Below are 144179 nucleotides of genomic sequence, written 5' to 3'. Positions count from 1 at the left end.
AATCTAATTTCAGTTCCAACAGCCATGTTAATGATATCTACTGTTTGGTAGGCATTTTTTTGCCGCTGGTTTTCTAGTTCAAAACCACGACAATGAACGCTTCATGTAGAATACCCTAGAACAAGAAGATTCCACAAAGCATGTCTGAATGGTAGGGGCTCTACCCACTAGAGCCTGATAGCACGTGCGGGACGGTTCCGTCACTTCTAAAACTTGGAAAGTTGTCAAGTGGCGTTATAACTCCAAGTTGCCGCGTGGGACTATATCCCAAGGTTGATGCGTGGCGTTATATTTAAGCGTTGCCGTATGAGGCTATATGTGGGTTACCGCATGGATCTACATCTCGGGCCATTTGTCTCAGAGTAGCCATGTGGCGTTATATATCAGAGTTGCCACGTGGCTTATATCTCAGAGTTGCCGCGAGGTGTTATATCAAAGAGTTGCCGCTGGTTTTATATCTCAAAGTTGTCGCGTGGCTGTTTATCTCAGAGTTTATCTCAAAGTAACCACGTGGCGTTATATCTAATAATTTCCCTGTCGATTGTCTTAGAGTTTCTTTCTGGCCGTTTATCTCAGAATTGTCGCGTGGCGTTATATCTCAATGTTGCCGTATGGCGTTATATCTTAAAGTTGCCGCGTGGCTTTCGGCGTGGTCATTTATCGCAGAGTTGCCGCGTGGAGTTTTATCTCAGAGTTGCCGTGTGGCGTTATATCTCAGAGTTTACGCATGACCGTCTATCTCAGAGTTGCCGCGTGGCCATTTATCGAGTAGATACGTTACATCTCAAAGCGACAATAAACTTTAAAAGAAGTTTTTTGTAAAAGCTTTCCGCTCACACAAAAGTATATGATTTTTTTAATGTAAAATGGGAAGATTTTTTAACGCAACATGGTTTCGTTATTATCTTTGATATTTTCTATTTGTAAAAAAGTGTCGCTGTTAACCAGAATACATTTTTGTCATCTTTTTTTTCTTCACAAAAATGAAGTTAATTCCTTCCAGAAAATCTTATATGTTAGTGTAGGTTTGTGAAACATAAATAACTTCAACTTGGTCTCAGTCGTGTTCAGGCTTTTTAAAGCCTAGCTGAAACGATTAGTTAACTCGTAAATTATTTAAGAAAAACCTACAATCCTACAACACATGAATACAACTTTAATAGACAACGCATTACAAATTGTGAATTAAAATTGTAAATAAGTGATGCGACATCGTTGATAATTTATCACAACCCTTTTAAAGTTTGCGGTATAGAAGTCGATCATATTCTAACTGCCTTATTTGAATAAATGTGATAACATCTGAGGAAAAGAATTCATAATATAGCCTAGAAGATATCAATCTCGCGTTAAATGAAATAGTCCCATTACACGAAAAAAATAGTATAGATCAGGTGTAGCCCGAAACATATTATGAGCCGCGCCATGAGAAAACCAACATAGTGGGTTTGCGACCAGCATGGATCCAGACCAGCATGCGCATCCGCGCAGTCTGGTCAGGATCCATGCTGTTCGCTTTTAAAGCCTATTGGAATTGGAGAAACTGTTAGCGAACAGCATGGATCCTGACCAGACTGCGCGGATGCGCAGGCTGGTCTGGATCCATGCTGGTCGCAAAGCCACTATGTTGGTTTTCCCATGGCACGGCTCTTATAATTATTCCTTCACACAATTAGAACTGAAATGAAAGGATCCCGAACAAGAATTATGTTATGTATCATTAGAAAGACTCATTTGATTTTGGTAGAATAAAATGCTCGTTCACTCTTTGTTTCCTATGAGGCTCGATGCTCCGCCGGGCCAAATATTCTTCGTATATACTGTAGATTTAAAAAAAAAGAGAAAGAAAGAAAGGAAGGAAAATAAGCGACGAGAGTCGCAATTCATAGTTTAAATGTTTGCTGTTATATTACTGAAGTAGTATAAACTACGTTAAACCCAAGACAAACAAAGCAAGTACGAGACAAAATGTCAAAGATGGAATTTTATCGTAAACTGTCGTTAAAGAGAGTTTATTAATAACGTTGGTGAATAATTTTGTCATTCTTGAGCATAAAAATAGCATAACAGCATATTAGTCATAATTATTGAAGGTATTTTTTTTACATTTTGAACTTTACTTTGTTACAATTTAAATTGAATTTTATCAAATTTCTGATAAAAGTCAAATGCCCCTACCCACCCCTCCACCCCCTAAAATAGCGCATTTTCATTTAAATACAGATTATAATATTATTCCGTTTGGAACTAGGGTTGTGGGCATGTGCATCCTCCAAGACAAAACATAGAGACACCTGCATCCTTTGTGAGTGATAAATATCATTTTGCAAAATGAATAATTTACCCCAATATTGGACAGATCAGTGTTGGCAAAGATTATTGTCGTGTGAAGTTCACCTACTTTTATCGAAAACTTGATATATGCATTCTTACAAAATCTGTGTAAATAAAATATCAAAGAAAATCTAGCCGCCAGTAGTTTAACAATTCCCAGTGTAGTGTTTATTCCCGCAAAAACTACAGATATAAGCTCTTCATGACCCAGGTTCAAAGCAATAAAAACTGCAGGTTCTCTTAAACATCAGAGGGACCGCCTCGTTAACTTATACCAGCCGGGAAAATATGGTACTGAACACCACTTAAAGCATTTATATTAAATGAGTATATATAGAAACATAGGTATATAATCCTGAACAGCAAACCTTTGTTTATATAATTTATTTTTATTATGCAATATGTAACATAAACATAAGTTGTTTCTAATTGTATAATTACAGAGAAATGTTTGTTTGCATTGAAAGAAGGAAACAGACGATCATGTAAACATTTTTGTTTCAGTCACTGTGAAATAGACTGGAATATAATTATTCTATCGAGCTTTTATAATTAAATTATGTATAAATTTTCGAATAGTTCAAAGAAAAGAAAAACAGCGAAGGTGAAATGAAAATATTTGTTGCATGTGGCTGCTAAGGCTCTTGTACATTTATCTAACCACAAATGTTTTTAATCTGAGCGAGTGCTTACCACCCTCTATGGTCACAAGCCACATAAAAACACCGCCATACTATTGTTTGTAACATTCCCCAAATCAAATACTATAGTATCTGACGCTGTGCGCTCAGAAAATTTTCATTTCATATGCTGGCAAGTAAGGTAATTGAGCTAACAACATACTTATCAAAATTTCTACATTATCTGAATATGAATCAGAAACTATATAAAAGATGTTGGCTTTACAATTTTGACAACATAATTTGATTTATTATCAATATGAAAACGACACAAGGGAAAATTAATTCAGTACATCAACATGTCAAACAACGAAACGGTTCAGTCTTTTCTTACAGATTGCATACCGAAATTACTTTTTATTGCAAGTAATTGACTTGTATGAACCAATATACCAGACCAGTAATGTCAATTTCGAAAAATTGTGTGAGTTAACACAGAGTTATTACATGTCATTTCAACCTACTTCTGTATCGGAATATTTTTGACCCGGCGAAAATCATCACGCATACGCGAGCGTTGGGAGCTCCCCTCTCTCTTTATTTCTGTTTCGCCGAAATCGTGGTGTATACATTTTGAACATTGCTATAACCAAAGGAATATTCCATGATTAAATATAGCTTTAGTATGTAATTAACATCTGTTTTTGTGTATCGCATAATAAGTTAGATAATAAGTTAGATTATTCATTTAATATTTTTTGTTGTCCCTTTGATGTTTCATTCCATGAAATACAATTACATTCAATAGCGAATGAGCGGGAGATATAATATATATACTCCAGCGACACAAACGCACCAAAAATGCCCCCACAAAAGATGTTTTAACAAAATATTGCGCAGGGTATTAAAAATGCAGGCACTGTATTAGTGCATCAGTTTGTCTAGCATTTTTTCAACAATCGTTTCCATGGTGCATACTACTTTCTCGTTTTATGTAACTGACGTAAATGGACATATTTTTCTGAACAAATTGTCAATTTTTGTGCGAGTTGATATAAAGAGCTTTTTCCTAATGTTTGATTTTGGTAAAAACTGCCAAAGGAACTTTATTTGCAGCCAGTCCCATGGGAGATCTCATACATAAACCGTCTGGATCTTTTATTGCCAAAGTAATATTCCATGCAAGAATGTAGCTTTTGGTACGTATTTTACATCAGTTTCGTTTATGTTTGATATAACCATGTTACATGTTTTATTCAAAGAAATAAAATATTTGATGGGACAAGTATGATCATTACAAATCATAACTGCCGTAGAGGGAATGTATTGCAACAAAACAATGGACAAGAATATCAGTTATCTGGAAAACAGTGCACGAGAAAAATATGTTTTCGCTTGTGAACAACTGGGTGCCACTAAGACTTTTTAAAACATTTCAGATACATCTGTTGATGGTAAAATTACCTTCTTTAGTGAGTAGGTTATAGGAAAAAGATGTTTCCTTTTGTGAAGAAAGCACCAAACTTTGTATGTAACTATTTTGAAGTATGCTGAATTCAAAAAAAGGAGGAGACACGCAGTTCGCTAACCTCAATTAGCTTAAAATGAGGCCCCAAAAAGGGGCCTATATTTTATTTATTTTAATCATATATTTTTGAAAGCAATGTCCAAAAGGTTAATTTAAAACCAAAATAAGTAACTATTATTGACATAATATTTATTTAGTTACATTTTATACACATTTGACATATAGGACACTAAAAAATGACATAGATGAGGCTCTAAAAGGAGGAAAATTGTTTAAAAATTTCATTTACAGGATGACCTTATTTTTAAGTGTGAATATTATTTCACTCAGGTAAACAAAACTAATTTTAGTATTTAATTATATCAAAATATTATTTAAACATTCTTTACATTTTGAGGTTCATTAAGGGTATTTTATAAAACAAGTTCACATATACGTAGTACTACATACTGTAATTCATATAATGGATTTTACAGTACTTAAACTTTTGGAACAATACATGGTCGTGTTATGGACAAAGGTAGCAAGCTGTAAGTCAGTAAATGGTGCCAGATAAAATTCTAGTTCCTAAAGGAAATAGACAGCATGAAAACATCTAAACTACCTGATGTTCACTTTTCTAATATTTATATATGAAGCCATGTTTGTGGAGAGACATTAAGGTATGGACATACTAAATAGCTGGCCTTCTTTATTCTAGATAAAGTTGACAAATTTCAAATGGCTACAGCACAGAGCAGGACCCGTTTTAAATATCTGTAGCTTACATTTTTACATTTTCTTTAAGAATATTGTCAGTGCTGAAAAAAACATCAAATGGGAGTCATGTACTTCAGTCAAACAAACCAACTACAATATCAACTAAAAATGATACCCCAAAGTGTATGACCTACATTTCCATAATAAATCTGTCATGCTATCATATTATTGCAAAAATGCTTCCTACATGTCAAGGATAGATCTGTTATGTGATTTCAGCAAACAAAATGTAAAAAAGGAAGGAAAAAAGCTCTACAGAGCAAAGAAGGAGGACTCTTTGAATGCGCTATTTTGCAACTACCATGATTTTTTCCGTGCCAGTTTTCTCTTTAGTGTCTGTATACCTTAATTGTGACCCTTGCATTGCTTAATTCTGTTGAATCTGGATTGACCAGTAATAACACTTGACTTTCATTACTATGTACACTTCATTGAACCAATTAAATGCCAGTGCAATAACACATTCATGTATAAGAAATATAAATTTGTCAAACAAATGTATTAGAGAAGTACTGGGAAACCTGTTACAATTCTTAGATATCTATTGAATGTGTGTAAATGTCAGTTTTTTTTATTTTATGGGTCTTTGGATGAGTCATTTGATTTGAAAACTTGATTATGTCATATTATACTGTTATGTAACATACAAAATGATCCATTGAAGGGCCTCTCTTTTTATATAAATCCATTGCCCTAATAAAAATACAGATATATAGGTTAACTCATGGGCATAAACATGTGAATATTTTTTATTTTTTTTTTGATATGTTATACATTTGATCCATGAATTCTGTTTTTTTTTTACTTACGTTAAGTTCAGAAATATGATATTTTAACGATTGAAATAAATTAATTTGCCCTTAAAATGTGATTTTTAACAATTTCCCCTTTAAGGACCTCATATTTTTTTTCCTGAGTCATGTATATTGAGTGTGTATAAAATGTAATTGAATAAATTTTGTGTCAAGGTTTATAATTGGTTAAGGCAATGAATTAACAGTTTTGAAATTGTTGTAGATATATTTAATTGAAATAAATAAAAGGTAGTTCCCCTTTGGGGCCTCATGTTTCGGTCTATTCAAGTCAACAAATCATATATGTAGTCCATTTCCGATCCAGTAACACTTTATAATAAAACTTTCATTCTTTCTTCATAAGAAACATCTTTTCACACACAGTTATGAAATTAAACATACAGTAAAATCTGATTGCCTCCCTTTTTAGTATGTATCTTGAGAAATAAAAGTATTTTGTAGTAAACTTTGTATATTGTCAATACCAAATGATTGTTTGGCTAGGCTAGTGATATGTTATCCATGTTTAGATCATATGAAACATTACTTTATAGATAAATTTCAATTTAAAGGAAAAAATATTATTATTTTCAAGACATTTTTACCTCCCTTTTTTAAACTGATTTAAAAGGAGGTTCCAGTGCAGATATAGCGCGTCTCCTCCTCTTGTAGGATTTGGTATACCTTAAAGTAATTTCATGCAAACTTTGGTGCTTTCTTCACAAAGGGGAACATCTTTGCCATTTTTTGTTCCATATCTTACTCGCTATCTTGGGTAAATCATTTTATAATTTCATGGACGTCACGTAATTCTTGCTGCATTAAATACAAACCGTTTTAAATCAGTTATAAGAATAAAAAGTAGCTACTTCTGGTATTGATAAAGCGTAAAAAATGGACATATCTTTTCGAAACAGCTATGAAACAGTGAGTAGATATCGCAAACGAGATCATGTAATATTTTGCTATGGGATTTTTTCCTGCCAATGACAGAATATATATCCCACTTGCTATTAGAATTTTATATTTAGCAAACTTAATGTAACCTTCTCCGGCTATTTAGAACATTTGTCATTAAGTTTCATAATAATATTGTTTTGTTAATATCACTATTCGTCAGATTATTATCATGTAATGTTTGTCCTCATGAGCTTTTTAGCCTAATGGAATGATATGTAATAAACTTTCAAACTATATGAGTGCATTTTATCAGTAATCATTAACGCAGTATCAAATGGAAGAACCCTTTCCAGTTAAGTCTAAATATATCAAACGAAGACCAGCACCAGAGTAGTTGTGTTCGCTTCAAACATTTGCAAGAGAACTGTTCTATGTCTACTAGAAAATTGAAATATTTACCAAGGAAACAATAGATCTCGCATGATTTGTTTGCAGAACAGAAGAATGTCTTACGCATGAATATTCTCCCATTATAACGAATAAGGATACAATTACATGATCCTATAAAAAACAGTTAAGAAATCTTTATGGCGTAAACGTTTTCCTATATGAACATTGGCCAAGGGTTAAGACGAGTTAAGCTGAAAAAGACTCAGCACTTTAGTCATACACAGGAAACATTTCCGCAAAATTGATAGGGGTTGTACCTAGCTAACATTTTCTGAACTTTTACAAAGTATTCACTGAAGCCAGAAAAGCATTTCCAGAATAAGTAAGAGCTGGATAAGGAAATATCTTTCGTCAAAGATGATGGTAAATTTCTGTTTCATTCAATATGCCAAGAGAAACCCAAAGGAGTATAATTAAATCTTTTGTACATATATTACGAATGGGAGCAAGAGAGCAATTGTCAAAGAAATTGATGATCTTTTGCTATGGGAAAATCACGTAGGGTATAATTTGATTTTGTTGTTAATAACATCTTCAAAGTTATTTTATGCGCTACGGAAAATATTTGTTAAGAAAATATTTGTCCTACGCAAATTTTCCTTAATGAGATACTTGTATATTAGGTACACATGAAAATATGAAGCATCTCGAAGAATGCGCTGTGAAAACATCTTACAAAATTGTTTTCGCGTTTATTAATGTAATATATTTCCATAGCAATAGTATCTAACCTTTCAGCAGATTAATGTCCATATTGTTTTACAGAACATCCATCGTTTACATCTGGGATTATGAAGTCAGATGGGGTTAGGGTATAGGGGGTGTTAGTATGTGGGTGTTAATTTGTTTCAAACCGAATTTCAAGTATATATATGAGTTTATCCTTTGATCAATTTTGAGGATTATTCTTGAATCAATGAACGAAACAAGCCACTCAGTAAGTGTTATTACATGAGGTAAGAAGTTTGTTCACATGCAGCTTTATTCTCAAATGTTTACACATTTGTAAGGAGGGATCACAATTCTACATGCAGATGAATAAGGTATATAACTACCCTGTTCATCCGAATTTACCACTGTCAAGTACATTTACAGAAGATTTAGCAGGGGCTTTGCTTCATATTTACACCTTGCCGACATAGCAATATTTGTGACTTAAAATCAAATTATTGGCGACCTTGCAGTGTATTATCTTATCGTTATCGGGCGGACCTAAAGATTCTTTCTAACGATGTGGTAACCAAGATTTTTGACATCGATGTTTCTTTGAGAACAAATATCGAGATAATCTTTAAAGTGTGCCCATCATTGATTACGGCTAACCTAAATAAGTAGGAAATTCGATTCGTGTCAGCGCTGGCGTTTGAAATAGAGGTGTTTACAGTCTTCATAAATATACATGTAAATACATGTAGTTTACAAATTAACATTCCCAGGCTTTTCAACTGGAAATTTACTTTGGAATATATCTATACGTTTCTAAACATTTTAAGAAATTCCAGAGGATCCTGTTCAAGTAGCGAGATCTCATTCCAGAACTGGAAAAAATATAAAATTCTATATAACGATTTATGTAAGTAATGAAAAGCACACACGCGTAATGATTTTTCCACTTCAAAGAAAAAGTCTCTTGATTCTGGGAACTTGTTGTTGAGGCTAGGACAGGTGGAGAACAAGATAAAATCTTTACATTAACATGTTTAGTCATGTTTTCAATATATTGTCAGGTGTTTAGAATAAATAAATACCACAGAATTATATGTATTTACGCAGTAACTATGTTATAGATGGTGACTTAATGAAGTTTTAATACGGTTCATGATTGTTCGAAATTAATCTGAAGAACGAACATATGTGTCCTAATTGCTTATCAGCTTGAACAAATCTTGATATCTTATTCATTTTATGCGCTGCAAGGGTTCTACATGCCATTTTCATTTGTTTCTACGTGAACATAGTCACGGGCGCCTTGGGTTATGGTTGGCGCCCTAAATAATAGTGGGTGCATAGCCGTAAACGACGAGCTGAGGCTTAGAAAACATTTTTGAGGCTAAGAAAGCTTGTCCGTTGAGAAGAATCTATCTGGCTTGCCGATTGTTGGTTGCTCGCATTGAACAATGCTACTTCTACGCGAAATTGGATGTGTTTCTTTATCTGACAAACAAAATTAAAAGATAATTTTCTCAATCGAACCGAGTCTGCCATTATTTTGGTTTGTTGCATTCTATGCTTCCCAACGACCTTGATATGAACTGCAAATCGACAACTATTCTTAGACACACGTACCTTTCACACTTTACAGAAATATAATGATTTGGTTATAAAAACTTAACCGACGCGAAAAAAATCATTTTTAAACAAGCTCACAAATTTGTAAAGGACACACAGAGATTTCAGTTAGAGAGGAGGGACGACAACAAATATAATTATTATACCTCACTTTTGTCTACAATAGTAAACTCCCATTACCCGAAAGGGAGATATTTTGACTATCAGAAACCTTTTCAACCTTTTTGACACGTGACCAAGCGAAAGTGACTGTCAGGTCATGTGACAGCGCTGATATTTTGAATGTCATATAAGGGCAAATAACTGCTTCAGTTTTTAGCCACATGATTGCCTCCCTTGTACACAATATCATATTGTAATGACGTCGCTATTCAATGTGTACACAACTGATTACCGCGCTAAAGATGAAAGTATTGAATTAAATGAATCAAGAACATTTTAAAAACTTTTTTTTATGTGTTTAGTTTTGTTCGGTATAATAAAATAAATACCATATGGCAGCGTGTGTGACATTGATATTGTCAACACTCGGAACAGAATGTCACCACTCGGCTTTCGCCTCGGGTGACATTCTGCCCTCGAGTTGACAATATCAATGTCACACACGCTGCCATATGGTATTTATATATTATTTCCTATTTCCGTTCGGTGATTTCGCTTATGTATCAACATTTTTTTCTGAAAATAAAGGCGAGAAAATCATGTCCTACATTTTTATGTTCCCAAACTATAAGCTAATACATATTCAATATTACATTTTTACATTTGATCAATATTAAGGAGAGGATCGTCTCTAATGTTGTTAAACTTGTAGTCCGACCTTTATGTGTAATGTTGTTACGTATAATTAAGAATACAGGGATTTACTAATAAGCTTTGATAATGTGGCAGTTGAGTCCAGTAAGTCCAGGGGTGTTATAAGATAATCCGTCATAGATTCATTATAAAGCAAATATTGGATTTACCTGTATTGGAAATTAAACAGTGTCGATTGTATTGAGGTCAACTGCCACATTATCAAAGTTTATTAGTACAGTAAAATATGATTAAATCAAAACTTCCACCAAAAAGCATAGGACTACGTAAATCAATTATTCCATGCAATATCTGTATAAGGTCTATGTGACAGCATTCTATAGTGTAAAATGTCTTTATTTTGAAACATTTGAGCCATGCCATGAGAAAACCAACATAGTGGGTATGCGACCAGCATGGATCCAGACCAGCCTGCGCATCCGCGCAGTCTGGTCAGGATCCATGCTGTTCGCTAACAGTTTCTCCAATTCCAATAGGCTTTAAAAGCGAACAGCATGGAGCCTGACCAGACTGCGCGGATGCGCAGGCTGGTCTGGATCCATGCTGGTCGCACACCCACTATGTTGGTTTTGTCATGGCACGGCTCATTTGTTGCCGTCTTTTGTAACTGACATTCAGAAAAGTCGTTAAAGATACGGACCGTAAATAAACCGTTATAAAACAAAGAAGCAAAATCGTTGCGGTTTAAGAAATGAATAAATGATGAATTTATGGACGGGCAATGTCCTCAAATTGAGGGTTACTTTGATGAATGATAATGAAGGACGATTGATGGGACAAATTACTGTTAATTTAATCTTTTTCATTACACTGTTAACGTCAAAGTATACCGATATGCTAACATCACACGCAAAGTATCTTTCATGTGCACTGAAAGCATACCAAAATTATCATCCCCAGGGACAACTAGGCTGCCTTTGCCAAATAATTCGTAGTCTATGTGGTGTGTGTGTGTTTTTTTTTTTTTTTTTTTTTTTTTTTGCAGTGTTGTTCATCAGTTTATATAATATATATTATATCACAACATTCTCATGAATTTAAGCCAACCATGCTGAAATATTTTATATTGTAGTTGATAGGAGTTATATGTAAACAAACTGAAGAAGTGAACAAGCAAGCTAAAGGTGGTTTAGTGATTATCAATGTATTTTAGTGGGAAGAGATGATATTATAAATTGATTAAGTTGAGGGTTAAGTAACTGCGTGCAATTAATCAAATACGTTTAGTTGGGAAACTTGCAAAATCACGAATATCACCTGTTTAGATCAATGTTTGTAGATTTTGAAACAAAATCTTGCGGTTAGTTAATTTCTGTGACTTTCCCTCAACAGGCCTTAATGCTTTTATGTGCGTTTTAATCAATTAATCCGTTCATGTAAAGAAGCCATTCTGCTGGTTCCCGTTCCTGTCTGAAATAATGGCTAAAACTGCAAAGGTCTATGCCATCTTGAAAAGGGACCGTACGTGTGACCTCAGCTGCTGGTGTGATCTCTGTCGATGTAAAATTTTAACAAAAAAATCAAGGGTTTAAAATTGTTTTGTGGGGTTGTTGCCATGTTTCAATATACTAAAGCCAGATAACGCCGTTAATGTTCATTTAAATTTATTATCTGCAAGTATAACGTTAGAAGTATTGTATAAGTCAGTCATCACCTGGTGGACGCTTCGGCCGGGCGTATTGATTGTGCTCTTCCTGTTGAGTTAGCCGGTAAACCTACATTCGTAAAGTAATTAATGTTGTAAGGGCAGCACTTTTTTCAGTTTTTTTTTCCAGTTTTTTTTTCGCTTGTATTTCTGTCAGTTTTTTTTTCTTCCATTGTCTGTCTTGAGGTCCGTTTATTATCTTAATTAGAAATATCATCAACTGTTTTTATAATTTATTTCCTTTTTTACATAAAAAGCATCATACATTCATCACAAAATTGTTTTTATGTGCCAGAAAAGATACAATTAGTGAATAACATCAACTGTTTGTAAATATGTTATTATGTATGGTACTGTGTATGCATGTAGTAACTTTTATTATATATCTAAATATTTGAATGTATTGGATATTGTAAGGTTAATAGGCGGATGGTTCTCCGACCCCTATTATACCGGTTACGGAGATAATAAACGGGGTTACCCACAAGGGGCCTCAAAAAAAAAAAAAATAAAAAAAAAATAAAAAAGTTGTTAATGTTGTTTCTGTGACGCCCCATGTTCTTTGGACGGCCGCGATGAATCAGTCTCTGGCTGACAAAGAATCGCTTTACAACTCCAAATATGAAATTAGCAATTATATGAAACATTCTTGAGCAATTATACATATATCCCTACTGTTTCAACGTAAGGTACATGAATTTCGTGTTAGTGTTGCTATATATTCGCAGTTTACATGTTTAAATTACAAAGAGGCTATTTTACACCTTATAAGGTACTAAAAACAACTGGGAAGTGACTTACCCCTCGAAGTGGCACCAACACAATTGTGCTGTAAAGGTATATATGATTTGTAATGGATTGTGATATTGAAGGCATTCTGGTAAATCTAAGACAATATCATTATCATAATCGTCATTGTCATAACCAGCTTTATAAGTTTTATCATCAGATTCATTATAACCAGTCATTTCTTTTTATCATTATCTCTGTCATCATTATCGGTATCGTATCTGAAGCGTAATCAAGCTATACTGCTTTGCCGGACAAGTCAACGTGTTATCCAACTTTCAAAACAACTGCTGCTAGCAGTGTGTGAGTATGCAAACTACTACCATGTTGTATATGTATCACCTTTGGAATACCGTCAGTTATGTAACAGTCAATAATTAACATTGCTTCTGGGCAGACTAAATCATAAATTCAAATTAGCAAAATTTGCAAATCATTAACGATATAAATCAGTCAGAATTTTATTGTATACACAAACTGAATATTCTAGTGGATGATAATTTATGCCGGTTACGACCTTTCATCTAGCAAAAAGCATGTAGATCCCAAACGACAGCTATCTAAAATCAATTCGTGATGTCATTTACTTATATATTGCTTTAGAGCATCGTTTTGGTAGTAAAGTTCACATTAGCAATAGGGGACGCTAGTTGGCGATCTCCCTTTTTAGAAACTCTGCTATTATTCTGTTTCGTCCAAAGGACCTTCTTACAGATTTTATTATAATATACTGTTTAAGACCAACCATATTCAAGAGACTTACGAGTGAAGAAAATTACTTGTTTCATCGTCATTTCATACGGAGATAACTTTAAGGAGATATTTCATCATGCGACGGGCTGTTGGTATATTTGTACCGTTTTAGTCAGATTATTGACAGATTTTTGTTTCCGGTAAAATGGCAGATGTTGTTTTGAACTGATGTCTTCAGTAGTCTGGAAAGGAGCGTAGAAAATCACTTGCGCCGCACCACGAGAAAACCAACATAATGCGTTTGCCACCAGCATCCGCGCAGTCTGGTCAGGATCCATGCTGTTCGCTTTCAAAGCCTATTGGAATTAGAGAAACTATTAGCGAACAGCATGGAGCATTACCAGACTGCGCGGATGCGCATTCTAGTCTGGATCTATGCTGGTCGCAAACGCACTATGTTGGTTTTCTCATGGCGCGGCTCACTAATGTTTCAATGAGACATTGGCTTGATAAAACATCTATAAAATCATAAGCTTTGTGACAGTTTACTTAATAAATATCTGGATATTGATTGTAATTAAATGTATCTTGTTTGTTTTATTTAGCGATATATTCCGCAATAACCAAAACATAAATATTTCGTGAGTATTTTTTTTAAAGTTATTTACATTAAACTTGTTTTACTCCTACTAGAAATGGAGATGCACTCAATTACAGCCATCAGCAACAAACATCAATTTCTCTTTAGATGTGTATCTTTTTCGTTTCAAAATTAACATATAAATGTTTGAGATAGAAAGAAAGATAAAGTTCAAACTCAGTAAGCAAACATACGTGCAATATCATATAAGTTTTGTCCCTATTATATCATGCAAAAATCAAAACCATCTACGTGAATAGTCTGTCTCTGCAAAATAAGCAGGTTCTCACCAAATTTTGCACAACACTGTTACAGCTTAACTCCTAGCCTGCTAAATTTCTGTAATGGACTGGTCCATCATTCAATTTGGACAGTACCACTTAATATTCAAAGGGGTGTTCCTTGAAAATTTACTGACTGAATAGCGTACAGTGCAGACCATGAACAGCCTGCACGGATGTGCATGCTGATCTTGGTCTGCACTGGTTGCAAAGGCTGATACAATTGCCGCCAGCAGGCTGAAGGTTAATGACAAAATATGGCGATATGAATATCTAAAATGTTACCAGCGAACGGTGTTGACTGGAATGTCTCGTTGCCCTTGACTATGACCTGTGACCTAAACATCTGTAAAACACTCTACAAGAGTTCTAAAGGTGTGTCTTTTCCTGTTAATGCATTCAGTCAATTTGTTTAACAAGTGTGGATCCGTCCCAACGGTCCAAGAAATGTGCAGTTATAATTTCTATTGGAAGTATCGCGAGTTCGATCACCGGGCGAGGCGTATGTTTTCCGTGACGATTTGATAAAATACATTATGTCTCAAATCATTCGTCCTCCACCGCTGATTCATGTGGAGAAGTTGACAGTTACTTGCGGAGAACAGAACTGTACTGGTGAAGAATCAAAGTACACTGCTTAGGTTAATTGTCCGCCGTTACATAACTAAAATACTGTTGAAATACAGCGCTAAACTCAAAAACAAACAAACTAAATATCAGACTATAAACAACAAGAAATTTATTTGATAAATAAATGACGCTGATCAGCATGAAGAGAAAAAACTGGATACCTCGAAATGAGACTGTCAATGTAATTCATTTTGTCCTGAAATGAAAAGAAAAACACATCGAAAAGTATCTAAACAGAGCTAAATAAAAGGCGACAGAATCTTACTGGTCGTTTTCTCATTAAAACGTTTCTTCCTGATCAATAAATCAAATTTATGGACGCTAATTTTGAGCAAAGGAGAAAAGAGCGCGTTTTTGTTGTTGTTGTTGTTGTTTGTTTTTTTCGAAAAACGTGCTCACATTCTATCATGACGATATTTAGCGAGAGTTCACTAGAGACGTTCTGAACAGTTTTATTTTTAGATATTTGCTTTAACCCATACATTGCTAAATTTCTATAATCAACTTGTCCATCTTTCAATTTGGACAGTGCCATTAACTGTTTGAAGGTGTGCTTACCTAAAAGATACTGACTGAATGGCGAACAGTGCAGATCTTGATCAGACTGATAACGGATATGCAGGCTGATCATGATGTGCACTGGTCGCAAAGGCAGAATCAATCGTTTTCAGCATGATAAGGTTTAAAGCACTGGTTATCTCAGGAATCACTGTATATTCTGTCATAATATCAAGGAGAGTGCTTTCCCGTGACAGTTTTATCTAAAACCTGTTTGATTTGTAAGTTAACAACAAAATCAAAGGAATAAATAATCGCAAAATATTTACTCGCATCAAGTTAATAAATATCTTCAAAGTGATTTAACAGCCAGAATGATATTAGACAAACATGTGCACAATTGATTTAATTTAAAAATAAACATTATAATGTCTTTTATTTCAGAGAAACGCATTATTACAAGATCGTTTAAGTTGAACCTTACAGTTTTACAGTCAAGTTCTTACGTGAATTTCGTGCAAATAATACGAATAAAAATGACAGGCTTTTGTAAAAAGTCAGATTCTGTTCCTTTTTAATCCTTATCATGCTAGACACGATTGATTCTGCCTTTGCGACCAGTGTAGATCATGATCAGCCTGCATATCCGCGCTTGCACTGTTCGTCATTCAGTCAGTATCTTTTTGATAAGCAGCCCTTTTAAAAGTTAATGGCGCTGTCCAAATTGAAATATGGACAAATTCATTATAGAAATTGAGCAGGGCAAGGGTTAATGACCAAAATGTTTAAGACGTATGCTAGAATTTGGGGCAAAATTTTCACAATAACAGATTTCTTCAAACTTTGGATATTGAAGGACAGTCGTCTAAGAAACAAAAATATGCAATAAAAATCACAGGTCATCGGTATTGAAAAAGATTTATCTGCCCTTGAAAACGGCATTTCCCCTAAAATGACGTTTTCAAGGACAGATAACGCTTTTTTATACCGGTGACCTATGATTTTTATTCCATATTTTTGTTTCTTAGATAATTGTCCTTCAATATCCAAAGTTTGAAGAAATTCTATTATTGGGAAAAAATTCGCCCATCTCATATACAGGGAATTCTAGAGTACGCCTTTAAACTTAAGTTGACTGAATTTTATGGATTATGAAAGACCTTAATTATGAAATACTACAGCCAGCCTAGATTAAGCAAACAAAATCTCAGAAATCATCATCAGTTAAGACATGTGAAATGATTGAATAGCATGTTACTTTGCTATTGGAGATATAATTAAAAGAATCATTTAGATTTAGCAAATATGTTTTTGAGTGTCATTAACAGCAGCAAAGTTTCACTCAAATCCTACTAGCAGAATTACCTAGCAGCACTATAATGATCTTTTGTCCCGACATTCTAAACATGGTGACTGTGTCATGTTGTTATAAGAACAGGAGCTACCCTGATAGGATATGCTAGTTTAAATAAGGCAGAAAACATATACAGCTATTTAAAGAAATCAAGGCCAATTAGTACATGCGTGCATAAAACTCTAAGAATGGTATGCACATTAACTATAACCTATACAGAAGAAAGGTATCTCAATCAATACTGTGGCAGCCAATCCAAACCCCGGAAGTCAGTGATACAGACGGTATCTCAATCAGTACTGTGACAGCCAATCCAAACCCCGGAATTCAGTGATACAGACGGTATCTCAATCAGTACTGTGACAGCCAATCCAAACCCCGGAATTCAGTGATACAGACGGTATCTCAGTCAGTACAATCCAAACCCCGGAATTCAGTGATACAGACGGTATCTCAGTCAATACAATCCAAACCCCGGAATTCAGTGATACAGACGGTACCTCAGTCAGTACAATCCAAAACCCGGAAATCAGTGACACAGACATTATCTCAGTCAGTACAATCCAAACCCCGGAAATCAGTGACACAGACGGTATCTCAGTCAGTACAATCCAAACCCCGGAATTCAGTGATACAGACGTTATCTCAGTCAGTACAATCCGAACCCCGGAATTCAGTGATACAGACGGTATCTCAATCAGTACAATCCAAAACCCGGAATTCAGTGATACAGACGGTATCTCAATCAGTACAATCCAAAACCCGGAATTCAGTGATACAGACGGTATCTCAGTCAGTACAATCCAAACCCCGGAATTCAGTGATACAGACGGTATCTCAGTCAGTACAATCCGAACCCCGGAATTCAGTCATATAGACGGTATCTCAATCAGTACAATCCAAAACCCCGGAATTCAGTGATATAGACGGTATCTCAGTCAGTACAATCCGAACCCCGGAATTCAGAAACCCTGGAATTCAGTGATACAAACGTTATCTCAGTCAGTACAATCCAAACCCCGGAATTCAGTGATACAGCAGACGGTATCTCAATCAGTACAATCCAAACCCCGGAATTCAGTGATACAGACGGTATCTCAATCAGTACAATCCAAACCCCGGAATTCAGTGATACAGACGGTATCTCAGTCAGTACAATCCAAACCCCAGAATTCAGTGATACAGACGGTATCTCAATCAGTACAATCCAAAACCCGGAATTCAGTGATACAGACGGTATCTCAATCAGTACAATCCAAAACCCGGAATTCAGTGATACAGACGGTATCTCAGTCAGTACAATCCGAACCCCGGAATTCAGTGATACAGACGGTATCTCAGTCAGTACAATCCGAACCCCGGAATTCAGTCATATAGACGGTATCTCAATCAGTACAATCCAAAACCCCGGAATTCAGTGATATAGACGGTATCTCAGTCAGTACAATCCGAACCCCGGAATTCAGAAACCCTGGAATTCAGTGATACAAACGTTATCTCAGTCAGTACAATCCAAACCCCGGAATTCAGTGATACAGCAGACGGTATCTCAATCAGTACAATCCAAACCCCGGAATTCAGTGATACAGACGGTATCTCAATCAGTACAATCCAAACCCCGGAATTCAGTGATACAGACGGTATCTCAGTCAGTACAATCCAAACCCCGGAATTCAGTGATACAGACGGTATCTCAGTCAGTACAATCCAAAACCCGGAATTCAGTGATACAGACGGTATCTCAGTCAGTACAATCCAAACCCCGGAATTCAGTGATACAGACGGTATCTCAGTCAGTACAATCCAAACCCAGGAATTCAGTGATACAGACGGTATCTCAGTCAGTACAATCCGAACCCCAGAATTCAAGAACCCTGGAATTCAGTGATACAGACGTTATCTCAGTCAGTACAATCCAAAACCCGGAATTCAGTGATATAGACGGTATCTCAATCAGTACAATCAAAAACCCGGAATTCAGTGATACAGACGGTATCTCAATCAGTACAATCCAAAACCCGGAATTCAGTGATACAGACGGTATCTCAATCAGTACAATCCAAAACCCGGAATTCAGTGATACAAACGGTATCTCAATCAGTACAATCCAAAACCCGGAATTCAGTGATACAGACGGTATCTCAGTCAGTACAATCCAAAACCCCGGAATTCAGTGATACAGACGGTATCTCAGTCAGTACAATCCGAACCCCGGAATTCAGGAACCCTGGAATTCAGTGATACAGACGTTATCTCAGTCAGTACAATCCAAACCCCGGAATTCAGTGATACAGACGGTATCTCAATCAGTACAATCCAAAACCCGGAATTCAGTGATACAGACGGTATCTAAGTCAGTACAATCCAAACCCCGGAATTCAGTGATACAGACGGTATCTCAGTCAGTACAATCCAAACCCCGGAATTCAGTGATACAGACGGTATCTCAGTCAGTACAATCCAAAACCCGGAATTCAGTGATACAGACGGTATCTCATTCAGTACAATCCAAAACCCGGAATTCAGTGATACAGACGGTATCTCAGTCAGTACAATCCAAATCTCGGAAGTCAGTGATAGAGACGGTATCTCAGACAGTACTATGACAGCCAATCTAAACCCCGGAAGTCAGTGATACAGACGGTATCTCAGTCAGTACCGTGACAACCCATCCAAATCCCAGAATTCAGTGATACAGACGGTATCTCAGTCAGTACAATCAAAAACCCGGAATTCAGTGATACAGACGGTATCTCAGTCAGTACTGTGACAGCCAATGCAAAACCCGGAAGTCAGTGATAGAGATGGTATCTCAGACAGTACTGTGACAGCCAATCAAAAACCCGGAAGTCAGTGATACAGACGGTATCTCAGACAGTCCTGTAACAGCCAATCCAAAAACCGAAAGTCAGTGATAAGGACGGTATCTCAATCAGTACAATCCAAAACCCGGAAGTCAGTGATAGAGACGGTATCTCAGACAGTACTGTGACAGCCAATCCAAAACCCGAAAGTCAGTGATACAGACGGTATCTCAGACAGTACTGTGACAGCCAATCCAAAACCCGGAAGTCAGTGATACAGACGGTATCTCAGACAGTACTGTGACAGCCAATCCAAAACCCGAAAGTCAGTGATACAGGCGGTATCTCAGACAGTACTTTGACAGCCAATCCAAAACCCGAAAGTCAGTGATACAGGCGGTATCTCAGACAGTACTTTGACAGCCAATCCAAAACCCGAAAGTCAGTGATACAGGCGGTATCTCAGACAGTACTGTGACAGCCAATCCAAAACCCGGAAATCAGTGATACAGACGGTATCTCAGTCAGTACCGTGACAACCCATTCAAAACCCGAAAGTCAGTGATACAGGCGGTATCTCAGACAGAACTGTGACAGCCAATCCAAATCCCGGAAATCAGTGATACAGACGGTATCTCAGTCAATACAATCCAAAACCCGGAAGTCAGTGATAGAGACGGTATCTCAGACAGTACTGTGACAGCCAATTCAAACCCCGAAAGTCAGTGATACAGACGGTATCTCAGACAGTACTGTGACAGCCAATCCAAACCCCGAAAGTCAGTGATTCAGGCGGTATCTCATTCAGTACTGTTACCGCCAATCCAAAACCTAAAAGTCTGAGACACAGTACTGTGACAGCCAATCCAAACCCCGGAAGTCAGTGATACAGACGGTATCTCAGACAGTACTGTGACAGCCAATCCAAAACCCGAAAGTCAGTGATTCAGGCGGTATCTCAGTCAGTACTGTTACAGCCAATTCAAAACCTAAAAGTCCGAGATACAGTACTGTGACAGCCAATCCAAACCCCGGAAATCAGTAACATAGACCAAAAATAATATACTTCTTTGCATAGACTGTAACATACATAACCGTTATCAAGACCATTTTTACTTCACCACATATATGTGCAAATGTAAAATAATACCTGTCAGTCAAGTCTTACACAATATGACTCTCTTTTTAGCATTCGTAGTTTTTTTCAGGTTTTATTGGTTCGGATTTTTTACAAATGTATTCGGTTATGCGGTTTGCAATTTGTCATATCATTGTATATATTGTTATGCGACAATACCTCGTGTATAGGTTGCAATTCAATACTGTTGAAGACAGATAACACCGGGTGTATTTAAATAAACTGTACAATATCTTTTCATTATAATTCAATCAAAAAAAGTTTTTTCTCAATAATTGATGATCTATTTTAGTTAGAAAAACTTGAACAGGAATAATCAAGAAAATTGCAGAGAGATCTTCTATCTATTCTATGTAATTATTAATATTGAATACTCCAATCGTAAAATGGACTGTCGTAGATGGTTTTATGATATACTGTCACGCAAGCGAGATAACATTTAATGGCGAAACTCAATTAGCATTCGGTAATTGTATAATGGTACGCGCGTATTTTCCTAAATTGCAAGCCTAACACATTAGCAGGGTGCGATATCTACAAATCGTTATCCCGGGGCGACAATTAAAATACCAAATTGGTAGCTTATACTAGGGATCTGTCAACATATTCAAATATTTTGCTTTAATTGAAAGTAAGCAGATAACCGTCTTTTGCATTTGAATTAATTGATATAAGTACAATTTCCTATAAAACAATTATGTTTTACTGGTACCTTAAAAGTAATAAACATATATGTATATAGCATAAGCTTAAACATTGGAAAATATAAATGGTGGGAGTCACGTTTTGCTGTTCCTGGAATAACTGTTTTCTTTTTATCTAGACGTCATGAATGAATCTGAAAATATAACAAAATATATCAAAAGAACACACCAAACGTTTCCATAAAAATAGCAAATACCAAAAATGAAAAGAAATATAGGAAAAACCTTCACAAGCTATCACAAGTTTTGCTCCATTTTCAGTTAGAGAGAGAGAGGGTGAAATAGTCTGCGGTTTTAATGTAAAGCAACTTTTAATCAAGACTGATTTGTATATACACATGTATTTTGTGTTTTTCTCCTTCCTTTTCAAACAGTGTTGAAATTGTTTACAGAATTACTCGTAAAGAAATTAAAACGGACATACAAAATAATGCTTACATAAATAAAACATACCTAAATAACTTGTTCCTCACTAGTTTGGTATGCATCCTGAAAGCATCCCCGAACACCTATGTAGTTGCGGTAACAAAGAAAGCCAACAAGCTACTGGCGTTTATAGAAGGAACTCGGGACATAAGGTTCAAGTCTACCAAACGAAGATACTTGCTGCACTTTAAGTGCTGTATTACACATCCATTGTACAATGGATACATGAAAGCAGCAGCAGCAGCAGCAACAACAGTAGGAAAAAAAGAAGAAAGGAAGCTAAAACAACAACAACAAAACAGTGGATTATAGAAGGTCGGTGGTATTGTGCAGACGCGTGCTTTGTGCCTGACATAGAACATTGAGGAGCGGTAGAACAATTTACAGTCACGGTACAACATGGACCAATTTCAAGCTTCGGCTATAACAAGGGATGCCTTTGTATTTTAAACCATTAAATAAGCACGTACACTTTTATATATTGTGTAGAAATTATCAAGTTCGTATGATGAATTATCTATAAATCACAGGAGATTTATCCTACATCTAGAAGATTTGGCAAGTCACCTGAACGCATTTTTGGCTTCCTCTGCATAAATGCAATAAATCCGAGAGGTTTGGTGCTTGGAGATTTAGATCCCTGGCAACCAACCTATGAATCAGAGGTCTTCCGAATGCCTACTTATGATTTTATGTTTCTTATGTCGCCGAGATTGTAATTATTGCTAAATGAAACACAGATTTTTACATTTCATAGAGAATTGTAGGGAAGGATTGGATTGAAATATGTAGGTAATAATTTTAACGAATTCAGTAAGTGTATCGAGGTAATGCAACATTAACTACTGATGTAAATAACACCATGTAAATTTATTTCATTTGATGTAGTTAAAGATATAACTTTTAATCGCATGGTGAAATATTTGGAAAACAATGATTTAATCGTTAAAGGAGAAAAGCAACTTATATTGCAAGTTAATTAATGTTGTTACATTCAAACACTAGGAACAATTTAGAAATATAATTGAAACGTGCGTGTGTGTATTTAAAATAACTTTTTTATTAGACTATGATTATATATTCACCAAGTTGCTCCCTTCAGCGGTCGACAGGTGATGAAAAAAAAACGTATACATATATCACGCCATTATTTTATCATCATTATTGTGGCTCCGCGAACGACTTCCGTCAGTACCTGGAGACAAGGTAGTCAGATCAGGGAATCAACCGTTGTCCGATTGAAATACGTTCATTCTTGTTAAATTTCAAACATGCTAGTGCAAGCGTTTCATAGATTGTTAAAGTTTTAGCCGCATGCAGGTAACAGTATAAGGAAGCTCATTGAAATTCGACAATCATAGTTAGATAAATGAACTAATGTAAAATTCATTTTCTCTCATAAACCTTGACAAACTGTCAAATGACAAAAGGAATCATTCATTCTAGCCATTGATTTCCTACATTCTATCATGAATGACATTTCAGAATACATCCCCACGTCACACACGTGGGTTTGTCTCATTGTCTTCATCACTTTCTCATTGTTCCCTTTTTTGTACACTGTAATATTGTATTTTTCTAGCTGTCATATGTTTTGTGTAAGTATTCTTTTTGTCATCGTCATTCTGTGCTGTTTTGACACTGACCGTTGTGGCTGTTAGGTAAATTGTGAAATTCGTATAATTTGAGGTTGATAATATTTCCCGGATCTTGACCCAACGTGATGATATATTTTCGCCATGTCTCGATGTATCTGTTTGACTATATTTCATGTTGACCCGACGTGATGGAATTTCATTTACGTAGACTCGACCTGACGGCACATCATGCGTTGATCTGGGGCCTACGTGGTAGTTATTTTGTCTTTGAAATAGTCCCGGCATGCGGGTATATAGTTTCAAAATGCCTGTATTAGTTATGAAAACCTATCAAACGGTTACGTTAAAAGTGTGTCACCGACCTTGAAACTGAAAAAAGTATGAAGATAATATTAAAAAAAGTTGCATCAAATCATCTTTAAACTGTTCGGTACAATCTAGCGAGAATTGGTGTTGGGGGTCAAAATAGAACATTGGCCTGAACCGGAAATGGTAGTATGTCTTTTAAATACTACATTAAATGTCTAATACAAATAGGTATAACATTCATACTTATTTACACACACTCATACTGAATTTACGCAGCAACAAACCAACCTGAAAGCTGTGATGATATGGTATACATTTAATATATGGCCAGGGAAGTTCCTCATCTACGAGGCAATTAAACCAACAGTCACGTATTCAATGGCCATGTTTCTATTGTAACTGAATGTCATCAAACATTTCAAATGTCAAATAAATCAGATATTTTATGACTGAACTGGCTATATGAACCAATAGCTGAATAAACACACTTCTCATCACGTCGGTCGATAACTCTTACAGCCAAAATTTAATGACAGGAAGAAATGAATGAAATTCAAGGGTAGCTCTATAGCAATGATTTTGGGGTGAAATTTGTATTTTGAAAACCTTTTGTGCGTTTTGCGAGTCTTTTGAGCGTATGTTGTATTTTGCTATTAAAGCAATCTGACATCATGTATCAGTTAAATTGATAAAAAATACATGTTTGTACCTTTGATGTACAAAATCATATAGCTTTAACTATCATACTATTTAGGCATAGCTTTTATCTAATATACGTGAAAACATTCATCTCTGGTCATATTTAAGACACTTTTGAAAGTGAAGTATTGAAAAATTGCAGAATACTTCTACGTTTTGGTATTACCGTACCAGGTGCGACCAACTCACGGATCCTCCCCTGCATAAAAAATTGTCAGTGTCACTTTTACGACCCATGTCAACGCAGGATTTTAAATGCGTTTGAATCATTTCAGTATCCGCTCTCACTGATCAGAATATTCAATTAAAATAGGATTCATAACCTTCACCATAAAATACCTTTTAGCATTTTCTATATTCGGCCAAAGTACTAAAATGACAATAAGCCGACTGCCAGTGCGTGTCGAAATCTTGGCGGCGTTTTCTCGTCTGCATAAAATATTGAGCGATACGATCTTAACATTTTATATTATGAGTGAAAAGCAACAAAACGCATTAAGCGTACTCGTGTATACAGCATACTCATAAAAAAATTGTCATTTTTATACATTTGCATAAACATGTCTTTTTTTACCTTAATGTGTCTTCTTGGTGATTTTTTTTATACTATACATGTAGCATGAGATATTTGGATGTATATGTGATGATGATAATGAAATGATGTTTTATGTTAAATTAAATATGTATTCGAATATATATCATAATTTATTTCAATGTCAAACTTTACTGTTTAGCTCATTACCATCTTTCTCGGCTAGACGAAGGGTGACATCTTGTAAAAAATAACATATTTTTGTTCCTTGTACTTCTACAAGAATACACCAAAAAACCAATTTCTGATAAAGGACTGTATTACAAGACATTGGTAAAATTTAAGATGTTAAAAATAATTGTGTCTGAAATCATTCGTCCCCCACCTCTGGCGGAGAACAGGTTTATACTGGTACAGAATCCGGGTACACTGGTTAGGTTTTAATTATACAAGGACATAAATTGAGCTTTTTACGTCATTGATACATTACGTAAGATTAGGCTTGTAGACTATCACTGGTCTGGATGGTATATGGCAGGTCATTCCAGAGTCTGACTATATGTAGGAAGAAATATTCTAGTGTCAGGCGAAGCATCCCCTGCACAATATCAACACGGGCATACTTGGAGTTCCACATTTATTCGTATATATGAGACAGCTCATTTTAAACAAAGCTTGGGCATGGAAAGCGTATTTTAAATTATTTTGCATACTTCTGCAAAAAATAATAGTTTCGTCCAACAGCTGTTGTGCTGAAAAATCTGTTTTAAGAAATATCTTATGATTTAACTTATGCATTCCTATTTAAAATGCAATTGTAAAAAACATGAAATGGTTATATAAATGGTGGAATGGTTTGCAAAAAAGCTCCGTGGAATTGATTCATCCTGAATATTGACATTGGGTTCAGATTTATTGCAAAGCATTCATTTGTATTTCGTCGTATAAACGGAAAGCATACTTGGTAAATGGATGATAAAGCAGCTGGACTTACAGGTTGTCAGGGAGATAACGGTTGATACCTTTAGAAATTCTGGTTTATGATAAGCACATTCGCTGATCATGAACATTTCTTTGTCACCAAGTAACACATGTAACAGTTTGTACACATTTTGTTACACTACAAAGTGGTACTAATGCATTTTGGTACTCGGTACTAAAATGCTTTAAAACTGTCAGGGAACACTGAGTGAAAGGAATTTTGGTATATGTTAATCAGTTTAATTAATGAATACCTTAAATTACTTCTTATTATTACTCTATTTCCTTTAAAACATTTACACATGTGTTTTTGGCATACTGGACACACAATGTTTACTCGCTGCTTAACACTATTATACTTGATAAAACGTGCATGCTACGAAATTAAAAGTCAATGTCCACATTGGTCATATCGGATAAGAACTTTACGCCTTTACTTAACAGGAAAAGCCAAATTTTACCTTGTATACATATTATGATGACAACAAAACAGTGATCATGACAATGATACTATTATGTGTTTTATAACGTGCACTGAGATACGTTGACGCTATGTTTGTTGCGTTGCTGCGGCGAAATAAAACGTCATTAGAAGACGCCAACGAATTTAAACTCGAGGAGGCGGCATGTTATTCCATCGCACTTTTGCCCTCGATATGACGTATTTTTGCATAAAATGCCAACCAAAGGCCAGATGATACATGTACTAGACAGAACATTTGTTGAAGAGTTTTGGTTGGAAGCTCCCTAGAACAATGTTTCAAAGGTTAATGATCATGAATGTGAAGCAAAATTCTGCATAGAAAGATTTTTTTCCCAGGGGAGGAGTTTTGTAAGAAAAATATACAGAAGGCCTGAGAATGGTCACAAAAGCTCACGGCAGCCATTGCGTTTTCAGGTAATCTAGGTAATACGTATATAATATCGACAAATCTCTGATAATGGCTGAATGTTGGACCAATAACATGAACAAATAACTTATAGTCGATATTGGTGCTATATATCAATAAAGTCACTTTTTGTAAAACGAAGATCTCTCTAAACGTGTCAACGCAACTTTTTGTGTGACTTATTTGAGACGCACGATTGTGCTAGTATCCCTGTAAAGTACAGCAATGTTTCAAAATAAGTGAAGCGTCTGGGACACAAGTTGAATGATGAGCACAATGAACAATCTATCCCTGATCTCATTTATGTATGTTATTATTTATATCAGATATACGTCTTAAATATGATTTTTTTCGAGCTGCAGAATAACAATACTCAGACAGCTGTTTTCTTTAAAGCATGTAATCACCCATAGAGATCCTTGATATTTGAAATTATTCTGTGAAAGCCTAAATTGAAAACCGCCGAGATATCGCTGACTAAAATTAATTTTACCTACATGAAAAAAAAACTGGCATTAATCTTAGAGAATTATATTCAACTTTGCTGAAATCAAGCTAATGGGAGAAACGTATAAAACACGTGTATATCGCTCATTTAATACGTTTATGAATTTTCACATAAAACTTTAAGATCTTGCTGAAGGTTATAAAGATTTAGATTCATCGATGTTACTCCCAACAACTGTTTTATTCTAGGGATGGGGTGGTCCAAAATGATCGAAGATTCTACATGCTTTGACGCATGTATAAAGTAAGTTGAAAGAACATTTTCATTCAGGATGCCCATGATATGCATCTATGTCTGTATGTATACGCTAGTATTATCTACCGTTTATCAACATCATCATCTGCAGCAGCAGTAGCCACAACAGTAGTAACAAAGACGACAATAGCAGCATTTTCTTCTGTCTAATAATTTTCACCATCAACGTCATCGTAGTTGTTATTGTCACCATATTCGTCTCCGGCAGCATTGACTTGAGCAATAGCAAACAAATGGCAGTATTAGTATTGCCGAAATTATCACAGAAGCCATGATTGTCATCAGCATCTCTGCCATCTCTACACAAGTTAGACATACTATTGCATATATCAAAAACATTGAAACTTGAGTACAGAAGTTTAATCATATTCTATCGTATATACATATTCTATTCAAATACATACAGCAAGCATACATAAATACATCAATGTAAACATACAAAAGGGTTGGGCCAGAAGTTATTACAACATTATCGGGAACCCTCCCCTAAAAAAGCAGATTATATGTTATTTTAAAATACTGTCGTTATGTGATATTATGTAAGTAATGACTTATTATCACCAGAAAAGAAAACAATGATATAAAAATGATACAGAAGAAATACAAAAAAAATATGCGAGAAAAATAAAGATACATTTGCCGTTGATACGTTACAGACGCCACCTCCCCTGTCCAGTATAGTTCCTTCATTCAAAAAAACAAACAAACAGATTATAACCACCACAACAATCCATTTAATATGGTTGCTGATTTCTGTTAGTTTCATATTTTCGCACGACACGAAAGAACAAAGCACTGCTGATAGGACATGTCTTCATCACGGTCTTCGCGGACTGGGCAAAGACATGAAGACACAACATTTTAGGCGAAAGGGTGAATATTTATTGGCAAACACACGAAAACATTCTTGTCAGACTACCGTGTCGGCTGGTTTAAGCGTTGTGTCATGTGTGTAGTCGCCCTACATTTTTGTGTCGTGTTTCTACCCCGAACACACGAGGATACGAAGAATCGGCAGTTTGTCTTGTTTCTTCGCCCGAACCACACGATGAAATCAGTCATCAAAATAAATACTGTAAAATGTTGAGATAGATGAACTTGGTAAACAATCCTCAATTACTTCATGAAATTTCTCTCTAAAATTTAATTACTTTCTTCACCACAAATCTAATACATTTAGCCGCATTTTATACACGTTAAATTGCCAATTGCATCTGTCATTAATTAAGATAATAGAAGCCAAGACACTTCAGAGCATATGGGAGAATAATAAATGTAATTAGGAAAACACACATGTAGTTTCGACATTCTTTCATACGATCAACAAAAGAAACGCATCATGCACACAATTGTCCTGGACTAAGGTATCAACGTCTCTAAATGAAAAGGGTCTGGAAAACTATTCTACACAGACGATTGTTCTGGACTAAGATATCAACGTCTCTAAATGGTAAGGGTCTGGAAAATTATTCTACACAGACGATTGTTCTGGACTAAGATATCAACCCCGCTAAATGGTAAGGATCTGGAAAATTATTCTACACAGACGATTGTTCTGGACTAAGATATCAACCCCGCTAAATGGTAAGGGTCTGGAAAACTATTCTACACAGACGATTGTTCTGGACTAAGATATCAACGCCTCTAAATGGTAAGGGTCTGGAAAAATGTTCTACACAGACGATTGTTCTGGACTAAGATATCAACGCCTCTAAATGGTACGGGTCTGGAAAAATGTTCTACACAGACGATTGTTCTGGACTAAGATATCAACGCCTCTAAATGGTAAGGGTCTGGAAAACTATTCTACACAGACGATTGTTCTGGACTAAGATATCAACGCGTCTAAATGGTAAGGGTCTGGAAAACTATTCTACACAGGCCATTGTTCTGGACTAAGATATCAACGCCTCTAAATGGTAAGGGTCTGGAAAACTATTCTACACAGACGATTGTTCTGGACTAAGATATCAACGTCTCTAAATGGTAAGGGTCTGGAAAACTATTCTACACAGACGATTGTTCTGGACTAAGATATCAACGCGTCTAAATGGTAAGGGTCTGGAAAACTATTCTACACAGACCATTGTTCTGGACTTAGATATCAACGCCTCTAAATGGTAAGGGTCTGGAAAACTATTCTACACAGACGATTGTTCTGGACTAAGATATCAACGTCTCTAAATGGTAAGGGTCTGGAAAACTATTCTACACAGACGATTGTTCTGGACTAAGATATCAACGTCTCTAAATGGTAAGGGTCTGGAAAACTATTCTACACAGACGATTGTTCTGGACTAAGATATCAACCCCGCTAAATGGTAAGGGTCTGGAAAATTATTCTACACAGACGATTGTTCTGGACTAAGATATCAATGAATGTGAGTGGTAAGGGCCTGAAAAACTATTCTAAAACATAAATTATAACGATTTTTTTCCAATGAAAAAAAAACTACTGTATGGGTGTTTCGTTTACTGTTTTTAATGGAAGTCCACAGATTTGATAGACCTGAGGCGTGAGCAACAATAAAATTACGAAAATCGTTCATGTCATTATTTGCTATTAAGCATTTACAAACGTTATGATCGACTGAACAGAAACAGAAACAGAGTGCAGATCATCTTTCTGCCGGCACCGTTGTCATTTTATTCAATGAAATTTCAGTATTGTTTACCCAATACTTTTTATAAGTACGGCACCTGACGGAATTTAGTGCCTGATCTAAACGACGATATGTTTCATTTTACGTACGCTCAAACACACATTTATACAATTCATGTAAAAGTTTAATAAAAAGTAGATGCGGTTATAAGATTTATACTGAGATATACACTCGTTCTTTTGCGGAATAATAGTTGGCTCCCAACGTCGGGCAATAATTTTGCTGCAGAACTTATACCAAACTTAAGCACTCTTTACTGACCAGAAATACACATTTAGATGAGATATTCTTTATTAAACAATGTACTATATGTATACAAAGCCGTTTTAGATCTACATTTATCCCTACAGCCATCACATTTGGCGATTACGCCGAGTAACAGTTCCAGATTGTGAATTCATTATTGAATTATCTTCAAACAAGCTTGGGACCTTTCGTGGACTGCTCACGTTTGTCAAATGAAATGAGTACGTACTAAAATCCACGATCTATACGAGATAAGGGCATGCAATTTTGAAGACTACACGAGGTGAGGACATGAATATTTAGCCACTATCTGTTTCAATAATCAGATTGAACAATAATTCCCAGGTGTTGTTTTTCAGAGTTCAAATCCATTTCAGCTATTGATTATTGTTGATATGGTAAGTATCGGATACGTCATAGCGGCGGATCATAATCTTTAATTCCGCGCCATTTGGTTCTATCACGGAATACACAGGATGCTTGAACATTCTTGCCTACCTAGCGGGGAAAGTATACATTTATCCGAGCACGCGCCGGGGATAGATATTCCTGTCTTTCCCTAGGGAAAAACCTTGTCTAAAATAGCGTGCACTAAGGTGAATTCACATAGTACTGGTACCATTGTGACGTCATAAACTTTATAAATAATGTCAGGAAATACCCAAACCTATTTGTCTCCACGATCTATTTTGAACATGATAGGCAAGAAAAATGATCTAACATGTCTGCCTGTGTAAGACAGCTGTTTTCCCTACCCTCGGGACAGCATGGATAAAAAAACCTCGCTAACGCTCGGTTTTCCATTCCACACTGTCCCTCGGGTAGGGAAAACCCCGTCTTACACAGGCAGGCATGTAAGATGCTTTTAGTGTTTCTTTACCTTAGTTAACAGAAATATTAGTTGGTTCAAGTAAATATATTGGTCATTACATTAAGGTATTAGTACACTTTAGAATCAACAGAACACTTTTTAACCATCTCTGAAAATTGGTTGTCCCGCTTATAAGACCACTTGAACTAGCAAAGAAATCGCCAAGACAGTTATTTCGAAACAGTCTGAATACTAAGAGGTAAGTGTATTTTACTCTTTTTTTTCTCTCTCTCTCTTTTTTCTTTGAAAACGATAGCCTAAAATTGTCATGAAAGGTGTATGAATCAAGGAATATACGGACAAAAGTATATGTATGTTTGTTTCTTATCAAAAGAAAATTGGCATAAAAGGATTATGTGTTTATGTTGGTATATGCGCACATCGAACTTTGATTCGGTCTTACTAAAACAAAAAAAAAACAACAAAAAAACTTGACACCCATCAATAAAATAACTAATATCTGTTTTACACGGTAATGCGTTTTTAGAGTAAGCGTTGCCATTATTCATACACTCCTTAAAAAGATAAAAAGTACATTAGATGATTTCACAAACAAACTTTCTCTACTTTCACACCCTTCAGTTGAGTACAGGCAAATGGTCATAGAATTCCAGAATTATTCTTATCTGTACTGTTCAAAATGCTGAGATGTTGCTTGTATTGTTTACAGTTAATGAAGGAATGATGTTGCTTGGAGATGAGACAGTGTTTATGGCCAGGGTAACGGGTTTGATGAGGGATTCTCATTAGTTTTGTTTGAATGTGGAATCAACGATATTTATCATTAAAATTTACGATGTAAATCACAGTTTATCAGCATCATGCTGGGACTTCCTAATGCCATTTTTAACACAAAGTTAATGTAACAAAGTTTAATGTGGTTGCAGCAACAAGTATAGATAATTTGAAGTTGTCATTAAATCCAGTATTTAATAGTAGTGCCTAACAGATTGTTAAAAGTGATAGCTTGGTAAAACAGTTATAGAGGGTGCTCTGAAAGAAATTTCGTCGAGTTTCAAATCATTGTTTAACCTAGAGTATTCTTGCTTCAGTGAGTAGGTAAGTGTGTTTTAATTTTCATTATGTTTAAAATGGCCAGCGGAACACAAGGCATTATTAGGGTTTTTCTTTGCTTCATTTTTGACCTATGCAAAAGAATTTCATCATATATGGTTTGGCTTCTGTATCCATGAAATGGTTTCAGCATAGAGTTATACGGCTGGTACCCGCAAAAGGTAAGGTTGGTTTTGCCGCTAGAAGGATTTCACCATAGTTCTTAGCTGGTGTAGTAGGCATATTAAATTAAGCATCACTTTAACTTTAGAATCAAATTACTGTCTTGTAATGTTGATGAAAACGTATACATACCAGAATAGTTTTCAGTATGAATTCAAGCTATGTTGCCAGTAATTGCGATACCAGTATCACCCTGGTGTGCGTGTTTAACTTCTTTGAGGTGGTCTGAGACGACTGTGGCGTAATTGAGCCGTGTCATGAGAAAACCAACATAGTGGGTATGCGACCAGCATGGATCCAGACCAGCCTGCGCATCCGCGCAGTCTGGTCAGGCTCCATGCTGTTCGCTTTTAAAGCCTATTAGAATTGGAGAAACTGTTAGCGAACAGCATGGATCCTGACCAGACTGCGCGGATGCGCAGGCTGGTCTGGATCCATGCTGGTCGCATACCCACTATGTTGGTTTTCCCATGGCATGGCTCAATTATGTTCCTTCCTGTATCATCACAGGATATATCACGGCTGAAGGAAGTAACGATTTCTCGGTATCTTAATTTGAAATATCACTGTAGAGTTTCAGCAAATTTCTCATATCAAACTGTAATCATTTTTTGTCTGATTGCATCTTTGCAGTGGGTCATGTTATTCTCTGATTTACTGTGGTGTAATTAAACTGTTATCTCTCCAGACTTTATTTTTTATAAACTAAGGTAATAAATAATGTATCGTGCCCCGTCAAATCATTGAGATAGCCTGGATCAATACTTTACCATCAACTACTTTACCATCATATTGATTTGATCAGAATTGCTTTTCAGACGGAGCTTGAGAAAAAAAGTCTGAAATGAAAGTGAGCGTGGATCAAAATTCAAACTGAAGGAACCATGTTGCAAAATTTCTCTTTCGAACTATCAGTTGATACAGATAGAATGGACACTTTGTAGAACATGCGGATTAGAGCCGATTTCTCAGACCGTTTTTGTAGTGCACATCCTTTTGTCACAAGTGCAATTAAAGAACCAAAATCCGTATTTTGGCGAATCACGTCTACAAGCTACAGAGTGGGATCGAGTGTTTGTACATAACTTGAAAACCTGCAAATCTTGTCAAGTTTGTTTCCTTGTGTGAGTGTAAGAACATTATCTGTCAGCAAAAAAAAACAGCTTTCTGCTGTCCTACAATGTGTGAAAAAATGACACCTTAAAGCAGCAAAGGAATCTTAAATTTGTGTATTGAGGTCCAGTCCTCTATGACTTATACCGCGTTTAAAGCTATTAGTATCGCAGTACTGGAATATTGAAGTATTTTTTGAGCATTTCCTATTCTTTGCAGTTATTTGCACCCAACTCAAAAGCACTAAAATATTGAGAGAAAAGAATAACATGACTGATGATGTAATAGTAATAAGTACAATTATCAGATTGAACAATAATTTCAAAGTGTTGTCTTTCGGAAACCGAATCCAATACAGCTATTGATCATTGCTGATATTATGGTAAGTATTGGATACGTTATAGCGGCGGCTCGTAGTCTACGCTTTAACTCCACGCCGAATTTGGTTCTATCACGGAATACATCATTCTCGCATACCAGAGGTTTACCATGGTTCTCGGGTGTTCGTCTCGGGATTTTGACGAACCTCTAACGGATGAGAATGGGAATACATAGGACGTGTGAATAGTGTTTCTTTACCTTAGTTAATAGTAATATTAGTTGGTTCAAGTAAACTTATAGTTGGTTTACGTAAATACATTGGTCATTATATTAATATGTTAGAACGCTTTACAACCAACAGAACACTTTATGAAACCATCCCTGAAAATGGGTTGTCCCGCTTCTAAGACCACTTGAACTAGCAAAAAAAAAAATGTCGAGATAGTAATTGAAAACAGACTGAAAATTAAGAGAAAATGTGTTTCAGAATTTATATGTTTTCGTTTGAAACGCTTTAAACTGTACAAAGTGTTACTACATTAATATCATATACAATGTATCGTGTTTTGCAACGTTCAGATACACGTTTAGTTTGTATCAAAAATACCTGTATAAGGATCTATATACCATGGTAGATTAAATATTCACTCATTGCTTTGTCAAAGCGTTTCAGGTATAACAAACATATGTCTTTCAATAAAGTCACGAAGTAACTGTTAATTTTGACCAATTGGAAAAGGAAACGAAGGTTGAGTGCAGGGTTAAAATTGTGTCGTAACTGAAAGTGTATTTTACTTTTTGAAAACGATACTAAGCCTTATCATAAAAGATGCATAAATCAGGGATGAATATACGGACAAAATGGTACTGGGTATTTCCTGAAACTGAATGTATGTTTGTTTCTTATAAAATAAGATTATGTGTTGATTTTGGTATATGCGCACTATATTGATTCGGCCTTAATAAACGCAAAAAGGCACTCATAAATCAAATATACTAATACTGCATATATCTATTTGACATGGAAATACGGATTTTTTTTCCAGAGTAAGTGCGGCCATTATTCATAAAATTTTCTAGAAGACAAAAATACATCACATAAAAACACAAACAAAACTTTCTCTATTTTCTTCACACCCTTTAGTTGAGTACAGAAAAATGGTCGTAGAATTCTAGAATTATTCTTATCTGTGCTGTTCCAGTTGCAGAGATGTTGCTTGTATTGTTTACAGTTAATGGAGGAATGATGTTGCTTGGAGATGAGACAGTGTTTATGGCCAGGGTAACGGGTTTGATGAGGGATTCTCATTATTTTTGTTTAAATGTGGAATCAACGATATTTATCATTAAACTTTACGATGTAAATCACAGTTTATCAGCATCATGCTGGGATTTGCATGTGGCGTTAATGTAAAAAGGTTTAATGTTGTAAATTAATTTTAAGTTGCCATTAATCCGTGCGCGCTGTGATGGTATTTTGTAGTCGTGCCTAATACATTGTTTTGAAAAAGGCTGCTATAGACCAGGGGATGCCATTATTCTAAAAATAGTTCGTCCTGTTTTAAATTATTGTTTAACCGAGTTTTCTACAGAATTTTGATAACTCGATTGTTTCAGTGAGTAGGCAAGTCTACAGTGAGTTAGGCTGGCTTAACAATTTAAAGGGTAGGGTTTACTAAATGGATATCTACTTAGGGTTAGGTCGGTAAACCCGCGAAAGGATTTCACCATAGGGTAGGACCGGTTTTGCCGCTGTAAGGATTTCACCATAGTTCTAGGCTGGTGTAGTAGGCATATTAAAATAAGCACCACTAGAACGGGAGAATCAAATTAGTTGGCTTGTCATGAAAACGTATAGAGTCAGTGTACCCAGTTTCGCACAGTACGCGGTTTCGCACACCCAGTAAATTCATGTACTTTGTGAGAAAAAAGCAGAAAATTCAACAATTCTTTGTTATTATTTCACGGAAGTGGGTTATTCCCTACATAATTTGACACAAGGGGTCCTTCCCCACTGAAGCCTCGTTCTGGTAAGGGCAGACGAAAACAATAACAATATCAATGGAGACCAGTAGGTCAGCTGAAAAATATTTATATTTATATAAGTTTCATGAAAATAATGACTATGCAAACAATAACAAGGTGCAAAATAAATTGAAAAATCACTATTCCATCATACAGCTAAGTATTTACCTACTACTTTACCTAAATGAAAACTATTTAAACAGTTATTGAAGTTCTCCCAACCTGCAAAATGCCTTCAACTTGATTATTTGCTTTACGTTTTTATTAAAACAGAGAACTTAATCGAATAATTAGACTTGTGGGGGTCTTTTGTGATTCAGCAGCTTCTATTGTTTCATTTTTGTTTCATGTATTCAGTTGTTTTAGCCTGTTCTGCTTTTAGAAGTAAAAATATGGTTTGGTACCTAGCTTTCACTTTCAAAACTGCTTTTAAATTTCAGTTTCAAATGTTTTATTGGAAAATACATGTTTAAATTGAATTATATAAATGGTTCAAAAGTTAATTAATATTTTTCTGTTGAGTAACTGCATTGTTATCACTGAGTTCTATAAATATCAGGGTGTGCGAAACCGGGTACACTTAAATGCAACAACTGGTCAAAATATGTTATCCGAATCAAGTACACTAAGAGGTATGACGTCATTGTAGTGGGAAGTGAAAGTAGCGTGTTTCAAACCAAAATAAGCGTGTTTATTAAAACATATAGAAGTAAATCCAAATTTAATCATTTTTTGCTACATAGGAAGGTATTCTTAGGAAATGTGTGCGAAACCGGGTACACTGACTCTACATTCTAAATCAGCTTTCAATATTAATTTAAAATTCAAACTACTAGCATGTTGCAAATAAATGCGTTACCAGTCTCACGCAGGTGTGCGTGTATAACTTCTTTGAAATGGTCTAAGTCGTCTGAGGCGTTTTCTTTTCATGGTAGTATGTTCAGTCCTTTATAATTGGCTAAAGGAAGTTAATTTCTCTTTTAATTAATTTAAAAGTTCTGTGTACAGTTGAAGTAAATCTTTCATACCAAACTGTAATCACAATTTTGTCTGATTGCATCATTGCAGTGGGTCATGTTATTCTCTGATTTACTGTGATGTGATTAAACTGTTATCTCTTCATACTTTATTTTTTACAAACTAAGGTAATAAATAATGTATCGTGCCCCGTCAAATCATTGAGATAGCCTTGATCAATACCACATAATTGCTTTTCAGAAAGTCTGAAATAAAAGTTCAAACTGAAGGTAGCATTGCAAAATTTCTCTTTTGGACTATCAGTTTGTACAAATAGAACGAACGCTCTCTAACAGAGGCGGATTAAAGTTTATTGCTCACACACAACCTTTTGTTACAAGCAAAAATCCGTATTTTGCCGTGGCACGTCTACTTGCTACAGAAAATAATGAGTGGCGTGCAGTTTTTGTACATAACTTGTAAACCTGCAGACCTTGACAAGTTTGTTTACTTGTGTGAGTGTAAGAACATTATCTGTCAGCAAAAACAGTTCCTAAAGTGTGTGAAAAATGACACCTTAAAACATCAAACGAATCTGTATTTATATTTGTCTTTTAATGTGTTAAAAGTCCAATCCTCTATGACATACACCGCGTTCAAAGCTATTAGCAACGCAATACTGGAATACGAGCATCTCCTATGCTATGCAGTTATTTGCACCTAATTCAAAAGCACAAAAATATTGAAACAAACAACATGACTGATGATGTAAAAGTAATAGCATGTAACAATAATCAGACTGAACAATAATTCCCAAGTGTTGTTTTCCAGAGTTCGAATCCATTTCAGCTATTGATTATTGTTGATACGGTAAGTAACGGATACGTCATAGCGGCGGCTCATTGTCTCCACTTTAATTCCACGCCAAATTTGGTTCTATCACGGAATACATAGGATGCTTGAATAGTGTTTCTGTATCTGAGTTAACAGAAATAATACTTTTTTACGTAAATATGATAATCATTACATTAAAATACTAGTACAATATAGACCCAACAGAACACTGTCTCATAACCATCTATAACTAGGGCTGTCCCACTTTTAGGACCACTTGTACTGGTAAAAGTAACTGATTTCACCGAAGAGTAAGGCTTGTTTACACACTGCAAGGATTTCATAATCGAGTAAGGCTTTTTTTACACACTAAAAGGATTTTTACTACAGAGTTAGGGTTTTTTACGCACTAAAAGGATTTTTACCATAGAGTAAGGCTTTTTTACGCACTGAAAGGATTTTTACCATAGAGTAAGGCTTTTTTGACGCACTAAAATGATTTTCACCATAGAGTAAGGCTTTTTTACGCACTAAAAGGATTTTTACCATAGAGTAAGGCTTTTTTACACACTAAAAGGATTTTTACCATAGAGTAAGGCTTTTTTAACCGCAATATTTCTTCACCGAAGAGTAAGTCTTGTTTATACACTGTAAGGACTTCGCCATAGAGTTAGGCTGGATTACCAATTTAAAGGATTTCCCCTGGGAGTTCGGTCGGTAAATCATAGAGTAAAGCTAGTTACCCACTAAATGAATAGAATACGACTTGTTTACCAATTAAATGGATTCACGGTAAAGTAAGGCTGGTATTTCGCGTAAATGTAATAAGACATAATAAAATTAGCACCAACTGAAAATTAGCAGACTTGTCATGTTGATGAAATAGTCATCACTCTATAAAATCTTTCAATAATTCAAACTTTGTTGCCAGTAAATGTAATACCACACTCTGAGGGAATTCATAACGGTGGTTTATTGGCTTGTTTAATTTCTTTTAGATGGTATGCGATGACCTCGGCGTTTCTTTTCCGTGGCAATACATTCCTTCCTTTATCATCACATGATATATCACGGAAGAAGAAAGTACAATTGCACTGCTAATTAATTTGAAATTTCTGTGAACAGTTGCAGTTACTCTGTCACACTATTATTACATGTTTTTTTTCTGATTACATCATTGCCATTGGTCATGTTATTCTCTGATTTACTGTGGTAGATCAATTTAATCAAACTGTTATCTCTTCATACTTTTTTCACAAGCTAAGGTAATAAATAATATATCGTGCCCCGTCAAATCATTGAGATAACCAGGATCGTAGTCACGATTTCATCCAGTTGATTTGATCACATCAAATTTGCTTTTTTGACGTAATGAAAAAATCTGGAATGAAACTGAGTAAAATCAAACTAAAAGTAACATGTGACCCACCCGCGTAGCTGAAGTGGGAGGGCGTAGATCTACAGATCGTGGTGTCAGGGCGAGGCGTGTGTTCTCCGTGACTATTTGAAAAAAGCCATTGTGTCTGAAGCCATTTCGTCCTCCATGTCCAGTTAATTGCGAAGAACAGGTTAGTATTAGTACAAAATCCAGGATCACTGATTAGGCTAACTGCCGTTCCTTACATGACTGAAATACAGTTAAAGTAAACAATGACAGAAACGTGTTGCAAAACTTCTGTTTCGGACAGTCAATATATACAGAGAGAATGAAAGCACTCACTAAAGCGGGAAGATTAAAGTTGACTGCTCACAAGAACTTTTCCGTAGTGCGCACCTAAACTGACCACGACATAATATTATGATGGATAAGGGTATAGTTTTTGCGTATAACTTGAAAAACCAGATCTTGTCAGGTTTGTTAACTCTGTTGCGTGTGTCAAACATTATTTGGCAGACAAGAACAATTTTCAGTTTGTCCTAACGTGCATGAATGTGATCCATATCTTCATTCGCAAATACAAATTTGTATTCTTTAATTTTCAGGCACTTCGGAAAGATAGGATCATGAATACTAAAACTACATGTAAGTGTCAAATGGCAACAATCAAAATTATAAACCGGGTGCAAAATGTTGAGACGATCCACTTGAAAAGATCCAGTTTTCCACCATAGCATGAAAAATTCAATAAATGCAGTAATTTAGACCAGTGCGGGGAAAACTCATATTACACACGTTATATAAATTATTTAAATAATTGTAACTTTTACATTAAAATGTCACCATTCGAGAAATAATATTAATGAATTTTCGTCCTGCCAAAACCTCGCCCCCGCCCAGAGAGTGCCAAATAACGTACGGAAGGACATAGTGCGGTAGCAAAAAAAATCATGGAAACCATTGCGTGTGAACTTAAAAAAATTGTTTGTACTGTAAATGTTCAATTGTAAGTAATACAATTTGTGTGTACATATGATTCACATTTTGAAGTGCAAAACCAGGATGCGTTGTGTCCAACGTATTTTGGTAGTAACTGTGTTAGTACAACTTTTTGGTGCGACAGTGCTCTATGATTTAGACAGAAAATTAAACACATTTTCAATAGATTTTTCTGAGATTTCCATCGGACATTATTTTCTTTAAGCAGCTGGATCAACCCTGCGCAATGGAAACCCGTCAGATGTACCAAAAATAGATATGTAATGTTTAATTGCTTTATAATAAGTTAAAAGTTAAATCCCCAGTGAGCTACGCCATGTGAAAAGCTATCAGCATTACTATACCGGAATATCAATGTAGGAAATAAACACCTATTAAACTATTCAACATTACTATTAACTAAACATGAAAAAAGAGAAAAACCTTATGACGTAAATGTAACGATGCGTTACAATAATCAGAGTGAAGAATTATTCCCAAGTGATCTATTATGTTGTTGTTTTCCAGAAGTTCAAATCCAGTTACAGTGATTGGTTATTGCTGATATGGTTAATAGTGGATACGCCATACCGGCGGCTCATTGTCTCTGCTTAATTGGTTTCATCACGATAACATGTAGGTTGCTTCGCAGCGTATATATTGTTCTTTACATAAAAATATCAGTACAATACAGAACAGAATATTGCACTATAGCCATCTCCGAATTATAGAACCATCAGAACCTTGCATTACAAGGTCCAATATAACGTAGAAACTACAGTACCCTTCATTGTGATCTTCTCTGAATAAGAACCAGTGCAACATAGAACCATCAATACCCTACATTATGACCATTCTAAATAAGGGTCAGTGCAACATAGAACCTTGAAGAATAGGTCTGAAATTAAGGCATAATAAGGAAAAGTGCTGTATGCCCTTCTTACAACATCAAAGACAAAAATAAATTTATTACTCAGACAAACTGTATATTTTGATCTTACAGGGTAATGCAAATTAAGTAAATTTGGCTTTTTTCCCTGCACATCATCTACAACACAAAAATACAATGGGCAAAGTTTTTTTCACCTTCATAACACCGTGTTGTGAGAGCAGAAAATGACGCACGTCTTGTTATTACTTTTATGCTGTCCAGCATGCGACGAAAATGCATGCATTGTTACCTTTAAGGTAATTTTTCCTACAATGCAGTATGCGCAAATGATATTGCTGATAGATGAGACAACGTTAATGGCAAGGGTAACGAGTTTAATGATGTTTTGTCACTATTTATGTTTAAATGTGAAAACAAAGATCATTATCATAATGATTTACCATGTGAAAATCAGATAATCTGCACCATGCTTGCAGCTTTTTTACATAGCTAATATAATAAAACTTAATGCTATTACAGCTAAAATAAGAAATTTGAATTTGTCGGCTGTGATAGTGTTTTTCTATTAGATCAGGTCTAACAAATTGTTTAAAAAGTTAAAAATGATTAAGGTAGCTAATGACCAGAAAATGGGATTATCATTGCCCTGAAAGACATTTCTGTTTCAAATTACAATAATAGCTCGACAGTTTTAGCGGGTAAGTAAATCTGTTGTTTCATTTAATGTTCTTTTTTATGTTTTAAATGCCCGGTGGTTAAACATCAGTTTAACACGAGGGTTTGTGAGAGATGCCCTTTGCCCTAAGTTGGCTCCACATAAAAGGCTTTCACAACAGAGATAGGCTACTGATTTCTTCAGTGAAATGTTCGTTTACCCGTAAAGGGTTTCGCCATATAGTTAGGCTGGTTTACGTATAAATGTATTTACGGATGTTTGAATTTAAGTATCACGTGAGCTTTACTATCAAATTAGCTGGCTTGTCATGTTGCTCTGGAGAAGCTTTCAGTGCTAAGTTAATAATTGCGATACCGCACTAATGTTGTTGTACATGTTTAGCATCTTTAAGATAGTATGGGACGACTTTGGCCGTGTTTCATTTCGTATTCGATATGTGCCTTTCTACAACGTCACCGGTTTTATCAAGGCTAAAAGAAGTACAATCCACTGATGAAAAGAGCCATATAAAGTTGCAATAATACTGTCATATCACACAAAAATCACATTTTCAGTTTTATACTGATTGCATCAACTCTGTTGGTCATGTTATTCTCTCGTATATTGTAGTTCAATTTAATTAAAATGTATTTCTCCAGACTTTAATTTTCTCAAAATAAGGTAATAAATAATGTATCGTGCCCTGTTAAATCATGAAGATAGCCTGGGACATTACAACTTGCACGCCACTACAGAATCACAGTTTTGATTTGATCTGATCGAGTTTTAAAATCGACGGCATGAAAATATCTGCAATGAAACTTGCCTGCAAAACAATGTGCATGGATCGAAAGCAAGACGGATATTGTAATCTTCAAGTAAAATGTTGCAATATTTCTCGTCCATTGAAGACCAAAGGCTCTTACAAAGCAGAAAGATTAAGGCCGACTGCTCAAACTCAAAAGAAAAACGTTGTGAAGTTCATGTCCGAACAAAAGTACATGTACATAATTACCTTTGCGTACCTTAAGCCAATAATCAAGATGCATCCATTTGAATATAAATTGCAAAATGACCGATGAAACACTTTGTACGGTCACGTTTTGGAGAGTAGCAATATCAATTATCAGAGGTCCAGAATACAAACATTTTATAGATAGGCTACATGGACGTGATGGAACTAGTTCCGGCCTATGTCTCAATCCGAAAACCCCTCATTAACCAATTCAAAATGTTTAAGTTCGTTTATGTGAATCGTTGAATTTATGACTAGAGCTTCAGTACGTAAACAGTTGCAAAACTTAGTGTATCTGGTGTGTTACACAACGTATTTTCACTAGTTATAGATAGAAAACCCTACGGGAAATTCTGTTGCTGGTTCTATTTAATATGGACCAAGATCAATTAAATAAAATCACACAAAAAGATGGACTGACTTATAGAACACTTCAGTACTAGTATTCCTTTTGTTCACAAGGTGGACTTAGCAACCTGCCTAAAACAATTTTCACTGAAATCGGAACCAGCGGTAAAATGATAAAAAGGGTGTTAAATTCCCACTTTTGTATTTTCCAAGAAACGTGTTCTCGTGTACTCCGATGTTTATAAACAACGTAATGGCAGATTATCTCTTTTACTATCACAACTTCAAAGAAAATTTACAGTAATGCAAATTACGACAGGAAACTTAAAACACTTGATAATTTATTTCCCCTTTTATACCAGCTTTCCTCTTTGAAGTTTAAGACCGTGGTTCCTAACGTAGAACTTTGTTTATGTTTAATAGTTTCTTATAAGAAGAATGAAGCCATTTCAACATTTCTTCATAGATATAAAAACATACGGAAACAAACTGAAGTCAAGGTTCTAAAGTTACTTTGGAATGACAACTACAGTGGGTACACTGATGCCAACAGCGTAGCGCGGAGAAATCAATTTTGTGGTAACCTGTATATCCAGCAGCGTAGCAGGAATCGTTATAACCTCTCTTTTACCTATCCTAGTGTTATAATAGTGGTCAGCAACCAATTTTGCATTGTAACTAAAATCAACTAAAATAAAGGTGTTTGATGACAAAACAAGTCATTTAAACCAGCGAATCAAAATACCAGGTTGATATATTTTCCTGGAAGTACAAATGTTTCCCTGTTGTACATTACCGTTCACAGAGCTTGCTTATAATATGAAACTGTCGTGCACGACGGTGTTTAGTGTTGAAGACGAAGTTCAAACGACTTTGTATATGAAACAAAAGGAAATTACTTATATCATCGAATTCATAACTGTTACGATGTGTTTTTGAGCAGTATAGATACAAAGAATTGTGATCTAAAAGTAATAGAATGATGTTATATATCACGACAGACTTAGGCTAGGTAGATAGTGCATTTACATAAAAATAGCTTAATTTGTTGGATGTATAGACAGTAACAAATCCGTTGTACTTATGTAACACAATGATTGATATAGTAAAACTGTAAACAATGTAATGTGAGCATATTAAGTATGAACCCTTTTGATATTGCCTTTCTAAAACCCACTGAAAAATACGCGCTGTATTTGACAGGAAATGGTGACAGAATTCCAGAATTATTCGTGCATTCAGTCGGTCCAAAATGAGGAGATAATGCGTGTATTGTTTTATCTATAATGGACAAATGATGTTGCTGACAGATGAGGCAGTGTTAATGGCAAGGCTAACGGGTTTAATGAAGTTTTGACACTCGTTTTGTTTAAATGTGAAAAGAAAGATCCTTATCATTATAATTGACGATGTAAAGATATGTTTATCTGCATCTTGCTGTAATTGCGTGCGCGAGCTAATGTTTTTATTTGTCAAATAGCTAATGTAAAACAGAAAAAAGTGGAATCAGTTTTCGAATAAGCCTTATATCACAACGCGGTAAGCACAGTACTGAAAAAAAAGTTTGATGTTTATGGTAACAAAATCATGTCGTGAAGCGCGCATTCAAGCTGAATAAAGATGCTCAAGATTTGGCAGGTAGGTATAAAAGATTCCGCTAAACCCGGAAGATCTTTCAGTATTGTGACATCAAAATATCAAGCTGGGCACCTTGTTAGACTTGTAAATATCTCTGCTGGAGCAACGTTTACATGTTTTAAAAAGTCTTGAAATTCAGAAGGATTTGTGCCAAATGGGTACCCTTTATCTTAATAAGAGGGTCCGCAGCGTGTCCGCCTGACCACTTTAGTATTTTTCAATCAGAACCTGAGTCCATTACTGTGTGCGGTACAAAAGTAAAGTTGAAACGGCAATCGCAAACGGTGAACATGTCTGAATAGTAAATTGCAATGATAGAATTATAGTAACGCCGTGTACGTATGAACTTTAATAAAATCTTCTGAAATACCCTCCTGCTAACGGTTTGGTTCGCACGCATCCATTTCAAGATGACGTTAATGTCAATAGTCAAGCCTAGAAAATCATTATTGTAACTGTGCTACTTCAGTGACCCCTTTTCTTCACCAGATTTAGCACTTTGGGACTGCTTGCGTTGTCCAGAATTGAAAACATACATTGCATCTTTAACTCTATGTAAGCAGTTGATTTTGCAATTCTGGGTTACCTAAAGGAGATTACACCAAAGATTCAAACTTTGCCAAAACGTTCAAATCTCTATATTCGTGGGTGAGTTCTTTGAGATAATGTAAGCCCCATTTCGCGAATACCATCTTATAACTAGGAATATAATAGTAATAATAATGTGTAGATCTATACGATTAATAAATGAAAAATAACAAAATGCTATGACAGGCATTAGATTAAAATGGACTGATCTACAACTAGATAAGTGTGAAAAGACTATTTAAAATCTACTAGGTATAATTTGGCAAGATAAAACATATGTAGATAATACTAAAGAACAACTAAAACTGCAATTTAAATGATAAATATTTATGGTACTTTCAATATCTGATATTATGAGAGCAGGAATAATGAACATTATTACATACTCGTTTCTATTCCCCGTTAAGTTACACTGGTACCGGAAACGTCAATATTTTTCCACACACTGACGCCTGAATTTCATATCGGGTGCGTGACGTAATTCAGTGTGTGTTGTTGCACTACTTTTTTCTATTTAGTTCAGTATTGTCAATCCTATTCAGGCTATTGAACATATTTATGATATTTACATTATATTTATACGTGTAGATGCGTATGTAATAAAAAGGTTATTATCTTTGCACTCGTTCTTCAGTGAAAGAATATTGCGCTCCTAAAGTCGCGCAACATTTCCACTGAAGAACTCGTGCATATTTCCCGATACAAAGCTAATAACCTATATGTACACATTTCTGCAACGATATAGTTAGTGGTTGTGGCCTGGTAAATAAAATGCACAAATTAGTAATCACGGAAAGGAATGTTAAATTAATAACCACAAATCATTAGGTATTATTATGTAATGTTCGTCTCAATATCCAAATGAAAACAGAAATTCAAAAACGATATCCTGTCCAGATGGTTGAAACATCTAACTCGCAACAGAAAATACCCTTTCCTAACTGACAACGGGAGGTATTGTTGCTTATGTTTGCGATTCCTCTCTAATCTACTTTCTCCGTTTGTATAACCTAATACGTATATCACGTCGTTCAAATGAATACAAGTTTACTGATGAGCAGCAAATGTCATAATTAATTTGAAAGTTCCATGAGAAAACCAATATAGTGGGTTTGCGACCAGCATGGATCCAGACCAGCCTGCGCATCCGGTTTCTCTAATTCCAATAGGCCTTGAAAGCGAACAGCATGGATCCTGACCAGACTGCGCAGGCTGGTCTAGGTCCATGCTGGTCGCAAACCCACTATGTTGGTTTTCCCATGGTGCGGCTCATTTGAAAGTTCCATGTACAGTTACAGTAAAACTGCTGCATCCCACTGTAATCACGTTTGTACTGTTTGCATGACATTACTAGTCATGTTATTCTCTGATATACTGCAGTAATTCAATTTAATTAAACTGTTATCTATTCAGACTTTATTTTTCACAAACTAAGGTAATAAATAATGTATCTTGGCGCGTTCAACCATACAATCAATCAATTCAAGTATTGATCAGGTCTAATCAAACTTGCGTTTTTGAGAGAAAAAAAAACAGGCTGGAATGAAAGCTGCCTGCAACATAATGTACATGCATTAAATTAGACAAATAGAATCACCTTAAAGTAACATGTTGCAAAATGTTTCTTTCTTTGATAGTCGATTCATACAGGCAAAACGCTAGTTAATGCGCGGGGATTAAAACGAATCACGCAGAACACGTGCGCACATTTTCATTTGCATATCCTTATCATACTTGAATTTACTGAAGTCAATCAGAAAATCAAATGTTTTTTCCTTCATCTCTACTTACAGGAGATAATAGGGAAATTTCATCAATTCTTATCATAGATTGCTAGAACAACAGCAGATACGTCTTGCCCAAGTTGTGTATAAAACATAACATCAGGCAACAATAGTTTCAATGGTCTCGAACATAGACATATAAAATCATTTGAAATACATTTAAGCATTTGTAGACATCATAAACATAGACATTCATCAGAGGCAACACTGTGTCCAAATAAAGAGCATAAATTTGTGCAAAATATGTCATATTATTGAAGTGAACCAATGACGTATGACAGTGACTTAGATTGCGACATTCAAAACCATCCAATGCAAAAACCAGATTGTTTCTTAAGTGACAGATGTTTGCTTGAGTGTAGAAATGCGGTTCCAACAGTAAATAAAGAGGGTACAAAAATCTTTAAGAAGATCCTTTGGAAGCATAGAATGCAACCAATCAAAAACAATAGCAGACTCGGTTTGTTTGAGTCTGTTCATGAGAGGTTATGAAAAGTGCAACACCCCTCACTCCCTCAGCACCGGCTTTAGCGGAATTCTGTTATCCGTAAACATTGAATGGCCACCCTGATCCCAAAGGATCAAAAAATATAACAACACTGAGTCCAAGTACGGGGAGACTATTTACAGCCGCCAAATATCACTTAAAGACTGTTGATGTGATAGTTAATAAAATCTGTAAAATCCTTTGGAAGCATTGACAAAAGCCAGTCAAAAATAATAGCAGACTCATTTTTACTGAGTCTGTTCATGAGAGGTAATGAAATTTGCAACACCCCACCCGCCCCCCCCCCCCCCCCCCCCCCAGCACCGGCTTAAGTACAATTCTGTTATCCGTAAACAATGAAAGGACTTCATGATCCCAAAGGACCAGAAAATATAACAACACCGAATCCAAGTATAGGGAGATTTTTTACACCTGCCACACAGCACTTAAAGACTGCTGTTAAGTCTCCCACATGCTACTTATAGTGAAACGTTTCTTATATTTCTGTAATCTGTCTACTTTAAAACAACGAAAACAAATATCTTGTGACTCGTGTTCTATTTGCGAACGTCACCTTGTTTTATAAACAAAGCAAAACTGCAGATATAAAACTGTCATAACACGAAAAATATAGAGAGATAACGTAAATCCGTAACAAGTGTTGAAAAATAATTTATCAATTTGGGTATTTACATTTACAGAGGTATTCAAGCCATCATGCGTTTGCTATCAGTCGGAAAATACAATTATGTAAGGTATGTTAAATCGTAATGGGGGAAAAGAACATCAAATCAATATTTTAAAGTGATTAGGAATTTAATGTCATGGATTAGAAGATTGTCATTGTTTTATTTCAATATAAGGTGTCAAACTTTGAGGAAATGTACAATTATCTTAAACCTAACACCTGTTGATTTGAAGAGCTTTGTTTTAGGTAAATTTGACGAAACTCAATCTGAAATTTTGAATGTTGTTTGGTATTCTCAAACAGCAAAGAGTTCAAGACGATTACATGCAGTGTTGGCAGAACACGACAAAACGTCAGATTGACTGTTTATGTCAGTTGTAAATTCTTCTGATTATCCACGTACAGAATGTTCCCGTTAGAAATGCAGTAGGGAACATCTACTGAACAAAACACGGTATGAGATATCAAAATACTAAAAACGAAAATATAAGTTATATCACAATGATACGGAAATGGCAAAGGCACTTCTCTCAAGCAAAAGATAAACACATAAATAGATACTGTCTTATATAAAGTAAATCGGTGAAAGAAATTGGAACATGTATTATCCAATCACGACAATCCAAAAGCATTATTAGTCTCGTTCTATTACTGTTTCATTTGTGCTCCTTGAAGATTAGATAGTAATAATATATAACATAACAAGTTAAAATAGCGTCTCACGCTTCAAGTTTGTATCTTTTTCATTATATTTAAAAAGCATACTTATAAATGTAAACATGGACAAACAAAGATTTATTACATGGAAAATAAGCCAGAAGTTTATGTCTTTCATATATTGTTATTCTTAGGAAATAATGTCGGAATTCCTTAATAATTGGTACCTATATGTACTAGGGTTAATTAGAAGGATGGCTTATACTTAGCGCTATCCAAGGACCTCTCACACCAAAGGTGGACTCTCTACTATGCCGATACAAAAACTAGCTCAATGATAAGTTAGTATGAGTGCACACTTATAATCTAGCCTATTATATAGAGGATAGCAGGATACAAAATTGCAGCCGGGTTACTCTACCGAAACCTTACCGTAACAGCTAAACTGAAAGCCATTGAAGAATGTGAATATGGTAACACAGCCTGCCAAGAGTTGTACATCAACAATGAAATGCTCCCAGAGTGTCGGGAAGCATTCACGTGCAGGAGAACTTAATGACAGAAAAAGACTTCTGACAGCAATCCTGTAAGTTGAGGAATAACTGTAGACAAACTGATGATGAGCAGGATGGATGTCGGCCAGTCGCTCATGGTTTCTGACTTATTTTCCACACACTCCCACAGATGCTATTGGATTAAGAGGTGTTGTGACTATAGGTGTACAAATTGGACATTTTACATGTCTCATAAAAAATACGAAGACTCTGTGGAAGTTAGGAAACACCGCTTAAAGTCAACTTAATTTTAACAACAATTTTGCACGCCCAACTGACTACTACAGACAGTGAACTACCGGTGAACACAATGGAACATAGTGAACAATAATGAAGCAGCACACAATAATCATACCATCGGTAGAAATTAGCAAGAAACTGTCGAGGAACACGAGGAAACAAAGTCAAGAGATTGTCTCCGAAAAGCAGAAATTAAATTGTCTACTAAAAGCCTTTAAAAACTTTCAGTCTAACTTAACCTTCACTGTGTGTAATGAGAGTGGTAGCGGTGGAATAAACAGGCATCAGAGAATCTTCACCCTCAGGCGATGAATAAACTAGGCGAGATGAATATCGAAGAACTTTTGCACACACCAAGGGATCCACATATATGCAGCTAAGGACAGCACAGGACAAAATGGCAGCCGGGTGGAGGATTTTGACGCCCTCTACCGAACACTTACCATGACAGCTGAACTGAAAGCCACTGATGTGAAAATGGTAACATAGCCTGCTAAGAGTTGTACGTCAGCAGTGTATTACTTCTGTAGCCTCGGCAGGCATACATGTTGCGGAACTAAATGACAAAACACTTCCGAAAAGTAATCCTGTCAGTTGAAGAGCAACTGTAGACAAAACGATGACGGGAAGGATTGGAAGCGTAGATCTCGGCAAGGCGCTCAGGATTTCTGAGGGATGGTCCTACTATAGATGCACATTGGACCTTTTACACATCTTCATAGAAAACAAAACCCCGTGGAAGTTAGGAAACACTACTTGTTGTCAACAATAGTTTTGCATGTCCAACCGACCACTACTGCCAGTAAACTACCAACAACAAAAAGGAGCATTGTAAATAAAAGACATAATAGGTAAGTGTAGATTTCTCGGCTGCACAGAGCACCGCAAACACAGCCTCAGAGCCGCGCATTTGCAAAGTAGGCCCACAACAAAAAGAAGCTGTAACGGAAAATATTACAGTCGGGTTGCTTCAAAAATCTAACAATACATTTTAATTTATGCAAACTATAGAAAGAGGGGTGGAGGGTGGGTGGGGGTAGACACGATGCAGCACACAGTTAACATTCCGCAGGTAGTAAATGATTAGAAATAGTTGAGAAATACAATGAAACAGAACAAAATCAAGAGGTTGTCCATGGAACACAGAAATTAGACAGTATACAGAAAGTCTTCAAACACTTTTGGTGATGTTTTTCAAAAGTACACTACTACAAGCAAATGGATTATAGGAACTCGAGAGGGTCAGCAATGCAACTTAGAATACTGGAAGAAGCTAGCAAACTTCGAAACATCAAATCTAGCTTTAACCTGACTGTTTGTTATGAGATTGGCAAAGGGGTGAAGAAAAACTTTGAGAGGAGGCTGTAAAGTGGTACAAACTAGCAGCAGAGGATCGTCACCCTCAGTGTATGTATGATATAGACCAGGTGTATCTAGAGCAATTTTTACACACATCAAAATATTTGCAAAGGGGCATTCAATTCAGGACAGCACAAGGTGAAATGACAGCCGGGTAGAGGATTTTGATGTTTCCTGCCGAAAACTTATGACAGCCGAACTGAAAGCCATCGAGGAATGTGAAGATGATGACACAGTCTGCCAAAAGTTGTGAGTCATCACTGTAGTGGTTGTGGAGCCTCGGCAGACATACATTTGGAAAACCTCAATGACAAACAGACTTCTGAATATACAACCATGTCACAGGAAAAGTAACTGTAGACAAAAGGATGAAAAGCAGGATGTGAAGCATTGATCTCTGCTAGAAGCTCAGGATTTCTGCATTTTCTTAATTATTTTTAGGCATGTTTATTTTATTTTATTTTTTCTTTGAAAATCGATTGGCATGTAACTAAGATATGAGAATGCTGGTTGCTTGATTAACATAAAGTTTTAAAACGAACTTATTTAGACATAACATCAACCTTGGAACCAAAAGCCTTTATTGACAATATTCAGAAAACATCTTGACAGCCAATGCCCTTTCTGATCAAGTAAAATTATTCATTCTCAATTCATTCCATACCTTTTCAAACTTGTCCTGTCCTGGTTTTATGGATGCTTGTCCCGTTTGTATAACCTCACATTATATACCACATGCCACATCGTTGAAGAAAAAATTAATTCACTGATCAGCAGGATGTCATAATTAATTTAAGCTTGCCGTGCACGGTGGCAGTAAAACTGCTGTATCACACTGTAATCACATCTTTACTGATTGCATCGGCGCTATTCAACATGTTAATCTATAATATACTGTATTAGTTCAATTTAATTAAACTGTTATCTCATCAGAATTTATTTTTCACAAACTTACGTGAATAAATTACCTGTCGTGTCCCCTCAAATTACTGTGATAGCGCGGATCAATACAACCTGCACGCGATTTCGGAATCACAGTTCTAATTTGATCTGATCGAATTGCGTTTTTAAAAAAAAGTCTGGAATAGAAGCTGCCTGCAACAAATGTACATTGATACAAAAAAAAAGAAAGAAAAAAGAAAAAACAACAAACAAAAAAAAACAAAAAACAGACAGATGGTATCACCTTAACTTTACATGTTGCAAAATGTTTCCTTCAGTTACAGTCATTTTATAAAGGCAGCAGTCATAAATGTAAAAGAATTAAAGCGGATTGTGCGTCATTCACATTAACTTGTCACACATAAATTTGTTTTATTCAGCCTGAGGATCGAAGGCGAACCTTAATTAACAACAGCCAATAATGAAATAACATCCATTTTTATCATAGATTAAAAACAGTAGATGGAACATCTTGTCCTATCTGTTTACTTTGTGGCGGGTGTCAAAACATTAACTGGCAATCAGCTACACCTTTCAAGGCAATTTAAATGTATAAAGTGATACATTTAAGCAATTCCTTACATGACAGGAAATCACGTCTCTAAAGAATTCGTTAATCGATTTAAAAGATTTTATTTCATTCATTAACCAAGTGAATCATTAATTATTACCATGGGTTTGAAAGTAACCACCGTAGCTTTCAAGGAGAAAAACAAATCAAGTGAGTAACCGAGATGTTTTAAGTGGCAGGTGTTGGTAGTAATTTAAAAGAGGTTTCAAGTCACCCACGTGCTACTTACATGGGAAATCTATCTTATATTTATGTAATAGGTCTACTATAAAACAACGTAAACAAACGTTATATTTACGAAGGTCACCCTGGTAAATAAACAACAAAAAGCGGATGCTATTGTAAAACACAAAAACCTTAAAGACCCACTAAAGAACAACTGTATTATTCTGTGGTTCTGTGATGGTAATTATACAAGATTTACATAAAATTTGAGAAATGACAGTGGCATATTTATTAGGCCAGAACAATGTAACATTTTAGCAGTATGTACAGTACTTGTGTGTTTAATTACTAGTAAGTTATGACCATACTTTGTTGTAACATAGTCATCTATCTATGTTTTTTTTTAAACTGTGCTGAAAAGAGATTGACTGAATAAGTTTGCAGACACGGTCGTGAACACTTTAATTCGGGAAGGGCCTACCTGTCACCATCTTGTAGCATAGCTGTATTATACTTGTATTGGCAGAATGATTTGCATGAAGTTTGTATGGCGTGAAGCAGGCTACTAGGTTATGGTGGGTCTTTAAAGAGATAACGTACTTCATAATAAATGTTGAAAATACTTTATCAATTTGACTATATGCATTTACAGCGGTGTCTGTTTATTATCAGCCAAAATACAATTATTTCCATTGTATTGTGTAAAGGTCATTATAATATAAAGGATACAGCAGATCAATATTTTGTAGTGAAAAAACATTTTCATGATTTCAAAGGAGTTTCGCGACATTGCTGCCCTAATTTTAAACAGACTCTATGATTTTCATATCAATTGTCAAACTTTTAAGGGATAATATACTCGTCAGAAGTTTCATTAAATGAGCATATGCATGAAACATTTTTATTTTAGTCGTGTTGGACGACCTATGGGTTTCCACATTTTAAATCCTTTAAATAGATTTAACATCTGTAAAGTGTAAGTTGCTTTTTGGGGCTAATTGGATCAAACTTATTATACAGTTAGAATGAGCTTGATTTGTTCAAACGTTAGCGACGTTATCAAGGTGACATGCTGTATCAGTGGAACATGAAGAACGGCAGTTGCTGCAATTACAGTGACTGCATAAATATGTCTGTTGCAATTGTCTCTGTACAATCTCGCGTGGCATGTACGCATCAATACGTCACGCCTAACAAAGACGATAAAGCTGATATCAAAATGAAATGAAAATAGCGACTGCATTCTTTGCATTAGTACTCTACTACATAAAAACATAAAGGTGAAAGGGAACGAAAATGTCTTTGATGACTGCCAAATCTGCAGCAACTACCTTCGAAATAGGAGTATGTGTCTCCTATCCACACATGGCACATTGTACACTGATTGTTTTGGAACAATAATCCCATTAAATATCTTCGTTTACGGATCAGTATCTCACTGAACACCCGAAATAGAATTGGATTGCCTATGGTTACTGAAATTGACATTGACATACGAACTAGATGATCAAGATTTGGAAAAACAATTTTCCCTGTAAATGTTCATATCATTTCCTTATAAAAAAGAAAGATATTGACTTAAGTATCGTAATAGCTATTCAATTACTGATCCGCTACTGAACTAATGAATTAATGTGTACATTGTATGTTTCGTTTTAAACATTAATCATACGTTTCAGTCATTTATTTACATTATGTCCAAAGGCTTTTGCAAAGAAAATGCTTACGCACAAAGTTATTGAAGCGCTCGTGTTGATTTACTAAAATTGATAATTCAGTGCAAGGCATCCGATCATGCATTTTCTCCACATTTTTTTACAGTTTCAAACTATGAATTGTTTTTAAATCTATACTTCCTGTTGCCTTCTAGAAGTGAAAAGTGAATAAGACCTTTGTATTCAGTGTAATGGAATTAAAGGAGTTACAGATTTAAAGGATTTTCATAGTTTTAAACTGTAAAAATGTGGAGAAAAGTCAAACTGCTTCACCAGTTAATGAGCAAAACATGTTACTGACACAGAGCAAATCTTTAATAGTAGCGCTTTTGCTTCAATGTGAAAATTAAGACCTGTACAATCAAAGTAATCTACGACGTAAACAACTGTTTGTCTTTATCTCATTGACCTTGACATTATATCCATATTTTTTTTTAATTTAATGTAATACAATTGGCGCAGTTAAATGTCAAATTTGAATTTGTAATTAAGTGCGCATGCAATGCGATGTTCTTTTTCTTGCGTTGGAAAGTGATGGATTCCAAGAGGAAAATCGATGGAATGAGACACTTGTTTTGACAGAAATGTATGGACTTTCTAATTATTGCATTGTTTTAGACACTGTAATGCTAACTGTGCCTTCCCTGGTGGTTTAGTTTTTTGTGTAGTCTGGAATGTAATTCCAGCACCTATATGTATGATTCGAATCTGAAACTTAATTCGAAGGATATACAAAAGTATCATTATTAACATTATGATCATTTTATAAACGTATACCTTTATTTTCATGTTTTATTTTTGCTGTAGAATACACGACCGCGCGCTTTCATTATCGTGACGACAAGATATACAAGTTCCGGAGGTGGAAAGTTACGCGTGTTCTCTCACATGAGCTGTGCTTCAGATGATAGTATTACTATGTTTGAATACTGACGAAAGGAAAACTTTAAACCAACTCATCTAACAGAAAAAGGTTCAGTGTAACAACAATCCTTACCGCCAGTATTTTCTTTCCCGCTAACTATGGCATTTCTTCACAGCCATTAGTTTGAAACTTCTAAAACACTTAAACCATTCATGAAAACTTACGTTCCTTGATATCAAGGATGTCATAACTGAGTACATTGCACCGCTATTGGTGATGTTATTCTCAGCTAGTTCAATTCAGTTAAATTTATATCTCTTCAAAGTTTTTTTTACAAATTAAGGTGAATAAATAATGTATTGTGCCCTGTTAAAGCATTGCGATCGCCTGAATCAATATAACTTGCATATGCCCACGTAGTTACAGTTCTGATCCGATCTGATCAAATTAACATTCATGATAATGAAAGCTACTTGCAATTAAATATCAGGCAGAACTTACATGTTACAAAGTATTTCTTTCTTTGAGACCGAGTTAATACAGGCCAAAAGATCATAAATACACAAGAGTTATAACGGACTGCGTACAAACTATCCATGCCAGTCACAAATGAACTGCTAGTGTTCAATCAAGTCCATATCAATCCCTGGAACCTCTAAAATTGTAGCCAATAATAAGGTATAATTCATTTTGAATGTAGAAACAGCGAATCTTGTCCAGACTTGTTTACTTTGTGACGGGTACCGAACATGCTATTTGTCAGTCAACAAACCTTTCAGAGGTCTTGCATAACCATTCAAAAATGCATGAATGTGATACTTTTTCAGCACTTTCTGACATCAGAGGCAAGTATGTTTCCAAAGGTTTTGTACATCGATTCAGAATATTTCAACTCTGAGGTTTAACATTTATCTCAATTTCGACAATGAATAACCGTTGCAGCTGATGACTTAAAAATAAGAGCCATGTTGCAGCAGTAATAAGTTCACTGGGGCCATACGCAACTTTTTATGGAATTGAACTCTCACTGAATGCTCCTTGTGCACTGTCGTATCAATACATCTGTGTGTTTCTCTAAATTATGTTTTGGTACGTATAACATTTGTTAATGTTGAGTTTTACTCAACCCGAGGCTAGAGGGCGTGGACGGTAATTTGCATTTATGACTACCGTCCACCAAAAGGCTCAATCAAACCGTGCCTGCAACATTTTCATTTATGACGCGTTGGTCAACCTGTGGTTATCCATTATTTCTTTCTGTTTTACACATGTTCTACAAATATGGAAATATTATTTATATTTCTGTAAATTGTAAACTTTAAAACACAGAAAACATAGACCTTGTAAAACACGTTTGCGAACGTCACACTGGCTCATCAACAGAGCAACAGACATAGCACTGTCATGACACGAAAAATATAGTGAGATAACGTTAAAATGAACATCGAATCAATATTTAAAATAATGTTAGGTTATTTTGTTGTCCTTTTTAAAGTAGAGTCAACGGATGTCACATCAGATGTGAAACTGTAAGGGGTTATTTTTCACGTCAGTAATTACATGAAATGAGCAATTACTTTATATATTAAATTTAAAGTGCTTTGTAGGACCACATTCGTAACAGATCGCATTTGAAACAGATTTCGTACGTATGCGATCGCATTTGTAACAGGTTAACTGTGTTACGAATGTGTTTGTCCAACATGGGGGTTGACATGAGAAGCACATATGTATCATGTTAAGTTTTATACTGCAAATGTTCAATCAGTTGGTTGTCCTCGCAACATCATTAAATGACTGTCATAAGCACCATTACAAGTTAGCGTCGTCGTCGTCGACGTCAATAACGTCATAAAATTATTTGAGCCGCATGATGAGAAAATGGGCCTTCGGGTATCTTCGAGGCTTTGCAACCAGTGTGGGCCCAGATCAGCCTGTGCATCCGCGCAGTCTGATCATAGCCCACACCGTTCGCTGCCAAAGAAGGCTTATTCTACCTGAATATGAAGTTTTCTGACCCTAATTCAGATGCATAAATGCACAGGTCAGCCTTAATATAGAGTTTCCGGAAATTCACGAAAATGTCCGAATGCCAATTTTCCCGTGACTTGGCTCAAGTTTTATTATCATTTCTGCATCCATTGCCACTACCACTATAATATGATTACAACTTCAGCTACTTCTACTGTTACCTCGACTAGCTGAAATGTAGACCCACATGCTCAGGTCACTGGTTCGAATCCGGTGGCGACATACATTTGTACCTATCTTTCGTTATCAAAAGCTGTCTCAAGTTGGGTGACAAACAGGAAGTTGCTATGTCCTGGGACAAATTATATACAACTTGTCATGAACGGAGTCGTTAGCCTTAAGTCTAGGAGGACCCGACCATGTGCATGCGAACTAATGTCCATGAGCTTTTAAGAAAATACACTTAGTTTTAAATTACCCTCACCCCACTGAGCTCGCTTGTGTAAGGAAAGAGGCCTTCGTTTATTATAATCCCGCCGTGAAATAGCGGAGTTTGTGCGTTTCGTGCAGTTATATATAGGTTCTTGTCCTTGGTATAACTTGCCCATGCATTGTCATTTTCAAAGTATTTGGTACAAATGATCAGCTTTGAACTAAGATTGTTTGTTTTGTGTAATTATGCTTGTGTCGATATAATCGCTTTAGTCAATTCAATACTGGTCAAACCCATTTTGAATCTGTATCATATAACTGATCTCGGTCGCGATTCGATCTCGGCGGCTATTCTCCGTACTATTGATAACGACTTTGTCTGAAATCATTAGTCTCGCCTGTTTAATCATGTGGGAATTGAGTAATTGCGGAAACAGTTTATGTTCAGATCCAATACTGTTAGTTAACTGCCCGCTACATGATGAAATAGTGAAAGCTTAACCAAACAACAAAACAAACAACATATACATCTATACTTAACTAATTTGGCACCCTGTAGCCTGAATGGTTTTGATGAATATTATGATTGTTTGTTGGATTCAGAGCGCCTGTTTTCAACAGTATTTAGGTAATACAGTTAATCTTACCATTGATCCTACAAAGGACCAGTCCAAGATGATGATGATGATTATGATGATGATGATGATGATGATGATGATGATGATGATAAAAATGTCAAAAGTATTAAAATCAGTTCAACAGTATCTTTATGTTAGTAACAGACAACTTCCCAGCTTGAAACAGCACCGATAGGCGAAAATCGCAACAGATACGAGTAATTATCACCCGGTCTCGAACGTGTATCCCTCGACACTCTAGTCGCTGGTTAGCTCCTCCCATTAATATTAATATTAATTGAAATTATACCTTGGCTCATATACGAGTTTACACGCATACAATCGTTTACGGGTCTGGTAAAACGCACCGATACACGTGAAGTCTTAACTGGGTGGATGAGAGACACAATATCTCTGGAAAGTCCGGCCCTGACTGGGAATTCAACAGCCGGTTTCGTAATCTGCAAAACTATCCACTGCACCTCCCTCACCGATGGAGTTACTTGTGCCGCTCCTATAGAGATACAAAATAAGAGTGTTTCCGTACGAATGCAGACACCAGACCTGGCAAGAAAACTCTCTTAGTAAATATTATCCAATAAAGTTCACGTCAGGGTATTAAATAGGACATAATAAAAGTATTTCATTTGATGTATCCATTGTCGTCAGTATAAGTTTTTTTTAATTTTTGATGTTCAAAGCAATTCGAATTGACAAAAATATACAAAACGAAAACGAAAAACCTATCTTGCAGCGAACCTGCGCGCGCCGACGACATCAGGCTCAGAACAATAGCCATGAACAGTCTTCGAATAGTCAAGCTAGTCACTATTCAAAAGTATACATAAATGTATATATACCCGGTGTTCTACGAAAACAAGCTTTTATAAGACTTTCTATGTAGTCGAGACTGCCTTGATCTTGTTTTTAGTGCATTTTATTTGTTGTTGAAGCGATACAACCAGCGATTTGCCGATTATAGAAGTTGAACAGGGATTGCATGTGGTGTGCATCTTCCCCTTTATCATACATATTCATATACATTGTATTCATGCATTCAGTTAAAATGAAATCTTACAAACCAAAACCGATATGGGAAATTTATAAGTGACATGTACATGTAGAAACATGCTATTATGAACAGATCAGTCATGATAACTGTATTCTTTCCATTGCAAGTTTAATTGCCAGATAACAAACCAGTACCAAGATTTTAACCTGACCGGAAATATCCCTCTAATCTACAAGAGGGTCGTTATGGCCCACTATCGCTAACATGAGTAATTCTACACCATACGTGTTATTAAACCTGAGATTTTTGCCATTTCAGGCGCCATAACTCTAAGACAGATAGCGTGATGTGGCTACTCTTTGAGGAAAAAAAGCAAGATTTTAATGATATATAACTTCAATGCATGTTTGGTCAAAATCAAATAATAAATGAGATCTAATATGTCATGTTTACAATGCTTAAGTCAGCAAATTTTGTCATTTTAGGGGCCATAACAGGATAAATGGTGCTATATAGCTGGTTTTCGCACGGAATCGAAATGTTATAGATATATAACTTCTATACAAGTTTGGTCAAAATGAAATAATAAATATGGTCTCTATTGTGTTCACAAGACTAAAATAAGCAAATTTTGCCATTTCAGCCATTACTCCGAGACAAATGCACGATATGGCTGTTTTTAGAGGAAGTGAGATCCTTTATAAGTTTGATAAAAATCAAATAACAAATGCAGTCTCCATTGTGTTGACAAGGATAAGATCAGCATGTTTTTTGCCAATTCAGGGGGCCGTAACTTTAAGTAAAATGGTGCAATACGGTTGTTTTTGAAAGGAACCGAGATCTTATAGATATATAAGTTGTGTGCAAGTTTAGTAAAAAAGACAAAAATGCGGTCTCTATCGCGTTCACAAGGCTAAAATCAGTAATTATTTCCATTTCTGAGGCCATAACTCCAAGACGAATAAGGTGATAAGGCTGGTTTTTGAAAGGAACCGAGATATCATAGATATATACACGTTCTGTGCAAGTTTTGTCAAAATCAAATAATAAAAGTTGTCTCTATCGTATTCGCAAGAAAAATGTGAACGGACGGACGGTCGGACGACGGACGACATACAAAGGTTCATCACAATAGCTTACTTTGTCACTTCGTACAAAGGAGCTAAAACATGTTACAAATGTGGTTCAGATGTAAAAATGCACTTTTTTGTTCATTTATCCGATTTAAAATGGCATGTGACAAATGTGATCAGATGTCACATCAAAAATCGGCATCGATCACATTTGTCTCAAAAGTTGTTACAAATGTGCTTATTTCTGTTACATATGGATCCATGACAGTGTACTATCATCGCATTTGTAACACCTGTTACATATGCGATCGCATTTGTAACACCTGTTACAAATGCGATCTGTTACGAATGTGGTCCTACAGTGCTTATTTGGTTTAGTTTGATAAAAACTAATTCTGCAATTTAGAATGTTGCAAAGCCACATGGCTGATCTGTTTAGACTGCACCAACTTCTACAGGGTGACATGTATTGTCGGTGGAACAAGAATACAGACATTTGCAACGATCGTTTAGATTCCTTATGTTACAATTCCACCTTCTTTCGTTCTTCCTCACGTGGCATGTTCCCGCCAAAAATACATCGAAAATATTGTCGATTTTCGTTTTCCACTTATATTACATAATAAATCACTTGTCAGCCTACAGAAACTGCTACAATTTAAATAGATCAAATATATAGTTTTGTATCATTTTATTTAATCAAATCTTTGGGCAATTGTTTATTTCATATATTTACTTATTTATTGTCGTGTATGACTCTTTTGGAGTTTAATACCCGATATTGTATCGGGTTTATAAAAAAACAGAAACAAGAATGAAATTCCTTTTAAATCACTACACCATATACATTGATCAAATGTGCATTTCTCATATAAAGAATTTAACAGACTTAATATAATTGTATTTTCCGAGTGATAGCAAACACACGGTGGCTTGAATACCTCTGTAAATGTAAATAATCAAATTGATAAAATACTTCAACACTTGTTACAGATTATCTCTGTATCTATTTCGTGTTATGACATTTTTTATCTTAAGTTTTGCTTTTTTGATGAACCATGGGGACATTAACATATTAAAGAACCATGGGGACATTCACATATTAAACACAAGTCAACTGGTTTTGTTTCCATTGTTCTAAAGTAGAAAAACCTCAGAAATAGAAAATATGTTACCATATAAGTAAAAGGTGAGTGACTGACTTTAACCCAGTTTTTATTGCTGCTGGGACGGTCTAAGGTTCCGTCTGTCCTGTCACAATAGAAAGTTTCTTTTATTGTTTTGAATATAATTTCCTTGAATGTTTTGTTTTGGCCGCCATAATATTTGTCAAAATTCACAACCATACGTTCATGGCACGCTTTCATCAACTTTTACAGTCGCTGATAATGGAGACATGGTTGTCCCTGATGTCTGGAAATGCTTAAAAAGTCTCACATTCATGAATGTTTCATTGTTAGTGTTCTGTTCTACTGAAAATCGTTTTGACTGATATTTAATGTGTTGATATTAGCAACAAAGCAGGTATCAATACATCCAAGAACAAATATAACACACAGGACAAGATAATTCTTCTGCGCATTTGCAATCTATAATAAAAATTAGAAGCTATAAACAAAGTGGATCTCACCTCATCATTGGCAACAGTTAGCTCATTTGTCACGTGCAGATATGGACGTTTCTTCCTCTGATTGAATGCTATTAATGTGCCACGAGGGAAGGAGAATGGAATCTTCACGTATTAATGAACATTTTGCCTGTATCAACTGACTGTCAAAGAGGAAACATTTGGCAACATGTAATTTTAAAAATAATACCATCTGTTTGATTCATGATCCATGTACATTTGTTGCAGAAACCCTTTATTCCAGACGTTTTAAAAACGCAAATTTGATCAGATCAAATCAATATTGGGTTCCGTGGTCGCGTGCAACTTGTATTGATCCACGATATCTCTATGATTTAACTGGGCACGATACATTATGTATTACCTTACTTTGTGGAAAAATAAAGTCGGTATAGATAACAGTTTAATTGAATTGAACTAGATCTACTGCCGTATATCAGAGAATAACATGACCAATAACGCTGATGCGATCAGAAAATAAGTGTTAACTGTAATATAACAGTGTTTACTGCCACAATACATGACAATTTCAAATCAATTATGACGTGCTGCTTATCAGTAAACTTTTATTTCTTTCCGCTGTGTGATATAAACTAAATACTATAAAAAGTTTTACAAAAGAATTTTTATTGTGATTCATGTTCATCCAGTCTGCAAAGCATGTTACTGTTATTTATACGGGAAAAAAAACTTGTTTAAAAGTTTGAAAAATATATGAAACAAATATCGTTCTTTCTCTATTGTTTTCATGAGGTCATGAAATTGAGGCAACTATTATAAAAGCCTGTATACGTACCAAGAGAGGGTATCGCAAATATTGGCAACAAGAGTTGAGTTAAATACTGACACGTTTTAGTGGAGAGGAATTTTAGTCATATGACTCAGTGTTGTTATACCTTCTATCTATCTATCTTCCATTACTGTTCAACTGCACAGGGATGCACAGTGCACGAGAAAATGTTTAACAGGAGTATTGACAATGAATAGTCAAAGTGAGAAAGTGAGACTGAAAACAGAAGTGTTAGATATACAGACAAGAGTAGCAAAATCGGGTTCAAAATTGAATGTATGCTGGTCCTTTGGGATCTTGGAGTCCATTCAATATTCATACGGTTCCGGATAAGCTATGATAAGAGGTGCTTCACGTTTCATTACTTCACCTGAACAGACTCAAACAAATCTGGTCTGTGTGCACTTATCTTGCTTGGTTGCATTCAATGCTTCCAAAGCGTCTTTCAAGTTAATCATTCAAACAGCATTATATCCTCATTATGTGCGATCATTTTTGAAAACATTCCAGTTTTCATTTCAAGATGAACAACACCACTGAGATCAAAATCTGAAAAGGTCATTCTTTGATGACAAAATGCAAAGGACATGGTTCACTTAAGACTTATATGGCCTACACAATTCAGAAAATTTTCAAATTAGTAATACATGAAAAAATATAAATTGTTTGCTATCAGAATGTTTATCTTTTTTAGTGGATTTAGCTTTTTTGAAACAGATTTATTATTCTGTTCAAAAGATGTCACTGAATATTGCTGAAATCATAGATTTTTAAAAATAAATGGGCAGTTTTGCCATATTTAGGTCACATAGGAATGTTTTTAATTGTGAGCACAGTCATGGACCATAAAAATATTTTGCCCATAGATCCAGCTTCTTTCACAGAATTTATGGTCATTTTTGGCTGTGGTCGACAGCTGTGTCCATACTGAAAATTTCTGGTTTGTTTAAAAATTCAGATAAAAAATGACGGTTTACCACATTTACGTCAGATATTTTTTTTGATAAGGAATAAATGGTAAAATATTGAATGCATTTTGATAAAACAATACTTCTTGATGAAAGAAAACTTGGAATTTTCTGCATTGAGAGACTTTCAGTTTTTAGGCCATGTCATGTATTCCCTGCAAGATAATGACCGAAGAACTTGAAATAGGAAGCAAAGAAAGCTAAATTCCCACTGCAACAGTTTACTGCCATTCTTCATGTTCCAATACCATTACCTGTCCTCCTTTTATCACAGTTTGAACGGATTTGCAGCATTTTAACCTTTAGCATGCTAGGTAAATTGTCGTCTGCTGGAAATGTCGTCTGCTAAAATTGTTAAGTTCATTCAATTTGCTCCAAAATTGGAAGAAATATTGTCAGAGTAGCAAACAGCTTGGAACCTGATCAGACGCCGATTTAATCGGCGTCTGATCTGGTTCCAAGCTGTTTGCAAAGGCTGTTAAATTCGCCTGCAGCAGGCTAAGGGTTAAATGGCAGAAGGAGTTTCATCAAGCTTAACCAATCAACGTACTTTAACGTTTCAGCTGTTAATTGTTAGGTAAGTGTTAGGCAAGTCATTAGCAAACTCAGCGAATGATAGTGTGCTGAATGAAATTGTTAGAAGAAATTAATTACCACATTCGTTAATAGTTTCCGGATAGAACTCTGACCTCTTTTGGGCTGTAAACTGTGTAAAGGATGTGGTTATATATTCTCAGTAAGGAATAAGCAGGAGTTTAAAAACATATTGCGTAACATTTTTCTCTCCTGATAATTTTCACAATAGCACAATGGTACCAATATCAACTGCATTGTAACAAACGTTACTGTTTACATATTATTTTTATGAATAATTTACTCTATTGATTTAATATCCATATCTAAAATTAGTTAAGTATAAGTCCGATTGATGACAAACACATGGTGGCTTAAATATCTAATCAAACTTATGAAATAGATTTCAACATTTATTACGAAGGGATGGTTGTATCTAAGTTTCCTTGTAGTCGCCAACCGATGCCCATATGGGCAACTTTTCCAGAAGAATGTTTAATGTTTTAACTTTTGGGCGATAGTACAAATATGAAGGTACTCTAATTCTAGAAATTTTGCCTGGTTCTTTAATGTGCAAGGCGTAAAGTACACCTCACGGGAACTCTATTTAAAATCACATACAAGAAGCTACAGAGAGATTTAGACACTGTGAAGCAAGTGCACTTACCACTGAGCTATAGAGGACTCTTATGATTGCCTCTGTAGGCTGACAAAAATGCTTTAAAATAGTCAACAACATCCCTGAAAGTTGTTATTGGCCGATATTCAATACACCTCAAAGCAATAAACCTGAAATGATATTGTATCTGCTGTTCTGCAGTTTAGAATAAAAATGGATGTCACCTCATTATTGGCAACAATTAGTGGAGGTACCACGTGAAAATATGGACATTTATCCTCTGGTTTGATCCTGTCAATACATGTCTGACGAGAGGATATCGATAGGATAAATGTTTTATGTGCGGTGCGCCAAAGTCCTCGTGTTTTAATGAGCGTTTTTCCTGTATAAATTGGCTGTCAAAGAAAGAAACATTTTGCAACATGTGACTATAAAACGATACCATCTGTTTGATTGCAGGCAGCTCTTCATTCCAGACTTGTTTTTATCCCGTCAAAAACGCAAAATGATCAGATCAAATCAATACTGTGATTTCGTGGTGGCGTGCAAGTTGTAATGATCCTGGCTGTCAAAAGTTCAAATAGTTTAGATCGCCGTGTTCGAATCACTTTGCCGTCACTGCTGTAGGTTCGGAACCTCACTTGTGTGTGTGAATTCAAATAGTTTTCGCGAAACGTTAATATGAATCAGGTTATCTTTATGCACTAGTGAACAATACTCATAACTTTTCTCGATAACCAGACACTATTTTCGCTAAAACTTGTCAATAATATCACGAAGTTCATTCATTGTTCGCTTTAATTGTTTAATTTTCTCGAAAATTTTCATGACAGGTGTCTTGTTATCATATGCAGAAATATGCCACAGCATGCATATGATTTAACACAGTTATGTGATATGTACTTCAGCTATAATGTATAAAATGATTTGCTTAATAGATTTAATGTTGTTCATGGTACATCTGGTAGAGTGGCAACACACAGAACGTTGCAAAATGGCAAAGTACTTTTGGTGTTTGTGTATATTTTATGCTTTTGTATTGTTTGTATGTATGTGGATGAGACTAACCTAGAATTTATGTAGTACTGCGGTAATCTGTCTACGAATGACTCGTATCTCCACAGCAAAACTGCAGATATAAACATGTCATAACGGGAGATAACGTAATCAATAGCAAATGTATCAATCAGTGATTAATATTTTAGTATCTGATAGGGAATTTTATAATGTTATTCTTGTTTTAAATAACCATGCCAACAATTTAAATATCAAGAGATTAATGGATGAACTAGACTGGCTTCCGTCCCTATATTTGTTCTGTCATATTTCTCATATATAAATTGTCTATATTAACTGTGGAAGTCACTCCAGCAGGTTGTTTCTGTATTGACACTTTTATTGTCCCTGGCTCTTAACAGATAAAAATATGCTATCTTAGACGCTTAAAATTTACTTATGAAATGTTTACAGTACTTAAAAAAGTAACTACACATAATGTATGTAGCCAGAGAGCCACGCTAGTAATGAATAATTAAACGTATTCTCAAACATAAACAATCACGCTTCAAAGGGATATGTTTGGGTAATATTACTGAAAATTATGTTGATATGATTATGTACATTCAAAAACCAACACATACTTGTCAAAACATGTTTGTTTTTTTTCAAATGATATACAATGTTTCTAAAAATTATGTTGGAAATTGTATTATAACTAGAAATGTTGCGCAACATTGTGATCTAGCACGAAAAATGAGAAACCAGTCACAGATTTGTCAATATCAAATGTTGCTGATAAACGCTAGTGTTGTGCTGGTGACTTGCTGATGAACACCAGCTTTGTTATGGTGATCTGTTTTCTTGTCAAGCATGTGAAGCATGACTACGTGAGCCACGGCACTTACAATTGTGGTATCTTAGCTGGAAGATGGTCCCTTCTTGTTGTGGTGCCGTAAAAATGAAGTCGTCAGAAGTATCACATATAGTACGCATTTCCAACGGCAATTGTAAAGACAACAAGAAACGGCCTCATGCGTCGTTACTCATGTATCTTAAGATACACGTACAGTGTAATATACATGAGAAAAAAAAAACAAGACTTGAAGTGGCATCTTCTAATGATATTAAATAAAAGAATAATTGAGGTTTTGTCATCAGACTTTTGCATGGCAAGGACTTGTAATTGCCTTTCTACCATAGCCAGCAGGGTCCTGGAATCCACCGCTGGAACAGAACACAGTAATGTGCACCATGCATGTCTGGTATGATTGAGCTCCTAGGAGAATTAATGCAGGTAGCGATCTGTTTACCATTCTGTTGCGTTAACAATATCAGTAATCCATAAACAAATACAGAGCACGTTCATTTTAAAAATTACACACGTTGACTCCACTATGCACGACCCGTGGAGTCTTCAAGCTCTGATGTCAATATATACAAAAAAAAGTGATTTTATGCAGTTAATAAAAAATAGACCTCTAAAGCAAAGAGAACTATGGACATTCCGCTAGTTTGTTTGTTTTGTTGTGTTTCATGACACGTCAAAAAAAATTCAGCTTTTGATGGCCCAAGCGGGAACCAGGACAGTGCAATAGCCTACAATAAGTCAGCTCATCACATGAAAGAATTCTACAGCCAGTCGAGGATTCGAACCTACACTGATGAGAGGCAATCGATTCAGTCAGCGGCCTAACCACTCTACCATGGAGGCAATGATCACATTACAATAATTTTCATTTTGAAATCGCAAAGCTGCTGTAAAAAGTATATCAAACTCCCACGATTTTGTTTACAAGAAACGTGTTCTCGTGTACTTCCGATGTTTATAAACAACGCAATGACAGATTATCTCTTTTACTACCACAACTTCAAAGAAAATTTACAGTAATGCAAATTACGGCAGGAAACTTAAAACACTTGATAATTTATTCCCCCTTTTATACCCGCTTTCCTCTTTGAAGTTTAAGACCGTGGTTCCTAACGTAGAAGTTTGTTTATGTTTAATAGTTTCTTAAAAGAAGGATGGATATTTATTACAGTTTAAAACTTGTTTTGGAAAGCAGAAGCGTATCTAGAAGAAAATGATAATGGGGGGTTTCACAACAAGTGCGTATCCAGAAAAATAGGGTGACATGAGATAGAACACCAATGTATCCAGAGAAACAGAATTGTGAGGTGTATTTGCCAACAGAGACGTACCAATAGGAAAACGATACAAAAGCTTCACCATCATTCAGTCTATTGACCAAAATTCTTAAACAGTCCTCTTGTCTCTTTTTAAATGCACAACACAAAGCGATGCGTGAAGTAACGAAAGGATGTACTTTCGCGTTTCGCCGTCGCACCTCCGCTACTTTCGCGTTTCGCCGTCGCATATCCGTGACTTCGCGTTCATAAAGGGGTATGAGAACGAACGTACATTCGAGCCTTGCATTAATGCTTCGCGTTAATATAGGAACAAGTCGTCATTCCTAAGTGACTGTTATAATAGATTACGTCGACGATTCCCAGTTTTACCTGACTTTCAATAGTAACTGCGGCAAGGAGTGAGGCATCGCCCTGCATAGAAGGCTGACTCCTTGGAATCGTCACGTGGATTTATCGAAACATGCGGAAGCTTAGTGACAATAAAGCAAAAAAAGATGTTGTTTGCATCAAAACACAACTTCAAGTGTATTGTAGACATCATATAAATGTTAATCTTTCTCCGTAACATAACATGGTTATCCTCCAGAAATGTAGAGAACAAAACATGCTAGCGTTGTTAAAATAATGCCATTAAACTTTCTTTTTACAGCATTTCGCAAATCACTGATATCATCTCTTCATAAAGGAAGTGCAGTATTTTATCCTAAATATCTTTAAATGTCTAAATATGAGCCGTGCCATGAGAAAACCAACTTAGTGGCTTTGCGACCAGCATGGATCCAGACCAGCCTGCGCATCCGCGCAGTCTGGTCAGGATCCATGCTGTTCGCTTTTGAAAGCCTACTGCAATTAGAGAAACCATTAGCGAACAGCATGGATCCTGACCAGACTGCGCAAATGCGCAGGCTGGTCTGGATCCATGCTGGTCGCAAAGCCACTATGTTGGTTTTCCCATGACACGGCTCATATATTAATATAAATGTTTGTCTTGTTTGGGTATACCTGTATTTTGATGTCAATGTTTGGTTATTCAAAAAATCAGTCGAGTTTGGTTTCCATCTAGTTCGCAATTGTTTGTGTATTTTTGGAATGCATTCTGTAAAGTATGTTCGAACGTACATAAATCTGGTGTGTAATTATAATAAAATCTGATGTCTTCGTCAACTGGGGCGTTTTAAAAGTAACAAGATGATTCACCGACGGGGATGTTTCAAGAAGAACAAGACAGGTGTCTTTACCAGCAGAAGTGGTCTGGAGGAGTCTCTGGCAGGGGTGTATCCAGAGGAAAAGGATTGTATGTTGTGGTCAGCAGATAAGCTGATCATGTTATTATAATGCAAGACTATAAATTATTACTTTTAACAAGTTACGAGTGTAGAAGGGAAGTTGTAGTCTATGAATACAAACCATATTATATTCACAGATATCTGGTAACATAATGCAGCATGATAGCTGCTTGTGTAATTGGAAAATTTCTTCATCAAGAGTAATCGGTGCATTAGAAAATTGACTTGTAACGATGCCAATCATTTGCAAGGTATAATTCCTACATCGCCGTTCAGGCGGAATGAATTAAGACAATTTCATAAAAACGCATTAAAATGCATGACTACATACTTGTAGTAATGAAGGAAAATCTCTCATCGCATATCTTCTAAATCCGAGCCTCTTTAAAATATAAAAAGTATATTATACAACGTAATAAAGGCACATTAAGCGTAGACATATTGTGAAGTGGGCGATGAGATTCTAAATGTAGCTTAATTACTCTACTCATCAGATAATGCAGGTAACATTTGCACAAATGTTCCACAATGATTTCTTAAGTTTTCTTACATTACAAAACGATAAATTATGAAAGAAACATTTTTTGTACTGATAATGAACACTGGCGAATAATTTTCAGGTACGGAACATTGAAACATTTGTTGTTAATTTAGTGCATTTTAGCTTTTTCTAGTCCTGCTGAAAATTCCCTATCAGTGGATACTACAGTAAAGTCTCTATATAAAGACAATCCCGGGGCAGAGGCAAAAATAATGTAAAAGACAGTTCCGGAGAGAGACAAAAATGGCGTCTTTGACTGTAATGCTAAAGACAGTTCCGGAAGAGAGACAAAAATGGCGTCTTTGACTGTAATGTTATAGACAGTTTCGGGAGAGAGACAAAAATGGCGTCTTTGACTGTAATGTTAAAGACAGTTCCGGAGAGAGGCAAAATGACGTCTTTGACTGTAATGCTAAAGACAGTTCCGGGTAGAGACAAAAATGGCGTCTTTGACTGTTACAGTAATGTTAAAGACAGTTCCAGGGAGAGGCAAAATGACGTCTTTGACTGTAATGCTAAAGACAGTGCCGGGAGAGAGACAAAAATGGCGTCTCTGACTGTAATGTTAAAGGCAGTTCGGGAGAGAGAAAAAATGGCGTCTTTGACTGTAATGCTGAAGATAGTTCCGGGAGAGAGACAAAAATGGCGTCTTTGACTGTAATGGTAAAGACAGTTCCGGGAGAGAGAAAAAATGGCGTCTTTTACTGTAATGCTAAAGACAGTTCCGGGGAGAGGCAAAATGACGTCTTTGACTGTAATGTTAAAGACACTTCCGGGTAGAGACAAAAATGGCGTCTTTGACTGTAATGCTAAAGACCGTGTCGAGAGAGAGACAAAAATGGCGTATTTGACTGTATTGCTAAAGACAGTTCCGGGAGAGAAATAAAAATGGCGTCTTTGACTAAAATGTTAAAGACAGTTCCGGGAGAGAGACAAAAATGGCGTCTTCGACTGTAATGCTAAAGACACTTCCGGGGAGAGGCAAAATGACGTCTTTGACTGTAATCTTAAAGACAGTTCCGGGCAGAGGCAAAATGACGTCTTTGACTGTAATGTTAAAGACTGTTACGGGAGATGTAATGTTAAAGACAGTTCCGGGAGAAAAATGACGTCTTTGACTGTAATGTTAAAGACAGTTCCGGGCAGGGGTAAAATGACGTCTTTGACTGTAATGTTAAAGACAGTTCCGGGGAGAGGCAAAATGACGTCTTTGACTGTAATGCTAAAGATAGTTCCGGGAGAGAGACAAAAATGGCGTCTTTGACTGTAATGTTAAAGACAGTTCCGGGAAGACACAAAACTGGCGTCTTTGACTGTAATGTTTAAGGATACACAGTAGAAGCGACAGCTTGAATATACTGATAAATTTTGATTCAGTGTTTCGGTAAATTCAAACATACTCCAGAATAATTAAGATACCAAGGATAACTATTTTTATCAGAGTGAGTTATGTTATAATCTGTATTAATTTTACTTTATTTTCCTGGTGGCGTAGTTAATTATTTCGTTAAGATTAGTTTTCTTTTCATCACCAGTAAAAGGATGAAAGAAATATTTTTACATCATAAAACGCTTACAACGTCAAGCAATTTTTCCGCTATCGTTTTGTATTTGGAAAAATATGATTTTGTTCCCGATATATAAAATAATTTATGAAACTATGTAGTTTAAAAGCCTTCAAGCAAAACTTCCCTATATTCCCATGATTTATAGTGACTGTCACTTGTTTGCGGCAGTATATTAACCCTAACCGTGACACAAGGTAGGTAATTAATGTCATTTGTGTATTGTTTTTGTAGCTTCAAACGACAAAATCACTACCAGCGTTCATCATATCTAATTATGGTTGAAGGTAAATTTATTTCTGCAATTTTATTCCTTTGTTGAAAACTTGCGGGTACTGGCGGGCAATTGCAAGTTGTAGTGGGCAATATTTCGCTGTACAGTACAAAGTAAATCTCATGCTGAAAATTATTTAATGAGCCAGTTAAGAAGTCATTTATGGCAGTCATTTAATAAAATATATGGATCACTAATTATCCACAAACATGGAGTGGATATGTTCATGAAACCCGAAGCGATTGTACCTGACGATTCTAAGTTTTTTCTGCAAAAGGATAGATATATTTCACCGAGCGAACACCAGATGTCTTATTTTCTCACTGATATGTACATTTGATATTTTCTCTGTTAAATTACGTATATTAGCCATATAAAATATTAAATACACTTTAGTAGATCTAAGTATTTTGAGGACAGACCAGAAACAATAGTCGTTCTATGACTCGAGGACGCAACAGGTACAATGGTCGGTCTTAGACTGGCGGACGGAAGTAGTCCAAAGCCGCTATTTGGCTTGCGGACTGAAGGCGTTCAATGGCCGCTCTTAGCCTCGTGGACAGACGGTGCACAATAGCCGTGCTAAGGCTAGAAGTCGGAAGGGTACAAAAGTCGCCCTAAGGCTTGAACGAACGGAGAAAATAAGCGAACGGAAGAGGACAATAATATATCATTGGCTTGCGGTCGGAAGGGGAAAATAATTGCTCTTAGCCTCGAGGAAAGACGGGGGACAATAGTCATGCTAAGGCTAGAAGACGGAATGGGTACAAAAGTCGCCCTAAGGCTTGAACGAACGGAGAAAATAAGCGGACGGAAGAGGACAATAATATATCATTGGCTTGCGGTCGGAAGAGGAAAATAATTGCTCTTAGCCCCGAGGACAGACGGGGGACAATAGTCATGCTAAGGCTAGAAGACGGAATGGGTACAAAAGTCGTTCTTAGGCTCGAGGACGTACGCAGGACAATAGTCGTTCTGAAGTTCCAGGACGGGCGGGGGACCGGGTTGTCATTGTAATTACGTACGGGGGACAATAGCCATTCTTAAGCTTAAGAGCGGGTGAGGAACTATACAGAGTATTTGTTCTAAGGCTCGAAGGCAAGCGGATGATTGGTGAGGAACAAAAGTCGTTTTCATTCTCGAGATCTGCTATTCACAAAACTCGCTCTTCGTTTAACGAAATGGCACAAACCAGCCACCATATCTATTAGTAGATCTATTAGATCAGTGAAAATAAATCATATTGTTCCATGAATACACATAAATACGCATTCATGATAGAAAAGAGAAATTTAACAAGTATCAGCCAAAACGTATTCCGTGTTTTTCGCATTAAGATCTTGTTTACTGTAAAAGATGAAAGAAGGCATGAGACAATGTTCCTTTAATGTTGTTGTCAATCAAGCGGAACTCAAGCGTGTACGTATGGTTTACTAATCAAATTGCTAAGAACAATAATCAAACACAGACAGAAATACGATTGGACTCATTTCCGCCGTCTGCTGGGTTTTCTGTATAAAAAAAAAAACCACAAACAAACAATACACGATCATTCATGAATAATTTTCTGAAATGTTTCAAACTTGAAATGTGATTTTGACAAAGATCTTTACAAGACTTTAACTCATCGGGTTATCCGACACTTACCCCACCCAATATACTCTCCATTCGAACAAAGGTATTTTTTTTAAACATACATTTTAGTATAATTAAAGCCTTTTGAAAGGAGGTTACGGCGGGGATGTTTGGATTGGATTGATTTTCAGGAGCGTTGTTCGTGAACCCCTATATATATGATGGCATGTTCTCCAAAGGTAAATGGCAACTTTCCAGCCGGATGGGAGGTGAAAGAAGAATGACTGAAGACCATGTGATTACATTTGGAACTTAGTTCACGGAATATCTCATGATATATGATGGCCCGGGATAAGGTGGCGAACAGAAACGAGAAAACACAAACGGTCCTGCTATATTGATTTTAATGACATTAATGGCATTTATGCAATATATGTCTTCATAATGCTGTCTTTTATTATTTTGGACAAAAAGGCGAGTAGTTCTGTGATTTCCCTGCGGCGACAAAACGGTGCCACATGACAATGTTGTATTATAAAGTTATAAATTGCTTCATGAATATTCCTTACATGATACAACAAACCTTCTGGAAGAATGCAGTGGAAACTGCCCTGGCCCGTAACTTCACTGCATGGAGCAAAAACTAAGGCACACGTCATTTTTAAACGTTGGAGATATAAATTTGCAAACAAAATGTAAGTATATACATGGATAGATTTCGGTAAGGAATGTATACACGAATATTTATATTTAAAAATTATAAAATAGTGCATACACGAGAATAAATAAATCATGAAAGGTTATTAGCTTTGTATCGGGAAATATGCACGAGTTCTTCAGCGGAAATATTGCGCGACTTTAGGAGCGCAATATTCTTCCGCTGAAGAACGAGTGCGTATTTCCCGATGCAAAGATAATAACCTTTTTATTACATACGCATCTACACGTATAAGTATTATGTAAATATAATAACAAGTCAAATGGTTTATCGCGGCCAGAAATTTGTAGAAACCGGACAGAAGTTGCGAAATTGTCATTTGTGCAGGAAAGAAGTGTTTACCATAATGTCCAGTACTGGACAGGTATAGTGACCATGCACGGACACAGCCAATTTTCTCAGAGGGGGTCCGATCCCCTGCCACCCCCCCCCCCCCACCCCACTGGAAATTTTGAAATTTAGCACTTCATTTTTTGCCATCTGGGACAGTTTTATGGACTAACCTGTTAAATTTGGGAAAATGATAAAATCAAGCTTTCTTGAAGGTAAAATTCTTAGTTTCTTTTAGATAAATAATATGAATTATGTCGGGGTCGTATGTAGCAGCAGCCGCATATACTTTACATGCAGTCCTAATGTTGCCTTTTTCGAAAAACATTTTCTTTCCTTCTTGTCTTCTTTCCTTTTTTAAAGATTCTCCAGAGGGGGTCCGGACCCCCGGTCCCCCCCCCCCTTCTGGATCCGCGCATGGTGACATATCATGCTTTCTGTTGTGTTTGGTTAAATTTCAACAGAGCACATTTGTCTGAACAGTGTACAAACTCATTACTGTTTTTTCAGGCAAGGGTGGAAAAAATGTGGTAGACAATGAAAGCAGTAACAGTTTTATTAAAAAAATAAACAATGAGACAAACATATGGTGGCATATTTCTGCATACGATAACCAGATAAGTTTCGCGAAAATGTATCGAAATTTCAAGAAAAACATAAAAAATTCGCGAAAACATATAAGCTTCCCGCGAAAACATAAAAGCTTTTCTCGAAATGAACTGCAAATATTAAGTGGATCAATTTGTTTTAGTGCCCACTTCTGCATAAGAAAACCAGATAAGTTTCGCGAAAATGGACCAAGTTTTCATGAAAAACGGTAAAGTTTTCGCGAAAATAAAATATTATTTTCGCGAAAACATTTGATTTTCACGAAAACTTCACCGTTTTTCATGAAAGTTTAGTCCATTTTCGCGAAACTTATCTGGTTTCCCTATGCAGTTGTGGGCACTAACGCACTCCTTTTCCATTTAATATTTGCAGTTCTTTTCGGGAAAAGCTTTTATGTTTTCGCGAAAAAATTTCTGTTTTTCGTGAAATCTCGATACATTTTCGCGAAACTTATCTGGTTATCGTATGCAGAAATATGCCACCATACGAACATTTCCAACATCTTTGGACGGTTCAAAAATCCCATGTTTAACATACGATAAAGCCCGAAATGCGTGAAAATGTTCCGAATGTAAATCGGGTGAAGTACGCGCTCTATGTATAAAATTAGATTGTGCGTCTAGATTGATTAAACTGGGCGAGTCTACTTACTTATTACTTGAGGATGAAAAAAAACGTGTTTTTTAAATGTTGCTCTTAAACAAGGGTGGCGGTTGAACTACTAAAAGTACAACAACAGTTAATTCACAACAAATCGTACGGTATGTTTTATAATCAGTAGAAGCTAGTCGTATTTACGCTTATGAGACCTGTTTCACCCATAAGTCAAGAATTCACAGGTCCATCATGAAATATTTTCCCCAGCGCGTATATACTTGTCCTATTCGGCCGCGATCAAAAATGTTCAATAGCCTGAGTAGGATTGACAATACTGAACTGATCAGAAAGAAATAGTGCAACTACACACACTGAATTACGTCACGTACCCGATATGAAATTCAGGCGTCAGTGTATGGAAAAATATTGACGTTTCCGGTACCAGTGTAACTTAACGGGGAATAGAAACGAGTATGTAATAAATATACATACAAACACCAAGGATAACATAAGAAATAGAGAACTCTTATTTCCATTGTGGTCCTTTGCGTTGGTGGCATGACAGAGGTGAATTTGAAATGAAATTTAGAAACAAATGCTTTTAAACAAGTGATATCATGACACTAACGAATAAAAATGAAACCTTACTACACAGCACGGATTAAAACTTTAGTTGCCATCACAATAAATTACCGATTCTAATAAACTGTATCACGTGACAAGATAAAAACCATAGGTAAAAAGATATTAGAACTGAACAGAATATAAAAGTCCTGCCATACCGGAATTATACTGTATAAAATAAACAAGGCAATGCATTTTTTTTTTAAATCTAAGTTTATATATTGATAAATAAATTGTGTATGTAAATATTGTAAGCTAACTTTTTTCACCTTTGGCCCAAAGCCATACGCAGTGTTTTTTCACTCACCCTATATTCAAGACACATGAATCCTTTAAATTTTCGATTTGGTTATAGGCCTACATTTCAATCAATCCATAATCTTCAATTCAGCGAAATTCTCAACTCATAAAATTCAATTAGGCCTACCCTTTAATTAAGTTGTTGTTAGGGGATCTTGATTCTGTATTTTCAAACACAGAATTTTACATAAATGTGTTGACATTCACCTCCTGTACAAGTGTCTTTTGATTTCCATACATTCTGATTTAGATACAATGTAAGCCAAGTTCTGTTAGTCTAGCCCAGTAATTTGTAGCAGTGTTTCCTGTGTTCACCAAAGGAAAAATAATAAAAAATATGTAGCACAGACGAATGTAAACATTAGCTTCTATTAACCTCGCTCTCTGCGTTACATAATCCTCTTTCAATATTTGCCAATTTTCAATTTATCTCTTAGAATGTTCATAAACTATATTCATGCAGGCGTTAGACTACGCTCAATTAGTTTTAGTGTGTATTTGTCAAAGATCAGAGGAGCCGAGGCCTTTGATGTTGGGTTTTTATTCAGAATTTCTCTGTTGGGAGTCTCAAATAGCAGTAGGCGCTTGTGCAGCCTTGACTTGGATGAATTAATGAATTGTGTGGCAGTTTCCTGACCTTTAAAGAAGCAAGAATTCTTCTTTGGATTTATAAAAATATAACAACATGCAAATCCATTTTAAAGTCAGCAATGAATTTAAAATGTCATTGATTTCAGATTCGATTGTTGTTTTCTCCAGGGCAATGCGAAGACAATAAACTCTGAATTTGTTTCTTTATCGAAATAAAGTCGGGCGTAAAATGAATATTTTATAATTAACTGCAACTTGTAATAAGCGAAGTTGTAATTAACCTAGCAAATGCTTTGGAAACATTAAAATTAGTAGTATCTCGGTTATATAAGGCGGTGGAGAGAGGTCGTGGATTCCTAATTTCCCAACAACTCGACGGGGACTATTGACCTTAAAATGACCTGACACGTCTATCCAGGAGAACATACACTGCGGCGCCTTTGGCCTCCTGAGAACTACCATTTAACCAAATAAAGAAGGCAAAAATGGAATTTAAGGGCCCCTACACATAGATAGTTTCGCACCATAGCTTGATATACAAAGTTCCTGACTAAATATCAGCAACTCATGTGTTCTCTCAGTACTAGAAGGCTTGCAGTCTACTCAAACTTTTGAATAAAGACCACTTTTGGCTCTTCCAAGAGGATCTTTATATACAAGTATAGGCCTATCTGTATTTTGTTTGTGTGCACTTTAATTTTTCGAAATGCATGTACATTACCTCCTGACACGGTGTCGCCCTGTTTGTTCACTTTTTACAGAGTTCCGGGCACGGAATGAATTTTAAGTGTTGTTCACCATTCACCTTCGGTTTATGCTTGATTCGTGGAATTAGATATATGAAATGCAGTAAGAACAGAACGTTTTATTGTCTATTATTGTCTATTATTGTCTTTTGTATAGTTTATCGATTTGTTTGACAGATTTAGTCAGTGGCGGGGCAGTCTGACAGATATATGCGTGTTTTAACAATAGAACGTTTAATGGAAAAAGATACTTGATCAAAGCGGACGGCGGTCCTTTGATGTCCCTTAACCTGTTGTGAAGAGCACTCCACATATTATTCAATATCAAGATCTAACGGATATAATGTAAATAAAAATGTCAATTGTATGCAAATACTCATCCGGCTGGATTGATCAACGCATTTACAGTCAAATTATTCATGCTGGCAAATACAAAAAGGGCTTCAATGAAAACTTTTATCAACCGTTGCCTGTTCTTTCCGCCCAGTCTCCACAAAAAAGTTGCAATATTTGCATATCCTCCTCTGTTACTCAAGCAGAATGGTATAACCGACATGCGCAAAGTGAATAGATCTTTGCATAAACAATAAAAGTTTTCTGGTTGTTTCAAGGTCGAACACAGAGAGACAACATTTAATGGGCGTGCATGAAAGCCACGTGTCAGGCGCCATAAATATGAACCTTACCAAACATCCATTTGCGTGGTCTTACTCCGGGTGGGTATTATGATAGGATTTTTGTCTTAAAAACAACGGAAAAGACCGAAGCCTTGGAATACCTTGGAGGCTTCTGAAGGGGAACCAGCTTTTGAAATATATTAACCCAAAGAGCCTCTTTCTAAATGAAAGTTCTAAATGAAAGTTGTTTCCTTTATGCGTAGAACTTTAGCATGATAAACGGGTTGCTAACTAGCGTTTACACAAAGCTAACCTTGTATATTACCTACATTTAACTGAACAATAATACTGGTAACCCTTATATTTCCTTATCTGTAGTTAAAATTGATATTACGCAGATAGCCCAGTCAGTGACCTTTAAAAACATCTAAACGGTACAACGACAAGTAGTTGCAGGAAATGGTTTCTGTGGCGATGAACGAGTACAGTCCTTATCTAGGAGTAAAAGTTCAGGTTTTAACTTTAACTATCAGACTGAAAGTAAAATAACACCAGTATAATTATGATCTACCCGATTGAAAACGTAAGAATTCCTTGACTGTGTCAGTGGACAAACTTCCCAGAGCCATTTGATACGGAACCATTCTGTGGCCATTATTTCCCAAGCGACGTATCTAAGACGCTTTTCTTTGATTGAATACTTCAGGACTGTTTTTGAGCCAGTAGACACAGCTGGTTGCTTTTGGTGAGATCCCAGAGTAGAAATTCTTGGGACCCGAAACGTAGCTTTTACTGTGACAGTCACAATGTAGCTTTTGACATGAAATATAAACTAGAAAATTGATCTCAGTTTGCTCGGAACGAAGTGCTTTTTTCTCTCCTGAAATATAAATGAATACATTTGTATGACTTTTAGTCGCCTCAGTAAATCGTTAAAGGCTGATCATAGTGGCAATTCAAACTGTGAATTTATACAGCGAAATAGAGTTGCTTCAATGATATCGCTTTGTGGGACCTGAAAGCCCCTGATTGATGTGTAAATAACGCCAAATTTAACAAATACTATCATCAAATCCAGGTAGAATTGAATTCATAACACTAGGAGACGCATAAGTAATTAATGAAGATATGCAAAATTGGATTTTTCTTTCACAAACGCGACATCAGTGACACGTATTGAAAATTCATTTACACTGATTAAAGTGACGGTAATTCAGTAAAGGCAACCGCACCCCAGCTATCCGCACGCAGTGTGGTGTCTTAAATTAAATTAAATTAAGATTTGGCCGAGCTTCTTAAGAACACTTGTTAAATAAAGCTGGAGATACCAAAATAATGGAAAAGTCAAATATACCAGGCCATGTGGGGGATTAAATAGTTAGCACAGAAGTTATAGACTCGGATCCCTCTGACCTATCACCAGTACTGTATTATTTATAGGAAGTGGACTCGAGTGTGATTCAAGTCAGCGTAAAGTCGTCTGCTTAAGTGAGCTAAAATATGTATTGATATTAGAATGAATATAACTCATATTTTCAACGATAACGTATAACACAAAGAAATGGTCAACATCATTCGATATATGAATCGTTATTGTCCCTTATAGTCACAACATAATTATATTAAGTTAAGGGACGCGAGCATCGTAATTCTTGTGCAAGACCGACCGACCATATATAATACATGTTCGCTCGAACTCTACAGGGCCAGCATAATTTGTTCGAGTTATTAGAAGTTCCAGCCATCGAAAATTATACATTATATAGGAATTTTGCCAGGACCTGACGACGAGTTCGAGCGAAGGGCGGCGTTCCAAATATCCGAGTTCAAGTGAACGAAGTTCATCTGTAGGCCACTTCTTGGTAAGCAACGGGTCTCTTTGCTACGGATAATTTTTCTCTCGATGTGTGATTTTTTTTTTTCATTTTCCCAGTCGAGGCTCATCTGAACGGTATATCTCCGTATCACTTAAAAGAAGAATTAACTATAATAAATTAGACACCAATGATATCATAATTGAAATTGAGAAGGGTATCTATTATAAACATGATAATAATTTGTACAAATTTAATAGAATCATAAGTGTAATACAGCCTAAAGAGCAAAGAATTATAAATTGACACTGTGTATGAAAGCCGAAACGACGATATCACCACTTTGTACGGCCTTCAATTCATACCCGTTGTGCAGTCTTCAGGATTTTAGAATCTTATTATAACGAGAAAAATATTTCAATTAAGTCCTCGACGCAAATTGATAGGTTAATCTATTGGTATTTTTCGTTGGAAGGCTTTCAATTTTCCATTTAATGTTGTTTGTTCATTTAAATAGTTCCTACAGCGAAGTATCGGGGCTTTTTGTATATTAATAGCCTAGTCAGTGTCAGATACACGCTGTTTAAACTCTATATAATATTGGCAAAGTGAAAATTTTATGAATTTTATGAAACCTCAATTCACGCAAAGTGAGAAATTTATGAAATTATGCAACTTGCTGGATTATATTTTAAATTAAACCAGCTAGTTATAATACATGTGTGTAAGTAGGGTACCATTGGTTACATCCTCGTGTTGTGTGGTCTGTTTGTGGAATGTGGCTTATTTTCGTGCCAGTGCCCCCACCCCCACCCCATCGTCCCTAACTTTTCAAATTTTGGTTTGATTTTCTGAAATACTGATGAAATTTACGGACATATGTACCAAGATTCCCACATAAAAGTGCGTGCTTAAGACGTATTTGTTCAGGCACATATGTAGTGCCTGCGAAACGCCTTTTTTAATTGATTGGACTTACGTCCGTTGATACCCGGGTTTTACCTTTGTAGTAAACCTTTTAAAAACAGCGGTCTTCTTCGTGGATTCGGTTATAAGGTGCTATGGATTCTACGTAATAAAGAATGCTTTAGAATAAAAATCTAGATTTTTCTGTAATGTCCGGGGTCATTTCTCTTTGAGATTCGTGTGCTTAGAACATTCTCTACTAACATTCAATGAAATTACTTGGGGCTCGAAGGAAGATGTGGCATTTCTTGTTCAAGCTAGTCAATAGTCGTATTAGCCCTAACAGTGAAATTGAATGATTTTAATTGTACAAACTGACAAATGTTTGAACTCATCGCTGTATCTGATAGACGGATTTTTTTCTTTCAAAACGGGTGTGTTTTTAAAGGATACGTTCCGATATGCACGAAAGCCCGAAAAGCTAGTATCATTCTGTAAATTGGCAAAAACTCAATTTTTCAAGTATTTTACATTTTCTCTCAACAAACACGTGTATAAGTACTTACAAAACTGTAAACACAATCTCTAAATCTCCCAACAGCAAAATATTAATTCCAGATACGTATCTACATCATGAAATCTAATATCTTCATTTTACAGTGTATTCAAAAATCTCGTTCCTTCTTAAAACTCGCCGTAAAAATTGAGGAACGCAATAAAATGTCTACCGTATTTTTTCTTGTTTTCGTGTTTATTAGAATACCTGAAATTGCTTATGATATCACCAAAGAATTACAGCATTTGACATGTTACAACACTGCTATAATATTTTACATGATATTACATCACTGCATACGTACTAGGTAACATCGCTTCATGCGTACAAATGTATCATCGCTACATGCATACAAATGTAACATTGCTTCATGCGTACAAATGTAAAATCACTACATGCACACATGTGTAACAACACTTTATGCGTACAAATGTATCATCTCTAAATACGCACAAATGTAGCACAGCTACATACGTACAAGTGGAGCATAGCCACACACGAACAAATGTAACACTGCTACATACGTACAAGTGTAGCATCTTACATACGTACAAAGATATCATCACTACATGTGTACAAAAAAAAATTCATGCAAACAAATGTATCATCGCTCTATATATACATACATACAAATGTAACATCGCTAAATACAACTGTGACATCATTACATTCGTGCAAATATAACCTTGTACATGATATTAGATATCACTCTATAGGCATGAATGGGGCAATTAGCCGGATATGCCTCCGTGGTCCACTCGAATGTAGTCCATATCAATATATAGTGCAATTTTCCCGCCTAGTAAAGGCCATTTTCATGCCAGATATAAGCTTTATTGATGCTTGATTGTAAAAAGGAATGTCGCAAAAGATTTTAAGCTACGTTGTATGCTTCAATAGTTGATTTGAAGCTGCCTTGTAAAATGAAAGTGGAAGTATGTATTTCCTGATGTCTACCTACGCAATATTAGCGTTTTCATCACGTGTTTCAGTCACGTGACCACACTGCATTATGGTCAACCCCATATTTTTGGGGTATATTTTAATAGCCTAAAGACAAACCTTCAGGACAAGGGTAGTCTCGCAGGAAGTGAAAGGCTAGAAATCTTGATAAAAATATGTTATAAATTGTTAATTTTATATAGAAAATAGTAGCGGAGGCATTTAATACCTTCATACCTCTATATACTATAACATCACAACAATTGGAGGGGATTAACAGCCTCGGTTGACATGATATTTCTCGCGTTCACCATATCCACTGACACCCAGATGCATGCTACATGCCTACAAATGTAAAATCGCTTTATGCGTACAAATGTTATATTGCCTCAAGCGTAAAATATAACATTGCTTCATACGTACAAATGTATCATCGGTTCATGCGTACAAATTTAAAATCGGTCCATGCGTACAAATATAACATCGGTTCATGCGTACAAATGTAACATCGCTAAATACAAATATAGATGATAGAATGATTTCTTTCATAATATTCAAAGAAAATATATAGCAAAATGGTTATTTGGAAAACCTTATATCTGTTTCGAGACACTTCTTTAGAAAGGTATTGGTGGACTGGTATATGCATAGTTCACAAATTGTCAATGAAAAGTTGCATTGAACACATGTCTATTACCATACATCATGAAGATGATTAAATAAGTATATGTCCAAATGTAACATGTCACATGATATCATATTACACTATGAATAAATGTAACATGATATCACATAAAGATATATATAGATGGAATATTCCACATGATATCATATAACACTGTATAAATGTTACATGATATCATATTACATTATGTATAAATGGAACATTCTACATGGTGTTACTCTAAGTACAAATGCAGCATTCATCATTGTATTAACATAATTTTACACTACTTTTAACATGTATTTACACCTTTACCGTACAGGTACCTTATATTCCGAGTTTTTTTTTTAATAAGTACGGTAGTGATGATGAAAACGGGAACTATTTGAAATCACTGCCAAATTACAATCTTGCTATCTGCTTCATTAGCATCTCTTAAACTGATACGATCTCCCTTCATATGTTTAATAACTGAATAAATCTGTTCTCAGTTCTCAACCTCGCTTACTCATTATAGTCAAGTACCCGAAAATCTGTTTCTAAGCGTTTTTATGAGTGTTTTCTGAATAAGACTGAAGTCCCAGGAACGATCATGATTCCAGTGTAACGTTCTTGCAGATTTGGCAAGCCCATAATTTAATGAAAAAAAATAACAATATGGAAATATCTTATTATATTTAGCAAATTGAATCGCATCTAAATGACAAAATTATGCATGATTTGTGGTTAACGGTTCAACAAATATGTTTACATTTTCCCAACAGATATTCTTAGTATGCAAATGTTTAAACAAGTAGGAAAATAATATTTTCCAGTACATTTACATTATATAGTTCTCCACACCATAAAAATGCCAAGCGTGTTCAACAAGAAATCGTGCCAGAATTAATTATCTTTTATCACTTGCATCAAGATTTTAATTGTTATAAATATGGAATTCTGGTTACGTGCTCTGAACAATATCTACTTTCTATCAAGTGGCTCGTTTGGGTTCGGTGCAAGCTTTTTTCGCTTTCAGGTGAATCAGCAGTTCGAGGTATACTGAAGTACTTTTCAAAACTTAAATGATTAACATTGATGAACAAAATCGAACTATGATGGTATATGAATGTTGTGACACCCGGATATATCTCTACTACGTATGTTGTCCAAACAAAAATTACGCCAACTGTACAAACCCTGCCCTTTCCTGTGCTAAATTTCTTTAAAATGAAATTTACTAATTGAGATATATAAGCATATATTACAGTAAAGTCAATAAAAATGATTTTTATTGGAATCTGACATAGCATCCATAACAAGAAAATACAACTATACAAATTATTTTGGTGGGTACTTCCCGCTCAAATATCTGCTTAGTTCATATGGTAACTTTCCGTCCTAGATAGCGGAAACACCCATGTGCTTCTGGGCATTATTTCGGGCGGTAGTGTCTTTTTTTTCCGAAGTGTATAATGAATGTTAAACTACTCTTATTATTATCAGTGATATTTACGATGAATTTACTTCCCTTTACCAAGCTTTTATTTATATCTAAAGTGCACAATATTTCCCACTGGGATTTTATCACATGATAATGCACGTGCAGGATGCATGCAATTGTTATAACGGCCGAGAAACATTATTGATTTGGAATTTAAGTAGTCTTTATCATGGAATAGCAGGAGTGTGCTACAAGAGAATGAATGTAACTCCATCATTTTATTAGGGTTTAACCCCGTGAAAGTTTTAATCTAGATTATCTTCTTTACCGATTCAACAGAGAAAATGTCAAACAAATATTTAGCTTTTAAAACTCGATGAAATATTACCTTTACCCGTGATGCAACTTTTTCAACACCATATCATATAATACCATACGACACCAGTACTGAAGGAGCTCACTTCGTTACCAGTGAAATATAGGGTACAGTACAAGGTTCTGACCCACACCTTTAAGGATCTACACGGTAAGTCCCCTGTCTATACAATGGATGTGACAGAAGTGTATTGACCGGTTAGAGGATCACATGACACGCTGTCACTGGTTGTACCAAATACTAAAACCGTGATGTATGACAATCACGGTTCATTTCCCGTCAAGATTAGGGAACCTGACACGTTGGCTGCTTTCAAAAGCCTGCTATTAAAACCATTCTTTGTACAACATTTCACAAACTGACAGACATAATTTTTTCATATCAAAGCGTAGAACAGTATTCTATCCTAAAGTCATTTTAAAAAATTATATATATATACATATGTGTGCATGTGTCTTATTTAGTTATATCTACATCTTTTATATTCATTCTTTGTTAATGTCAAAAGGCATTTTTTTAAATTTGTAATTGTTTTTTTTTTTGCAGTGTTTTCTGTTTGAACGTGTACATGTGCATGAAAAGAGTGTTATATAAATCTGGTACAATCATCATGATGATGATAATAGTAATAACATATACCTATTTCAAATAAAAAAGCCGTATAAATGTGATTTAATAATGATAATAAGAATCATGCTGTTGCGTTGCTGTGACTTTGCCTCGCATCAAACAATACTCAACGCTCACCATGAGCACTTTGGGCTCAATGTGCAAAAAATAACAATAAAATGTTACAATACTTAAATTTTTATTTCAACTTATATATCACAAATCAATTACTGCTAAATATATTCCAAAATGTACGTACAATTCATTAGTGATAAATGCAATCATGAACATAAATTATTACAGTTATTTCTTGTATCACAGAGAAACTGTCTGACTACAATAAAAACAAAATTGAGCCACGCCATGAGAAAACAACATAGTGCGTTTGCGACCAGCATGGATCAAGACCAGCCTGCGCATCCGGTTTCTCTAATTCCAGTAGGCCTTGAAAGCTAACAGCATGGATCCTGACCAGACTGCGCAGATGCGCAGGCTGGTCTGGATCCATGCTGGTTGCAAACTCACTATGTTGGTTTTCTCATGGCGTGGCTCAAATACAGTTGAAACTCAACATCTCAAACTTCCTTGTCTCGAAATTCCGGCTATCTCGAAGACATTTTCAAGCCCCGTCCCAAAACCATGTGTATAAAATATCATTTTAAGTCATATTTCTGCTTTCGGTATAACGCTCAATCCCTTGGAATTGACATACGGAGTTTCGACTGTATACACATATTTATCAGTTGCTATAAAAAAAAGTTCTAGAAGATAACCCTTCTAAGTTTGAAAAGCCATTTGAGGTTTACTTTACAAATATGTAGTTTGTACTTGTTACTATACTTTTACGTCTTCAGCTACTTCTGAAAATTCTGGTCCACCTTAAACCTGGTTCTTCATTTTTTTAGAACAGCATAAGCTTCAGGAAGAAAAACACTAAATACAGTCTGGTGCAAAATTATTACTTCACTGACTGATTTTGGCTGTAGTTTCACATTCATTTCTCATGTTCAATATATAAACTAGTATTGAACTTTATTCTTATACTTTATCAATACCTCTAATAAATAACTGAACCTAAATATTTACCTACCTATACATTTAAGGTGTATCGAATTTAGATGAAAAGTTAGGGTGAATTGTGGTTGTTAAGAAACAAACTTTGCTCTTACAGACATTCCAATGACAAGAGATAGGAATAAAACAACTTCAAACTGAGTTCTCTTTCCATTGAAATGGTATAAAATCGCAAAGTAATACAAACATTATAATTGAGCTGCACCATAAGAAAACCAACTTAGTGCATTTGCGACCAGCATGGATCCAGACCAGCCTGCGCATCCGTGCAGTCTGGTCAGGATCCATGCTGTTTGCTAACTGTTTCTCTAATTGCATGGTCACAAATGCACTATGTTGGTTTTCTCATGGTGCAGCTCAATCATAATGTCTGTATTACTTTGCAATTTTATACCATTTCAATGCAAAGAGAACTCAGTTTCAAGACTGTTTTATTAGACAGCAGTCTGAAGCTGTTAACAGCATAAAATTTCTAGACATCGCTTACAGTCCCCTCGACATGACAATTTAATAGTTGCTACAGTCAAAAGCACTGTGTGAACTTGTGTGATATCAAACTGTAGTTTTACTTCCATGAGCTTATGGTATGCCTTTAAAATGTACCCTCAAATTAAAACAATTTCAACTTAAACAGGAGGCTTTACCTAGATGTAAACATAAAATTCTTATGTGTTCTGAAGTCCTGGTAAGGTGCCATTAATTAACCAGTATAAGCTAATATCAGATGTGGATGCTTAAAAAAAACGTAGATTACTGAAAATTTAATCAAATAAGATGCAAAACTAAACTCACTCCTGCAAGGCAGCAATCAGCAAGTTGAAGTAAAAACTCAGTGCAGATAAGTGTGTAACAATTCAGGGTATGTAAATATAATTCAATTTTAGGAGAACAGGTGCTGGTCAAAATGTGAGAAAACTAATTCTTTAACATTGAATAAGTAATAAAGACTTTATAAAAACTGGCTGCATGATGTATCAAGGGAAAGCTATCATTTGATAAAAAACAATCACAAGTAAGATATCATTTCCAGAATGACCTTTGTGACTGGTAATTAACAGAGTACAACTGAAGGTATCAATCAGTACAGTCATCTTAACAAGAAGATTTGTCTGCAGGCTACCTGTAACTAGTACCATGACACATGCAATATCTATATCAGCACTAACAATTAACAATCATTCACTGTATAACCCCTTAAAAACAGTTACAAATCTAACACTGACGATTTTCACCTAGCTTACTATTCCCTTTTATTTGGAATGAGGAGTTGTTGTTGTTGTTGTTGTTTTTGCTATTTCATGATTCCCATTCTTTCATTAAGTATGGTATGTGATATGTATCCTCTTATACTGTTTTTGTGATTCAATCAGAATTATGTCGTGGTGCTAAAAGGTTTTACACATTTTGCATATTTAATGTGCCTGAAACATCTGTGTTTATTTAGCTGGATCAGCATACACAATCTCCATAAAATACAATATTCTTTATATTATACTCATTTGAAGTTAAAATGCCTTTCCTTTGACGAATAAACATACATTGATCATATCCTAATTCCTGTTAACTCCAAAAGACGGAGTACTTCCCAAGTCCGGCACTCAAATAAGATACGAGATAGCATGCACTTTACTGCACATTGCGTTTTGATGTTGTGATACAATATTAGGATATTTGTTGCTGAACCCTAAGCCTTCACAGTGGACAGTTTTATCCATTTAGAGATTTAAAGCTTGATAAATAAACAAATTAGAAGGAAAAAAAAACCTGTGAAAATAAGATATTAATCACTACCCTAACAGCTTCATTCGAGTATGAAATACATTGGTTCCCTTTATAAAAATGCCATATATATTTCATTACCATATAATAACTACAATAAATGTAATCCATTCCTGAATTAATCTTAACAACAAGAGAGCCATAATGGTCCTATATTGCCCACCTGAGTTTCAAAGCTCAAAAAGGTACAAGAAGAAATATTTCTACCAATGCCCAACTGACTTATAAAACTTGCAAGCAGATTCAAGAGATTTTTGAAGTTAACCCAAGAAACATTTGTGCAAAATTAGTTTAAAACCAGGCCTGCAAGCTCTGACAAGACATTTCAAAGTTTGTGGATTAAATACATATAGTGAAAAGTGACCATGAACACATTCCCTCCCGAGGCTATAGTCTATTTTACAAAATGGAATAATTTTAACGACTGAGTGAAATTATTTCATATCAGACTACTGTTTCAAGAGGAGATGTTGTTTGAAGATCTTTCTTTTATAGCTCCTGATACCCCTAAAGTGGAACAGTTTGCAAAATTTTGGAAGTGGACCATCCCAGAAACCCAGGCTAGAGTTTACCAACTTCACAAAATATTGTTTTTTTTGAGATGTTGTTTAGTTTATATGTAATTATTTTAGGTTGATTGTAAAGGAAGTTCTACAACTTATATTAATCACTCTCGACACCTCATTCCTGATGGAATCCATCACCATGAGGGTATGAGAGAAGAGGCCAGTTTCCCATTTTTTAATGCTGAGCACCAAGCAAGGGAGCTACTGGTACCATTTTTCATGTCTTTGGTACGACGTGGCTGGGATCGAACCCACGACCTCAATCACTAGGTATCGAGGCGGTTGTCAAGATGCTGTTTGAAGAAATTGCTGACATTGATGGACAACAGACAGTGAGTGAGCTAAGCCATTTAAGGGACTGTAGAATAATCATAATAATCATCTCCTCTCTATAAATAATACATTTCATTTATTCTAACAAACACATAAACACATAATGTAGCAAATGAAAAATAAGATAGATAATAAATGCTTACAAAGTGAAATGAGGTAGAAGTCACCAAAACGCTGCTTTAAAAATACCACCTGGGTCTATAAATAAATCTGTCAAAATTTGTTTCAGAACAAAGTCCAAATTTCATAAAAATTTGATTATAATCACTGAAAAATTCCAGAAAAATATATATATAAATGTCAGAAAAAAAACAACAAATAAGTATAGCAAAACAGTCTACTTTTGTTTCTTACAGATCCAAAATGTCTCTACAGATCATTAATACAATATAGAATACAACCACATGAAACAACAATTAAAACACTCAGGGTACAGTAACTATATGTAAATACTAAAACAATAAAAAATATTTACAGATTACTCTTATCACATATTTCAGATATTGTTGAAAATATTTTCTTTAAAAAAAACATTGGCATAAGTTAATTGTGTTTTATAATTTAAGACATGTAAGCATTATTCTGCTTATAACATGAAACAACTGTATATTAAAAACACCTCAGATAACAGAAATATACAACATATCTAGACCTGTACTGCTGTATCTTCTTTGTTTGCTTTTTTGCACTATTGTGAAAATCATTAATAATCATAGGAGTCTCTTATTTTTGGGGAATTTCATGATTGTGCAAATTCATAGAATTAAATCAAATACAATTCCCTTTCATTTTCTCTTCAAAAGCTGAACTACATGAATCTGTATCACCATAAAACAGCTGTCTTGGCCAAAACCACAAAATTTCATGCCCATGAAATTAAATGATTTCATATTTGAAGTTCTTCTCATGTCATTCCAGAACATTTTCATTTTCCAATATAAACTATAACAATACAGATTCTATCACATGCCCTATGTGTTAAAATACGGATCATCTGACTTCATGAAAATATAAAATAATTTTACACAAAAAATTATTGATATGTTTGTTATTGAAATAAGCTGTACTGAGTTAAAGTAGATAAGAGGAATACAATAAGAAAAATGTTGAAGTTATATTAACATCCCCTACCCCGAGGTGAAGATTTTCAGTAGAGGATGTAAATGTCTCTATAAAATTGCTTTCAAGCAAACCATTTGCTTTACATACACAAATGTGACTGAATACTTTTACAAAGCTGTCTTGCCATTTGTCATTGTTACAAAATGAGACAAATTCTTAATAGTGGCGAAAGAATTTTGAAAAAAATAATTGGCAAAAAACTGTCTTACTTGGAATACAATGACAGACATTTGGATAAAAAAAATCTGACTGCTACAACGACAAACGTCCAAACACTTTTCAAATTCCTCATTAAATATCTAGCTAATTATAAATTCATAAACATTTCATATAGCAAACAACTCAGTGCTTCAAACAATGACCAAATATGGAATGCAGCATTTCCATTCAGCAAAACCTTTTAACGCAGTCCCTGATATATAACACAGTTCTACAATCTCTGCTAGTAAGCCTATTGCTGATCTCTATGTCAAGGCACGTCACCAGAGAGGATTTTTCTTGAACATTCCTTTCCAACTAACATTCTCAGCGTCTTCCATCCGCTTGGCCAGGAATTCTAACATCTGCTCAACTTCCTTCATCTCCTGATAAACATGTAAGAATAATGTAAAAGTCCTTATCATCTAGAAACATTAATTTTGAAATTTGTCAAGATGATCTAAAGACCCCTACATTTGGTCTAACTACAGCGGATATCTTGAAACAAGAGGGTCATGATGACCCTGGATCGCTCACCTGAGAAATATGAGCTACATGTTTCAAATGTCAAACTGATGATTTTTATCTAAGCTCTAGGCCTTCTGGCTTATTTTTAAAAATTTTTTGAAGACTTTTCTATGTACAATCAAGTAACCCCACGGGGCGGGGTCAATTTGACCCCGGGGGTCATGATTTGAACAAATTTTGTAGAAGTCTACTAGGCAATGCTACATGTCAAATATCTAAGATTTTGGCCTTCTCACCAGGTTTATTTTTAGAAATTTTTTGAAGATTTTCCTATGTAAAATCAAGTGACCCCTTGGGTGGGGTCAATTTTGACCCCGGGGTCATGATTTGAACAAATTTTGTAGAGGTCCACTAGGCAATGCTACATGCCAAATATCTAAGCTCTAGGCCTTCTGGTTTATTTTTAGAAAATTTTGAAGATTTTTCTATGTACGATGAAGTAACCCCATGGGGCGGGATCAATTTGACCCCGGGGGTTATGATTTGAATAAATTTTGTAGAGGTCCACTAGGCAATGCTACATGTCAAATATCTAAGCTCTAGGCCTTCTGGTTTATTTTTAGAAATTTTTTTGAAGATTTTCCTATGTAAAATCAAGTGACCCCTGGGGCAGGGTCAATTTTGATCCCGGGGATCATGATTTGAACAAATTTTGTAGAGGTCCACTAGGCAATGCTACATGTCAAATATCTAAGCTCTAGGCCTTCTGGTTTATTCTTTTAAAAAAAATTGAAGATTTTCCTATAGAAATCTATGTAAAATCAAGTGACCTCTGGGGCGGGGTCAACTTTGACTCCGGGGTCATGATTTGAAGAACTTTAGTAGAGGCCCACTAGGCAATGCTACATGTCAAATATCTAAGCTCTAGGACTTCTGGTTTTTGAGAAGAAGATTTTTTAAGATTTTCCTATGTAAAATCAAGTGACCCCTGGGGCAGGGTCAATTTTGACCCTGGGGTTATGATTTGAATAAATTTGGTAGAGGTCCACTAGGCAATGCTTCACACCAAATATCTAAGCTGTAGGGCTTCTGGTTTTTGAGAAGAATTTTAAAGTTTTTCCTTTCGGTTGCATGGAATTCAATTCTTTGAATAACTTTTAAAGAAGACCATCCAAGGAACATCCCTGTGAAGTTTCATCAAAATCGACCTGTTGGTTTAGGAGGAGATGTTGTTTAAAGGAAAGTGTGGATGGACGACAGACGGACGGACGTACAATGGACGCCGGACGGTGAGCGATCACAATACCTCACCCTGAGCACTTTGTGCTCGGGTGAACTAAAAAGGCTCAATGGCCATGATTATTGCCATTTGAGATAATTCTATTTGAATGGCATTTTTTTTTTATTTGACTAAGGGAAATGGAAATTACTTTATTGAATACTGTCATTTATTCTGTTGGGTTTAAAGTCACACCAATACAATTTAGGTCCTGATTTTGATGACGGAGAAAGACCATAAGTGCTTAATCTGTCATGCTCTGTGAAATATGTGACAACCAAAAGGTATTACAAGCCGTATGCTTTATGAAAACATGTGACAACTAGAGAGTTTTACAAGCTTTATGCTGTATGAAATAAGTGATTTCTAATATAATGGGTACTAAATTATAAGCAATCCCTACCTTGTTAATTTTATCATTCCTCCTCTGTTTTAGTTCTGGTGCCGCTGCTTCTAGTTTCTCAATCTGAAAACGTCATTCTAGAAATTAACAGCTATACACACCAGTAAACACTAGTAAATTTTGTAAAAAAACACCAGAAAATCATGTACAAGCACCTGTGAATCATGTACAACCACTAGTAAATCATGAACAACACCAGTACATAATGTACAAGCACCTTTAAATTATGTACAAGCACCTGTAAATCATGTACAAGCACCAGTGAATCATGTACAAACACCAGTAAATCATGTACAACCACCAGTAAATCATGTACAACCACCAGTAAATCATGTTCATGTGTGCAGATAATATCATTTATGCCTAGAGTTGGGTATCATGACTAAAATTTCTATTTTTCTACTAAGTTTCTACTTTAAACAGGTATATATACATAAAACCAACAACACAAAACAATGAACAGTGTACCAACACAACTGTTCCAAAAATAGAAACAAAACAGATAGTATCAACAAGAGACCACAGAGTGATCTTGGCACCCACCAATGTACCAATTTTGAGTGTTCCAAATTTCAAGACTTAATGACTAGCTCAAGGTTAAATTTCATTTCCGTACACAACACTGTGCATGTGGTCCAAATTTGAAAGCTGTAGCTTGAGAAATGTGAAGGTAGGTCACTAGATCAATTTCACAAACAAAGTTCTTTGTACACAAAACTATATGCATGTGCATCAAGTTTGAAGGCTGTAGTTTGAGAAATGTGAAAGTAGGTCACTAGGTCAAAATAAAGGTCAAATTTTATTTCAGAACACAGAACTATGCATGTGGTCCAAATTTGAAGCCTGTACCTTCAAAAATGTGAAAGCAGGTCACCAGGTCAATGTCAAGGTCAAAGTTTGTTTCGGTACACGTTCCTATGCATGTGGTCTAAATTTGAAGCCTGTAGCTACAGAAATGTGAAAGTAGGTCACTAGGTCAATCTTAAGGTCAAAGTTCATTTCGGTACACAAAACTATGCAAGTTGTCCAAATTTGAAGGCTGTAGCTCGAGAAATGTGAAAGTAGGTCACTAGGTCAAAATCAAGGTCAAATTTTATTTCAGAACACAGAACTATGCATGTGGTCCAAATTTGAAGCCTGTACCTTCAAAAATGTGGAAGTAGGTCACTAGGTCAATCTTAAGGTCAAAGTTCATTTCTGTACACAAAACTATGCATGTGGTCTAAATTTGAAGGCTGTAGCTTTAGAAATGTGAAAGTAGGTCATTAGGTAAAAATCAAGGTCAAATTTCATTTCAGAACACGAAACTATGCATGTGGTCCAAATTTGAAGCCTGTACCTTCAAAAATGTAAAAGTAGGTCACTAGGTCAATGTCAAGGTCAAAGTTTTTTTTCAGTGCACAAAACTATGCATGTGGTCCAAAATCGAAGGCTGTAGCTACAGAAATGTGAAAGTAGGTCACTAGGTCAAAATCAAGGTCAACTCATGTCAAGGTTCATCTTGCCACTCAAAACCATACGTGGTCCAAATCTGAATGTTGTAGTTTATTGACAAGACTTTAAAAGCTTTTCCCTATACAAGTCTATATGAACCATATGACCCCCAAGGCGGGGCCATATTTGACCCTAGGGGGATAATTTGAATAAACTTGGTAGAGAACCACTAGATGATGCTACATTACAAATGCCAAAGCCCTAGGCTTTGTGGTTTGGACCAGAAGATTTTCAAAGTTTTTCCCTATATAAGTCTATGTAAATCATGTGACCCCAAGGGCGGGGCCATATTTGACCCTAGGGGGATAATTTGAACAATCTTAGTAGAAGACCACTAGATGATATCACATACAAAATATCAAAGCCCTAGGCCCTGTGGTTTTGAACAAGGGGTTTTTCAAAGTTTTTCCCTATAAAAGTCTATATAAACCATGTGACCCCAGGGGCGGGGCCATATTAGACTCCAGGGTAATAATTTGAATCATCTTGGTAGAGGACCACTAGATGATGCTTCATACCAAATATCAAAGCCCTAGGCTCTGTGGTTATGGACAAGAAGATTTTCAAAGTTTTTCCTTATATAAATCTATGTAAATTATAGAAATAAACAAAGGGCCATAACTCATTCAAAAATTGTTGAACCAGTCTGATTTTCAGGGGGACACAACTAGAGTACCAATAAATCATTCTGACAAAGTTTGGTCAAAATCCCCGTGGTAGTTTCTGAGGAGATGCAATAACAAGAAATTGTTAACGGAAGGATTGACGGACGGAAGGACGGACATACGGAAGGAAGACGGACCACGGACGCAGAGTGATTTGAATAGCCCACCATCTGATGATGGTGGGCTAAAAACAACCACAGCCAAACACTAGGGCATGAAAGAAAATGTAATTCTTAAAGACATTAAAATTTTGTTAATCTATATTTGCTAAGATTTATGTCAGTTAAAAAACATACCACAAGTGACCACAAGTCTACACTAGAACTGTCACAGGAGTGACTCATACCCCCACCATACGGTCTTGTCACAGAAGAATGGCAACCATAAGAAATCTTAAAAATACTTAGTCTTTGGAGTACTTCATCCTGGGCTTCCACATGTAAGTAATACTAGTATAATACTAGTATTGTAATACTAGTTTCAGTTTATTTCAACAAGCATGAAGGCCTCCGGCCCATATACACAATATTTACATAGCTAAGCTTATACAATACATGCATACAGTTTGTACTTGTGTGATACCCAGCTGACATTTTATTAAATATAATACACAAATAATACAGTAATTATTCAGTTCGTCACATATTATACAAATTTCATATTACCTATTGTCACTATATTCCGCTCTTAACTTAAATGCATAATATATGTATATTGCCAAGTTTCTTATAATATTAACATTGGTACTTGACATCAAAATACAAAATTTATTAACATTTGGATATCTAAAATATTTTTCTTGCAGATATTTTTGTCGTATATTTCTATATATTGAACAAATAAGTATAAAATGGTACTCGTCTTCGACACAATTTTTACAATAAAACATAATCTATCATTTTTAGGTATACCCAAATGTCTTCCTTTTTCTATTAATAGTTGGTGAGATGAGGATCTTAGAGAGACGATACTTGATCTAAACTTAACTATATCTATAGCATCTACATATGCTTCGACATCAAAATTTGTCTTAAATACATGGTAATATGTTAATTTTCTATTCTCAGCACATTTTGTGTTCCACATTTGCAGATACTGGTCTTTTAGACGTTGCAAATAGGTATATATGAAAACATTTTGATTGTTTACTTTTTGACTTTCCCAAATATATCCAAATCCATTACTGTACAAATTACGTTTAATAACACTGGCCCAGTTACTGTATCCAAGGGAATCTAATTTTAATAACATGTTATAGCATTTTTTCACATATCGACAGTCAGGCATTTCTAAAATCTTGATCCAGTACTTAATACATCTTTTTTGTGCTACAATATACATAGGATATCGACCACAGTCTCCCATAATAGCTTCATTACATGCTTTAAGGGAAGCATTTAAGAACCGTTTACATGCATATATATGTACTCTTTCAGTATTTTCCATCATATGGATTCCCCATAACTCAGACCCATAAAGTAGTACAGGTACAACTTTAGTATCAAATATCTTAAAATATGTTTTGTGTGACATAGGTAATACATTATTCAAACTCTGCAAGAGGGAAACAATAACCCTTTTAGCTTTTGAAGCCATACAATCAGCCATTTTAAACAATGACATACGGCATGTGAATTGTAAACCTACATACATAAAAGAATTTTGTGTTTCAATACGAGTACCGTCATAAAACCATTTTTCATTTTTTGACAGCTGACCACCATTTTTAAATACAACTACTTTTGTCTTGCTAATATTAACAGACAGATGCCAATCTATACAATATGATGCACAGCATTTAATTGTTTCTGTAATCCTACCACTGTGTCGGAAACAAGGGCAACATCATCTGCAAACATTAATGTAAATACTTCAACCACATCTGGACTCAACTGAACACCATGTGACCCACAATTTTCTACTACTGATGCTAATTCATTGATAAATAAACAAAATAAGATTGGACTCAGCTTACATCCTTGTCTTAGTCCAATAGGGCAGTCAAATATATTTGAACAGACAGATCCGTTTCTTACACAAGCCTTAACTGTATTGTATACTGCTTGTATAGATTTGAATAAATGACCTTTTATACCACTTTGATTTAAGGCTTGGTAAAGTTTTGTTCTGTGTACAGAATCAAATGCCTTTTTAAAGTCGATAAAGGCTACATAAAGACTTTTACCTTTTTTACACAAGTATTTGCTTATCATAGAATATAGAATAAAACCATTATCAACTGTGGAATAACCAGAGCGGAAACCGGCCTGGCTCTCCGTAATTTTATCATATGCATTTACATAGAAGGTTATACGTTTATTCAAAATACTTACATATATTTTACTAAATAAATCGACCAGTGATATGCCCCTATAATTGTCAGGTTCATTTAAACTACCCTTTTTATGTACAGGTATTAAAATACAGTGTGTCCAAGCACTAGGGAATTCTTCTGATTTAAATATTCTATTGAACAATTTCCTCAGATATGGCAAAATGACATCAATTCCATATATAAAATGTTCAGCTATCAAATTACCAGAGGAGGCTTTCCTTGGATTTATATCATGTATGGCATCTTTAATTTCTTCATCAGTTATATCGCTGTTAAATAGAATATCTTCGACACTATCATATATATTGGTATCATACTCCACTTCTTGTACATAAACACCATCTTCAGAACTAAATACATTTTTAAAATGATTGAACCATTCATTTATGGAAATATTTGGTTCAGCCACATTTTTATTCGTCAGACGTTTTAATTTTTTCCAAAATAATTTCGGATCATTCACTGATGAGTCCAGACTTTGTAAACTACGTTTGAAATATGCTTTCTTTTTCTCTCTACAGACAGCTCTATACTCATTTCTACATGAAATGTAAACATTTAATTCACGTACATTCTTACTTACTCTGAAGCTTCGTAGTAACTTGTTACATCTGGTTTTTAACTTTGAACATTTTGAATCAAACCATTTCTGTCTGTCCTTATTGATGTAAACATTTTTCTGCTCTCTAAACTTCTCTGTACAATTGATTATTACATTTTCAAAACTTGAAATTATATCATCTATACTAACTGCTATATCATCAATGTTTGAATCAATAATATCAAATATACCATTTAATACACCCTCTGTTAACACTGATTTATAATCAGCAGCATTTCACTATTAATATTGAATTTGTTTGTTTTGATTGCGTCTGTTTTGACTTTATTTAGACACATTTTAGAAGCTAAACTTTGTATACTAAGGCATATTGGTAAATGATCACTGTCAGTCCTAGTTTCAATGTTAAAATTTAATATTGCATCAAATATGCCGCTTGTGCCTATGAAATAATCTACTGTACTACATCCATTTGATCCTAAATATGTATAATCTCCAATATCCTTATCTGTCCCAAGTCTTCCATTTACTATCAACAACCTATAACTTTTGCAAAAAGCTAGTAAGTCTCTGCCATATGAATTTAGTTTACTGTCTCTGTTAGCTCTAAATGTAGGGATGTTATCATCAATAATATCAAGAAATTGTTGTAATACAGGAATATTGTCATTAGTACTTAAATAGTCATTCTCATTCCCTGTTCTTGCATTTAGATCTCCGCAAATCAAAATTTCTCTGTTAACAAACAAATGCATATTTTCAATGATAGTACCCTCCAATAAATTAATACCAGATTCGGAACTCTCATAGAAGTTTGAATTTTGTGGCGGAAAGTATAAACATGCAAATATGACATCTTTATTCATATGAAATAAGGATTTGTCTAGCTTTAAAAATATCCCAAAATTGCAATTATTTATAACTCGTACAACAAATTTTGCAATATTACGCTTAATATAAACTAAAATTCCACCCATATTTCTACCACCTAATACAGATTTCTTTGCTAAACAACTGTAACACATATATTCAGGTAAAACATTTGTTAAACACTCAGTGTCACTTAGCCAAGTTTCCTGTAAGCAAACAATGTCAAATTTCCCTATAAAAATCAAAAAGTCAGTATCATGTAATTTGTCGCATAGGCCATGTATATTCCAAGATATAAAGTTAACATCATGTGAGGGGCCTTGGCCGGCATCCTATTTACTACATGTACTAGTTTCTTGATTTATCTGGGTGTCTTCTATTATCTCTGTCTCCTCGGTACAGGGATTAGCCTTATCAAGCCGTCTTACACCTCTCCTAAATGATCGGGATTTAATAACACTATTTTCAGAATCTGTGTTAGGTAAAGTACACAAGACACCATTTTTGAAATAACCCCGTTTACCGTGGATCTTCAGTTCCCTTAACTGATCTCGTTGCAAAGTCGTCAGGTCATTAGCAATACGTATACCTTTAGCCCTCAAGGTATCACGTATACCAAATAAACGCAGTTTATCATTTAAGTTTTGGAACTGTACTACAACCATTCTGGACTGATCCGCATCATCATTCGGTGACCCAATACGTTTTGCAAACGATAATTCGATTTTTTCTGGCTCCTCAGGTTCGATAACGGCAAATATTTCATTTTTCATTTTTGTTTTTAACATTTCATTTGATTCGTCATTACCTTCTGCTAATCCAAATATTCGCATGTTATTTTTACAGTTTAATTTTTCCAAGCGATCAATCTGTCTTTCTAGTTTATCAATTCTATCACGTGACTGTTCATATTCAAGGCTTAATGACGCTATATCAGAAGTATTCATATCGTTCGTATAGACCAAATTTTCAGTTTTACCTTCCAAGTTTCGCACCTGATCCTCCAGCAACACTTGCTTTCTTTCAAAATGTGTGAACTTCATTTTAATTTCACATACTTCTGTCTTTACTGCGGCCATTGACCCGTGGAGTAACTTCACTCCTTACTTGTTCAATTTGATTACTCATATTTTTATTTGAATCTGCTATCGCGTCTAAAATTTGCTGCGTTTCTGATGGACCAGGATTCATCTCGATGTCTGACGATAATAATAACATCCTCTGGTAAAACAACAAATATACATTTCCAAAACACAACCCTAGTAAATATATTAAATCTCTAATATTAGAGATACACTAAAAGTGAATACAAAAAAATGTCTTACCGACCCATGTTACCACAGAAAAATGTATTTACTTTTTACATAGGACTTATAATAAACAAGTTAGAAAAATACCTAAAATATTGAAAATCTAAAAATAGGATTTCTAAAAATAGACTAATTCCTGGAATTTAAGGGGAAGAAACTTAAAAAAAGTTAAAAAAAGGTTACTTCCCTTTGGCTCTAAGCCAATCAGAATGAGATATAGTGAAAATACATCAAAATTAACCTTAAATTCTAGGTAAAAGGGGACACAATTCAAGAAAAATTAGTGTCAGAGTTATGCACCTTGTGTCACATGATGTGGGTGATGAGGTGGAACATCTATTTTAAGTCTGAATCAAATCCATTCAGTAGTAACTGAGATATAGTGAAAATACATAAAAAATAACCTTAAATTCTAAGTAAAAAGGGGCATAATTCATGAAAAATTGGTGTCAGAGTTATGCACCTTGTGTAACATGATGTGGGTGATGAGGTGGAACATCTATTTTAAGTTTGAATCAAATCCATTTAGTAATAACTGAGATAGAGTGAAAATACAGCAAAATTAACCCTAAATTCTAAGTAAAAGGGGACATAATTCATGAAAACTTGGTGTCAAGAGTTATGCACCTTGTGTCACATGATGTGGGTGATAAGGTGGAACATGTATTTTAAGTTTGAATCAAATCCATTTTGTAATAACTGAGATATAGTGAAAATACATCAAAATCAACCTTAAATTTGAAGTAAAAGGGGACATAATTCATAAAAAATTTATGTCAGAGTTAAGCACCTTATGTCACATGATGTAGGTGATGAGGTGGAACAACTATTTTAAGTTTGAATCAAATCCATTTAGTAAAAACTGAGATATAGTGAAAATACAACAAAATTAACCTTAAATTCTAAGTAAAAGGGGACATAATTCATGAAAACTTGGTGTCAGAGTTATGCACCTTGTGTCACATGATGTGGGCACATGATGTGGGTGATGAGATGGAACATCTATTTTAAGTTTGAATCAAATGCATTCAGTAGTAACTGAGATATAGTGAAAATACATCAAAATCAACCTTAAATTCTAAGTAAAAAAGGGGATAATTCATAAAAAAAATTGGTGTCAGAGTTATGCACCTTGTGTCACATGATGTGGGTGATGAGGTGGAACATCTATTTTAAGTTTGAATCAAATCCATTTGGTAATAACTGAGATAGAGTGAAAATACAGCAAAATTAACCCTAAATTCTAAGTAAAAGGGGACATAATTCATGAAAACTTGGTGTCAAGAGTTATGCACCTTGTGTCACATGATGTGGGTGATAAGGTGGAACATGTATTTTAAGTTTGAATCAAATTCATTTGGTAATAACTGAGATAATAGATTTCGGGACGTGACGGGACAGGACGGGACGGGACGGGACGCGACGCGACGGGACGCGACAAAACTGACTCCTATATACCCCCCTCAAACATGTTTGGTGGGGGTATAATAATTATATGTTGACTTTAGATTAATTAGGTAAGGCCATGACAGAACAACAGCTCTACAATCTACAACACACTTTGATACAAGTTGAATTGCACACATCATTGGGGTTACTTTTTTACAAATCAAGCAGAATCTCATACAAATAATGCATTTTACTTATATAGATGTTGAAAAAGTATGCATAATTAATACAGTAAAAATAGAAAAGAGCTAAATCATCAATGTATATCATATTGTAAGCTGCAGCACTAGATAATGTGGTTAGGATTCATATGCAAGGCAAAATGCTATAATTCTATTTCAGTTTCAAAGCTTTATATCAACTGATGACCACAATGGACTCCAACATCTTATTTTATAAATGAACAAGCTAAGCTCTTGAAAACTGAAGTTATCTACTAACCACAACCATGCAATCTTCATATAAAAACTGACCACTGCAGGTAAAAGTTTTCCTTATTTACTGATTAGGCACCAAATGGTCGACACACAATCGGACAGACCTTCCCTGCCACTGCGTATCATCCTGTCTTCTACCATGAAGGGCATAACATGTGAATAACAAATTTAACATTTTTGCTCTGCATCTGGTGTTCACCCATGATACTTCAAATCTTATGCTGAAAAAAAAATTGTATCTTTTATTTATAAAAAAGGTAAAATGTAGAGATGACATACCCTTCTGGTTATATCTGTCAGCTTCTCCTTTGTAGTTTCATTATAACTTTTGATTTTCACAGATCTTGGCTGGGCTTTTACTGTAAATATTAAAAATTATTTTTAATTTAAAATAATTTGATTTATTTATTTCGAGAAATGTTTTGTTTGTTGTCATAGAAACGTAGCCAATCAGCTGTCAATCTGGTTCCCGATTTTGTAGTCCTTTATTTATAGCACTAAACCATTCAACCGAGAGCCAGTCGTCTAAAATAACAGTATAAAACCGAAAATCACGTGCAGTCTGTCTCACTTACGCTGTTTCTTTTGACAAGTCACACCGATAAATTCTCCCACCCGCCACACCCCGTAAATTCGATAAGTCAACAAATTTTTAGATGTTGCAGTTTGATCTTTTATATACGATGTATTGTATCATTTTTCTGTTTAACATTTGCATATGTCTGTTAGAATGTTATTGGAAACAGAATTGCTGTCTAGTACTTTTATTTCAGACTGTGTCGTCTGCTTAATATCGATATCTGTTGTATTGGAATCAGAAGATCGTCTGCGTTTGCCAACGTCTTCATTGGTACCAGGAACGAATGGACAGCATACGTATTAACGTTTCAGTCAGACTGTTGTATTTTATGAGATTTATTAAAGTTCCTAGGTTCACCAACAGAGAAATGATAGACTGTGATTACTTTAAAAGTGTTATTTAGTAAAACACAGACTCTGTTCATGTAAATTTTGTGTCATTCTCAAAGGACAGTTTCTTTGTTTTATTTGATATATTTTGGCAAACGGTACTGTTTCTGATATATGTTAATAATGTTTTTCATTATGAGATATCAATTATAACGTGTATATTTGTGGAAATGACGGTCTCATGCTCCTTCTTTTTTAAATTACAATTTAATAGTCGCTCTTAATGGATAATTTGCAAAAAACAAAACAAAAAAGCGGGAAAAATTGTTTATTGACCGGAAGGTGACCGGGCGCTGTGGTTTAAGCTAAGAAAATTGAACCATATACTTCATAATTTTACCTTCGAAACTTCCGGTTACGGGTGTATCAACTCTGGTCGATGGCATTATTTGCGCTTAATTAATTGAGTTGACAGTTTCGGGTCCGTAGACTGTTTAATTACTTTTGTTTTGGGTTATCTCAGGTCACAAGCTTAGTAACGTGGTAAAATAATTGATATGGCTCGAATGTTGCTTCGGGTCATTATACTGTGTTGACTCGAATGTCGCTTCGGGTCCTTATGCTAGCTTTGACTGTAGACTCAAATGTCGCTTTGGGTCACTTGGTTATTTTGTTGCCGACTCGAATGTCGCTTCGGGTCCTTATGCTAGCTTTGACTGTAGACTCAAATGTCGCTTTGGGTCTTTTGTTATTGTTGTTGTTGACTCGAATGTCGCTTCGGGTCTATAGGTCTGGCCCTTTGTGTATTGGTAAGACCTAGTTAATGTGGTTACCGTTTTAGATGTATTTAGCCAATGGCATTCCCTAACGCCGAATGTGTGGTTGTGCATTTTTAGTTTCCTAAGCTGGTACCTGTTGAGGGTACATTACATTGGGGAACTGGGGGTTTACGATTACACAGTCGGTAGGACTCTTATGGCTAAAGGTTTTGTGTATCATGATGCAGTTAATATCTCAGTGACCTGAGTGTAAATATGCAAGTGCGTTTTATTCATTTAAAATTGGTTGCCTTTTATATGACGAGCCCGGTCTCCTTTCGGTTAACCTCCTTATTGCGTTTGATATTAGTTTTCAATAGTTTGGTAGCGAGCTTTAACGCCTAACATACCGAACTCAGAGCGGCCATTTTACCCAACTCATATTAATAAATGTTTGAGCATTCATTTTAATGTAAACTGTATTAGATGATTGATTAAATGTTTGATTATTCGCCGCTCAGGCGCTTAATAAATAGAGTGAAGACTGCACGTGCTTTTGTCTTTTATTTTGAGTAATTACAAATAAACAAATATGTAACTAAGTCAGACCTGTGAAGAAAAATTACAGCATATAAAACAGATAAACTCTCTGTTTAAACATAACTTTACATAGTTCGGAGAAATTCTTTTCAGCATATCTGAGAAGTATTGAACCGTATCTACTTGTCTGATAGTTACTCAAAGGTATGAAGCTGGAATACAGCATTAAAACAATGTAAACTGTGGGTACTGCTTTTTGTTGACTTTTGCCTAGTAAGAATACTGTGGAGTATGCGAGTCACTTGCATTTCACATCCCAAGAATTAAAGGGACTGGCCTCCAGCTTGTTAGACAATAAAAAATTTTCTTATTTTTTTTTAGATATCTGGAAATAAATGCTATATTTCTTAAGAAGGCTTTAAAACTTAATTACTGACAAACTATATGTTACGGAAACACAATGAGAATCTGCAGTTTTTACTACTTTTTACGATGAAAATCGAAAAGCGCTTATAAGCTTTACTCCAGGTAAACTGTCTCAATTATAAATATCTACATTTTGAAGTCATAATTCACTAATTCCGCCATATAGCTATTGGTAACGACGACAGGAAAATGTCTTTATTGCCGAGACAGTCCGGGGTTTGATTCCCGACGTGGTCACTGGAATTTTTTTAATATTTTAGAAACAAAAACTCGTATTATAGTTCATAATATGACCAAACTACAATTTGAAAGAAATATTATTTTTAGCCAAATCTGGAGTTCAGTGCCTTTAAGTTGTGCTCTGCGACTGGAGTTACATTCTTTTATTTGAAGAAGCCATCTAACTTGCTTGCAGAAGATCAGTGAATCCAAACTGGTATTCACACACAACTGAAATACTGCCTAGAAAAACATCTTGCATCTTCTTCAAAAAATAAATACTGGAAAGATGTCACATAATCTGAACCATGTTGGTGTGACTTTATAGAAGGAAAATAAAACAAGAGCTGTTTGTAAAATACATATGCCACCTTTCCCTATGCCATGTTAGAGGAAATTTGTATGTTGTAGCCTTTCACCTAATGACATAAAAATAACCAAGGTGCCATAGACTAAGAGTTCCCCAGCAACAGATCTAACTAGAACTGTCACAGGAGTGACTCATACCCCCACCATACGGTCTTGTCACAGAAGAATGGCAACCATAAGGAATCTTAAAAATACTTTGGAGTACTTCATCCTGGGCTTCCACATATAAGTAATACTAGTATAATACTAGTATAGTAATACAAGTAAATATATTAAATCTCTAATATTTGAGATACACTAAAAGTGAATACAAAAAAGGGTCTTACGACCCATGTTACAACAGAAAAATGTTCTTACTTTTTACACAGGACTTATAATAAAAAAGTTAGAAAAATACCTAAAATACTGAAAATCTAAAAATAGGATTTCTAAAAATAGACTAATTCCTGGAATTTAAGGGGAAGAAACTCAGTACAAAAGTTAAAAAAAGGTTACTTCCCTTTGGCTCTAAGCCAATCAGAATGAGATATAGTGAAAATACATCAAAATTAACCTTAAATTCTAGGTAAAAGGGGACACAATTCAAGAAAAATTAGTGTCAGAGTTATGCACCTTGTGTCACATGATGTGGGTGATGAGGTGGAACATCTATTTTAAGTCTGGATCAAATCCATTCAGTAGTAACTGAGATATAGTGAAAATACATCAAAATTAACCTTAAATTCTAAGTAAAAAGGGGCATAATTCATGAAAAATTGGTGTCAGAGTTATGCACCTTGTGTCACATGATGTGGGTGATGAGGTGGAACATCTATTTTAAGTTTGAATCAAATCCATATTGTAATAATTGAGATATAGTGAAAATACATCAAAATCAACCTTAAATTTGAAGTAAAAGGGGACATAATTCATAAAAAATTTATGTCAGAGTTAAGCACCTTATGTCACATCATCTGGGTGATGAGGTGGAACAACTATTTTAAGTCTGAATCAAATCCATTTAGTAATAACTGAGATATAGTGAAAATACAAGAAAATTAACCTTAAATTCTAAGTAAAAGGGGACATAATTCATGAAAACTTGGTGTCAGAGTTATGTACCTTGTGTCACATGATGTGGGCACATGATGTGGGTGATGAGGTGGAACATCTATTTTAAGTTTGAATCAAATCCATTTAGTAATAACTGAGATATAGTGAAAATACAAAAAATTAACCTTAAATTCTAAGTAAAAGGGGACATAATTCATGAAAACTTGGTGTCAAGAGTTATGAACCTTGTGTCACATGATGTGGGTGATAAGGTGGAACATGTATTTTAAGTTTGAATCAAATCCATTTGGTAATAACTGAGATAATAGATTTCGGGACGGGACGGGACGGGACGGGACGCAACGGGACGGGACGGGACGCGACGCGACGCGACAAAACTGCCTCCTATATACCCCCCTCAAACATGTTTGGTAGGGGTATAAAAACATTTTTAATTTCAAGGTCACTGTGACCTAAAGCATTGATGTACTGACCCAAAAAAATCTGTGACCTCATGTCTTGAGGTACTGACCCCTATAAGCAATATGGGCTACCTCTTGACGACAGACAATCATATTGTGAAGTTTGACCACTGTAAGCCAAAGTGTTCTCTAACTGTTAATCAGAAACCAAATGGTCTACCTACTATCCAACAGACAGACTGACCAAATGACAATAAGGAAAGCAATATAACCCCTCTTCTTCCATGGAGGAAAGCAAAATAAAACATTATAATGAAACTGCTGTGTTGGATTCTATATTTTTATATATTCATAACTGCTTTTGACTGACAAAGTACCAGTTAATGATTCTCTTTTAATGATATGGTTGACTGAGCAAAACAAATAACTTACTGTTTTGATGGATTCTCACAACCTCCAAAATGTAAGGCCTGTAAAAGAAGAAACACATTTTTACTAAGTTTAATAAGTTTAACAATTTAGTAAGAGACTAAGTCATCTTGTGTATAGAACAAACATTATTTAACAGTAACAGTTCTCTATTTCATTAAACCTTGTAAAATCTGATGATAATACTGCAGAAGTAGAAATTTTTGTCAGGGTTTAATTTTCACTAGATTTATGAGGTCATCAATCTACATGTTTTCATATGAAGAAGCTGTTTAAGGCTTAGAATTAGGCTTTCAGAAACAAAAATCAAACAACACCAAATCATAGAAAGAAAGAGTTGTTTGACATGAAAATTGAACAGCATGTAAAACATGTATATTACTTTACGAAACAAGTGCCAGTATACTGATATAAACATTGAATTCCGGAAAAGGACTGCCTAAAGGGGCCCAACTTCCGGACAGTAAAACGCCTTTAAAAACTCCCCATTTACAAAGAACTGTTACACATGTTCGTTTTGATGCATTTGCAATAGTGTGCGAGTGGTGAAATTTCACATAAAGTTTTCAGCAATTGTTTATCTTTATTTCTTTACAAATGGCATTTATTTTCAAAGGGAGACAACTTTTCTGAATATTTTAAGTACAAATGGCATTTATTTTCAAAGGGAGACAACTTTTTCCGAATATTTTAAGTATCAGTTAAGAAAAAGTTTTCTCCCTTTGAAAATGAATGCCATTTGTAAAGAAATAAAGATAAACAATTGCTGAAAACTGTCTTCCACTTTGTTATGTGAATTTTCACTACTCGCACGCTATTGCAAATGCATCAAAACAAACATGTGTAACAGTTCTTTGAAAATGGTGAGTTTTTAAAGGTGTTTGACTGTCCGGAAGTGGGGCCCCTTTAGGCAGTCCTTTTCCGGAATTCAATGTTTATATCAGTATACTGACACTTGTTTCATAAGGTAATATACATGTTTTACATGCTGTGCAATTTTCATGTTAAACAACTACTTTCTGTCTATGATTTGGTGTTGTTTGATTTTTGTTTCTCAAAGCCTTATTCTAAACTAAGTGTTCTCTATTTTCACAATGATGGCCTCTGAACCCAGTCAAGCAGAACAATATGAACACACATGAAAGAGGTCCATACAAGGATTCATCTCACAAAATTTAGTGAAACCCATGAAGTGGTTCTTATAGCGATAAAGCATTTTCTATTTTTAGCTCTGGCAGCCACTAAAATGCATTCAAGCAGCACCATTTAAACAATTAAAACGAACTTGACTAGAGTTCATTCAAACTGAATCAAAGCTTGGGGATGATTCATAAAGTGGATCATGAAAAGTAGTTTAAAGATTTCCTTTTTTCAGCTCAGGTGACCCCTACCTGCTGTCACGCAAAACCAATTGAACATAAGAGAAATATATGCAAGGACACTTCTGATCGAGTTTGGTGAAAATCCTTTAGTCATGTGATTCATGAGAAGAAATTGTTTAAAATGTTTGCTATTTAGAGCTCTAGCCGACCTTAAATGATGTCAAGCAGAATCATCTGAACAAACTTAGCTCATACCTGGAAACGACTGATTCTGCCTTTGGGATCAGTGTAGATCATGATCAGCCTGCACATCCATGCAGTCTGATCATGATCTGCACTGTTCGCCATTCAGCCAGTATCTTTTTGATAAGCACTCCTTTAAACAGTTAATGGTACTGTCCAAACTAAAAGATGGACAAGTTCATTATAGAAATTTAGCAGGGTAAGGGTTAAGACAGGCCCTTGCAAGGATGCTTCAAACCATGTTTCATGTAGACTCATCAAGTGGTTTATTGGCAGACATTGTTTAAAGCAAAAAGCTAAGTATAGACATGGCACAATCATAACAGCTCTCATCGAGCCTTTGGATTACATATGATAACAAGAGCTGTCGGAGGACAGCAACGCTCGACTATTCAACAGCCTTGTCAATTGAATGAATACAAGTTGAAAAAGGGGCATAATTTTGTAAAATGCAAAGTAGAGGTATTGAACCTCTGTACTGCATGTCATATCATGACAGCGAACAAGTGTGTGAAGTTTCAATCCTTTCCAATTTGTGGATACTGAGATACCAGCTTACATACAAAAACTTAACAAAAAAGTGCTAAGTCAAAGGGGCATAATTTTGTAAAAATGCCAAGTAGAGTTATGGGACCTTCACAGTGCATGTTAGATCATGACAGTGAACAAGTGTGTGAAGTTTCAATCCATTCCAATTAGTGGATACTGAGATATCAGATTACATACAAAAATTTAAACCAAAAACTGCTAAGTCGAAAAAGGGCATAATTTTGAAAAAAAAGAGAGTAGAGTTATGGGACTTGCTTAGTGCATGTCAAATCATGATAGTGAAGAAGTATGTGAAGTTTCAATCCATTCCCATTAGTAACTACTGAGATACCAGCTTACATACAAAACCTTAACCAAAAATTTCTAAGTCGAAAAAGGGGCATAATTTTGTAAAAAAAAAATAGAGTTATGGAACCTGTGCAATGTAGATCAGTTCATCACAGTGAATAAGTGTGTGAAGTTTCAATCCATTCCCACAAGTGGTTACTGAGTTACCAGCTTACATACAAAACCTTAACCAAAAATTTCTAAGTCGAAAAAGGGGCATAATTTTGTAAAAAAGCAAAATAGAGTTATGGAACCTGTGCAATGTAAGTCAGTTTGTCACAGTCAATAAGTGTGTGAAGTTTCAATCCATTCCCAAAAGTGGTTACTGAGATACCAGCTTACATACAAAACCTTAACCAAAATCGGGACGCGGACGCGGACGCAGACGCCGACGCCGACGCCAACGCCGACGCATGGGCGAGTGCAATAGCTCACTATTCTATGAATAGTCGAGCTAAAAAGGCAGTTCAACAAGCATACCTTGTACTTGGGTTTGCAGACAGATTCCATGTGATAGGTATCAATGAACCTCTGTGATTTCTTAACTGAAATAGACAACAATCATTCTCCCAATCTGAAACTATCTATATCAGTCATATACCAAAATTACATAAAAAATTTGCAATTCAGATTCTTGTTTCGATATGACCTGTTATTTCTGTAGGGGAAATATAGCGCTGTAAAGTGGAAAAACAAATATATAAATGCAGACTTCATAAAATTATTCATAATGTAAGGGAATAATATGACCTTTTTAAGAGAAAATATTAACAATTACAAGAGGGTCATGGTGACCCTGGACTACTTACCTGAGTAATATGAGCTACATGTTTCAAATGTCAAATTGATGATAAAATATTAAGAAAGTTAGTAGGTCACATTCATGGTCAATGTAATTCTGTTTTATGATTTGTGTGCAAAACTGTGTAAGTCATCAATATTTCAAGGCTGTATCTTAAAGAACAATAAAGTAGGTCAAGGTCACAATCAAGTGACATCATATTACTTGGGGTAATCAGGTAATTATAATTAAATAGTCATGGAAATAGGATCAGATGATTTTTTAAGTATTTTTCCTATATAACTCACATAATAACTGAGTAACCCCAGGGCGGGGCCTCTTTTAACCCCAGGGGCATAATTTGAACAATTTTGGTAAAGGACTACTACACAATGCATCATACCAAATATCAAAAGCCTAGGTCGTATGGTTTCTGACAAGAAGATTTTTAAAGCTTTTTCCTATATAAGTCTATATAAAACTTGGGACCCCAAGGGCAGAGCCTCTTTTCACCCCAGGGGTACAATTTGAACAATTTTGGTTGAGGACGATAAGACAATGCTACAAACCAAATATCAAAGGTCTAAGAGTTGTGGTTTCAGATAAGAAGATTTTTAAACTTTTTCCCCTATATAACTCTATATAAACCATGTGACCCCCGGGGCGGGGCCATTTTTGACCCTAGGGGGTAATTTGAACAATCTTGGTAGATGCTACATATGCTAAATACCAAATATCAAAGCCCTAGGCCATGTGGTTTCGTACAAGAAGATTTTCAAAGTTTTCCCTATATAACACTATATATAAACCATATGACCCCCGGGGCGGGGCCATATTTGACCCTAGAGGGATAATTTGAACAATTTTGGTAGAGGACCACTAGATGATGCTACATAACAGATATCAAAGCCCTAGGCCGTGTGGTTTTATACCAGAAGATTTTCAAAGCTTTCCCTATATAACTCTATATAAACCATGTGACCACCGGGGCGGGGCCATATTTGACCCTAGGGGGATAATTTGAACAATCTTGGTAGAGGACCACTAGATGATGCTACATACCAAATATCAAAGCCCTAGGCCCTGTGGTTTTGGACAAGAAGATTTTTAAAGTTTTTCCTTTCCATTACCATGGCAACCAGAGTTCAGCATGGAATTCAATTATTAGAACAATTTTGAAAGGGGGCCACACAAGGATCATTCCTGTGAAGTTTGGTGTAATTCTGCCCAGTGTTTTTTTTTAGAAGATTTTTTTAGAAATTGTTGACGCATGATGGACGACGCAAGACGCACATCAAGCGGTCACAATAGCTCACCTTGTCACTTAGTGACAGGTGAGCTAAAAATATAACCAATGCCGACGCCGACAATCAACTGACGACAATACCTCGTAGATTTTTTCAAAAATCAGACAAACTAGAAAGGGAAAAACTTTCTGACATGTAACTAAAAATTTTAATAAATGTTATTTTTGGACTGAAAGTGGCTCATTAAGTTTAGAGTCAGTGACCTCTGTATTTTTGTTGAAAATTTATATTAACAGGTTGACTCTTTGGTAAGAATATAATTTGAATAAGAAAAACATAAGAAGCTTAAAATAAATTCAGCATGACTGCTTAAGATAGCGTTTGGATGCCTACATGTACAACCTATAACATGGTGACAACTCCAGTATCAGAACAGTATACAATTTTAGTGTTTCGCTAGCACATTTTAATTCAAAATGATATAACAGTCTTATACAGTCAGGTAAAAATAAAATCACCTTGAGAACAATGTTATTGTGATTACATAAGTCACATGTCTGTAGAATGGTTTCCTTGATCTGCTGTCCAGACTGGTTCTCATTTATATCAATACAATATACCTCACCACCACTCACATCTCCTGAAATTGAAAATTATTTTGTTAAGTGATTTTCAAAAGCTACAGTACTGGTATAAAGGGAATATCATTTTAACTGGTATGATCTTCTTCATTATTATGATACTGGCAATAAAACCAAATTATTAAGTTTTCACTATATTTAAACCTTTACCATGCTATATTTCTAAAATGGACTGGTTTATCATTCAATTTGGGCAGTACCATTTATTATTCGAAGGGATGTTCACTGAAAATTTACTGACTGAATACTGAACAGTGCAGACCTGAAGATCATCCTGCACTTTATTACCCAAAATGACAGAAACTTTCTACCATATATTATACTAAAGGAAATTATATCATTTTTTCAAGTTTGTACACACTGTGACTGTATGCATTAGACTTCTGTAACTGTTGTGAACAATATAAAGTAGTCCTTACTTAGTTCAGCTATGTGAGTCAAATAACAACAAATTGTACAAGTTTTTTCATTGTAAAATATTTCACAACACCATCAAAAAAATAACCAGGAATTGTTAAACCTAATTAGTTAAAAGCCCTTGATCAAATGAGCATATAATCATACACAGTAAAGTCTTGTGGGAATATTCTAGTAAAACTATACATATCCCAGTAAAATGCCATCATATGTTGACATTTTATTGCTTTTTAATGTTAACGGCACTAACATCCTTCTTCCCCACTTTTCCCTACTTGCATTTTATGTGTTATAGGTGCAGAATTAAGCTTTAACTGGTGAATAAAGCTTGATGCTTATGACAATTACTTTCATTCCATCTGCTAGAAAACAAACACTGCTGTCATGACAAGGTGTGGGTATTTAAGTGGATTATGACATCAGCTCAACTTAATGCCATGATGTATATGTCTCCAACACAACTCAAAGTCATGACAGATATGACCCCTAGTACGACTCAAAGCCATGACCGATATGACCCCAGCAAGTACAACTCAAAGCCGTGACATATATGACCCCAGGTACGACTTGAGGTCTTGATAGATATGACCTCCAATAAGTACTACTCAAAGCAGTGTTGGATACAACCCCAACTCTACTCAAAGCTTTGACAGATATGGCCCCCTGTGTGGCTCAAAGTCATGATGGATATGACCCCGATTCAACTCAAAGCTGTGACAGACATGACCTCAAAACAAATCAAAGCCATGACAGAAATGACCCCTGCACAAACTCAAAGTTATAACATTTATGACCCCCAGTGCAACTTGAAGCCGTGATGGAAATTTAAAGCACTGTGACCCCAGCACAATTCAAAGCCATGATGGATATGACCCCAGCACAATTTGAAGCTGTGACGGATAAGACCCCAGCACAACTAAAAGCTATAACCTCCCATTGCAGCCATTTACTTTCAAGTAAACTAAAACTGACATACTGCATTCAAGTAGTTCTATAGAGCTCTGCAATACTGTACTTTATGCCATTTGTTCTTATCTGACATTTCACAGAAATTATAGTTACCAGGTTCATAAAAGATGCATGATAAAGAAGACATTTCTTTGAAAGGCGGAATTGACAAATAGACATTTGTTTGCCAAATGTGTAATTGACATCAATATTTTATACTTTGACATTTTATTCCATGCATTTGACAATTGCTTTTTGACATAAAACAACAACAATGCACAATATTACACATAATGAAAATGCATAAATAATGTACCTCAGGGAGTTAATGCACTGGTATGTCTCTTATGAACGTACAAAACAATTCCAATGATTTGTCCATCAGATACAAAAATAGAAATACACCGAAGACAGAAGTTTAAATACTGCCTGCTGAATTTATAGTCATGCAAAACATGAATATTCACAAGCCTTGATAAGGGCTTAAGAAAACAGCAATTATTCTGGTTCTTGTGGGTACTGAACCTGTGTTTCTGGGGGGCTGGGTGTATGACATATTTTTATATATAAAGTGTACTGGGTATTTTTGACAAATGAATAGAAAACCACAAATTATTAATTTATCCAAGTTAAATATTCTATCTTCAGGGTTAACAAGAGGCCATGACGGCCCTATATCGCTCACCAGAGTTGATCTGGCTTTCTGACCTACTTTTTGACCCCACATGACCCAGTTTCAAACTCGACCTAGAGATCTTCAAGACAAACATTCTGACCAAGTTTCAGAAAGACTGGGTCACAACTGTGGCCTCCAGAGTGTTAACAAGCTTTTCCTTTAATTTGACAGGGTGGCCTAGTTTTTGACCCCAAATGACCCAGATTCAAATCTGACCTAGAGGTCATCAAGACGAACATTCTGACCAATTCTCATGAGTTTCAAACTTAAACTGTGGACTTGATATAGTGTTTACAAGATTTTCCTTTGAACTGGCCTACTGACCTAGATTTTGACACCACATGACCTACTTTGAACTTGTCCTCGAGATCATCAAGACAAACATTCTGACCAAGTTTCATAAAGATTGGGTCACAAATGTGACTTCTAAAGTGTTAACAAGGCAAATGCTGACGGATGACGGACAATGACCGGTCACAATAGCTCTCCTCGAGCACGAAGTGCTCTGATGAGCTAAAAATTAAGCTGCATAACAAATTATGCATATATATTCAATTTTATTTGCAAGTAGAGTTCTGCCCAGCATGACACTTGGGCTGCAAAATCTGACTGAAGTGCTATACTGTTGCTAGAGCTTACAATGGTGACTGCAGTGCTAGAGCTTACAATGGAGACTGCAGTGCTATACTGTTGCTAGAGCTTACAATGGAGAATGCAGTGCTATACTGTTGCTAGAGCTTACAATGAAGACTGCAGTGCTATACTGTTGCTAGAGCTTACAATGGAGACTGCAGTGCTATACTGTTGCTAGAGCTTACAATGGAGACTGCAGTGCTATACTGTTGCTAGAGCTTACAAATGAGACTGCAGTGCTACACTGTTGCTAGAGCTTACAATCGAGACTGCAGTGCTATACTGTTGCTAGAGCTTACAATGGAGACTGCAGTGCTATACTGTTGCTAGAGCTTACAATGGAGACTGCAGTGCTATACTCTTGCTAGAGCTTTCAATGGAGACTGCAGTGCTATACTGTTGCTAGAGGTTACAATCGAGACTGCAGTGCTATACTGTTGCTAGAGCTTACAATGGAGACTGCAGTGCTAGAGCTTACAATGGAGACTGCAGTGCTATACTGTTGCTAGAGCTTACAATGGAGACTGCAGTGCTATACTGTTGCTAGAGCTTACAATGGAGACTGCAGTGCGATACTGTTGCTAGAGCTTACAATGGAGACTGCAGTGCTATACTGTTGCTAAAGCTTACAATCGAGACTGCAGTGCTATACTGTTGCTAGAGCTTACAATCGAGACTGCAGTGCTATACTGTTGCTAGAGCTTACAATCCAGACTGCAGTGCTATACTGTTGCTAGAGATTACAATCCAGACTGCAGTGCTATACTGATGTTGCTAGAGCTTACACTAGAGACTGCGGTGCTATACTGTTGCTATAGCTTACAATGAACTAGTAGCTTGTGTGGTAATGTTTGATTATTACCTCAAAATACTTTTTGTTCTTGCTTTTATCACTGTTTTAAAAGGTTGAAATACACAGTGGGTTTGTGATTTATAACACAGTGGGTTAGCAACTTATAACACAGGGGGCTAAGCAATTTATAACACGGGGTTAGTGATTTATAACCCGCTACTGACTATTCTAATTGATGACAGACTTCTATTAGCTAATGAAATATTATTTAGATGAATGGTGGTAAACACGAATGTAGGCACCTAATCGAATCGACGATGCTACTTTTTGCCTGTAAACAATATTCTTCTCTTAAACTAGAGCTATCACTAAAGGTGATAAATGTACCCCCCGCATGCACTGACAGTACATTGCAATTTGACGCACACAAGATTGCATAATTATGTGGACTGTATGTATATAGAATGTATGTATACAGTATAGTAACAAAAAACAAAGTCCCATAACTATGCAGAATATTTATCTAAAAGAATGTAACATGCACCATGCACAACTAGGGTTGGTACTGATCACTTGTGTGGAGTTTCATTAAATTGTGTCAAGGGGATGAGGAGATATGGTGCGCACAAGATTGTGTCTATGTATATAGTATAGTAACAAAAAAAAACAAAGTCCCATAACTCTGCAAATTTTTTTTCTGAAAGAACCTAACATGCCCCATGCACAACTACTGTTGTTACTGATCACTTGTGTGAAGTTTCATTAAATTGTGTCAAGGGGATGAGGAGAGATGGTGTGCACACGATTGTGTCTATGTATATAGTATAGTAACAAAAAAACAAAGTCCCATAACTCTGCAAATTTTTTTTCTAAAAGAACCTAACATGCCCCATGCACAACTGCTGTTGGTACTGATCACTTGTGTGAAGTTTCATTAAATTGTGTCAAGGGGATGAGGAAAGATGGTGCGCACAAGATTGTGTCTATGTATATAGTATAGTAACAAAAAAACAAAGTCCCATAACTCTGCAAATTTTTTTTCTAAAAGAACCTAACATGCCCCATGCACAACTACTGTTGGTACTGATCACTTGTGTGAAGTTTCATTAAATTGTGTCAAGGGGATGAGGAGAGATGATGCGCACAAGATTGTGTCTATGTATATAGTATAGTAACAAAAAAACAAAGTCCCATAACTCTGCAAATTTTTTTTCTAAAAGAACCTAACATGCCCCATGCACAACTACTGTTGGTACTGATCACTTGTGTGAAGTTTCATTAACTTCTGTCAAGGGGATAAGGAGAGATGGTGCGCACAAGATTGCGTCTACGGACAGACGGACAGACGGACAGACGGACGGACAGACAGACAGACAGACAACCTGAAACCAGTATACCCCCCCTTACAACTTTGTTGTCGGGGGGTACAATAAGTACCAGGCCTTCTAATATAATTTTTGACAAAATATCACCAAACAACATTAAATTTAGTATTAAATGTTTAAATATTTTGGACAGATAACTTTGTGGGCAAGAAGTTAACAATTCTTTTCATCCTTGTCCAAATAGCTGTATGTTCATCATCAGACATACAGTTGTTAAACTTAAGCAAATATTTCATGGAGACTTGGTCAGAAGCAATAAGTCGCTTGTATGAGGAGCCATTCACCTTTTAAAGTTATAATACTGGCCAGCGAAGATTACGTAGCGAATTTTTTTGGAAGGTCATTTTTCTACAGCAACGCATAAAACATCCGTTCATGAAGACATTGACTGGATAAATTTACCTGTAAATTGACAGATTCCACCGATGGAGGCGGATATAAAAAATGTTACTTTCGGTTTCAGTGACACAACCGCCATCATTCGGATACGTCCATGACTATGCTAAAGGAAGTGGGCTAATACGGTCCCGTATGAATAGTGAAATAAACCGCAGGTGGTTATTCGTACGGCAGTTTTGTATTACATTGTACTGAAGTCATTCAACTGATATGTTTTCAACCGATTTCTTTACTTTTCTTTAATATTCAGTCGCACATAAACAGGAAATGATTTCGAATATAGAAAAAGGCTAATTTTATGTGTGCATGCAATATTGTTGTCATCGTATGACACAGTAAGTGTGAAAAATAAAAAGGTCATCTATAGAAGTTCACATCATCGTTTTAGTTTCATGTAATATGCTTACTTTTTCTTTCATATTTCGGTTGATAAGACTAGAACTAATTATTGACAATAATAAGTCTTCTCTCTCTCTCTCTCTCTCTCTCTCTCTCTCACTGAAAGACGCTGCTAAATATCTGAGTGTAAAACTAAGTAAATAAATGTACACAATGTATCTCATTTGGTCAGAATATGTTGATAACATCACATCAAAAGCAAAGAATTCACTTAGATTCATCGGAAGGGGAATAAACAAATTCAAAAAAACAGCTTACAACACAATGTCCGCCCACACCTTAAACACTGCCCGTCTATAAAAATGAGACTAACATTTACTTGTCTTCACTTGGTATCAGCAGCGTTCCACAAGATTGGAGGACGGCTATCATTGTCCCTGTATACATAAAGGGCCCACGAAGCAAAGCCAGCAATCACAAACCTATTCTCTTACTTGCAAAATTTGCTTCCAACTGATGGGGCATGTTTTAGTATCAAATATTATTAATCATCTAGATAATAAAATTTGCTTAATTCCTTCCAACATAGCTTCCGCTCAAAACACAGTTGTGAATCTCAATTTTTATTAAATTTTTAGTCAAGAATTTTTTATTACCTTGAAACTAGTAAATAGACAGACCTAACAGTAATGGACTTTATCAAATTGTTTGTCAAAGTCGTTCACAATCGTCTGGTCTATTATTATTATTATAATACCAGATTTATATAGCGCCCTTTTCATGATCAATTTCACGTTCAAAGGCGCTTTACATAGTTCAAATGCAGCCACACAGGGCGCATAATTCATCCTCTATTAATACAGACACAGAGCGATCTGACCAGAGGGACAGAGTGAGACAAAGCCCTGCTGACAGAGAGATCAGAAATCAGATACCTTTAAATACAATACGAACACAAAAGGTCTTCAATCAGATATGCCACATCTGGTATCAAGGGTACCGCAAGGGTATGTCCTTAGGACTTGCCTTTTCTTAACATGTCCATCACCTGCCAGGCTCACTTAAGAGCACTGTAAGACTCGTTGTTGATGATACAGTAGTTTAACTCACTATAAATATCATGCATGATTGTGAGACTCTAGCAGTACCTCCAAAAATTAGAGTTGTGGAAAAAGACCCGGATAAAGCAGTTGAATTCCGATAATGCGAAGTGATTAGGGTATATAAAAAAAAATAAAAAAACATTGCTTTTCGCTATAAGCTACATATCCATGAATTTAAAACTATAAAAATGCTTAATATTTAGGCGAACCAGCAGTGTTAGGTCACAAAAAAAGACAAACAAGATCCTAAAATACATGAAAAGAAATGATCAAACAAATGATAAATGTACAAATTTAAGAAACTCCGTATTAAACATGTTCAACCATAATTGGAATATTGCTCAACTGTTTGGCATTCAACAATTTCTAACACATGGAACTGAAAGATTAAGAAAGGCTGCCGCCAGATATGTTCAAATCAAGTATGTCTGTAGATGAAGCATCACAGAAATGTTAACTGTACTGGTAAATGTTAAAACAAAGAGGAATTTCACATCCTTGCATCCCTGATTCTTTTATATAAAATCCGTCATTCGTCCATTGTTTTTTTGTAGATCAGTACCGGCTACACTCTCAGGACCTTCACTTTTATATTCCCTTCTCTCGCACCTATTATCAAGAGAACTCATTTTTCCCCCAAGAACCATTAGACTCTGAAACAACCTACCACATCATGTTAAATCTAGTGCTACTCTTAAAGAGTTCAGGAGTGTTGTATATTGAATGAATTATATGTGAATATATTTAGAATGTTATAATGCGCATGCTCAGTATCATACTGCCAGTAGTCAGTAAAATTTTGAACTATCAACACGTGTTTGTGTTCTCTTTCTAGCACACGATCTGTGGCTATATTAGATCTATAACATAATAAACACCAAATACAAGAAGGAGTGGCCTAGACTGTTCAAACCTGAAATATCTGTTTTATCATCTTTTAACCTGTAACTTGTAATATAATAGTGCTGATTTTAATATTGCACACTAATTTGTGTTTTCAATGAAGGCTGGATCTAGGTGCTAGGAGGCATGGGCAGTGTTGCATTTTCCATTACTGCTCATGAACAGACTCAATCAAACCGAGTCTGCAATTTTTCACTGTTTGTATTGTTCTTGGTGCTTCCAGGTGATCTACTTTTCAGATTATATTAATCATCGGTGTCGACCAGACAGTCGCCTCCCAGTCACAGTCATTCATTGACAATGGGGACTATCTAGTTCTTGCTAACATAACTTAACTGACACTGTTTTTATTTTCTGATGGTCGCATTCATTTAGTTATGGCTAAACCCCAATTTTTAACTAACCAGTATCAAGCCGCAACATCTCGCAGTCTCTCGTGAGAAACTCATGATGTCATGCAACAGTTCAGAGCAGGTGGTTATTCTTGAAAATCAGTATCAAAATTTTACCTATTTATGATTTTATATAATAACATAAAATCTATAAAACAACATACAATTTCTCAGAAAATGTCAATAAATAACGATTCCCTACAGCCTATTGGTTTTTCAAAATGAAGAGTACCCTGACCAGGCGACAACTGAATGACGGACAAAATATTGCAGACAGGGGTACCAATTTGAAACTTGTGTTCAAATTATGTTGCATGCATTATCTATGCCAGATTAAAAGGAAAATTGATTAGAAATATTGTAAAAGGTGAGTCCATTGCATTTTATAAAATTATAGCATGACAGACTTCTGGAACGAAGGTGTTATGTGTCAGTACGGGATTCATTTTAGCTCAGAGATCCGCAACAGCATATTATATAAACATCTTTGAGCTGAACTTTTAGCTAGGGACTACTGTGCAGATGTAGACATATTGATTGTGAAACGTACGGGACCGTAATACGAGCCACGCTAAATGATAGTTCATACGGGACCGTACAAAGAGCCACGCTAATCTATTTTAAGAAACAAAACAACAACATGTCTAGCACATTCGTATCGCATTTTCTGGTAAACTGCCTTTCCTTTTATTTAACAACAGGCTAAATTTTATAACATTAATGCATTTTTTGTAGAAATGGCATCGAAAAGCAAAATATTTGTAAATTTCTGCATTTATCCGCCGTTTTACACAAAATCCTTTCACGGCCGACCAGCCATTGTTGTTTTCGACGTATTTAAATTTTTGTCACGTGACACTGTCTTCGTTGGTTTACGGAAATCGGCGAAGCCTGGCGAGTGAATTAGTGTAGAGCTGGTCATTAAATATTTCATGGTTTTATATACATTCGTATCTCAACAATATTTGGCCATCCAAGTCTAACTAACGGGCGAATTTGTTCATTAGACTGCCTTCTACAAATCTACAAAGTTATTTGCTTTATTTTATTTGTTTGTTTTGTTTGTTTTGGGTTTAACGCCGTTTTTCAACAGTATTTCAGTCATGTAACGGCGGGCAGTTAACCTAACCAGTGTTCCTGGGTTCTGTACCAGTACAAACCTGTTCTCCGCAAGTAACTGCCAACTTCCCCACATGAATTATCAGAGGTGGAGGACTAATGATTTCAGACACAACATCGTTTACCAAATAGTCACGAAGAACATACGCCCCGCCCGAGGATCGAACTCGCGACCCCGCGATCCGTAAACCAACGTTCTTACCTACTGAGCTAAGCGGGCGGGCTGCTTTATTTTAACGGTGATTTTTACCAGTATTATAACTTTAACCTTGCTTCTAATTAGGAATGGGACCTTGGCTTATACAGTTGGGAACAAGAGCTTCACAAAGCAGCACGCAATATACACCCTAAAGTTTTAGATCAGAGAAGCAGAAGAAACATTTAGTTGGATGTGTGTTGCAGTGGGTGGGGTTTGTGGGCTTTGTTAAGTGAATCTTTTTCTGCTTGTTGTTGAGGGGGTGGGGTAATGTAGACTTTGCACTCTGCAAATTGTCTCATCAGTTTCACAATCCATCTACCTTCCAAGATAGTTTTCGAATACTGGAGTAGAGAAGTAACAAATCTTTATCAGTACTTCAGTAAATGTGGGTACAGGATGAAAAAAGTTTGGTACATGTACAAACCCTACAGACTAAAAACAATGTTCCAACTTCAACAAAATGTACAATAAAAGTTATGAGAAGTAACACTTTAATTTAGCCAGTTTGTCAGTTTTACCTACACACAGCAGGGCTACAGCTAGGTCTTTTCTGATTTAGATACAAGTGGGGAAACTTCAGAGAGAAGAGGAGAGTGTTTGCATAAAATTTATTATTTCTAACTCAACATAAAACATCCAACTGCAATCAAGCCTGTAAAGTGATTCGAAAAGATGACTATATATATAGATAATTTTCTTGTTTATGTTGTGACCATTCATTGTTACATCATTTTTCATGCAAACAATGAATGAGTATTATTTCAATCCATATTTCTGAAAAAAAGCTGTTTCAAAAATTCGGCTGATGCTCTAAGTCTTACCCGCCAATTTTTAAAACATTTTTTGGTGCTATATCTTGCATAAAAATAAGATAAAAAGAGTATATTATCACCACAGTGTCATCAATTTGGCACGAACAGAGTCACACTCAAATAAAAATGAAAAGTAAACTGTAGATAGCCAGTCAGCAACTGGTCATACCTTGTAAATATCTATATATGAGCAGCTCACAAGTCGTTCTTTCACAATGGAGACCAAATAATTGTGTAGCAATGCTAGTTGATCACTTGGTTAATCAACAGTTTGTTTGGTTAATCAACATTAAACTTCGCATCATTAAGGATGAATGATGTACTTTCTGTCAGATTTTTAAGCGTATATAATAAAACCGCAACAGTAACTGCATTTTACAGACCGCAGTTGAATTTTGCAGACAAGTAAGAATAATGAATAAATTTATATAATAAAATAAAACCGCAACATAAACTTCATTTTGCAGACAGAGCTCTGTTGAATTTTGCAGACAAGTAGATAGAATGCATTAATTGGTATCATTTATAATAATATGGCAACAGTAACTGCATTTTGCAGACAGATTTCTGTTGAATTTTGCAGACAAGTAGAAATAATGAATATACTGATATAATATAATAAAACTGCAACATTAACTGCATTTTACAGGCAGACAGCAGTTGAATTTTGCAGACAAGTAAGATTAATGAATAAATTTATATAATATAACAAGAGGACCATGATGGTCCTGAATCGCTCACCTCTTCCTACATGATCCAGTTTTGAGTATGACGTCGTTTTTTCTATTCTTTGAAATAGTGACCTAGTTTTTGAGCTCATGTTACCCAGTTCTGAACTTGACCTAGATATTATCAAGATAAAAATTCTGACCAATTTTCATGAAGATCCATTGAAAAATATGGTCTCTAGAGAGGTCACAAGGTTTTTCTATTATTTGACCTATTGACCTAGTTTATTAAGGCACGTGACCTAGTTTCAAACTTGACTTAGATATCATCAAGATGAACATTCTGACCAATTTTCATGAAGATCCATTCAAGGGTATGGCCTCTAGAGAGGTCACAAGGTTTTTCTATTTCAAGACCTACTAACCTAGTTTTTGATCGCAGTTGACCCAGTTTCAAACTTGACCTAGATATCATCAAGATAAACATTCAGACCAACTTTCATACAGATCCCATGAAAAATATGGCCTCTAGAGAGGTCACAACGTTTTTTCATTATTTGACCTACTGACCTACTTTTTGATGGCACGTGACCCACTTTCGAACTTGACATAGATATCATCAAGATAAACATTCTGACCAATTTTTATGGAGATCCATTCACAAGTATGGCCTCTAGAGAGGTCACAAGGTTTTTCTATTTTTAGACCTACTGACCTAGTTTTTGACCGCACATGACCCTGTTTCGAAACTGACCTAGATATCATCAAGATGAACATTCAGACCAACTTTCATGAAGATCCATTGAAAAATATGGCCTTTAGAGAGGTCACAAGGTTTTTCTATTATTTGACCTACTGACCTAGTTTTTGACGGCATGTGAACCACTTTCGAACTTGATCTAGATATCATCAAGATGAACATTCAGACCAACTTTCATACAGATCACATGGAAAATATGGCCTCTAGAGAGGTCACAAGGTTTTTCTATTATTTGACCTACTGACCTAGTTTTTGACGGCACATGACCCACTTTCGAATTGACTTAGATATCATCAAGGTGAACATTCTGACTAATTTTCATGAAGATTTCATGAAATATATGGCCTCTAGAGAGGTCACAAGGTTTTCCTATTTTTAGACCTACTGACCTAGTTTTTGACCGCACGGGACCCAGTTTCGAACTTGACCTAGATATCATCAAGATGAACATTCAGACCAACTTTCATACAGATCCCATGAAAAATATGGCCTTTAGAGAGGTCACAAGGTTTTTCTATTATTTGACCTACTGACCTAGTTTTTGATGGCACGTGACCCAGTTTCGAACTTGACCTAGATATCATCAAGGTGAACGTTCTGACCAATTTTCATGAAGATCTTGTGAAATATATTGCCTCTAGACAGGTCACAAGGTTTTTCTATTTTTAGACCTACTGACCTAGTTTTTGAAGGCACGTGACCCAGTTTCGAACTTGACCTAGATATCATCAAGGTGAACACTCTGACCAATTTTCATGAAGATCCATTGAAAATTATGGCCTCTAGAGAGGTCACAAGGTTTTTCTATTTTTAGACCTACTGACCTAGTTTTTGAAGGCATGTGACCCAGTTTCGAACTTGACCTAGATATCATCAAGGTGAACATTCTGACCAACTTTCATAAAGGTCCCATGAAAAATGTGACCTCTAGAGTGGTCACAAGCAAAAGTTTACGGACGGACGACGGACACTGCGCGATCACAAAAGCTCACCTTGTCACTTTGTGACAGGTGAGCTAATAAAAACGCAACATAAACTACATTTTGCAGACAGAGCTCTGTTGATTTAATATATAATAAGGAAGTGGCTATTCCTACGGTCCCGTAAGAATAGCCTCACAGGCTATTCCTTACGGCTCTCCCGTAAGAATAGTGAAATAGCCCACAGGTGGCTATTCCTACGGCTCTAAAGACTGTTTTGTATGTCCATCTTGTATTGCATTGTACTGAATTATTTCAACTGGTATATTTTCTAACAAATTACTTTTCAGTATCACATCGAGAGAACATCACAAAAGGTAATACATTAATATAGCCATTAATATAATCACTATTATATTAAAATTGTCAAAACATTTGCATTGAACAGTACATATTTTGCCATGTATACAGTACAGTTATGACCCTGTTTTCTCATGGCGCGGCCCAATTTTATTCATTATTATTTTTATACATTTTCAAAATATGTACAAAATATGTCTGCATTTATCGTCAATATGTACAATACATGGAAAATGTCATAAAATGTTGCTGAAATATAAATGTCCACCAAGTAAAGCATTTATTTCTGTCATCGAGTCCCTAATGTGAAACTTTTTTCTTCTCTCGTGTTGTGTTTTACTGTCGATATTTTTTCACATAATTTAATGATTGTTATAAAATAAGTCATAGAGTCATTACTTTAAAACACGATATTGAATCGACATAATTTTGCTATCTTTTAAATTTTGAATGTAGGTTAAGATAAGGCCTTAAAACACTTGCCTTAAAATAGAATATATTAAAATTTCAGCACATTCAAACAAGACTGCAAAGCTGAAATACGTCTGCGCGCATCGGCCGACGGTCAGGAACTGGTTGTTCTTCATTTTAACGAAATGCATAATCATGACAAATTGCACCGACAAATGTTCAAATCACTTCCGCAACAACGCTGTTTGAAAACTACAGAGAAAGAAAACATTCAAACCTATCTTGATGTTAAGGTAAATCTTAAGGAGGTAGGTTACCTTGTTACAAGGGTAAATTCAAATTAGTTGAACCGCAGAACATTTTTGTATTTCGTGTAATATGAAGTTTTAACTGCTACAATCTCAATTTCGTTTGTCTCTGTCCCTTCAAGTTCAATTTTTATCCTGGTTTGAAGAACATGACCCTCCAAAGGTATTTCATATTGAAAGAAGAAGGAAAATACGGATATTTAACACTTTTCAGTGTATTTTAGTTTCATTGATATCCGTAGAAGTCTGCATAATTGATAATTTTACTAGTATGCAAGTTATCTTTCTAATAAAAGCTTAAAATGTATATGTCGCGGGGCTCGTGTTTCCATGGTAACGCATTTTCTCTCATTTTTAAACAACTATGTATAAAAAAAGGGGTTTGCGACGGCTTCCGTGCCATTCTGTTAATGACCAACATTGAATATTTGGGTAATATTATTAGCAAAATACCAAGCACTTTACATGGTACCCTATTTTTCTTAAAGTTTAAAGTAACCATGGCAACAGAGATGTTTAAAATAGCTTATATGTTGTTTTTTGTCGTAGTTTCTTATAAAAAATATTGAATAAGATTATCTTTCTAGTTAATGTAGCTTTAAAACATATTATTTCTTACGTAAGTTATATTTTCGTGTTATTTGCATTTATTCAAACAAATTTCACAGCTTAGAATACTTACAGCAGTACCCCTCGTCTGGCATTTTTCATGGAAAAATCGTTTAGCATACTGCTATTATTCTCATGGATATTGTTGAAATGAAAATAAAAGGCCGAAGCTGTGTTTCTTAAATAGACCAGTGTCAACGCTTTTGAATTTTACATTTAAATACATAGGTCACGGGCTTCGTTTCCATGGTAACATCAATTCAATTCAAGAAACCACAATTTTCTACCGAAATTTGAACAATTTTAGATCTTAGTTTTAGTACATAAGTAACAAATTATCAACGGAACCTGAAAAATTGGTATTACAAATCAAACTGCTAGATTTTTTATTTGAAAGTGGCCGTAACAAGTAACCTTTCACCCAACTATATTCCAAATAACATTGGTTACCATCATCCATTTTCTTACATTCCGCATAACATTTCAATATAACTACATAAAAGAAGCAAAATATTGATTTTTATTCAGAGCAAAAGACTCATAAAAATATTTTAGCAAATAATGGTTATTTGAAAATAGTTAAAATAATAAAAATGCACAGAATTACGTACTTTCAAGATGCAAACTATTAATTTTGCGCGGTAACTGACACGTAACGTCATGACGTCAGTGACGTCATTTTAAGGCAACATTGTTTTGAAGCGTTTCTGCGGCAATGTATTCATTATTTCTGCATTATTAAACCATAAAGCATCAGATCGAAGACAGGTTCATGATTTGTTTTCAGAAGAATGAATATACAAACACATTTAGTTTGTCGTAAACGTCGTTGTAAATCGTCACGTTAGCTTCCGGTTGGACATGCGCACATACAAATATGAAGGTAACCTACCTCCTTAAGTCAATTCAAGGTAAAATCAGATCTGAAACTGGGAAACATGTTCTACTTAAGGACCTCCATAACATAAGAACCAAGTCTTAGAACAAATCCAAAAGCAGCGACGACTTAACGCTTCTGCAATCAGCAGTTAACTCGTTCTCACAATGTCCAGGTGCTCATGTCAAGCTTATTTTTCGAATGAAGAAAATGAAATGAGAGGTTTGTTCTTTCGAGACGCGCGAATGCGTACCACATTTGATTCATATCCAGAAATGTTGTACGTAGATGCTACATATAAAGTAAATGACTTGAGAATGCCACTGTATGTCCTAGCAGTCGAAAATGGAAAGGGTCAAACAGAAATAGTAGGTCTCTTGCTAGTTGCAGATGAAACTCAACAAATGATTACGGAGACGACACAAATATTCCGTGACCAAAACCCAAAATGTCACTCCGTGAAAACCATCATGACAGACAAAGACTTCGTTGAATGCACTGTATTCTCAACTCTTTTCCCAGATGCAGAGTTAAGAATTTGTTTGTTCCATGTATTTAGGACATTCAAGTGTGAGATAACAATACATAAAATGGGTATCACAAGACCCGAACGCGACAACATACTGGAAATTCTGCAAAAAATCTGCTATTCGCGGAACATTGAGGAGTATGAAGTCACCCGAAAAATGCTAGAAGACACAAAGAAAACATCAGTAATTAGTTACTTTTCCAATCAATGGGACAACATCAAGGAACAATGGGTTCCAGGACTGGCTAAGGCATCCAGTCTTAGAAACAATACTAACAATCACTTGGAATCTATCAATCAGAAAATTAATCAAGTTGTAGATAAAAACGCAAAATTTGATAGTTTCGCATCAGACATGGTGACCTTTTTAGCATCGCACAGGTTAGAAATAGACGGAAAACTATGCCGTGTCACAACAAAAGTACCAGTAGTTCTAAGTGATGGGAGTGCATTTATTGACTTTAGGAAGAAGTTGACACCTTTTGCGTATGACCTGATGAAACTGGAGTTAGAAAAAAATGAGAGCATTGAAAATACAATAAGTGCCAAACTAACTTCGTGTACATGCAGCTTCCACTGCGACTATATGCGACCATGTTGTCACATACTAGCAATGCGAAAACACGAGAATTTTGACCTGTATGATGACAGTATTGTCAATAAGAGGTGGACACGAAATCATTTTATTGGTACATTCGCAATAAATGAAACAAACGCGGTTGTTGACCAGTCCTCGCAAACACCAGTCAGAGCCAACACTCAACAACAAAGATTCAATCTAGCGTCTGCTGTGTGCCAACGTATTGCTGTTTGCGCGTCTGAAGAAATGAACAGCGGATTTGATCACAGACTGGACCAATTGAAGCAACTACTTTGAGCGTGGGAGACTGGAAAAAGTGTAAACATTTCAATTCGGGAAAATGAAATCAATGAACTTCCAAACCAATGAACTTCCAAACGAAAATACACAACCAATGCATGAAACTCAAATATTAAATGAAAATGAAGTAGTTCTTCAGGAAGCACATATAGATGAAAATTTGAATGAAAATGAATCCGAGAGCCAATCATCCGAAGCATCCGAAAGTCAATCAGCAAAAGCAAATGCGGACATTAGCGAAATGACATTGCCTCCAAATCTAAAACAATGCGGTAGGCCAAAGGGGTCAGAGCTGACTGTGATAGGTAGTCCTAAGAAAAGACTGAAACTTATAAATGAAAAAACCAAAACCTTTCGAAAATCTCCCTGAAAATGACAAATGCCTTGTAGCGTTAAAGTGGTTCGCTGAAGATGCTATTGCAATCTCTTGTATCTGTGCCGGTCATATTATCAGTGAAAACGAAGTTGAAACGTGCCATGAAAACATCAACATGGCGGCTACAGAAATGGAATTAGAGCTCGTAGAAAAATATTTTGACAAGGACGCGTGGACATTGTTAACAAGCGTTGTTAATGCGGCAATGAAAAGGAAGTGGACATGTAGCGTTTGCCTCGAACATTTAGACACTCGATGCATTGGCTGTGACCACTGCCTAGGATGGTACCATTACCATTGTGCCGCAATCTCTACGGCACCGAAAACAAAATACTGGTTTTGCCAGACATGTTCATGAATACCGACCTTGTGGCACTAATTCGTAGCCGGTCAATTTGAAAGTCAACCTTGTGGCACCGATCGGGTAGCCGGTCAGTTTGAAAAAAAAAGACCTTGTGGCACCAGTCGGGTAGCTGGTCATAATAATATTTTCGTTGTACAGTATACATAATGTTTTCCTGTAGTTCTCTTTAATGATTGATTTATTTCATGCTCAACTCCAGTAAAAGTTTACTTGATTAGTTATGTAATACGTCATGTAGTAATCTGTAGACTGAGCAAAGCAAGCTGAAATTGTTTATAAACGTTTAAACTTTTTATATTATGGTATATATTATATCATTATTTTTCACATTGGCACATTTAAATACACATTGATTTTCGGCAAAGAAACTGCGCAAGAGTTGTAAATGATGACATTTTAAAATGATCAGAAACTATTGTATTGTCTTTCAGTTTGCTTTGTTCTAACATTTGTATAAAAAGACGCATTTGTAGCAGTGTGTATATAATGTATATAATTTGTCTATGATATCGATTGTCCGATTAGCATAGTTGATAGAGCATCTGACTTGCAAGCAGAAGGTCGCAGGTTCGAGTCCTGTATCGGGCTGCACATTTTTTCCGCTCCTATTACATTGGTGCCGTGAGTGTGGTGGCTAGCCTTGGAATCCTAGAGCTAGGGTGAAGCAATGGCTGGGTTAGTCAAAAGAATCTGAGTTTGTCTTTGAAAAAAGGAGGGAGGAATGTAGCAGTGTGTATATAATGTATATAATTTGTCTATGATATCGATTGTCCGATTAGCTCAGTTGGTAGAGCATCTGACTTGCAAGCAGAAGGTCGCAGGTTCGAGTCCTGTATCGGGCTGCACATTTTTCCGCTCCTATTACACATTCTTCGAGAAAAAAAAAAAATATATATATATATATATATAAAAAGCAGAGGACACTTATTACATGTATGTATCGTATCAATACTATTTTAAGTCGTATTTACATTCAATATTTCACATACAAGTAACAAAAGATGCATTCTGCACAAAAAAAGAAAAAGCAAAAGGAAAAAGGAACAAAAGAAAAAAAGCAGAGCACAATTATGGCATTTATTAATTACATGCTTGTATTTATCTCAAGTATTATCTTTCATTAAAGCATCTGTATGTTATATTTTATATTATTTCATATTTCATACTTATAATACATGTATGTATTCACGTATCCTTGCGTATCTTATGTACTATCTTTCATTAAAGCATATACAGTATGCTATATATTACATTATTTCATATTTCATAGTTATATTACATGTTTGTATTCACGTATCCTTCTGTATCTTATATACATATCTTTATCCTATGTATTCTATTATTTCAGATTTCATTCTTATCTTATGGGCCACGACTGAAAGCGCCTCCTCGAGGTATGGCCTGGATGTAGTTGAATACAGCTATTCAACTGGAAGAGTTGAAAACTGTTATTCAACTATAACGGAACGCTTTCTGTAACTAATACACACTATGTTATGACAACAATATTGCCTATTAGACATAAATTAGCCTTTTCCTATATTCGAAAAATCACTTCCTTTTTGTGATGTTCTCTCGATGTGATACTGAAAAGTAATTTGTCAAAAATATACCAGTTGAAATAATTCTGTACAATGCAATACAAGATGGACATACAAAACTGTCTTTAGAGCCATAGGAATAGGTTATTAATAAAACCCGGACCGGCCCGGCCCGGCCCAAACCACGGAAATAGCCGATTCCGATTGTACGGAAACCACCGGAAACTTACGGACGGAAGGCTAATATAATTACGAATGGTGATACCGTCATCTTAATCAAGGCAAATTTATGTGTATTTTATTTCATTATTACAAAAGTAGAAGCAAAGTATTTAATATTGATGATACGTATGTTTGATGAAGTATTGCACTTAACATAAGCAAAGACCTAAAATAACAAGATATTTGAATCACACTCAATCAAAGAAGTAATACGTTCGGCAGTCGATGTGTCATTTTGTGTACCGGACAGACACGAGATAGCAGTTTGCAGGATACTTTCAACAGAACTGGACAGGCTAGTTAATGGTACGCCGTTATTTCACACCTAACGATGTGACACGAGGTTGTGTAGTACGGCGAAGGGGTCTATACCGTGCACTGGAAGTATTTATAAAGTTTGGTTGCCCGACCATGATAGCGTTTTAGCATATTAAGTATAAATTTAATGAAAATATCTTGCCTTAGGGAACATATGAATATAAACACTCTTATATTAATTAAGGTTGTCAAAGATTTGCATTGATAAGTACACATTTTGCGAAAATTAACTAGAAATGCAAGTTTATGAAATTATTATTATACTCCTTTTGCGTATCTCGGTTGCGCAACCAAGATAGATCGAAAATAGATGAACTTTGAAGCTATGCGCTGTTTTCATACTTGCCATTTGTTTCAGGTTGTTGAAGTATTCAAATTTGAATATAAAACTAAATAAACTAATAAATTATATTAAAAGCTAAAACAAGAGCACCGCCTTGCGGGTGCTGACGCTCATCTGATTTTTTTTGTGTAATAGAAATATTGTCCTACCCATGATTTTCTAAGTCTAAAAAGGGCCATCATTCTTGCAAAAAGCAGGATAGAGTTATGTTTCTTGATGTACAGTGTCCACTTATGATGGTGAAAAACTGTTGCAAGTTTTAAAGCAATAGCTTTAATAGTTTATGAGAAAAGTTGACTTAAACATAATACTCAACCAAGAAAATGATTTTCTAAGTCCAAAAGGGGCAATAATTATTGCAAAAAGCAGGATGGAGTTATGTTGCTTGCTGTACAGGGTCAGCTTATGATGGTGAACAAGTGTTGCAAGTTTCAAAGCAATAGCTTTGATAGTTTAAGAGAAAAAGTTGACCTAAACATAAAACTTAACCAAGAAATCTGATATTTTCTAAGTCAAAAAGGGGCCATAAATCTTGCAAAAAGCAGGACGGAGTTATGTTTCTTGCTATACAGGGTCAACTTATGATGGTAAACAAGTGTTGCAGGTTTTAAAGCAATAGCTTTGATAGTTTAGGATAAAAGCTGACCTAAACATAAAACTTAACCAAGAAAACTGATTTTCTAAGTCCAAAAGGGGCAATAAATCTTGCAAAAAGCAAGATGGAGTTATGATTCTTGACGTACAGGGTCTGCTTATGATGGTGAACAAGTATTCCAAGTTTCAAAACAATAGCTTTGATAGTTTAGGAGAAAAGTTGACCTAAACATAAAACTTAACCAAGAAATCTGATATTTTCTAAGTACAAAAGGGGCCATAAATCTTGCAAAAAGCAAGATGGAGTTATGTTTCTTGCTATACAGGGTCAGCTTATGATGGTGAACAAGTATTCCAAGTTTCAAAGCAATAGCTTTGATAGTTTAGGAGAAAAGCTGACCTAAACATAAAACTTAACCAGGCAACGCCGACGCAGACGCAGACGCCGACGCCAACAACCGCTCAAGTGATGACAATAACTCATCATTTTTTTTCAAAAAATCAGATGAGCTAAAAATAGTCCACTTTTTACATTTTTTCATATTAAAGGGAGGCAATTACAAAATTTCATAAAAAGTATCAAAGTAAACATTTCCAGAAGAGGTATAACTCTATGTAATAGGTCTTTAGTTTAATCATATTTTATTGTAATTTTCACACAAGACATTATGGTAAATGTACATCAAGACAATAATATACAGATAATATGTAGAGATAAATATATACAACAGCAAACTATCATTACATCAAGACATATATAATACCACTGTACATTAAGATACATTCGGTAACTTAGCAAAGGTGCGAAAATACAAAAGGGTTGGACCACAAGTTTTACCAACATTAGAAATCGGTCCGTCCCTGGCTGTCAAATTAATGTTAGATTAAACTATTAAAATGGCGGATATTTTGTTTGGACTAGAATGGAACAAAAATATGCTTAACAAAATATAATTTTCAGATATAACTTTACTTATATAGCAGAAGAGTTAAGATAATAAACTAATTATAATTAGTAGAAAAGCGGGAAAATAATTTATTTTATTTTGTTGGGTTTAACGTCGCACCGACACAATTTTAGGTCATATGGCGACTTTCCAGCTTTAATGGTGGAGGAAGACCCCAGGTGCCCCTCCGTGCACTATTTCATCACGAGCGGGCACCTGGGTAGAACCACCGACCTTCCGTAAGCCAGCTGGATGGCTTCCTCACGTGAAGAATTCTACTCCCCAAATGAGGTTTCGAACCCACATCGATGAGGGGCAAATGGTTTGAAGTCAACGACTCTAACCACTCGGCCACGGAGGCCCCGGGAAAATAAACAATCGAAAAAAAAAAAAAAAAAAAGAAATCAAACACAGCGCTTTGTTCCTGAAATACAAGAAAACTGAAAAAAATATCTCATAAAATGTTGCTCAAATGATAAATCATATGATTTAGCTTTAAACAAAACCAGGTGATATGTATGGAGATGATACCCGGAGTTACAGTAAGTTGTAGAAACATGCCCGCTCAGTCTGTTTAAAACAAAACAATAAAAAAACGGTAAATATCTAATATGGATAAATGGGAGGGTAGTGATAGCAATGAATTTTCGTGTTTTAACAATTTACTGCTAACGTTATTTTTGTTTTTAGATTATTTAATTTTTGATTTCTCTTTCTTTTATATTTGAAATAATACTAGCATATCTTTTTTAACACAGAATTAAAAAAAAAACCCGGTCTGGTCGGAATACGAACTATGCTTATGCTATGCTTATACAAATATTCACACAATGTTAACATGTGGATATCACAGCTGGAAGTCAATATGTGTGTTTGCCTCCGTCTTCGAGAAAAAACGACCTTTTATCGTTGAACATGTGACTACATCTAGAACAATGGAAAGGACTATGTCACAAATTGACATACGGGCCTTATTTTATCTGTAGTGTAAATGCAGGTATTGCATCATCTTTTTGTAAATTTTTGAGTTATTGAGGTAAATGTCAGATTTCACGCATGAAATACCTCTCATGTTTTTCTGTATTTCATAACTTAAATTTCCATGTAAATTTCATTAAATTCTGTTCAGTAATAAGAAAGTTGATATTTTATAAACTTCAGTAATTTATGTTTTTATCCCCAAAACCACTATAATGGGCCTCAAATTGTCAATTTAAATTCGCGCCAAAGTAGTTAGATTCCCCGGCTATATCGTGAATCCCGTGAAAATGACAATAGTCGGAGTCCACGGCTTAGCCGTGAATCCCATGAAATTTAGTATTTGGCGGGACATTATCCTTTAAATAGACTGGACTAGATATGCCTTGCGCACACCACTTTCCGACTTTATAGACGAATCTATGTCTGAATTATTTTCTTGCTAGAAATTTATGCTCGATCGAGGTAAGAAATTTATTTGTTAGATTTTTGTATGATTTTTGCATTACGATTTTTATTTGGTAAATTTTTGTTCATTCTACAGAATTCTGTAACATTTACTTTTCGGCATGTGATTTTGGCTAGTTTCGGTATGTCAGGATAATTTATTAAATTTTTCAGACTTTTGTAAATTATTTCGAAAGAGGAATCTAAAATGTTTCATTTATATAAGATGTAAAATTTGTACTGAAATTTGTAACATGATATTTATAAAGTACTTTGTTTCAAAAACTTATGTCAAACATTTCGTTATTATGGAACGCCATTACTGCATTGTATTGTTATGTATAAATCTATATGGCAAGTCTAGTACCATGTATGTAATATATTATTGTAATTTGTAATTGTGTGCCAGTCTATAGCACATCTAATTAATGTCCGTTGTAGTGTATGGCATTTGATATTATATGGATGCCAACTATGATATAACGTTTGATTTATATTGAATTTTGTTAATTTGTAGTTGTAAATAATAGCTGCAGTTTATCATGTCCGTATCTATAATGTTTCATCATATACTTTTCATATCTTTTTCATACTTTAACTTTAGTCTTTTAAGTAAGTAATCTTTGTAATAATGGAAGTAATAAGTGACGTATTTTAATCATGTGACGTTTGAACTTAGTAGCACATATGTTTTGTATAAGTAGCACGTATTATTTATGGGAGCCTACGGAGGTATGGTGTACCCAAAGGCAGCATTTTATGCCCTGACTTATTTGTTTTGCTATGGTGCTTACCATATGTTATATATTTTAGCTTCTTCCGCCAGACGATTTTACCTGGTGATGTCATAACCCGGAAGTACAATGCCCGAGGTTCACTTGTCTTCACTCGCCTGGATGTGATATTCCCAGCGCAGAGCTTTCGTCCCATGGTTGTGCCGTAAACCGCAAAGACGATGATTTTTGTTATCCTCTGAAGTCAGCTCAGGGATGCAATCACCTACCACCATAGGGAGCCAATACGGAATCAACGTATTCACGGTTTAAAGGGACTGGATTTTGAGATATGTTTTGTTTGTGCTACTTAAAGTTCACAATTACATTAAAGACCTGTGTCACGTCAGATTAGAATGGACTATAAGAACTTTTGTATCTAGAGATACTGAACTTTCTTTTTTTTCTTTCTTATAATCAGTTTTTTTTTTTCTTTTCATATCTATTCATTGTTAATAATCATCTTATGTAAATAAATTTGTAAATATTGTAAAGGGTGTTGATTTGTTTTGATGGTTACTGTCGCCGGTACGGCCTTTCCTGTCACAGACTATAAATATAGATTCAATGATAAAAACAATAATTTCATATCACATGCGCAACAACGCTATTTTGTTTTTCTGCGCATGTGATATTACATTTTCATGTCTCCCTATGAGAGATCGATACTTTCGTACTGATTAAAAGACTATGCGCTTATTTATACATAGGATTAAATTACTTTATCTTGTGTTCATACATATGTGAACCCGGCCTATTTTCCTTTTCTGCTTTTGAATGCTTTGTTCTACATGCAAAAATGGAAACAATTTTTCATCAAATATTAAATTGAAACTAACACCATCAGATTGGAAATTAACTAACTACTAACTACTAAGAAAATGAGTGCTCTCATTACATGTTTCGTAGTTATCGCCGTTTTTCGAATGTTACTGCTGCTGATTTTGTTGAAGTATGCCCATAAATACAGCATTATGTAACCTCAAGACTATACCTATCAAAAAGTATTTTTTTACAGCAAAGTCGCGACAATTTCTAAGTGCTTACTAGTAAAGTCTCCTTAATTTTATCTTCATTATTTGGTAAGTAATAACTTTTTTAATGTTAAATAAATCATTTCATTAATTTTTCGGTATAATAAAATAAATAATGTATTCATGAGAGGGTGATCCCTCGAAATAACTCTATCTGTGACTAATATTTTTCAATGCGACAATTGTAAGTAAATGTAGAGAAAGAGTTTAGTATTTTAAATGTAAATGTATAATAAAATGTTGACGAAAATGGGCTTAAAATCCTAAAAGGCCACAAAAGGAAAAATTCTTCCCGGCTAATTCTGACTTTTAAGTTGGTCGGGACTTTGATATCCACAATCAAAATTTTCCTAGCACCGCAGCATGAAAATGAACCTGGTAGTCATTTTATAATTTTATTTCATTCAAAAACATTTCAGGAATAGTTTCAGAAAATAAAAGATACATACTAAGTGGCGAACGACCAGTAAAATGTTTAATAAGAAGTACTATATATATAATGTTTTTCATTATGCCGCTTTTGTGTGTGTAACATGTATTCAGGTATACACCCGTAACAATAAGGATCGGAAAGAAATCGAAAATGGCTAACAAAATAAGAATATAATTAAAATGAAATTTATGCTGTTGTAAACTTTTTTTGGTGATTAACTTATTTTTCCCTTAGATACAAGCATTTGTATGTAAAAATTGAGTGTGCAATAGCTGCGCGTGAAAATAGGGTAGGAGAAAATTGAGACAATACAGCGAAAACGAAGAAGGAGACCCCTGTGTATTTTTCGCTCATATTACAATTCATTTTTTTTATTTATCATAATTGTATTTGTGAAAAAAAGAACACACTACTTCTTCATTCCATTTGAAAACATATAAGTTTCAATGGACCTGTTATACCAAATGAAACATAATTACTTTTTGGATATAATGGACAACCCAAAAAATAAATTATTCTCCGTAAAAACAGAAACGTCACAACTATATATATTTAGGGTTGAGCTAAAATGTGATTTCACGACGCGATTTGGACGTGATTTGCGTAAGGAGTACAAATTTTAACTTTTCAATACAATGTAATATCGGGTGAAGATCAACTTTTACTATTATTTAAACAAGTTATGAAGGATGCAACTTGTTTTTAGAAAATCCCGCTCATTACACTTTCTTTACCGTAAAGTTGAAAAAAATTGTAAGGTTAAAACTTTTCTGAGATGCTTTATGGATTTAGCCATACATGGACAGTTTAACAAACCATTTTAGCTTGAGAATTAATTACACTCAGATCTTTCGTAAAAAACTGCAAACTATCGTACAATTACTCTGTATACAAAAAAAAGAGCAACAGTTAAATTTGCATAATTACAATAGGTTTGGTTCTACCAATGAAAACCTCACAAAACGTAGGGTCTCAGAATGCGACAGCATTTAAGCTGCTCAATATAGATCCAAGTACAGTTCACTTCCGGTGTGGTCACGTGACCATAGTAAAGTAAGCAATGTTAGAGTAAATCGTCTGCAGTACATTGTGATATTGATAAACTTATAAAAAAAAAAATCTTAATGAAGAAATTTGTGAGATTTGAAGAAACAACATCCATTCAAAGTTTTATTTTGCTTTTTCCAGACTTATTTGTAAATTATGATTAGCGGGCTCAAACGATTCTTCAGTTGTTATGTATCAAACATGCCGAGCACTAGTTAGCAAACTGACTGAAAAGGCATTCTGTTTACAATAATATATCAAATCAACCTAAATAAATTGCAAAGTTTTGCAAGATATGTCTAACCATTGAAGTTTAATCTTGAAGTATCTAAATGCATAATCTGAAAGTGTAGAGCATTGGTAAATATCCAAACGAACCTTAACAAGTTTTTACTTGGTCTTTTTTCACGAAACAGTGTGAATCGTTCTGTATATTGAGTGCAGTTAAATGGTAATTTTGTTCCCATTTAAAATATTTCTTTTTCGCGCCGAGCTCTGGTTCACCAACTAATGTGAAATACACTCGATGACTGCTTCCTGGAAACTAACCAGTACTCGCACCGAAAGAAGGGACTGTTGGAGTCACGGTCAAAATCCGCTGACAGGATTCGACCCCGCGACCTCCGGTTTACGAGACATCTGTACAAAAATGAAAAAAGGTGAAATTTGTATCTCGATTCTACTCTATATAGTTTTGAACTAATTTGAATATAACTTAAGTAAGCCAGTTTATTCAGAGATTACTTGCAAACTTGAAAAAAAAAATAAAAAAGATGTTAAAACATCATAGCAACCTGCCAAATATGAAATCGATTATCGAAAGTGCAAAGGCTATGCCACAAACTGCAATGTGCCACAATATATTCAATTTGTGACTTTCATCGTACGTCAATTCAGTCGACTAAGTTCAAGAGATACTCAGAATACTGCGTGAACAAACCTATCTCAGTATTTGTTTCTGTATATTTATACAGGAATATTTTAAAAATATGGGGTACCGTGTGTAAAACTTTTCAATATTCAACGCTGCATTCTTCGTGCGTAATCGGTTTCCCGACCTATCCTAATTTTTTACATGACCCTAAATGTTTAATGGTATTTGAGATTTTTTAAAAACTTTTTATTAAAAATTTTTTTAAAAACTGCTCATTCTATTCTTTAAAAATTGTCAGTGATATTAGAAATTATTCGTATTCATTTTTTTTAAATAAAAATAATTTCCGTAAAGTCTCATTGAACAAAAAAGTATAAAAAACCTGCCTATTTACCACGCTTTTTTTTAGGCATGTTACCGGACACAAAGAATTATTTAGGCTTTGGGAATGCACAGGTGAAACAAAAACTCTTTGAGGCCCGAGAGGAATTCCTTTCTTCGAAATATAACAACTTTTTGGACAAAACGTGATTATAAAATAGTATATAATGATAACGATAGAAATTTTCGGGAACTAATTAGAAGGCTCGTCAAAACAACGCTATGTGTAACGACTTCCTGTGTACAAGTTTACAAATTATATTAAGACGTTTTTGCAACCAGAAAGAACACGCAGTTTTAACCCATTCATCAAAGAAGTTCCTCGCGGGCATCATAAAGTTCAGTGTTTTTTTACTAAATTCTAAATATGTAAATTGATATCGACACGATATCATTCGTAATTATATTAGCCTTCCGTCCGTAAGTTTCCGGTGGTTTCCGTACAATCGGAATCGGCTATTTCCGCGGTTTGGGCCGGGCCGGGCCGGGCCGGGTTTTATTAATAACCTAGGAATAGCCACCTGCAGGCTATTTCACTATTCTTACGGGAGAGCTGTAGGAATAGCCTGTGAGTCTATTCTTACGGAACCGTAGGAATTGCCACTTCCATATAATAATGTACATATATAAGCTGAATTTTGCAGACAAGTAAGACTAAAGAATAAACCTATGTCACCGGGATACGCAATATGTGCTATCCGATTACTCTTCATTTAGTACGAAAAAAATCAATGCCAGAGTCCTGAGTCAATAAAATAGTAGAATTTACACATACTGATAAATATTAAATCTTTAAATCGAAATGTATATAATTATATCTGTGCAGTTTACCTTTATCGATCCGCTTTGACCGAATCCAAATCTTTTTCTTTCCGACGGCAGCCATATTTGTTTACTTTTAGGTAAAGCACCACTAAAATTTTTGACATGTCTAGGTAACATTCTACCAATTCAATTCCTTATTTATTTCATATTAATAACAAAACATTCAGACCTCATTTTCAGCACTTTAGAGCATTTCAATGATATGAAAACCATATATGGTCATTTAGTATAACATGTCTTCTTATCAAAAATAGAAAAATATTGACATGTTATGTTGAATATAAGAAAAATAATCTGGTCTGAGAAACATCACCCTCTAAAAATGCCCCCATGAAAACAGCCGTTTAGCAGTTACGCGTAGGTAGACATTTTTCGCAAAGAATAAAACTTATTCCAAGAAATTTACAATGAAAATGGTCTAGATCTATTCTCAATACTATAAGCAATAAACATAAGCCAAAAATTTAAATGTCACCTCCTCATGTCACTCATTATACCAGATTTCATCCATAGCATTGAACTACATTTTGGACTACTTCACATGTAACACTGAGTAGTCACTTCCGGTTTGGTGTAATCCGTACTTAAAGAAATGTGTTATTTTCACTTAAATTGTACCAGTAACCTAAATGCATGAAAAAAATACCAGTTTCAGTTTGATACTATCAATTTTCAAGGTTTTATGGCTTTTTCAGTAATGTATGCTGGCGCGCCAAATTTCCTGGAAAACAGCTGTCGCGATATCATTTTTGACCACTTTTCCTTGCTTGAGCTTATTTTTGCCATATTCTATCAAGTTTTACCATAAACTACACTCAAATCACACACTGTTACTGTAAAATATACCCAAACTCACCCCTGACACCTAAAACATACCAATATTTAGTCAATAAATATGCATTTTTTGAAAAAAATACACCCAAAACAGTGATTTTGAAATATTTTTAGTTTTTCTTCTTTTTCTCTGCTAAATTGCACTGAAATTGTCATCTTCTATCATAATCTGGCCAAACTAGCCTGTTTACAGCCACATCTAAACAAGTTTAAATTTTTACCCCTGCACAACTTATAGGTTACATTCTACCAATTCAATTCCTTATTTATTTCATATTAATAACAAAACATTCAGACCTCATTTTCAGCACTTTAGAGCATTTCAATGATATGAAAACCATATATGGTCATTTAGTATAACATGTCTTCTATCAAAATAGAAAAATATTGACATGTTAATGTTGAATATAAAAAAATAATCTGTTCTGAGAAACATCACCCTCTAAAAATGCCCCCATGAAAACAGCCGTTTAGCTGTTACGCGTAGGTAGACATTTTTCGCAAAGAATAAAACTTATTCCAAGAAATTTACAATGAAAATGGGCTAGATCTATTCTCAATACTATAAGCAATAAACATAAGCCAAAAATTTAACTGTCACCTCCTCATGTCACTCATTATACCAGATTTCATCCATAGCATGGAACTACATTTTGGACTACTTCACATGTAACACTGAGTAGTCACTTCCGGTTTGGTGTAATCCGTCCTCTAAGATATTTTTGTTAAAAAAGTAAGAGGTTTCCCTTTGTTTTATTCAGTTTATTTAAGCGTCAGCCTAACTGCCCTCACCCTGTCCATAATACTTGCGAGAGACGCGAGGCAGTATAAAGAGATAGATAGGTCAATATGTGGACGCATTGGTCGAGAGGGCTAACACGCTTACCTACGGAGGTGAAGGCCCCAGGTTCAATTCTGCCTATTCCGATTGCGGTGTGTCATTGGACAAGGCACTTTATCACGATTGCCTAAGTCGACCCAGCTGTAAATGGGTACCAGCAAATTGCTGGGGGTAAGGTATAGTTGGTTTTAACTGTTCTTGAAATAGGGTCGTTCAAAAGCTCTGCAGAGCTCATGTTCACTGTTTCACAAAGCAACAGTAAGTAAAATTTACCTTTACCTTTAATATTTGGAGTTTAATGTGCCTTATATACTAGTACTGATGATAAACCCGAACAGAAAATGATGTTTTTTTTTAACCTGTAACTTTTTTATTTCTGCAATTTGTAATCAATGGTCGGTATCAAAATAAAGCTTAACATTTGCTGAAAACTTTACACAATTCAAATTTATATTTAGTTAGTAAACTCACACGAAGTGAGGCCCTGAAAGGGGTTTGTAAAATGGGGACTGTACGAAGGTTGACTGATGATAAATTCGACCACTTTGTCATTTACAAAATTTTCTTCATAGTATTATATTGAAACTTTCCCCAAAAAGCTGCAACAGTCTTTCTTGATCAAGTAATGAAAAGTGACCCAATGTCAGGCCTTCATGTGTTGACAGTGAGCATGCGCAAGAAAAAACACCCTCTTCCCCAGTAATTTTGGATGAATATTTTTTATACAGATAAATGTAAGTCATTTATTTATACAGAATATTTACCAATTTTGCTTTTATTTACACCCGTTGTTGTTGTAAGAGGAAACTATTAGATGGTGTGTTCAATTTTATAAATAACCGATTGCAATTGAATATTTCCAAGGTGATAGACTTTATCATCTGTCCGGGTTTATCATCAGTACCAGTATACCGTATTTAGTGTATCGGCTACAATACAATAGAATAAGTTATATTTTGAGTCGGCAAGAAGACAACAGTATAAAACATAAGCTATGAAGAGCTTTTGAACCGATTATACAACAATTAAAACAAACTTAACAGAGTAATAAAAGCGCTACAAGAGAAAAATATCTTCATAATTGACAAAGAATTTAAATTTACAAATCGAACTAAACACATTTATGTGTCGTCCTTTTCTACTTGCCCAAAAGGAATTCAATGTTGCACGGATGAACTGGGAAACCCTCTTTCTCTCTAGTGCACCAAGCTTCCAGAACAAAAATATACAAAAACACATATAATTGACGCTATGAACGAGTACACTTTACAAATTCATTAGAATCTAACCAAGAATGAGAACCTTGTGTAGCTTGTATTATTCACCAACCCGTCACTGTTGAAGTTATCAGTCAGCGCCTATTGCTGTTGTTATCGTAAATTCAGACGCAACAACCAGACCTGAAAAGTCTGCCAATTTTTCAAGGCTGTTTTGGATTCTATCAAAATTGACTGTAACCTTAACTCAACAAGAATAAATACTGATGTATAACTTTTTACTTGTGATATATACGGTTGATCGATTTTTTTTATTTAACACATGAAGTTCTTCAAGTTTTTTATTAAAAAATACCCCAGTTATACATCTGGATAGTTTCTTTTGCTGTTCAGTATATTTTGCTTTGTTGCATTCTATGTTTCCGAAGGATCTTTTTACAGATTTTATGGATGTATTAAAAGATCTTCAGAACCTTGAGAAATGATTGGCAGAACTAACAAACTAGAATTTAGAGATGAGATCTAAAGTTGTGGAACTTGCATATTACAGATACTGCTAGAACAAAGCAATGGTAATTATCCATCAGGGAAAGTCACGTTTCAAAAATGCAGCCTCCCCAAACACCAACCAAGCATGCGGACGCGCACATG

General features: G+C 35.4%; 2 protein-coding genes across 2 annotated transcripts; one reads left to right on the top strand and one right to left on the bottom strand.

Moving 5' to 3' along the window:
• Positions 1-15292: 15292 nt before the first annotated feature.
• On the top strand, positions 15293-18908 carry LOC128556658 (uncharacterized). The gene is made up of 4 exons (XM_053542264.1): positions 15293-15349; positions 17387-17900; positions 18023-18400; positions 18523-18908. The coding sequence occupies exons 1-4, from the start codon at positions 15293-15295 to the stop codon at positions 18906-18908; spliced, it is 1335 nt and encodes a 444-aa protein (XP_053398239.1).
• A 67415-nt stretch (positions 18909-86323) lies between these two features.
• Positions 86324-140713, bottom strand: LOC128556448 (uncharacterized). Its single transcript, XM_053541642.1, has 7 exons — positions 140643-140713; positions 112577-112698; positions 110511-110575; positions 107593-107630; positions 102765-102844; positions 93364-93426; positions 86324-91599 (listed from the first exon to the last, which is right to left on the bottom strand). The coding sequence occupies exons 1-7, from the start codon at positions 140695-140697 to the stop codon at positions 91495-91497; spliced, it is 528 nt and encodes a 175-aa protein (XP_053397617.1). The 5' UTR covers positions 140698-140713; the 3' UTR covers positions 86324-91494.
• Between the last annotated feature and the right edge of the window lie 3466 nt (positions 140714-144179).

The sequence above is a fragment of the Mercenaria mercenaria genome, chromosome 4, assembly GCF_021730395.1.
Source record: "Mercenaria mercenaria strain notata chromosome 4, MADL_Memer_1, whole genome shotgun sequence".
Taxonomy (NCBI): domain Eukaryota; kingdom Metazoa; phylum Mollusca; class Bivalvia; order Venerida; family Veneridae; genus Mercenaria; species Mercenaria mercenaria.
This window is presented reverse-complemented; position numbering and strand designations above follow the sequence as displayed.

Excerpts from the sequence above, each read along its gene's own strand:
- LOC128556658 (XM_053542264.1), top strand. The coding sequence starts at position 15,293 with ATGACGCTGATCAGCATGAAGAGAAAAAACTGGATACCTCGAAATGAG. Across the intron at positions 15,350-17,386 it reads CTCGAAATGAGACTGTCAAT|CCAATCCAAACCCCGGAATT; the intron begins GTAATTCATTTT and ends GTACTGTGACAG. Across the intron at positions 18,401-18,522 it reads GGAATTCAGTCATATAGACG|TCAGTACAATCCAAACCCCG; the intron begins GTATCTCAATCA and ends ACGTTATCTCAG.
- LOC128556448 (XM_053541642.1), bottom strand. The coding sequence starts at position 140,697 with ATGGCTGCCGTCGGAAAGAAAAAGATTTGGATTCGGTCAAAGCGGATC. Across the intron at positions 112,699-140,642 it reads GTCAAAGCGGATCGATAAAG|GAGATGTGAGTGGTGGTGAG; the intron begins GTAAACTGCACA and ends TTTCAATTTCAG. Across the intron at positions 93,427-102,764 it reads TGACAGATATAACCAGAAGG|ATTGAGAAACTAGAAGCAGC; the intron begins GTATGTCATCTC and ends TGACGTTTTCAG.